This window comes from Phacochoerus africanus, chromosome 2, assembly GCF_016906955.1.
Source record: "Phacochoerus africanus isolate WHEZ1 chromosome 2, ROS_Pafr_v1, whole genome shotgun sequence".
NCBI lineage: Eukaryota > Metazoa > Chordata > Mammalia > Artiodactyla > Suidae > Phacochoerus > Phacochoerus africanus.
This window is the reverse complement of record NC_062545.1, coordinates 254,420,200-254,564,378: the sequence shown is the minus strand read 5'-3', so window position 1 is coordinate 254,564,378 and position 144,179 is coordinate 254,420,200. Positions and strand designations below refer to the sequence as shown.

General features: G+C 38.5%; 2 protein-coding genes across 3 annotated transcripts; one reads left to right on the top strand and one right to left on the bottom strand.

Moving 5' to 3' along the window:
• The first annotated feature begins 35,698 nt into the window (after positions 1-35,698).
• SHOC1 (shortage in chiasmata 1) lies at positions 35,699-125,443 on the top strand. The gene is made up of 27 exons (XM_047768150.1): positions 35,699-35,743; positions 38,526-38,649; positions 40,936-41,029; positions 48,335-48,519; positions 57,484-57,646; positions 57,850-57,964; positions 59,206-59,356; positions 60,124-60,225; positions 61,834-61,942; positions 66,751-66,845; positions 67,568-67,810; positions 69,393-69,794; positions 73,182-73,301; positions 74,268-74,444; positions 78,490-78,594; positions 82,067-82,245; positions 96,393-96,465; positions 101,206-101,275; positions 102,066-102,244; positions 103,736-103,853; positions 104,832-104,943; positions 106,501-106,622; positions 111,471-111,564; positions 118,374-118,505; positions 120,539-120,688; positions 121,604-122,567; positions 125,343-125,443. Exons 1-27 carry the CDS (start codon positions 35,699-35,701, stop codon positions 125,441-125,443), a joined length of 4,524 nt encoding a protein of 1,507 aa, XP_047624106.1.
• A 5,909-nt stretch (positions 125,444-131,352) lies between these two features.
• GNG10 (G protein subunit gamma 10) lies at positions 131,353-138,216 on the bottom strand. 2 transcript variants are annotated; one of them, XM_047768149.1, is made up of 3 exons: positions 138,068-138,216; positions 133,562-133,693; positions 131,353-132,286 (listed from the first exon to the last, which is right to left on the bottom strand). In XM_047768149.1, exons 1-2 carry the CDS (start codon positions 138,146-138,148, stop codon positions 133,568-133,570), a joined length of 207 nt encoding a protein of 68 aa, XP_047624105.1. In that variant the 5' UTR covers positions 138,149-138,216; the 3' UTR covers positions 131,353-132,286; positions 133,562-133,567. The 2 variants fall into 2 exon arrangements, with proteins under 2 accessions (XP_047624105.1, XP_047624104.1); XM_047768148.1 differs by having other exon boundaries at positions 131,353-132,289; positions 138,068-138,215.
• Between the last annotated feature and the right edge of the window lie 5,963 nt (positions 138,217-144,179).

Sequence of the window (144,179 nt, the reverse complement as noted above, 5' to 3'; positions counted from 1 at the left end):
TGATTTATCTATTTTATTTTATTTATTTTTGTTATTTTATTTTATTTATTTTTGTCCTTTTAGGGCCACTCCTGCAGCATATGGAGGTTCCCAGGCTGGGGGTCTAATCGGAGTTGTAGCTGCCGGCCTATGCCAGAGCCACAGCAACACCAGATCCAAGCTGCCCCTTCGACCTACACCACTGTTCATGGCAACACTGGATCCTTAGCCCACTGAGCAAGGCCAGGGATTGAACCCGCAACCTCAAGTCAGATTCGTTTCTGCTGTGCTATGACGGGAACTCCAATTTATCCATTCTAAGCATTATCTATTGACTCCCATTTCTGGAAGTTGAAGATTTGGCCCACTATTCCTTTGGATAATTTTATATTATTATTTGTGATTCTTTTATTGATTATATGTTTAAACAATGTGCTTAAACTTCCTTTCTCATTCCATCAACTTTTGACAGGGTCTCTTGACTCCTTACCTTATATGAGAATGTTAATTCTCGCACACCTTTTTCCTTTCCATGTACCACCACTGTCAGCGCATTTTAAATTTTACTTCATTAAGTTGTTAACATATGCCTTCTGCCTGCAATGACAACCAAGACTGCCTTAGTTTTTCCAAGATGAATCTAAAAGTAGCAAACAGTATGACAATGTAAATATTGTCCAATGCTGGGCCAGGTAGCATATTAGGATTACATTTTCTCTTCCAATGTCAGGATGCCTCAGCTATATAAAATAAATTATTCTGAACATCAAGGTCAATCCAAAGCATCTATTTTCTTACACTATCTATATCAGTTAAAATTATGCCATATCTTAGTTTCCTATTTGCCTTAAATTGCATTTGTCTTAAATTAATATTGCTACTCCAACATGATGGAGGATAATGTGACAAAAAGAAAAAAATATATATATATATGACTGGGTCACTCTGATGTACAATAGAGATTGACAGAACACTGCAAATCAACTACAATGGAAAAAATAATCATCATATAAACTTAAAAAAATATATTGCTACTCCAGTTTCTACAGGGTTAGTATTTAAATAACCTATTTCTATTTCCTTATTTTCATCTTTTTGGGGGGAAGTTTAGTTTTATATGTGTCTCCCAGACATGTAGAGCTAGATTTTTTTTTAAACTCAATTTTTGTCTTATTTGGTTTTTAATTCATTGATATATTTTGTGATTGATGACATATTTTAATTTTACCATCTTGATCTGTATTTTCTATTTATGATTATTTTTCCTTTTCTCTATTTCCATGTCTTCACACAATTTCTGGTAGTCACTTATTTTGTTCCCTGTCTACTAACTTCTCCTCAATTAATTAAATATTATTATAGATAATATTTCTATCCTTAAATTTGAAAGTTATTTGCATAATGAATTACAAATTTTTCTAAAAAAGTTTATAATAATTAAGTATTTCTTTGCTTTGCTTTGATTTTTTAATGGCCTCACCTGCAGCATATGGAAGTTTCTGCACCAGGGACTGAATCTGAGCCACAGCTGTGACCTACGCCATAGCAGGGGGAAAGCTGGATCCTTTTAATATACTGCACCTGGCTGGGGATCAAACCAGCACCTCTGCAGTGACCCAAGCCACAGAAGTCGGATTCTTAACCCACCATGCCAAGGCAGGAACTCCCATAATTCAGTATTTCTATTATCCTCCTAACCAAAACACAGGAATTAGGATGCTAATCCATTGAATACCAGCCCCATCACCTCATCATTAGAGTTGTAGTTTTAACTCTATTTAAAAACACACAGAAATTAGGAGTTCCCTATCAGCGGAAGCGAATCTGACTAGGAACCGTGAGGATACAGGTTGGATCCCTGGCCTCACTCAGTGGGTTAAGGATCCACTGTTGCCATGAGCTGTGGTGTAGGCCAGCAGCTACAGCTCCAATTTGATTCCTAGCCTGGGAACCTCCATATGCTGTGGGTACCGCCCTAAAAAAGGCAAAACAAAAACAAAAACAAAACCCAGAAATTAGAGTTGTGGGTTTTAAAAAAAAAAAAACAGGAAATAGTTAAATTTACTGACGTATTTTATATTTTATTCATAATTTATCATACCCCATATGGTCTCTCTGTCCATATTGCTCCTTGCTAAATTACATCTTTAATAGTTCTTTCAATGGGGTACTATGGATGATAAATTCTTTTGGTTTTATATAATTGAACATATCTTTCCCCCTTTCATTAATGAATCATAGTTTGTCTGGATAAAAAATTCTGTGCAGCTGCATATTTTTTATAAGCAACATCGTTACTCTTTTCCGATCTACATTGTTGCTGATATTAAATCTGCTGTTGATCTGTCACTACTCTGTAGGTAATAATTCATTTTACTCTGGAAGATTTTAAGATCATGTCTTTATCCTTGATGTTCTCCAGTTTTATTATGATGTAGTTTGGTCTTTTTATTTATCTTGCTTGGTACTGAAAATACACATTGAATCTGAGTGAGGGCAGAGATTTTATCTTGTTCATTGCTGTATTCCTAGTGCCTGGCACAAAACAGGCAACTAATGAGTATTTCTTAAATGAATCAACGTCTTTTTTCAGTTTTTAGAAACTCTTAGCAACTCCTGCTTCAAGTATTTCTTCTCTAATCTACTTCCATCCCCCTTCTGGAACTTTTATTAGGCAATTGTTGGAGCCTCAAAATCTATCCTTTATGTCTTTTTTTTTTAAATTTTTTAAATTTTTTTTTGTCTTTTGTCTTTTTTTTTTTTTGGTTGTTGTTGTTGTTGCTATTTCTTGGGCCCCTCCCGCGGCATAAGGAGGTTCCCAGGCTAGGGGTTGAATCGGAGCTGTAGCCACCGGCCTACGCCAGAGCCACAGCAACGTGGGATCCAAGCCGCGTCTGCAACCTACACCACAGCTCAGGGCAACGCCGGATCGTTAACCCACTGAGCAAGGCCAGGGACCGAACCCGCAACCTCATGGTTCCTAGTCAGATTCGTTAACCACTGCGCCACGATGGGAACTCCCTTTATGTCTTTTAATGCTCTTTCATATTTAATTTGTCTCTGCCTGGCATACTGAGTTCCCTGGTAATGACTTCATTCTTATATTTTCAGTTGTGTCCAGTTTGTGTGTGTGTGTATCCAGTTTTGAAAGTATGCTTAATGGTAACACTTTTTTATTCCAATGACTACATTTTTAACAACTTCATTGAGGTATAATTTACATACAACAAACTTCACCCATTTTAAGTGTACAATTTGAAGATTTTTGGTAACTTTAGAGAGTTGTAGATCCAGCTCCACCATCCAGTTTTAGGACATTTCTATCATCCCAGAAGAATCCCTTCTATTCATTTATAGTCAATCCTCATGTCCACCCCCAGCCCCAGGTCATCACTAATCTACTTGGTATCTCTACAGATTTGGTTTTTGGTTGTTTGACATTTCATATAAATGGAGTCATACAGAGTGTGGTCTTTTGCATTTTACTGTATGAGCTTTCATTTAACATCATGTTTTTGAGGCTCATCCCTTTTGTCGTACATATCACGTCATTCCTTTCTCAAACGATTATCGTTTTTCTCTCCAAGATTTTGAACTGCTTCTTTCAGGTATCTAATGTTCTAGCTTCATTTCTATCTGTTTTGTTTTTCATCTTATGATATTTTAAAGGGAAATTATGTCCTAATTTATATTTTTTAACATCCTCAACATATTTATGATAAAGGCCTTATCATACCATTCTGCAAAACATTCATCTGGATTGAATTCTTGTTTCAATTGTAGAATTTATTGGCTTGTTTTTATTAGCAATAAATTCATGTCTTAAGATTTTTACTTCAATTTAAGTGAGAATTTGTTTTTTTATCTTATAGCTCCCCCCTCCCCCAACTTTCTCTGCGCTTTCTTTGCCTATCAGGTTTTGAATTACCTCCCTAATTCAGAACCTTTGGTCTTATGATAATGGATCAGAGGCGATATTGAGGATAGAGCACATCTAGTCATATACCACTGGGTGTCTTGGCATATCTCCTGGTTGCAAGACCTTGATCCTGGCCTCCTTAGACATGAGGTTCACTAGAAGTTATGGTCTCAGACAGCAATTAGCAGTAGTGTATTTTTCATTCCCTTTTGGCGGTGCCCCATGACCACTAAGGCTTTGAGCTATGTGTCTGGTTCTAGTCTCCTGTCTGCTTGAGCATTTAAAATCCTGTTCACTTTACAAAGGCCAAACTTCCAGCTGCCCCAGCTTTAGTCCTTTCTAGTGTTCTAAGTTTCTAGTCCTTTTCGGATTTTGAATATATTTATCTGATACTTGAGCCTAGTTATACCTTTCGGTTTTCTTTGTTTATATTTTATTTTTGTTATTGCTGTGTATGGAGCAGAGTGAGTTTTCATGGTATAAATCCATTGCCCCATCTTGAAAATGTTTGCTTCATATTTAGGTCATGAATCTCTTCTGTATTTCTTAATTCTTTTCCTAGAATTTCTAGTGTCTTTTCGTTCTTCTTGATTTATTCCTATTTCTATTTTCCTCAAAATTTCCAAGTTGTCAAAAATACTTCCTTTAATATTAGGTTCCCTTTTTTTCTGTAAACTTCCCTCCAAGAGCACTTAATCTTCCAGCCTCAATCTGAAGAGTTTCTCCATAGACTTGTGAATTAGCTTCATCCTGGAATTTCCTTCCACTGCTTTTTTGAGTTAGAGTGGTATACTATTTTCTGGATCCCATGTCTCATCTTTGCGGTCTGCTATGTAATTTTGCTGGAGTACATCCCCTCAAATAAGTTCTAAGAACAAGTATTTGGAAGGTACATTTTAATTTTTATGCATGTCTGGAAAGATTTGTTTTCTTCCCATATTCTTTTTTTTTTTTTTTTTTTAATGGCTACACTCGCAGCATATGAAGGTTCGCGGGCTAGGGGTGGAACTGTAGCTACAGCTGCTGGCCTATGCCACAGCCACAGCAATGCCAGATCCAAACTGCATCCGCCACCTACACAGTAGCTCACAGCAACGCCAGATCCTTAACCCACTGAGTGAGGCCAGGGATTGAATCCATGTCCTCATGGATACTAGTTGGGTGTGTTACCACTGAGCCACAATGGGAATTCCTCTTCCCTTATTCTTGATTAACAGTTTGCTTTGTGTTGGCTTATAGTTTGAAAATCATCTTTTTTCAGAACTTTAAAATTCTGTAAAGACTTTCACGTGGAGGAACATATTCTGGAAGATGTCGCAGGGATATTCAGGATCAGAAATTAGTGAGCTGTTCCTTAGGCCTTTGGAATTTTGTCTTTACATCTGGTTCTGGTGTCATGTCAGGCTAACAAATGTCTCTATGAGGAGCATTCGGGGTTTTGAATAGTCCGGTGAGGTTGGCTGGGTTTATTTTAGGACACAGACAAAACACCTGGAGATGGGCATCTCTAACCTGGATTTAACGTCTGTTCCTGGTTAGAAGAGTCCCCTCTGAATTCTTCATTTCTCAGGCCAGCTCTGGATGACTGGGGGTGGGGTGGGGTCATAACCAAGCTCAAATGCAGAGCATCTGCATGCTTCCTGTACCAAATGGTGCCCAGTCATCTCTGGAGCTAGACTGCTCAGATATCACAAGGCAGGGGAATGAGGAACGTGAAACTGTGTGTATTTTTATTTCCTTTGTTTATGAGAGAAGGCATTATCTACTTGTCTGTCCAGTGCCTACAGGACAGAAATAAAAAGCTGGACCATCTTATAAGAAATGAGGTAAGTTTCTTGGGCTATCTCACTTGTTCTAATTCACTTCCTGAGGTTTTGCCTTCATGCTTCTGAGGTATTCTTTAAAGCCACTAACTCTCACTCCCACGTAGGGTATTTGTGGAAGTCATAGTTAGCTTGCTCCTCTGTGAATAAGATAATCCTCTACAGAGGGATGGAAGTAAAGCTTCTGACAGCATAGACATGGGAAAGGCTTGGGACAATGAGAGTTTTTCATGGCTTAAAGACACAGCCTGGTATCACACAATTTGTTCTCTTTTAGGAAATCATTTGGATAGAATTAGGGAGATGAACTGCCCATAAGACTACTAAAAGACATGCTGAATATTTTCCATAATTTTGAGAAAGTCCCATTTCAAAACCATTGTTAACCTACGAGGCATCACGTGGAAGCCTTGTTTGTGTGTGTGGACCAGTAATCAACCTGGGAAGCCTCAAACACAGATTAACAGTTAGGCCAGTTCTTACTATATTGCATTCAGGAATACCCATGTCAGTGACCTCCGCAAAGCTAGCTTTTGGTGTAGATCAGGAGTTATCCCAATAACAGTAAGTGATGTAGTGTCATAATTAGCACTTGAGCTGTGAAGTCTGGTTTCCAGGGTCTTCCTGGCTCTGTGACCTGGAGCAAGTTACCTGCCTTTACTAACCTTCAGTTTCCTTTTCTGCAAAATATGGTTAATTGTTCTTACCTCATGTTTTGCTGTGGGGCCTAAAATTAGACATCCTTTAAAGTACTCAATAGGGTGCCAGCATAGAATACGTATGTAACAGATTAGGTATTATTAAAGCTATTAGTTCAGGAGGCCCTTAGGGATCCTTTCCATTAGCCACTAGGAAGATTTTGGTGGGAGTGTTATCCAATAGTCTAAATAGTACAAAGATGCTCTCAAAGGCCAAGGTGTAACATAGGACCTGGAGAGTCATGCTTGTTCATTGCTTTAATTGTAGGTGCCACAAAGATCCAGGTGAGTCTTAAGGTTGGCCATCAGTGAAACTGTGTGGCTCTCAGATGGTGAACCCAGAGAAACTGCAATAATCCTGAGCCAGGCAGAACCCTCTGTTCCTCACAGAAGAGCTCCAGGATGCCGAAGATTTGAGAAGTGTTCAGTTCAGGTTTGGAAAAGGTATTTCACAGTCATACACATTCATGTGTACAAAATGGAAATGACTTCCTTATAACTCAACTTACTTTAGCTCTGGAGTCCTTGTTTCACTAATGATGGACAACCTCACCCTGTAAACCAATGTCATCTCCATCTTTTTTGCATAAGGGTCAAGTTAGAATTTTCTCCTCTTTCTGTCTCTTCTTAGCAGTGATCTAAGTTCTGAATGATCCAAGTCCTGGGTGGTCTATCATCCTGACTTTGAAGGAGAAGAATATTAGTTGCCTTTTCCCACTATATCCATGCTGAAATACCTGTGTCCCCTTGGCTCATCAGTTCCCAGAATGTCACAAGTCACTCCATATCCACCTTGTCCTGAGTTCTCCAGGCCCACTGGCCTCACTTCCGTTTTTGTCTTACTTCAGCCAGGGATTGAACCCACATTCTCATGGATACCAGTTGGGTTTGTTACTGCTGGGCCACAATGGTAACTCCCCAGGCATGAGAACTTTTTCACTTCGATTTTTTTTAGTTGTGGTAAAATACACATAACATAAAAATTTCCATTTCAACCATTTTTAAGGGTACCATTCAGTGACATTATTGTTCATATTCATTTTGCTGTGCAACTGTCACCGCTGTCCTTCTCCACAAAGTTTTGTCATCCCAAGCTGAAACCCATTCAACAATTACTCTCCATTCTCTCCTTCCCCAAGCCCCTGATAACCACTCTTCTACTTTCTATGAATTTGACTGTTGTAAATATTTCATGTAAGTAGCATCATACAGCCTATGTCCTTTTGCATCTGGCTTATTTCACTTAGCATCATGTTTTACAGGTTCATTCATTGCTATTGTAGCAAGTAAAGTATCAGAGTTTCCTCCCCCCACCCCCACCCCCTTTTTTTTTTTCTTTTGCTTTGTAGGGCTGCATCTGCGGCATATGGAAGTTCCCAAGCCAAGGGTCTAATGGAGCTATAGCTCCACAGCCACAGCAAAGCCAGATCCAAGCCTCATCTGCAACCTACACCACAACTGATGGCAATGCCAGATCCTTAACCCACTGACCGAGGCCAGGGATCAAACCTGCAACCTCATGGTTCCTAGTCGGATTCATTTCCACCGTGCCACAACAGGAACTCCGAAGTTTCCTCCTTTTTAAGGCTGAATAACTTTCCATTGTATGCATATACCACATTTTATTTATCTATTCATTTGTCAGTGGGTATTTGGGTTGTTTCTACCTTTTGACTATCATGAATGATGCTGTTAGAACATTGATATAAAAACATACGTTTGAGCTCCTGTTTTCATTTCTTTCTTTCTTTCTTCCTTTCTTTTTTTTTTTTTTTGTATGAATGGCCTTTATTGATTACAATGGGAGGTGGAAGATGAAGCACAGTTTTGGCTCCTTGGGCGGCTCCATAGACTCGGTCGCAGCCCTTCAAGAGCCTGTTTCAATTCTTTGGGGTATACAGCTAGAAGTGAAATTGCTGGATCATAAGGTAATTCTATGTTTAATTTCTTAAGGAACTGTTAAACTGTAGCATAGGAGGAGTTCCTGTTGCGGCTCAGCGGTTAACGAATCCGACTAGGAACCATGAGGTTGAGGGTTCGATCCCTGGCCCTGCTCAGTGGGTTAAGGATCCGGCGTTGCCGCGAGCTGTGGTATAGGTTGAAGATGAGGCTTGGATCCTGCGTTGCTGTGGCTCTGGCATAGGCAGGTGGCTACAGCTCCGATTTGACCCCTAGCCTGGGAACCTCCATATGCTGTGGGATGGGCCCTAGAAAAGGCAAAAAGACAAAAAAAAAAACCCCAAAAAACTGCAGCATAGGAAATAAGCAGGTCTTCCCACACCACAGAGAGGTGTGCAGGACTCTGAGAGGCTGCCTCAGGCCCATTTCCCTGGTGACTTCATTTAGCCATTGCTTCTCCTCAGCTCATATGATTTCCCCTTTACCAGAAGGTGTGCCATCTCATGAGGCAACACTCTGGGGAGTCTGATGATGGTTCTCCTGCTCTGAGATCCCCTAAACCTCAGCGGAGGGGCCGGTGTGTTTGTTTCATCAATATTGCTCTTGGGACGACACATGAAGAGTGTGAAGGACAGAAATCCCACCCAGGAAGCCAAGCTTCTTTCATAGCCTCTCCAGTTCTCTTTCTCCTGCCAAGTCCTGGAAATTTTACTTCCTTTTGGCTAGGAAAACCATTCTTATATCATCCTATATTGTTCCAAAGTTGAGAATTATGGTATAAACTTCATATTGGGGTTTTGGCTTTTGATTTTCAAAGCCAAGCTTCTGAACTTACAAATGCTTTCACTTTTAAACAGCCTAACTACTACAATTTAAAAGTCTCTGCTATGGAGTTCCCGTCGTGGCGCAGTGGTTAGCAGCCCTAGAGAAGGCAAAAAAAAAAGACAAAAAAATTTAAAATAAAAAAAAATAAAAGTCTCTGCTTGCACTTGTTGTTTCTGCTATCCATTTCAAGAGCTTTCTTTAGAATTCTAAGTCAAGAATTTGACTTTTTTTTTTTCCCCATGGCTATATAGGCCCTCTCCTCCAGGGCCATATGTTTAGGGCAGTACTATTGCTGCCGCCCAACTAATGGGAAGAGGGCAGCTGTTCAAAAAAACACAAAGGTCAAAAAGAAAACATTTAATATCTTAAAATATGTTATACCTGTTTGCTTGACTATACTACAAATCATGAACACAAAGTCTGTAACCTAAGAGTTTCTGGGGGTAGGAAACAAGTCAGCCAGAGAAAGGCCTAAGATAGTTTCTCAAAACCAGAGTATAACAGAACATCAGAGAGCTCAGGGAACTGACAATTCAGAGTAACAGTATTCTCATATACCCTGGGATGAGGATTCTAGGCAAATACCAGTGTTGAGGGCTGATACTGGTGGCTGACTTTGACATACTCTCTGAGGGCTGGTTAAATTGAAAGGGCCAGGAATACGGTAAACTTATGACATGGAAGCGATCGACCTTACATCCTAAAGTGTTTCTGGTACCCACATGTATAGCATCTTAGTCTAAGTTCCCCCAAAGAGCAGGATTACGTATTTTTTTTTTTGTCTTTTTGACTTTTCTAAGGCCCCACCCATGGCATATGGAGGTTCCCAGGCTAGGGGTCTAATCGGAGCTGTAGCTGCCAAGCCTACACCAGATCCATAGCAACGCAGGATCTGAGCCGAGTCTGCAACCTACACCACAGATCACGGCAACACCGGATCCTTAACCCACTGAGCAAGGCCAGGGATCGAACCCTCAACCTCATGGTTCTTAGTCAGATTTGCTAACCACTGAGCCATGATGGGAACTCCAGGATCATTTACTTTTGATGCACATATCCTTTGATTATCTAAAAGTACTTATTAGTAGGTCATTATTTTATTGTATTATTATTATAGTTGATTTACAATATTCTGTCAATTTCTGCTGTACAGTATATATATATATATATATATATATATATATATACACACACTCTTTTTCTCATATTATCTTCCATTGATAGGTCATTTTTTGGAAAAGAATTTTCTCAGTAGGTGTATGTGTGGCAGGGCCAGTTAAATAGAATTTGTTTGACTTCTTAATTATATATATATCAAGAAACAAGAACAACAAAGTCCACTTCTGAATCCCATAAACACAACCACAGAAAAGAACCATAAACTTGTTGAGGGTTAACAAAGGCTGATTGAACAAGGCTTTGTGATTTGAGATTCAGGTTCACTGAATTCTGGGCTTTATCCTTGGCCTCCACTAGCTGTGGCTTTGGCTAAGTTGTGTTGTTTCTTTCTGGGCCCACATTTCTCCCTTCACTTGCAAAATGAAATTAATTGTAGGGATCAGCCTCACTCCCAAAGTGGTTTGTGGTTGTTGACTATTTATATGTGTGCGTGTGTGTGTGTGTGTGTGTGTGTCTTTTTAGGGCTGCACATGCAGCATATGGCAGTTCCCAGGCTAGAGGTCGAATCGCAGCTGCAGCTGCCATCCTATGCCAGAGCCACAGCAATGTGGAATCTGAGCGAGTCTGTGACCTACACCATAGCTCACAGCAATGCCAGACCCTTAACCCACTGAGCAAGGCTAGGGATTGAACCTGCATCCTTAGGGATACTAGTCAGGTTTGTTACTGCTGAGCCAGGAACAGGAACTCCTAGGTTGTTGACTATTTTAATTAGCAAGTCTTTTAGTATCAAGAATTATCAGCACTAAAAAAAAAGAATTATCAGCATAAACCATCTACACTCTTTACTGGTAATGGTATGGAAAGAGATGCAAATATCATAATTGACAAAAGGAAACCATTATAAGGGTCACCCTTTCAATATGTGTCAATTCATAAGAAATAAATGTTTCTGATGTTGTGCATTTTGCTACCTCTCTGTGAATGACCTTCTGGGAAAATAAAATCTTAAATCTCAGGATGCTGAAAGGAAATGCAAATTAACTTCATCACCGGAGTTCCTGTCATGGCTCAGCAGTAACAAACCAGAATAGTATCCATGAGGAGGCGGGTTCAATCTCTGTCCTCCCTCAGTGGGTTAAAGGATCCAGAGTTGCTGTGAGCTGTGGTGTAGGTTGCAGACATGGCTTGGATCCCACATTGCTATGGCTGTGGCACAGGCCAGCAGCTGCAGCTCGGATTCGCCCCTAGCCTGGAAACTTCCATATGCCTCAGATGCAGGCCTAAAAAACACACCAACAAACCAAAAAACCTTCATCATCATCATAATCAATATTAAGTCTTTGCCATTCTTGTACTGTCTCCTTGGGCTTTGATGAATCCTACCAGGCTCTTTGCTTCCAAACTTCTCCATGTTTGCAGAACACAGATCATGGATGTGCGCGTGCGTGTGTGTTTCCCAAGTAGAAAGAGGCACACAATCTTCTTAAAGTTACTGGGCAGTCACGTGACTGTCCCATAGCATGTGATAACAGAACAGCTAATTACTCACTGGCCTTCAGACAGTGTTCTCCTAGCACTAATTTGGGTCGTCTGAAGGCTCACGGGGTAACCGACACAGGAGGAGCATTACGTGCCAGCACCCTGCTGGTGCTTGTCCATACCTGAGGTCATCTATTTCTATAACCCTAAGAGTATTTTACATTTGAAAAAACTTCATACCGGGGTCCAAGAACCTTCTTCCTATGAACCATATGGCTCTAGAGTGACAGAACCAGGACTCAGATTCAGACCAGTACAACACCAGGCCCAGGTTTTTCCTGAGACAACATGTGAAAAGTATTCAGAACAGTTCCTGACTCATGGTAAGTTCTGCTTAATCTTGGCTATTCTTTAAGTCAGGATTGAGACATTAGAGTGTTTCTCAAAAGAGCACTCCCTCTTTCATCTGAAAATGATTCCCATGTGCCCGGACAAATGCAGATACTCTGAAGATGATTTCCTTCCCAGACCCTATTCATACCAGGAACTTGAGAACAAGTATTTGTGCAATTTATAAGGAAGGACATCCTGTTTCCCACGTTACAAGTCAGTTTTAAGAAGTTGTTTGAGATTCTGTCTTCCTTCCATATCTTGCCCTCCTTCTGACCTTTCTTTTAGATGTGAAGTTGCTGACATTTTCTTGAGGTCCCCAGAGGGCACTGGGCTGGCCATCATAGGTTTACCTCTTTCTGTAACCTTATGAAGACATGCTCATGTCTTGTGACTTATGGGGTGTGTGCCTTTTAAAGCATTTAGCACAGATACACAGATTTATGAATAAGGCAGCCTTGTTCTCTCTTTGCTTGCGGGAGATTATGAAAAGCCATGTGAGTGCCATTTGGACAGAATCAAGAGTACTTTCACCACAAAAAAAGACATGATAATTATGGGACACGATAGCCGTGTTTGCTACCAACCCAGTGATATCACACTGCAGTCTATAAATGCATCAAATCAACATGTTGTGCACCTTAAACACACACAATGTTAGCGATTCGACCCCTAGCCTGGGAACCTCCATATGCTGCGGGAGCAGCCCAAAGAAATAGCAAAAAAAAGACAAAAAAAAAACCATACACAATGTTAGGTATCATTTATAGCTCAGTTTTAAAAAATGGAATTCCCTTGTAGCATGGCAGGTTAAGGATCTGGTGTTGTCACTGCAGCAGCCTGGGTCACTGTTGCGGTATGGGTTCAATCCCTGGCCCGGGAACTTCCATATGCAGCTGCAGCCAAAAAAAAAAAAAAATAATAATCAAGAGGATTTTAGTGATCTATGATCAACTCTGCATAAAACTTTTTTTTGGCCATAACAATGTAGTGGCTTGATGTGGGATCTCAGTTCCCAGATCAGGGATGGAACTCAGGCCACAGCAGCAAAAGCACCAAATCTTAACCACTAGTCCACCAGGGAACTCTCAAACTTCAATTTCTAATTAACATTCTAACATTGTTGATTTTTTTACACACCAGAAAGGGGGGCATACAGTTCCTTCTCTAAAGGAAAAGATGAAATACAGACTTAGCTTTTACATAAGTGGAGTATCTCTATAGCAGCCATACTGATAGCCATTCTGGAGCCCCCCCCAAAACTACACCTGTTTGCTGCTAAGCATAGCTAGCCACTGAAATTGATGTATGCGTGAAATTAGTTGGTTTTTTTATGTCGAATTCAGCTCACGTTCTAGTGGAAAAGAATGAAAGAAAGTAGCTGGGGATATTGAAGGGGATGTTAGGAAACTGGGGAAATGAGGAAGGAAAATGGAGAAAGTAGATAGATGCAGAGAGAAACTCTCCAGAACTCCTTTTTCCTCTACTTGCGAAATACTGAGTATGTTCACACAATATGCAGTTTATAATTAGGGTGACAATACTCCCTTGTTTGCCTAGGACAGCCTCTGTTTGTTTCTGTTGCCCTGGCATGATTATTTTCTTCTTTCATTCTTAAAAGTGTCAGGTTTAGGGAATAAATTATATGGCCACTTTATTTATAATCTAATCTCCAAAATTCTGGTTTCTTGCCAACAGAGTATTTTTCGACTATCAAGGATTAGATTTCAGCAAGTCAAACACTGTATGTATGTCTAACTTTCCTCACACACAGGTGAGTATTAAAATGTTGGCACCACTCTAAGAAGGTTTGACAGTCATTCTGGAATTAGTTGAACTAACGGAAGTTCAACAGCTTCAGCAGAACTTTTGCGATCATGTGCTGTCCTTTCATACAAAATGCTCTGTTTTCTTAGATTGCCATATGAAACCCAAAGTTGGATTCTGTAGAGGGTGATTTAGAACTGTCTTCTTTTCTTTTTTGATCATGCCTTCTGCCTTCACATCTGATTGGTTGAGGTAGGATGGTATGAGTTGGGAATAGTCTTATTCTGTAAGATAGATATGCCTGCTGGGATAAAGTGGTATTGAATCGAAGCCCAGCTCAGTGACATAGCTTAGCAACAAAAAAAGGCAAGTAGTAGTAGACAGACTTCTTCAACATCCTTAACTGGGCAAGGCCTACCTGCCTGGAGTCAGTGCCTTATTGTTGGTAGACCTCACAAGGCAGTTAGTTAAGCTGCCACACTTCAACTTAAGGAACTTTTACCAAGATCGAATTACTTTGTGCTAAGAGGAACCTTGGCACATCTCAATACTCATGGGGTGATTAAATTACGATATTTTTTCAACTGTCTCAATTTTGGATGTAATGAAAGTTTCTACAAGCACAGGAAATCAGAAACAGGCCACCTAAAGCTTGTAGTAGTATGTTTTCATAGCTTTTCCAAAGCAGGGTTTTTGACTATTTACTTAGAACTTTCTCAAAGGCTGAGCATGCCTGTAAGATTCTACACCTAATTCTGATGTGGGGGTTTTTTCCCACACCAAGAAATTTTCTGATACCAGATGAGTGTCCTACAATTCAATTCAATTTTGACACTATCTATCCAGAAAGAGCATCAGATCTCATGGGTTAAGGGCTCAGTCCTACAAGATTGCTTTCCACTACCACCACTTTAAGATGCCAATTGCAAACCAAGGCTGTCACCATTGCTTCTGATCAATTGGCTATGGGTTGGAGAGAGGGTCTAATGATCTCCTTGGGTTTGATTGGCTTGCTAGATAGACTCATAGAATTCACAGAAACATATTACTTACTGGCTTACCAGTTTATTACAAAAGGATATAACTTAGGAACAGCCAGATGGAAGAGATGCATAGGGCAAAATACAGGGAAAGGGATGCTAAGCTTTCAAGCCTGCTCCCACACCACCACTCTTCCGGAATCTCCATATGTTCGCCAAGGTGGAAGTACTCCAAATTTTATACCTTTGGGTTTTTATGGAGGCCTCACTACAAAGGAATGATTGATTAAGTAATTGGCCACTGCATCCAGCTGGTGATTGAACCCAATCTCCAGCCCCTCCCTTCTCCCAGGAGGCTTGGGGAGGGTAGGTTGCTGAGACTGAAAGTTTCAACCTGCAGATCACATCACGTGGTTGGCTCTTGGTAGTGCTTTCCAAGTTAAGTCATTAACATAATAAAAGACCTCTATCTCTCTCATTAGAGGAAATTCCAAGGATTTGGGGAGTCTTGTGCCAGGACCAAGATGAAAATTAAATGCATATTTCTTATAATCAATCAAAATATCACAGCCACATTCCTTTTGGGATATTTCCCAGGGATATTTGGTATACCTTTCCTTTGGGAAAAGCTATATATACTCTTCCCAACTTCCTTTCATCTCAAGCATCATTACATGTATTGTCGATCTAATTAAATTTTTTTTTGTCTTTTGTCCTTTTTTAGGGCCACACCCACGGCATATGGAGCTTCCCTGGCTAAGGGTCTAATTGGAGCTGTACCTGCTGGCCTACACCAGAGCCACAGCAACACCAGATCGGAGCCACGTCTGCAACCTACACCATAGCTAGCTCACGGCAACACCAGATCCTTAGCCCACTGAGCGAGGCCAGAGATTGAACCCACAGCCTCATGGTTCCTAGTCAGATTCATTTGTGCTGTGCCACGACGGGAACTCCCCAATTAATTTTTTCATTGCATATTTTTCAATACTCTCCCTAGACTCTTAGACAGCTGTACCCTGGTACCGTAGATAGTTTACCTAAGGCTGTATTTGTCTATATTTTCTCTTTGCTGCTTTTATTAGAAACAGTCTATCATTTGTGTTACATAAATATAAGAAAAGAAGGGATGACATGATTATGAGGGGGGAAAGTCAAAAGAAGGAAGATGGGGAACAGAAGTAAAAAAGAAAAAAAATTAAGAAAAAGGGAAATAAGAAACAAAGCACGGGTATAGAAGGGATATGCAAGAAAAGAAGATGGGAAATAAGAGTCCCAATAAGATTTGAGAGTTTAAGAAAGTTGCTCTCCAAAGCAGAAGTCAAAGCAATCTTGAGTTAGAATAAAGGTGAAGGCATCACACTTTCTGATTTATTACAAAGCTACAATACTCAAGACAGTATGGTACTGGCATAAAAACAACATACAGATCAACAGAACAGAATAGAGAGCCCAGAAGTGAACCCACACTTATAGGGGTAATTAATCTATAACAAAGGAGATGAGAATATGCAATGGAGAAAAGACAGCTTCTTCAATAAGTGGTGTTGGGAAAACTGGACAGCTACATGCAAAAGAATCAAACTGGACTACTCCCTCATGCCATGCACAAAAATAAATTTAAACTGGATTAAAGACCTAAACAAAGACCTGAAATCATAAAACTTCTAGAAGAAAACACAGGCGTGATTAGTAATATTTTTTGGATATGTCTCCTCAGGTACGAGAAACAAAAGCAAAAATAAACAAATGGGACTATATCAAACTAAAAAGCTTTTGCATGGTGAAGGAAACTATCAATAAAGTGAAAAGGCCACCTAATGAATGGGAGAAGATGTTTGCAAATGATATATCCAATAAGGGGTTAATATTCAAAATATACAAAGAATTCACACGGCTCAACAGCAAAACAAATCAACAAATGGATTTAAAAATAGGCAGAGGATTTGAACAGACCTTTTTCCAAAGAAGACATACAGAAGGTCAACATCACTAAAGATGCCCAGCACGACTAATCGTCAGGGAAATGCAAATCAAAATCATAATGAGATATCACCTCACACCTATCAGAATGACTATTATCAAAAAGACAAGAAATTACATCTGTGGTATGTGGAGAAAAGGAATCCTTGTGCACTGTGTGGGAGTATAAATTGGTACAGCCACTATGGAAAATAGTATGGTGGTTCCTCAAAAAAAATTAAAAATAGAACTAAAAAATAGAACTATATCACTTCTAGGTATTTATCCAAAGGAAAAAAAACACTAATTCAAAAAGATATATGCACCCCCATCCTCAAATATTTCCACATTATTTATGATAACCAGGGCATGGAAACAACTTAAGTGTCTATAGATGGATGAATGGATAAAGAAGTAAAGAAATACACACACACACAAATGGAATACTATTCAGCTATAATAAAAGGTAGTCTTGCCATTTGCAACAATATGATGGACCTAGAGGGCACGAAGCTAAGTGAAATAAATTAGAGAAAGACATGTGATCGCACTTTTGTGTGAAATCTAAAAAACAAAATAAAGAAAAAAACTGAATTCATAAATGCAGAGGAACAGATTGGTGGTTGCCAGAGGCAGAGGCCTGGGGGTTGGGGGTGGGCAAAAATGGATAGAAGTAGTCAAAAGGTACAAACTTCCAGTTATAAAATAAGTCAGTCCTGGGGATGTTAAGTACAGCATGGTGACTATAGGTATCATACTGTACTGAATATTTGAACATTGCTAAAAGAATAGCTCTTAAAAGTTCTATCACAAGGAAAAATAATTTGTAACTCTGTGTCAGTGGATGTTAACTAGACTTATGGATCTGATTATTTCACAATATATATAAATATTAAAATATTATGTTACATATTTGAAACTAATATAAGGTTATTTGTCAACTATATCTCAATAAAAAATGATGTACACGCAAACCAAAGACCCAGTCATTCACTCCTAGATATACGCCCAAGAGAACTGAAAACACATCCATACAAAGACTTGTACATAACCGTGCACAGCCGCTTTATTTGGAATTGCCAAAAACTAGAAATAATTTAAATGTTTACCAATGGGTACAAGCAAATAATGATATATCTTTTTATTTTATTTTTTTACTAAGATATAATTAACATACAACATTGTCTAAGTTTAAGGTGTACAATATGTTGATTTGATACATTTCTATATTGCAACATGATTCACGTAATTGTCACTTCATTTTTCCTAGTGAGAACATTTGAGATCTAGTCTCTTAGCACATCTGAAGTATGTAATACAGCATTGCTGACAATAATCACTATGCTGTGCACTAGATTTCCAGAATTTATTTACTCCCGGTTGTGTTAGTAGCAGAGAAAAAAGCAAATGCTAAGTGAATGGACACATATTCCAATAACGTCCTCATGCTCTGGCTTTTGCCAGTCCTCCCTCTCTCTGCCAGCTTCAGCAGAGCATGTCAGAATGACGACTGTCAAAAAGATAGGACGTGTTATTAGGAAGAATAGATCCAGCTTACATGGAGATGACAATTCCTTCTTTTTCAGTCTCATGAGGCTACACAATAGTTCACTTGGTTAAGAGCACTTTGAAAGCAATCTTTGGTACATTAACTAGAAAAAAGTACACAGAACATCAGAGGATGCAAATACAGTTGTGAGAAATGTCCAAAGAAGACATACAGAAGGCCAAAAGATACTTGATGTTATTAATCAAAATGCAAAATGCAAATTATAACCTACAATAAGATATCATCTCACACTTCTCAGAACAGCTATTACCAAAAAGACTACAAATAATAAGTGTTGGCAAGGATGTGGAGAAAAGAGAACCCTCATGTACTGTTGGTGGGAATGTAAATTAGTGCATACTTTCTGGAAGACTGTATGGATATTCCCCAAAAAATTAAAAATAGAACTACCATATGATCCATCAATTCCTCTCCTGTGTATTGATCTGAAGAAAATAAGGAGTTCCCGTCGTGGCGCAGTGGTTAACGAATCTGACTAGGAACCATGAGGTTGCAGGTTCGATCCCTGCCCTTGCTCAGTGGGTTAACGATCCGGCGTTGCCCTGAGCTGTGGTGTAGGTTGCAGACGCGGCTCAGATCCCACGTTGCTGTGGCTCTGGCGTAGGCTGGCAGCTACAGCTCCAATTCGACCCCTAGCCTGGGAACCTCCATATGCTGCGGGAGCGGCCCAAAGAAATAGCAAAAAGACAAAAAAAAAAAAAAAGAAAGAACATAAAAACACTAATTCGAAAAGGTATGTTCACAGCAGCATTTACAATACCAATATATGGAAGCAACCTAAGAGAGGGTGTGCATGTGTATACACACACACACAACACACAGGAATATTATTCAGCCATAAAAAGAATGAAATCTTGCCATTTGCAACACCATGGATGGACCTAGAGGGCATTATGCTAAATGAAATGTCATACAGAAAAAGACAAATACTGTATGATTTCACTTATATGTTGAATCTAAAAAATAAAATAAACGAACAAAAATAACAAAACAGAAACAGAGCTACAAATACAGAGAATGAACAGGAGGTTGCCCGAGGGGAGGGGTGTGGGGCTGAAGGAAGGATGTGAGGGAGATTAAGAGGTACCTACTTCTAGTTGCAAAGTAAATGAGTCACAGTTACAGAATGTACAGTGTGGGGAATATGGTCAGTAAGTACGTAGTATATTTTATGGTGACATACAGTAAGAAGTCTTATTGCAGTCATCATTTTGAAATGTATGAACACATTGTATTACTATATTGTGTAACAGGAACTAACACAGTGTTGTGGGTTAATTATACTTCAAAAACAAACAAACAAACTCAGAAAAAGAGATCAGATCTGGTTACCAGAGGAAGGGGGCAGGTGGAGTGGGAAATGGATGAAGGCAGTCGAAAGGTACAACCTTCCAGTTATAAGATAAATAAGAACTAGGGATGTAATGTACAACATGATACATATATTAACACTGCTGTAGGTTACCTATGAAAGTTGTTAAGAGAGTAAATCCTAAGAGTTCTCATCACAAGGAAAAATGCTTTTTTTCTATTTAATGTCTACATGAGATGGTGGGTATTCACTAAAGTTATTGTGAAAGTCATTTCTTGATGTATGTAAGTCAAAGCATTGCTCTGTACACCTTAAACTTTTTTTTTTTTGTCTTTTTATCTTTTTGTCTTTTAGGGCTGCACCAGCAGGACATGGAGGTTCCCAGGCTAGGGGTCTAATCGGAGCTGTAGCCGCACGCCTACGCCACAGCCACAGCAACACTGGACACAAGCCGCATCTGGAACCTACACCACAGCTCACGGCAATGCCAGATCCTTAACCCAGTGAGCGAGGCCAGGGATCAAACCCACATCCTCATGATGGTAGTCAGGTTCACCAATCACTGAGCAGTGACGGGAACTGCTGTACACCTTAAACTTAAAACAGAAACAAAGGAAGGAAGGGAGGGAGGGAAATGACAGTAATTTACAGAAAAGGGGAGCCCTCTGGAGGCTGAAATTTCAGTTTAGTGTTTTATTGAGATTATATTCTACAATTAATTAATAAAATAAAAACCAATAGGAAGATAATAGGAAGAAAGATCCCATTTGTAATATCAGTATATAAAACCTTGCAATTTGGAGTTCCCGTCGTGGCACAGTGGTTAACGAATCCGACTAGGAACCATGAGGTTGTGGGTTCAATCCCTGGCCTTTCTCAGTGGGTTAAGGATTCAGCTTTGCCGTGAGCTGTGGTGTAGGTCGCAGACGCGGCTCGGATCCCTCGTTGCTGAGACTCTGGCGTAGGCCGGCAGCTACAGGTCCGATTCGACTCCTAGCCTGGGAACCTCCATATGCCACCAGTGCGGCCCTAGAAAAAGGCAAAAAGACAAAAAAAAAAACAACCTTACAATTAAATTTAATATGTAACATAAATGCATATAGATATATAATAGTAAGTAGTACTTATGGTACTTACTCTGAGCCATATGTTATTTTAAGCACTTTATAAATATTAACCCGTTTAATCTTCCAAATAACTCTGAGAGGCACTATTATTATTGCACCCATATTACAAGAGGGGAAAATAAACACACAGGTGAACGAGCAGGTTACATGGTTAGTAAATGGCACAGCTAAGTTCGGAACCTAGGCAATCTGATTCTTGCACATGTGTGAACTCTACAGCACTATGCTTTGTTAAAGTGTGCAAGCATATACACACAAACACATGGGAATTGCAAAATTACAAAAGTACCAGGAGAAATGAAAGAAGACTTGAGTAGATGGAAAAACATTTCAGGTTCTCCGATTCTGAACTCTCTGTATTAAAACATGTTATTTCTCCAAATTAATCTGTAACTTTTATTCCATCTCAGTCAGAATCCCAGATTTAAAAAAAAATATATGCGATCTTGCCAAAATATTTCTTATGCCAATTTTTTAGGAATAAGCCTTAGAGGGTAGCCAGGAATATTTTTTTGTAAAAGTAAAGTAGTGAATGAGAATGTCAGCCAGAAATTAGAAACCTTAATAATTAAAACAATATAAATAAGCAAAAACAGCCCAGAGGTAAATTATCAATAGAACATATGACAAATCTAGAGAGTTTATAGATTTATACATATGTGAAAATTTAGCATATGCGAGTATGTAATTTAAAATCACGAGGGAAAAATCAGTTTAAAAAACTCACAAAACTGGAGTTCCCGTCGTGGTGCAGTAGTTAACGAATCCGACTAGGAACCATGAGGTTGCGGGTTCAGTCCCTGCCCTTGCTCAGTGGATTAACGATCCGGCGTTGCCGTGAGCTGTGGTGTAGGTCGCAGATGCGGCTCGGATCTCGTGTTGCTGTGGCTCTGGCGTAGGCTGGAGGCTACAGCTCCGATTCGACCCCTAGCCTGGGAACCTCCATAGGCCGAGGGAGCGGCTCTAGAAATGGCAAAAAGACAAAAAAAAAAACCCTCACAAAACTATATAAGAAAAAATTAAATTATAAACCTATTTCATACCTTACGCACACACGCACACACACACACAATCCCAGAGATTCTAAATGTAAAGAATGACATGATAAAAACAGTAGAAGAAAATACACTCGAATCTTTGGAATGGAGGTGGCCTTTCCAAACAGTACCCTAAAAGCAGAAAGAGTAAGAAAGAGAATGATAAATTTTGCTGCATAAAAATGAAAAACAAAAATTGAAAAATTATTCCCTCAATTTTCTTCCTAACTACTGATTTTAAATAACAACAACAAAAAAACCCTTATTTGTTAAAGGTGTGTGGCACTGGTGTTTTGAGGAGGATAGTACAGACTTCAACCTATGTTGCCTAAGATATTTTATCAGAATGGGAAGGTTTGTTTTCCTTCTGCCTAAACAAACAATAAATACCACGTATGAGGATGAGTCACATCCTAAAGTGCTCTTACTCCTGGTGGCCAATAAATCTCTCATGACTCTCAAACTGAAAGAATATGTTCTTAACAGACATTTCCTCATTAATGTAGCACATATTCAATAATACTAAGACCAAGGTATAGTGCTAGAATATAGGAGGGACCAAACTCTGAAGCCATGGGTAATGGAATAGAAAGAACCCTTAACTGGAGACACCTGGGCTAGAGCATGGACCACTTTGGCCCTTTGGCAGGTTTCTTGATTTCTCTGAGCCCCGGTTCCCTTGTCTTTTGTAAAGTATAATCACATGTGGGAGAAGAGCTATGCAGATTAGAATCAAACAAACATTTTTTGAGGTCCTACTTTTTGCCAGGTTCTTAGCACATAATATGTTCCTATCACATAACAAGTTCCCTGCTTTAATGGACATAAACATAGAGGAGGACAAAAAGCATATGTGTGTGTGTATGTATATGTGTGTGTGTGTGCATATATGTGTGTGTGTGTGTGTTTATACTTAATAATAACAAAGTTTGAAAGTGAGGAAAGCTCCACCAGGGGAAAGAAGATGAGGGAATTCATTTGGGAAGCTTGAGTTGGGCTTGAAAGGTAGGTGGTTATTTGAAGATAGATAGATAGATAGACAGAAGGACAGATAGATAAGGATAGAAAATGAAGGGAAATAATGAGAAAGATAACAGACAGGGTATGATATGAATGGGAACCAACAGAAGACAGCAAAGAGAATATGAAGAAACAAACTGTACTTTAACAAGAGTGTGGGGTAGATGAAGGTCAGCCAGATCACAAAGAATCCTAAAGGCCCAGCTAAGGAATTTGGATTTGATTCCTTAGGGAATGAAGAGTTCAGTAAAATGTAGACTTTGGTATAATATACTGCCATAGATTTGAATCCTGGCTCCTCACTTCCTACCTATATATTTTGACAAGGTAGTTAACCTCTCTAAGCTTCAGTTTCTCCTCTATATGATGGAAATACTAATGCTAAGTCAAGTTCCAAGCATAGCACCTTGTAAATAAAAGATGCTTGATATGGTATAGTTATTATGTTTATGTATTGCTTGACTACTGAAGGACTGTGATGACAATAGCGGATATAATCTAAATTCTACAGCGCTATGCAGACTAAATTAGAGGCTAGGAGAACTGTTGGGAGAAAATCACAGCAGTCTAGGAGTCCCAGGGGATACAGAAAAGTTAAAAAGCAAAAGGATCAGAATAAGTATTAAAGAACATTTTAGGACAGAATATAATTCAGCAGACTTTGGATACATAGAGAAAATCCAATATAGCAGAGAGAATGAAGATGTACATGAGAAGAAATAATTGATGAACTAAATTCTAGAGGAGGTGAGGTAGTACTTTACCTGATTTCTTATCTGTTTTTATTCTGTGATACAGAATACACTTTTGTAGATAGGATAATTTGGGAAATAAGGTAGGGCATAAATATTGGATGAAAATAGCCTTGAAAAGAAAGAGAAATACTTATCCACAGAAAGAAGTGAGAAAGAAAATGTCAAATGAGGCTCCACAGACATTTTCAGACAAAAAGAGTGAAGAAACACTTCTCATTCAAGAAGAATGTGAAGTCTTCTGCAAGGAATGTGGTGGGTTATATACACATGACTAGAAGGGTATGGAGATCAGTCTTTAGTCAGTTTAGATCAGGATTTGTCAGCCTTGGCCCTATTGATGTTTTGGACTGGAAATTCATTCTTTTTTGGCCAGGGCGGGGGTGGTGGGGGGGGAGAAGAAGGGGGGGAAGAGGGGGTGCGTCTTTCCTCTCCTTTTTAGAATGCTTAGCAGCATCCTGGCCTCTACTATTAGATGGCAGTGACACCCTTTCCCCCAGCGGTGACAACCAAAAATGTCTCCAGACATGCCTATATGCCCCCTGGGAGACAAAAACACCTCCAATTGAGAATCACAGGTCTAGGTGGTTTGGGAATATGAAAGGGGGACTAAAGATAGGGACACTGTCTTGTGTGAGACTATTTCTCACATCTAGAACATTGCTGGTACATAGTGACTCATAGACAGATGATAGATAGATAGATAGATAGATAGATAATAGATTAGATAGAAAACGAAGGGAAATAATGATTGATGATTGGCATTGAAGAACTAGATGAAGTTTCACAGCATATATTGTAGTGAAACCAAGGAGGCTGATTTTATGGTTTTATTATTTTCTCCCCAAATTATGGAGAGTCCAAGTGCAAAACAGGTGAGAGAAACCAAGAAGCTAGAAGCCAAAAGAGGAACATATCTAAAAGAAGGCAGTCAATATTATTAGTGGTTATTTCTTCTAGCTATTTTTCTTTTAGTTTTTGTTTTCCTGTAAGAGACAATACAAATTGTTTAACTTGGTACATACTGAGCACATAGTAGGTGACTGAAAAAAAAACTGTTAATTTGTAGTCTAAGGTAAAAGACTGGGTCTCAAATTTTTTTGGGGAGGGCTTTTGTTTTGTTTTTTTAGGGCCACACCCATGGCATATGGAGGTTCCCTGGCTAGGGGTCCAGTCAGAGCTACAGCTCCATATGCCAATGGAAAACATGTGCCCTAACACCTTTCATATCATTACTGAACCAACTTGGGTCCATTTCCCAGTAGGCAATCTACAACATCAGGTTGTGGAGAAGGAAAGTGCAGTGTTTATTGCAGGGCGCCAAGCAAGGGGTTCAGGACAACTAGTGCTCAAAAAAGCCTGAACTCCTCGATGGTTTCAGCAAGGCTATATTTATTTATTTATTTATTTATTTAGGCCACACCTGCGGCATGTGGAAATTCCCAGGCCAGGGATTGAACCTGCACCACAGCAGTGACCCAAGCTGCTGCAGTGACAATGCTAGATCCTTAACCCACTACAGCACCAGAGAAATCCTAAGCTACTTCATATTTTAAATTTAGACCCACTCAGAGTTCCCCGTCATGGCGCAGCAGAAACAAATCCAACTAGGAACCATGAGGTTGCAGGTTTGATCCCTGGCCTCGATCAGTGGGTTAAGGATCCGGCGTTGCCATGAGCTGTGGTGTAGGTTGCAGACGTGGCTCAGATCTGGTGTTGCTACAGCTCTGATTAGACCCCTAGCCTGGGAACCTCCGTATGCTGCGGGTGCGGCCCTTAAAAGACAAAAAACTAAACTAAACTAAACTAAATATACCCATCCACATCGCAAACATTATGCTTCATCTCTTTCAGGGACTGTCCATTAAGGATGGCTCTGATGAGGGAGAAGCGGTTGTTGGTCTTTTGGTGTGGCCCTTAAAAAAAAAAAAAAAAAGGTGTTAGGGCAAATGTTACCCCAGGAAACATTAAAATGTAGGGTTAGCGTTTTCATTTTTCCCAAGGAAATGGGCACTCAACCATAACTGTTTATTCCAGCCTATGTCTTCCTTGGAGGGTAGAGAGACAAGTATAAGCATGGATAGTTTTCATTCTGACCAGAAACTTAGCTTAAGTGAATTTTCAACGCAAGAGATCCAATAAACATGTAAGCATATAAGGTGTGAGATGGCTCGTAATCAGAAAAAGGTTGAGGGGTTGAACATGTGGAACAGAGAAAAAGTGATGGTGTTTATAGAGACAAATGTTGCAAAAATAGGCTATAATAATATTTGGATTCTTAATGTGGGGGAAAAAAAGGAAACTACATGAATATAGAACGCTGGGTTTCTCTTGAGTCTTGTGAAAATTCCTTTACATGCTGATGCCAGGGCAGCTTTTTTCTGGCACCATTGTATCTAGTTTAATTAGATTAAATATGTTGTGCTAAAATGTTTGCTCTCAGTCTACTTATGCAAAACAGTCCCCTACTGATCAAAAGATTAGTATGTGGGGCTACACCCATAAATTTGCAACCATAAGACAATTTACTTATGCAACACATTTATGCAATATTATTTCATTTCATATATCCAGATTTTCTGCACGATCAGGTTCAGACTAATCTGCAGTTCTGTTTTGAGCTGATTATCTGCCATATTCATGCCATGTTCATTTTGACTGATGTGTGTCTCTGTGTGTGTAATTTTTCATATACATTAGTGCTCCCACAAAAACAATGAAAACCTAAAAATGCAAAAAAAAAACAAACCAAATGTGTGATAGCTATTATTTCAAAATGATCTAGTGCCAGATTTTAAGTGAATTAAATATTCATTTTAGAGCTTACTCTAGATAAAGCACTATTATGGTTACAAAGGATATAATTAGGACATGGTCTGTGGTCTACCATCTCAAGAAAAATGCAGGGAGTTCCCATTGTGGCAACTCGAATAGTATTCCATGAGGATGCAGGTTTGATCCCTAGCCTTGCTCACTGGGTTATGGATCCAGTGCTGCTGAAGCTGTGGTGTAGGTCACAGATGTGTAATCTGGCATTGCTGTGGCCGAGGCGTAGGCCTACAGCTGCAGCTCTGATTCAACCCCTAGACTGGGAACTTCCATGAGACAGTTCCCTTAAAAAAAAAGAAGACTACAAAAGATAGCAGGCTGGTGGGGGAAGCAGACACAAATAAAACAATTACAATGCAAAGCATAAAAACTTCCCAAAGATGGATAATGAGAAAAACTGTAAGACTGCCAAAAAGGCAACAACTAATTCTAAGAGTATCAGTGGGAGTAAGAAACATTTGAACTGAACCTTATAGAATAAATAGGATTTCAACATCTGATCAGAAAAAATAAAACAGCAGGAAGACTTGAAAATGGGAGAATCAGAGATTTTCAGAGAATGGCCAATGGTTCAGGGTTCCAAAGTAAATGAGGTTGAGTGAGTAGTTGTTCCATGCTGAGGATTTCAGATTTTATCCTGTGTGTGATATAAAGATAAAAGAATTTGCAGCTGAATGATATTCTCAGATTTTTTTAGAAATAGCACCCTGGCAGCAGTGTATAGAATTGTCTGAAAAGATGAAAATTAACTTCAGACAAGGATGTGTGAGCTTCCTAAGAGCAAAGATTTCTTTACCTCATTTTGGCATCTTCAGTGCCTCATATTATTCCTGGCACAAAGCATGTTCTCTAAAACGTTAAACATTATCGCTAATGGCCTCAACAGCACAGCATGGGAGTACAACAATGAAGCTTGGTAGCATTACAAGAGATTTCCACAAATGTGTAGAATTAATCTGGATAGAGAAAGTTTTCCCCCTTCCTTTATGGCTTCTCGACATAGTGTATAGTCAAGTATTTTATTTCAAACTAGATTCAAAATAATAATGGTGCAAAAAATGGTGAATTAAAACCTATAGGGGAGGATGTCCCATTGTGGCTCAGTGGTAACGAACATGACTAGTATTCATGAGGAAGCAGGTTCGATCCCTGACTTCGCTCAGTGGGTTAAGGATCCGGCGTTGCTGTGAGCTGTGGTGTAGACTGCAGATGCAGCTTGGATTTGGCGTTGCTGTGGCTGTGGTGTAGGCCGTCAGCTACAGCTCTAATTAGACCCCTAGCCTGAGAACTTCTGTATGCCATAGGTACAGCTCTAAAAAACAAAACAAAACAAAACAAAACAACACTTTATAGGGGAAAGTAATTATTCTAAGATTCTCTATATGCATAATTTTGGGTTTTTTTTTAGCTGTGTCCAAGGCATACAGAGGTTCCAAGGCCAGGGATTGAACCCTAGCCACAACAGTGACCCAAGCTACAGCAGTGACAACAAAAGGATCCTTAGCCTACTGTGCCACAACTGCATTTTACTTTATTTTGCTTTTTTTTTTTTTTTAGGGCCACACCTGCGGCATATGGAAGTTCTCAGGCTAGGGGTCGAATCAGAGCTGCAGCTGCTGGCCTACTGCAGCCACAGCAATGCAGGATCTGAGCCACATCTTTAACTGATACCACAGCTCACGGCTGAGCAAGGCCAGGGATCAAAGCCACATCCCTATTGATACTAGACAGGTTCATAGTCTGCTGAGCCACAACGGGAACTCCCTACATGCATAATTTTAGAAATGATGCTGAGACAGTAACTACTGACAAAAACTATAGATGATGTAGATATGGTCGAATTCACTATAGGTATATAATGAAAAGTTTTAGAAATTTTCAAAGATAAGCAGGGTGAAATATTTGTAAAACATGGGCAGACCAAAAACAAATATTCCTTATAAAGAGAGTTTGGCCAGAGTTCCCATTGTGGCTCAATGGTTAACGAATCTGACTAGCAATCCATGAGGATGCAGGTTTGATCCCTGGCCTTGCTCAGTGGGTTAAGGATCTGGTGTTGCCATGAGCTCTGGTGTAGGTCGCAGACATGGCTCAGATCTGGCATTGCTCTGGCTGTGGCATAGGCTGGCAGCTACAGCTCTGATTTGACCCCTAGGCTAGAAACCTCCACATGCTGTGGGTGTGGCCCTAAAAAAAAAAAAAAAAAGTGTATGGCCTCACTAAAAGCATGGATTCTGAACCAGACTGCTTAGGTTTGCAATTCTATCTCATACTTTTAGCTGTTTAATCTTAGGTACTTAAGTTCTCAATGTCCCAGTTTTCTTATTTGCAACCTGGGGTTTGCAATATAGTATCTAGTCTATAAGTAGTGGTAGAGTATTTATTTATAATAGTGCTTGGGACATAGTAAGTGCTCAATAAAAGCTGGCTATTTAAAAATTAATATTCTTAATGTGGCAGAGACTACTATATATGTCCCTAAATCTGTTCTCTCCTTATTTCAATAACAAACTCTCCAAGCTGTAACTATGCACAGGACTGTCCAGAATAAACCCTGAATCTTCTAGCCCTTATTCCATAGAGGACTGACCATGTGATTGGGGCCTGGCCAATGAGATGTAAGCAGAAGTGTACCATGGCAGCTTTTGAACCTTCTTTAATAAGAGACAGCTAGATATATCTGGGAAACTCAAAATTAAATAGTATGAAATTGATAAGGGTCAATGAGGATATAGAGCAATAGGAACTCTCAAACCTTGCTAGTAGGAACATAACTTGGTACGATCATTTTGGAAAATAGTTTGACATTATTATTATTATTATTATTATTATTATTATTGTCTTCTCTCTTTTTAGGGCTACACCCATGGCATATGGAGGTTCCCAGGCTAAGGGTCCAATCAGAGCTGTAGCCACTAGCCTACGCCACAGCCACAGCAATGCAGGATCCAAGCCATGTCTGCAACCTACACCACAGCTCACGGCAATGCCAGATCCTTAACCCACTGAGTGAGGCCAGGGATAGAACCTGCATCCTCATGGGTGCCAGTCAGGTTTGTTAACCGCTGAGCCACGACGAGAACTCCTAGTTTGACATTATTGAATAAATGGAAAGATACACACAATCAATAATCAAGAAATTCATTCCTAAATTTATGTTCTAGAGAAAGGCGTATGTGTACTAAGATACATTTACAAGGATGTTGACTGCAACATTATTTGTTAATTGCCCAAAATTAATAATCCAAAGGTCGATCAATAGTAAAATGGAAAAAAACTTGAGTTATATTTATATGATGGTATACTATTCAGCAATGAAATTGAATTAACATATATATATATATACCACAACATCCACTGAAGAGAACAAGAACCAAACTAACAAACAGTAAAATTCAAAAATAGGCAAAACTCTATCATTTAGAAATGCATACTTTGGTGAAACTCTAAAGAGAAGCAAGGCAATGATTACCATAAAGTCAGGATTATAGTAATCTCTAGGTCTAGGAGGAGACTTCCTCTAGGGAGAGTTGTGATTAGAAAAGCAAAGAGAGAGCTTCTGAAATTCTTGTAATGCTCTGTTTCTTTACTTGAGCAGAGTTTGCACGGATGTTTCTTTAAAATACTTTTTAAGCTACACATTGTCTCATGTACTTTTCTATATGAACATCATATTTCACAATTTTAATTACAGAGATAAAAAGAAACTTTGTACCCTTGGCCTCTCTTCTTTTTCATTCCTTCCTGCATCCCGCTGTCTGAAACGTAGATACTGTCACCTGAGACCATGAGAACAAAGATCACAGCCTAGGAATATCAGAGTAAGGAGCTGGAAGGTAGGTCCCTGAGGACTTCGCAGGGACAGCTACAATACAAGTTCTGAACCTTTCACCTCTATACTTCATTTACATGAAAGAGAAATAAATTTTATATTATTTTGGAATTTTCTGTTATTTACATAGCTAAACTTGACATTAGCAACAAAAACTATACAGGAGATCTTCAAAAAGACCACCTACTCAGTAGAAAAATTGCCTGATCTCTCACACACACACACTTATATACAATTCTTAGGTAATTAGTCCTTGGAAGAAGAAATCTAAAGGACTCATAAACTTCTAATCTCAGCAGCAATCAGAGAAATGCAAATTAAAACAACATAGTCTTTTTCATATGTCAGATCAGCAAATATTTTTAAAAAGTAATATATTCATTTCTGTTTAGTATTCAGGAAAATGATTTTTCTCAGGCATTGTTAAAATGCTATAAATTTTTGGAAGGTAAATTGGCAATACCTATTAAATCTGAAATGTGCTTACTATATGAGCCAGTGAAACAACACAAATCCATACCATAGAAATGATGGCAATAATATTCAAGACCATATGTCCAAGAATTCTTACTGTGGCATTATTTTCAAAGTAAAAAACTGGAAATAATCTGTTAAAATCCATCGGTAACATCTTTACTAAGAAATATGTAGTTGTTTAAAAATGAGTTTATACGTTTTCATCTGGAAGATTGTTCATGATGTATTGTTTAGTGAGGAAAATAAGTTACACATTTTTATATAATTGGTCAACCTATTTTATGTATTTATGTCTGTATAAATTTTTATAAACATGCTAGAAAGTGTGAAAAGATACAATTCCTAGATTGTTAACATCAGCTACCTGGGAGTTGAGGTTTTAATAAGAGATTACTTTTTCTGTATCTATCTTCAGATGGTTTTACTGGTTACAGTTAGTCTATGTTTAACTTTTGTTAATTTTTTAAAAATTGCTTAATTTGAGTTGGTTTTAATAAAAGGCATACATCCGAGAACGCAGAATGATTAATGTACCTCAGTGCCGGATGAACATCTTTACAACTGATTCTTACCAAACATTAAATCCATATCGCTTGTAGCGAACCGCACAAACCTGTACAAAACAGAATGAAGTAGGTAACTTAGGAAAATAATGTGGCTTATCCACTGACATTTCATAATTAGTAGTGCGTTAATAATTAACTTGAAAGAAACCCATGTGTTAGTAAAATAAATAAATGTATGTTACTTCTCTCAATTTTCTGGGAAGGAATCTAATGCCAAGTTAAGCCATGAAAGGAAGATGGCAGCTAAGAAATAGAAAGGGATAATTCTCCTTCCTTATTGGATAGGTCTAGTGACTTCCTTAAAGAGTGTTCATGAAGGGGTGGCGGCCAATTACGGTTTAAAATTTGCAAGCCCCAGAGTTCCCCTCCTGGCACAGTGGCAAGGAATCCAACTAGGAACCATGAAGTTGCGGGTTCCATCCCTGGCCTCGCTCAGTGGCTCAGATCCCACCTTGCTGTGGTGCAGCTGCTGTGGTGCAAGCCGGCAGCTGTAACTCAGATTTGACTCCTAGCCTGGGAATCTCCATATGCCACTAATGCAGCCCTAAAAAGCAAAATAAAATACAATAAAATTTGCAAGTCCCAGTTCTAATCATCTTTCTTCCCCTCCTCACATGTTCTTCGCCATCAAAGCATGGCCAACACCTAGCCGGACCCGAGTCAAGTTTGCTTCCTCCTTTTTGCTTTCTTTTTGCCCTGAATCTGTTTGGTTGTTAAATCCTCTCAAATTTCCTTCTGTAATGTTTCAGGCCTTGCGCTCCATCTGTCCCCACCGCTCTTGAGTCAGGATTAGCTAACAATCTTGGAAATGCCATCACCAAAGAACTCCAGGCTCTTCTGACTGGTCGTCGCCACCTTTCACACCGGCTCTTTTGGTCTTGCGGTTAAAGCCTGTCACCCTCCACCCTGCTGGGCAAACGTTTTGCTCACCCGTGAGGACCTTGGCACTAACCACGCCCGACGCTCGACACTCGGGTCCTTGCGCGTGAGATCACAGCCTGAAGCTCAGCGACCACGAGGGGCGGGGTGAGAGGGGTAGGGGCGTGGCCTGGCCTGACCGGCCAATGGAAGCGCTGAGCCCGGGGTCAGAGGTCACGTGTCCAGGAGGCCGGGATTTTCTCTTGTGGAGAAGGGCGATTTCACCTCTGGTAAAGTCCCGAGAGGTTGGAGAGCTGTGGGAGGCAAGGTGTTTTGAGCTGAGGGGCGGGGGTAAGATTGGACTAGGGACAGGGTGTGGCAGCTCCGAAATCTCTGGAAAACAGATTTGTGAGACCTGGCCGATGCGGCCCTGTGGGGACAAGACCTGAGAACCAGCCATCGCCTAACCTAATTGGGCGAGAATAGAGGGTGTGAAGGGCACAGATAGGCCAATGGGGTTTCTAGCCACTAATAAGAAGTTCCATATATTAAACAATTTGAAAACATATATGAACCTTACTTCCTCTAATTTGACGTGGTGACAGGGTGGTTTTTATGCAAGGGAGTCAGGAGGGGGAGAAATCTCGCCATGCCTGAGGCTGTGGGAGGAGATGGGAAGCCAGCCTCAAATTCACACTCACCTGTGTGTGATCTTAAATAATCTTGGGAATAATATTTGTACACCGTAAATATATCCATTTTTACTTGTCAACCCTACTTCAGTAAAGCTGGTTGGGAAAATTCTTGGGAAACCTAATTTCTCTAGCATAGGAGCCTTGAACTAATGATTTGTATGCATTTCCATTTTAGGCCAATAGATTCCTGTCAGGAGGTAGTACAGGAGAAATAAAATTTTAGGAACAGGTAAGGAAAGCTATCTCAGAAGTTGCTGCAATTCAGAAGTTGATTATTTTCTCTCTCTCATGATTTTGCTTGTTTTCCCCCTTGTCTTGGATTTTAGAAGGCCGATTTTTCTCTTTTTTTTTTTTTTGTCTTTTTGCTATTTCTTTGGGCCGCTCCCGCAGCATATGGAGGTTCCCAGGCTAGGGGTCCAATCGGAGCTGTAGCCACCGGCCTACGCCAGAGCCACAGCAACGTGGGATCCGAGCCGCGTCTGCAACCTACACCACAGCTCACGGCAACGCCAGATCGTTAACCCACTGAGCAAGGGCAGGGACCGAACCCGCAACCTCATGGTTCCTAGTCGGATTCATTAACCACTGCGCCACGACGGGAACTCCCGGTTTCTCTCTCTTACTATCCATCCACGACTGTAAGGTAGATTCAGATATCTGCAATGTGGTGAAATACATCTGACAGATAAAAGAAATTTTATGCATGTGTATGATGTATGGTATCTAAATACTATATATTTAGCATGAATTTAAATGATTAACTTCAATATAACAGTAATTATTGTTTAAGGTAGCTGATGAGAATGATAAATTCAAATCTGATAGAATATTAGGCTTTGCAAGAAAGAAAAATTTAAGATAAATGCTGACAATAAACTGAACGGGTAGAATGGGTAAAATTGGTTGATGGTTATCTTTTTAAAATGACTTCTGATATCAGGCACAATCAGATAATTTTTTTCTGAAAGTGCAATATCAAGAAGTAGAAATTCTAGAATCAATATTTGTTTCAAAGTTCAGTGATGCACTGTATAGAAAAGTTATGGAAGTATACTGTTTGGAAATATTTCCAGAGAAGTAATCACCATAGAAAGTGCTATGTTGGCATTGTTTAAGTAAGCGTGAAAGAGGGCAGCAACATTATATATTCCCCACATTTGTTGATATCACAGAATCTAATAGTATTAAAAATAATTCAGAAAAGTTACTGGGTTTGTATTCATTGGAACCCTAATTATAATATCCAGAATGTCTTCTGAAAGAAAATGGCTGCACCTGCAGCATGCAGAAGATCCCTGGTCAGGGATCACACCTGAGCCACCACGGTAACAACACCAGATCCTTAACCCACTAGGCCACCAAGGAATTCCCTGCTCTTAGGTTTTTGATCCAGCTGTTAACTAGCTAAGAATGTTCACTTGATGATAACTAAAAATAGGAATATATTTATAACTAATTAGTGGAGATGAGATCTTCAGTTCTTATGGTAAGCACCTTTACCATTTGGAAATAGATAAACCTCAAACAAATTTAAAATGATAGTGTAACTAAGGCAAGACCACTTGGATTAAAATGTATATTTTATTCACTGAAAGCATATTGGCAAGCTAATACTGTATGAAAACTAGTTTATATCTAAATTCCCCACAACATTTTAAGTGATGGATCAAAATGCTAGGAACTTTCCAATAAACTGGACTTTGTCTTAGAGTAAATTTTCTAAGCTGGAATTCCTCTGATTCTCATAAATAAGAACTATCTTAGACTCATTCAGTGTTCTAGATTTTACTTATTGCTCCATTAGATGAATTTGTTGATTTACAGTAATGACCCAATGACCTAAAGATAATATTCAACAGTTGCTTTATTCCAAATGAGCTAGCTATTAAGGGAATTCTAACTTCAGATTTTTTATTTTTTAAGCGAGTGGAATTTTCCAAATGCTACTGCACTGCTTCAGCGCAGTTTTTCCCAATGTTATTTGATTTTGAGACCACTTTTGAAATATGGTTATACTGAGAAAACCGCTCTTTTTTTTTTTTTTATCTTTTTGCCTTTTCTTGGGCCGCTCCCGCAGCATATGAAGGTTCCCAGGCTAGGGGTCAAATCGGACCTGTAGCCACTGGCCTACAGCAGAGCCACAGCAACACAGGATCCGAGAGGCGTCTGCGACCCACACCACAGCTCACGGCAACGCGGGATCCTTAACCCACTGAGCAAGGGCAGGAATCGAACCCAAAACCTCATGGTTCCCAGTTGGATTCATTAACCACTGCACCACGACGGGAACTCCTCTACCTGTCTTGTGAATTCTAGTCTCTTTTGCAACAAAATGATCACATTAGATATATTGCAGTCCACCAACTAGGAGTTGTATTGGTAAAATAGTATGAAAAATATTTGGCCAATTTTATACCAATGTATATTATTTTCATATTAGACTTAGGTCATAGTAATAAATGTTACTGTCATAGTTACATTTTTATCATTCAGAGCTTCTTTTAAAATGAATGAGTCAGGAGTTCCCTGGTGGCAGCAGGTTAAGGACCCAATGTCACTGCTGTGGCTTGGGTTGCAGCTGTGGTGCAGGTTTGATCCCTGGCCCTGGAACTTCTGCATGCCATGGCTATGGCCAAAATAAAATAAAATAAAATGAATGAACCCATATTTTGTGATTAAGAATGGTTTCCTACTCCTGGCTTTGCTATTTTACCAACATTGACTTTTAGTATTTATATTTCCAGATGTTGAAATTTGTACTGCTTTCAAAGAAAGAAGATATGTTTCCAACATTCAAATATTGCGCAATTGACTATTTATATGAGGTACAGTGTTACTGGATCACTACCTGTTTACTAAGAATCATAATATAAAAAGTGTTATCTGCATTCACTCTATGATTATAATTTTTTAGTAGTCCTTAGAGTAGTCCTTAAGTCTAATTATGTTGAAATTCCATGAAAATTACTTCATCCCACTTTTAATATACTTTAAAAATGCTACTTTGGGGAATTTCCCATCGTGGCGTGGGAATCCGACTAGGAACCATGAGGTTGTGGGCTCGATCCCTGGCGTGGCTCAGTGGGTTAAGGATCCGGCATTGCCGTGAGCTGTGGTATAGGTCGCAGACATGGCTTGGATCTGACGTTGCTCTGGCTGTGGATTAGACCCCTAGCCTGGGAACCTCCATATGCTGTGGGTGTGGCCCTAGAAAAGACAAAAAAAGAAAAAAAATTGCTACTTTGGAAATTTTTGACAATTTAACATGAATTTGAAGGTGTCAGCAGAAAAAAAACAGCAACGATTGGCAAATTTGGGCTGCTATTGTGAATAATCTTGAGTGTTTTTTCTTGAAAGGAGTGAAAAAGAAGCAATCCCGGTTTTCTTTATGATAAAATGAGAGTAATAGCATGTATTGCCCACATACTATGGGCAAGATATTTTGCTCTTTTGATGGATTATATCATTTGATCAATTGCTCCTTTGAGGGATTATGTCATTTTGATGATCATAACTTCCCCATGAGGATGATACTATTATTACCCGGGTTTTACAGTTTTACAGGTTAGAAAAATGATTTCTAGAGAAGTTCAATAACTTGTACAAAGCTGAAATTCAAGCCAGGCACATTGTTAAGAAACTAATTAGAGGGAGTTCCCGTTGTGGCTCAGCAGGCAACAAACCCAGCCTTACTCAGTGGGTTAAGGATCTGGTGTTGCTGTGAGCTGTGGTGTACGTCGCAGATGTGGTTTGGATCCAGCACTACTGTGGCTGTAGCTACGGCTGGCGTCTGCAGCTCCAATATCACCTCTAGCCTGGGAACTTCCATATGTGACAGGTGTGGCCCTAAAAAGCAAAAAAAAAAAAAAAGGAATCTAATTAGCATATTTGTTATACAACAATTCATAGTTCTTATTATCTTAATTAACAAATTAAATTTTGGTTTTCTTTATAAGCTTGGGTGTCTTCTACCAGGAAAAAAATTACTCCACTATAGCCACAGCTGTGTTAGTTATAGTCTAAACTCACATATTCTCAAACTTTTATCCTGGCCCATGATATCTTAGTTTCTTTCTGTCATTCCACACCCTATGATACAGTACAAACACACTAATCAATGACAAATCTTGCAAAAGATTTGTAAAGGTTTTGTAAATTTCATGAAAACTGTGTTGAAGAACCACTCAAATAACAGGTAAAGCTATTCGCAGATGAAGATCTTACAAAACAGATCAGTTAAAAGATAAGAGGAAGAGAATGTTTTGAATATCAAAGGAGTTACGGATGCTTTGAGAAATTTTGATTAAATCTTCAAATATTTTCTAGAAATATATTTATGATCAAAGGTGAAGTAATAACTAATATGCATATAATACAGTTTTAGGAGAAATTATGACAAAAGAGCAGTTATAATTATAAGCTAATTATAAAGAAAATTTTATTAACAATGAAATTAATATTTGTAATTTTATTTCTTAGATAAAGTTCTAGTCAAGCTTTTTTCCCCCCTTTTTATTATGAACCTTTGGTCCTCATTTTTTTTTTTAATTTTCCCACTGTATAGCAAGGGGATCAAGTTATCCTTACATGTATACATTACAATTACATTATTTTTTCCCCACCCTCTGTTCTGTTGCAACATGAGTATCTAGACAAAGTTCTCAATGCTACTCAGCAGGATCTCCTTGTAAATCTATTCTAAGTTGTGTCTGGTAAGCCCAAGCTCCCGATCCCTCCCACTCCCTCCCCCTGGTCCTCATTTTATATAAATTACTTCAACTGATCTTTGTACCATTTATTCTTGGATAATGAGGACCTCTTATTTAATATGTTATTAGCACCTTCAGCAAATGAAACTCTTGGGAAATAATATGAGAAACAATCATTTGTCCAATGAATTCTGTGGGAAGTGGAGAGTCCCTGAGGGGGAGGATTCATAGAAGAAATTTTTCTTAAGATGGTCTTTGAAAAATGGATAGAATTTTGATAGCTAGAAAAGAGTTGCGGGGCATTTTCCAGAGGCGCAGAGTAGACCATGGTGTTGAGGAAGTGACCACTATTTAAGGGATAGCAACTATTCTGTTTAAAGAAAACAGGTAGTATTAAAGAGTAATGGGAGATAAAGCTGGAAAGTAATATCAGAACCAATATACAGAGAATTTTGATTTACAAGCTTACTTAATTGATTCAACATCCTTTTAAAGTTTAATTAGATTTTTTTAAAAAATAATGACGTAATTGCTGGTTGTCACAAGTGAAACAGTGCAAAGACATAGGAAACAAAGTTAAGACAGATACTATACTGTTAAGTGAAAAAAAGCACATTACTAAATGGTATGTAAGTGGTATGATATCTCACACACACACACACAGTTTAGCCTACCCTAGAAAGTATGTAGAAAATATACCAAAATATTGCTATGACTAGGGACCTTGACTTTCTCAGTTATGTGGTTCTATGTTAGATATTTTATAATAAACATGTATTTACCTTTAAGTTAAAATAATATAAATTTGAAAGAATAGAGAATTTTAATATTCTGAATATTGACAGATATTTCAAATCTAATATATGTATTAAAAGATTTTACAATCTTTCTTACATAGGAAGTAGTTAGAAAGAAGTTTTGCAGAGATGCTTTATTGCTTCGAATCCCTTCATGTTTATATCAAGATGAAAATTATCATGCAAGAAATATTGATAATAAATTTAGGAGGCCATGGACAAGAGGTATGTTTTATTTTTTTGTAAAATCTATTTTGAAAAGTATTTAGAATTTAGCACAATAAATTATGGAGAAAATGCAGTGTTTTTCTCATTATATAAAAATTCATTCATGTCAGAATGCCAAGAAATTTACAGATTAATACTTTTATAACCAAATTTAGGTGACAAAGTAAGGAATTAGAAAGCTTATGCTCAATGTCAATAGGATAAAATAAAAGATATGTAGATGATGAACACTTAAAATGAGATTATTTTAGAGGTCCAGCCAATAGTAAGGGGTTTTAAAAATAGAAGAATGAAAAATTTCTTCTAGGAGTTCCATTGTGGCTCAGTGGATTAAGGACCATACATAGTGTCCGTGAATATACAGGTTCAATCCCCGGCCTCGCTCAGTGGGTTAAAGATCTGGCTTAAGCTACTGCATAGGTTGTAGGTGTGGCTCAGATCCAGCGTTGCTGTGGCTGTGATGCAGCCCTGCAAGTCTGATTTGACCCTTTAGCCCGGGAACTTCCATATGCCATAAGTACAGCCCTAAAAAGAAAAAGAAAAAAAAAAAAAAAGAGTTTCTTCAAGGTTTTTGATCTGAGCAACTGGGTGGATGGCAGTGCTATTTCCTAATAGGGAAAGGCTGGTGGAGAAGCCAGTTTGTAGCTGGAGTCAATAGCTCTGCTTTGGCCAAGTTAAAATGCCTATTAGGCATCTAAGGAGAAACATTAAGAGGGCAATTGATTATATTAATCTTGAGCACAGCTAGAGTTTCAAATTGGGGTCATTTGAAGTTAGGAGATTGCAGGCTAATGGATCCGGATAAAGTCACTGAGTACATGAGTATGGATAGAACAGAGCTCCCAGGACAGAGCCCTACAACACCCCAGCCATTAAAAGGCTGATATAGAAGGAGAAACCAGCTAAGAAGGCAAGTGAGATAGGATACCAGATGAGTGTGGTTTTAGAGATTCTAAAGAAGTAATTGTTTCAAGAAGGAAGAAGTAGTCAAAAGTATTGGTCCCTGTTAAAATGTCAGGTAAGATGAGAAGGGTGAAATGACCATTAGCTTAATTAAACGTGGATCATCACTGGAACCCACACCACTGCAGAGATAATGCTGGATCCTTAACCTGCTGTGCCAGAGTGAACTCCAGAAAGTCAATTTTATTAAGAAGGATATTGAGATGAATTACTGTTGTCATCTGTCAATGTTGGATGCCCATTTAAAATTTACAGTCAATGGAGTTCCCGTCATGGTGCAATGGAAATGAATCTAAGAACCATGAGGTTGCGGGTTCAATCCCTGGCCTCACTCAGTGGGTTAAGGATCTGGCATTGCCCTGAGCTGTGGTGTAGGTGACAGAGGCAGCTTGGATCTGGCGTTGCTGTGGCCGTGGTATAGGCCAGCAGCTACAGCTCCGATTGGACCCCCAGCCTGGGGCCTCCATATGCCGTGGGTGCGGGCCTAGAAAAGACAAAAACAAAAAACAAAACAAAAACAAAATTCGAAGTGAGTTCATTCAGCAAGGCTGGGTGTTCCCCCCCCCCCCCAAAAAATAATTTTCAACTCCTCTAGTATACATACACAAAGGAAGAGTAGGGGTTTTCCTAAGTCAGTATAAGGGAAAGAGACAAGGGAATTAAGAGTTGTTTCTTCAGACACAAGCATATTGCCTTGTTCTTCTTCTTAAGGAACCAAAGTCGAATTTGGGAGGCAAGCTATAGATATACATACAGTTTTGAAGTATAAGAGCTCCCTGGTGTCCTAGCAGTTAAGAACTTAGTGTTGTCAGTGCTGTGGCTTAGGTCACTGCTATGGCACGTGTTCAGTCCCTGGCCTGGGAACGTCCACCTGCCGTGGGCACAGCCAAAAGATAAATAAATATTATTGTATGTGATTAAGTACTGGAGTGAGTGCTACTGGCAATATTATGGCCCTTCAAGGGGAGTGTATCGGAGTGAGTTGGCATGGTAAATAAAGGCTTTATGAGCAGTCACATGAACTGTTGAACAGGATTATCTGGGATGGTAGTGCTGTATAAACAAAAGAGAAGCTGTACCAGTGAGGACAGTATGTTCAGGTGATACTGTTCTGATTGTAGTTGAGGATTCAGGGTTTTTTGGGGGGGGGTATAATAATGAAATGTATTTGAGTATTTGGAATCTGGTATAACTTAGGGAAAAATCATATTTGTGAACAAGTAAAAGTAACACCGTAATATAAAAGGTGACTGTTTGATTTCTGTATATTAAGTGTAAAAGAAAATTCCAGAAGCTAATGTTTACCATTTTCCCTTTTAGTCTCAGCCGTTTCAGTCTGGGGAACAACAGATACAGCTATCTCAGTCTTGGATCAATGGAAAGCCAGTCTCTTTGTGGAGGAGTTCCTTGAGAAGTATGTGTCCTTAACCTCAAATCTCCCCCTTATTTCGAAGATAAACAGTAAGTTTTCCAGAACCTAAGGAGAGAGGATTCTTTCCTTTATATCCTCACAGGTTTTTTTCTTTTATGTGAAGAAATAGCCTTAATCTGCCCTTTATAAGGTGAGGTTAATCGAAGTGATTTACATCCTTTTTTTTTTTATCTTTCCCTTGTATATCACACATTAACAGTTCTGTATGTATGCATTTGTATTACAAAAGACAGAAATAAAGCAGATGCTGTTATGCTTTTAACAATAATTAAACTTTTGGTAGAAAGTGTCTACAGGGAGTTCCTGTCGTTGTCGTGACACAGTGGAAATGAATCCCACCAGGAACCATGAGGTTGTGGGTTCGATCCCTGCCCTTGCTCAGTGGATTAAGGATCCGGTGTTGCCGTGGGCTGTGGTATAGGTTGCAGATGCAGCTTGGATCCACATAGGCTGGTGGCTACAGCTCTGATTCACCCTAGCCTGGGAACCTCTATATGCCTCGGGTGTGGCCCTAAAAAGACAAAAAAAAAAAAAAAGGAAGTGTCTACAGAAAATTCTTTTTATTAAAATCATCTCTTCCCCTGTAATATAAATGCAGATTTAAGGCTATTTTCTAACATACTTTGTCAAGCTTTATTTATCATTAGTTCAGTCATTCATCAAGTATTTATTGGGTACTATTCTGTGTGTTGGATACAGGATAAAAAAATGAGTAAAATAATCTCTGTTCTCAAAGAACACAAGAAAATAGGCAATAGAGATTTATAAATAAATAATTACAATAGAATGTGGGCATTCTGTGTCATCTCCAATGACAGAGATAGGAACACAGAGCATAATATGAGGAAGAACCCTTAACCCATTCTGTGTTGTTCATGTCGGCATAAAGTAGAGATTTCAGTGCAAACGTAAATAATTTACTCTGCTGCTTCACTTGCTGCTTCACTTCATGCGGAGAGTGCTGATCAGACCCAGGAAGGATTTAGTAACTGTTCACATTTTGAAGTTTTAGTAATTTAAGTTTTTCTTAGTTGCACTTGAAAGAAACAAACGACCAACTTAAATGTGTCCAAACTCCAGATACAGAGAAGCCCAATATACTATTTCTGTCATCTAGGAGTTTAAAAGGAAGATAATATATAAAAAGAAAAAATTAACCATGTTAAGAATTAAATGATAATATAAAATGACCATCATAAGGTCTATCACAAGAGATAAAGCCAATGCAAAGTACCTATCACATGACTAAACTCCAGAGCAGTATGGAAACAGGTGTAGTGAAAAGAACTCTGCACTGCGAATTAAACGATTTAGGTTTTGTCTTGATTTGAAAAGTCAAGTACTAACTACTCGATAAGTGATTTCATCTTCTGATCCTTGCTTTCTTTATCAGTATGATGATGGGTCAGTGCTTCTCAAACTTCATTGTACATGTGAACCCCCTGAGGATCTTAGTAAAAATGGAGATTCTGATTCATTCAGTGTTGGGGCCTGAGAGTTTGCACTTCTAATACACTTCTAAGCGTGCTGATGCTGCAGGTTCAAGAGCCTCCTTTGAGTAACAAGATATGAGATGCTCTCTAAAATCTCTTTGCACCCTATGAATTAGATTGGTAGAGCTTAGTGTGACAAGAAGTAGGAATTGAGCTTGAGCTAGACAAAGAAGGAGAAACTAACGAGAGAAAAGATTTTAGGCAAAGAAAACAGCAGTTTGAAAGCCTAGCACCAAGTACATGCAGTAAATACTCAACAAAGGCAATGAGCAGGCCCCTCTGGCTCAAGCAGAAGATTCCTGAATGAGAGAAATGTGAGGCCCTGAAGAAATGGGCCCCAGCATACTTGACTTTCCATTCATTTTGCAGTAACAAGATAGAGTCCATGGCAAAGAAAGTGGAATCCATGGTACCACCTAGAATAAAATTTATATTTCTAGCCTCCCTGTAGCCAAATGTAGCCATGTGACTAAGCTCTTCCCAAGGCACATGAGCAAAAGAGGCTTTTGCAATTTCTGGGGAATGTCCTTAAAAGGAAGCTGCATGTTTTTCTCCTTCACTTTTCTCCTTCCTGATGTTAGACACAGATTTAGTGATTGGCTCCAGCAACCACCTTGGAGTATATTGACAAGAACTAATCTAGGAATTGCAGAGTAAAACAAAAGAAGCCTCAGGCCCTGATGGACTGTGAAATTGCCTTATTAGCCATGACCTTCTAACCTCCAGACTTTTTGTGTGTTTTAGCCATCATTCATTTCAAGTTTGTCTCATGACAATAGATTTTATTTTTTAGAGCAGTTTTTTAGTTCACAGCAAAACTGAGCAGAAGATTTAGAGATTTCCAATATTAAATTTTAATTTTAGGAGTTCCTGTCATGGCTCAATGGCAACAAACCTGACTAGGTATCCATGAGGATGCAGGTTCGATTCCTGGCCTTGCTCAGTGGGTTAAGGATCCAGAGTTGCCTTGAGCTGTGGTGTAGGTCACAGACAAGGCTCAGATCCCTCTTTGCTGTGGCTGTGGCATAGGCCAGCAGCTGCAGCTCTGAGTCCACCCGTAGCCTGAGAACTTCTGTATGCTGCAAATGTGGCCCTAAAAAAGAAAAAAAAATTAATTTTAAATTCAGGACCCACTACAGTTTTGTTACCTATGGAACTTTATTGTTATTATTATTATGATGATGTCTTTTTTTCTAGGACTACACCCACGGCATATGTAGGTTCCCAGGCTAGGGGTCGAATCAGAGCTGTAGCCGCTGGCCTACGCCAGAACCACAGCAACGCGGGATCCGAGCCGCGTCTGTGACCTACGCCACAGCTCACAGAAATGCTGGATCCTTAACCGACTGAATGAGGCCAGGGATCGAACCTGCAACCTCATGGTTCCTAGTTGGATTCGTTAACCACTGAGCCACGAAGAGAACTCCCCTATGGAACTTTAAACATTCTGATCATTAGCACTACCCAGATTTCCTAAATTTTGCCTTTCCTTTCTCTCTTCTCACCTCTGTTTGTTGTTCCTATTGATTCTAAGGTCTCAGTTGTTTGTTTTTTTACTTTTGCTAATTTGTTGGTGTCTGGTGCTTTTAAAAAAGCAATGCTCTAACACCAGCTAACAATTCAACTCAGTTCTGACACTGTCTTCCTGGGGATGGCATCAGATCCCACAGGTTAAAAGTTTAGTCCTGTAAGACTGCCCCCCATACTCCTCACATCAGATGCCATTTGCAAATCCAGGTTGTCACCTGTGCTTCTGACTGACCAGCTATATTTTGGAGGTTTCAATGTCACCCTCTTTGGGTTCAATCAATTTGCTAGATAGACACAGAATTCACAGAAATATTTTTCTTATGGATTACTGGCTTATTATAAAAGAATATAACTCAGGAATAGTCAGGTGGAACAGAAACATCGGGCAAGGCATGGGAAAAGGTCATGCATCTCCATGCTTTCTCCCATCACCCCACTCTCCCAGCACCTCCACGTGTTCACCAACCTGGAAGTCCTCTTAACCCCATGCTTTTGGGTTTTTATGAAGGCTTCATTACATAGGTATGTTTGATTACATCATTGGTCATTGGTAGTTGCTTCAATTGATAGCCCTCTCCCCTTCCTGGAGGTCAGAGGGATAGACTGAAACTTCCAATCTTCTAATCATGGGGTTGGTTCTCCTTGCAACCAGTCCCCATCCTTAGGAGCTTTCCAAAAGTCACTTCACTAACATAACCAAAGACAACTTTATCACTGTCATCATTTAGGACATTCCAATAGCTTTAGGAACTCTGTGCCAGAAATAAATGTGAAGACTGAATATATATTTCTTATTATAAATCATACTATCACACATACCATATGTGATCTTTTATGATGGGCTTCTTTCACTTAGCATAATGTTTTCAAGGTTCATCTAGTTTGTGGCATGTATCAGCACTTCATTTTTTATGATCAAATAATATCCCATTATATGGATATACCACATCTTATTTATCCATTCATCAGCTGATGAACATTTGTTTCTGCTTTTTGGCTATTATGAGTAACGCCGCTATAAACATTTGTGGACAAATTTTTGTGATATGATTTTATTTTTCCCTGGTAGTGGATCATACGTAACCATGTGTTTGAGGAATTGCCACAGTATTTTTCAAGGAGCTGTAACATTTTATATTCCTACCAGCAGAGTACAAAGGTTACAATATATATCTTGTCGACATTTGTTATCATCTGCTTTTTGATTATAGTCATTCCAGTAGGTGACTCACTGTGTGTCATTATAGTTTTGTGTGCATTTCCTTGATGGCTAATTATGTTGAACATCTTTTCTTGTAATTATTGGCCTTTAGTATATCTTTCTTAGAGAAATGTCTATTCAAATCCTTTGCCATTTTAAAAATTGTGTTAGGTGTCTTTTTATCATGGAGTTTTAATGATATTCTAGATACAGATTTTATGTATTGTAGATATAGTTCCCTTATTAGATATGTGATTTGCAAGTATTTTCTCCTGTGGATTGTCTTTTCACTTTTTTGATGGTATCTTTTAAAGCATACAATTTTTGAATTTCAATGAAGTTCAATTTATTTACCTTTTCTTTTGTTACTTGTGCTTTTGGTGTCATATCTAAGAAGGCTTTATCTAAACCAAAATCACAGTTATTTATTCCTGTATTTTCTTCAGAGAGTTTGCCTGTGATTTTTTTTTTTAAGACATAAATCAGATGGTATAATGGCTCTGTCACTGGTGGGTTATCCATTTCATCGGGGGTATCGTATTTCATACAGCATAAAATCCAAAGTTCTTAGCAAATGCTGTAAGATCCAGCATGGTCTGGTCCTTGCTCACCTATCTAACCTTACTCAGTTCCAGTCATCCTGACCTTTCTGCTTTTCTTAGACTATGCCAACCTTGCTCCTCTATTTTAAGTCTTTGAATAGCTTACTCTCTACCATTATTCTCTACCTCAGATGGCTGTTCACTAAGTACGCCCTCTAAAATTGCCTTTTAGTCAACCTTCTGACTGTTACTTGATGTCCTACTATCTCATTTTATTCCATCATGACAGTTTTTCACCACTTGATGTTATGTTGTTTGTCTTTCTGTCATCCCATTAGCAGGTAAACTTCATGAGAGCAAAAACTTTGTTTTGTTTACTACTCCACCCCCAGTGCCTAAAATGATGTTAGCACTTTATAGACACTCAATAAGTATTTAAGGAATTAGTGAATAGGAATAGATGAGTTTACCCAAAAAGAGTGGTATAGAAAGAAAGCCAAGACTATATAGATGGGAAGCTCAGGAAACAACAATATCTACAGGTTGGACAGAGGAGGAGGCACTACTGAACAAAAGTATTTGAGGAATTAGTGAATAGGAATAGATGAGTTTACCCAAAAAGAGTGGTATAGAAAGAAAGCCAAGACTATATAGATGGGAAGCTCGGGAAACAACAGTATCTACAGGTTGGACAGAGGAGGAGGCACTACTGAACAAAGAATAGATAATATTGGAAAAGGAGGAGTTCCAGGAAATACTGGTCTTTTTTTGCTTTTTAGGACCATACCTGCGGCATATGGGGGTTCCCAAGCTAGGGGTCGAATCAGAGTTACAGCTGCTGGCCTACACCACAGCCACAGCAACGCCAGATCCAAGCTGTGTCTGCAACCTACACCACAGTTCACAGCAATGCTGGATCCTTAACCCACTGAGTGAGGCCAAGGATCAAACCTGCAACCTCATGGTTCCTAGTTGGATTCATTTCTGCTGCTCTACGATGGGAACTCTTTTTTTTTTTTTTTTTTTGCTAATTCTGGTGTTTATATATCACTTATATCTAGGGAAAGAGAATTGATGGGAAAACTATAGCATGAAGAATTATTATAAAGTATTGACTCTGTCAGTAATATTTATTTTTTTTAAAAAGCAGCTGTCTAAGCACTAAATTTAGAAACCTATAAAGATCCACATAGGAATCAGTGTTCTTAAGAGTAATATGGATGTGGGTGAATTGAAATGTTTTTTCTTGTAGCTTTTATTTTCTTAAAGAGTAAATCAAGAACTTTAGAGACTTTTCTGCATATGATTTTAAGATACGGCATATTCATTATTTTCTCCAATTATTCTGGGGGATTATATTTATTTTTGTTCTTTAAGTCTGTCTAGGGAATTATTAAGGCTAAAAAATATTTTAGGATATCAGGGGGGAAAAGTATATTAGAATGTGTAGCTAAATTTCCATTAATATATTTATTTGTTGAACAATTCAGTAGAAAGTTCTCTTGTAAGTCTAAATATCCCAATGGTATAGACAATGGCAGATTACCTGGATCAATCAGGAAACAGACAAGGGAAGGCAAGATCAAGGGAGCCAAAAAAGTCCCCAGGAATAGCAACAGCTGGAAGTCGTTACCACCTAAGCTTGAAAGAACAAAGGGACTGAGCAGTAACCAACATAGTAAGAACTGCAGCTATGGGAGAGAGGCTTTCTGATAAAAGACGTGTAATTGCTGGTAGAAGGATTCAGTAGTAAGCCACTTCTCCAGACTGTGGCCTAGGAGGGGAAGATTTGTGAAGAGTAGTATTTCAACCTATTTTCTCACCCTTGATTTCCTGCCAGTGCTTCCAAATGTCTTCTGGTTGGGTTCAGCCAATGTGTTCGGCCAGAAGACAGGGCAAGGGAGCTTAGTTGGTTTGTAGAGATCAGATTCCAGGTTGCAGAACAGAATATAAAGGGTTGGGTAATGACATGAAAAAGCAGATATTAAATATTCAGCACAAGGTCAAATTGGCAATGCATGGCAAAGTCTAAAATTCTATATATCATTAACCTCATCATTTCTACTTTTAGGAAACATTTTGAAAAAATGATTAGACAGGTACGCAAAGCTATTCCTTGTTCATAATAACAAACAATTACAGCAAATTTAAATTTCCAAACAATAGGAAACTGTTTGAATAAATTATTATTTACAAATACAATGGGATCCTGTTTGTCCACTCAGAAATGAAATGAATGTACATTGATTGATGTATAAAACTGCTCATGTTTCATTGTTTAGCAGAAAAGAACAGGTTACAGAATACTATGTACATGAATCCACTTTTGTTTTAAAGTATTCAGAAATAATTGAGAGCATAAATAATTTTTAACTATCTCTTGAATGATGGGGCTATGGGTAATTTTCCTCTGTATCTGTTGGAATCTGATAATTTTTCTATAATGAGTATATGCTATTTGTTAATAAAAATGTTTCAAAACAGGACATACATAAAAATCAGTAATTTTATAATGTCATAGAAGAACAGCTACAGGAATGTTGACCCAGATTAACTGTGAATTTGAGGAAGTTGTTCCAAGTTCAAACCCAAACTCCCAAACTGAAGTAGAGGAATCCAGCTTATATACTCATAAAGACAGCAATGAAGTCTTTACACCTGTCAACTGTTTAGGAAAATATCCAGCACTTCAAGCGCAGAACCAAGGTAAAACATTTCTTACTAATATACAGATATTCATCTCAGTGAGTCTTTTTTTTATTTAAAAATTTTTCATTTTGCTAAGGATGTCCACTTACATAATTATAATTCTGAGCCTTGCCACATTAGTGAAATATTTTCTTTTATACTAATCCTGTTTTTGTAAATTTGGTTGTTTCTGAATTTTAAGTGTGCGGGGCCTCAAAATAGCCTCAAGGTTTTGATCAGAGTGCTTATAACATATCCTAAAATGATATTAGCATCTGTGTACAGATCTGATAACAGAGCAGTCTGGTGTAACATTATATTAGTAGATTATTAAGTGGTGGTTTTGTTTTCCAAAATATGCTAGAGGTTTTCAGTCATCTAATTTACGTGAAACCATAATTCAAAGTAGAGATGGAATAATTGCATTTGGTATTAGGTCAGGAAATTCAGTCAGTTTTTACAAATATACAGTAAGTAATAGTTAAAGATGCATTTTATCCAAACTATATTCCAAACATCTCGTCTTACTAGAGGGTACTAAATTTTTCCAACTGTATAAAAATTTGCTAGAACTACCTTTCTTGTATGTATAATTGCCTAATTTCTTTTTATTTTATTTTATTTTTTGTTTGGTCTTTCTGTCTATTTAGGGCCATACCTGCGGCATATGGAAGGTCCTAGGCAAAGGGTGAATCGGAGCTGTAGCCACTGGCCTACACCACAGCTGCAGCAGCACAGGATCCGAGCAACATCTGCAACCTACACCACAGCTCATGGCAATGCCTCACAGCAGTGTCGGATCCTTAACCCACTGAACGAGGCCAGGGATCCAACCCGTGTCCTCTTGAATACTAGTTGAGTTTGCTAACTGCTGAGCCACGACAGGAACTCCTCCCTAATTTCTTTTTAAATCAAGAAATTTAAGGCTCTATTATATAATCGCTACAATCATTTAAGATAGGCTATAGCTCGAGCATGTATTTATATAGATAAATATAGCTGGTTTTATGCAGATACATAAATTGGGTATAAAATTTTTATTGTTGGCAAATATGTATGTGATGATATATAAAGTCCCTCATATAGTTTGAGAAGATAGAGATTGCATTAAAGACTAAACTTGGGAGTTCCCGTCGTGGCACAGCAGAAACGAATCCGACTAGGAACCATGAGGTTGCGGGTTCGGTCCCTGCCCTTGCTCAGTGGGTTAAGGATCCAGCGTTGCCAGGACCTGAGGTGTAGGTAGCAGACACAACTTGGATCTAGTGTTGCTGTGCCCCTGGGGTAGGCTGGTGGCTACAGCTCCGATTCAATCCCTAGCCTGGAAACCTCCATATGCCACAGGTACAGTCCTAAAAAGACAAAAAAAATAAATAAATAAAATAATAAAAATTAAAAAAGACTACATTTGAAGGCATCTTTTAGCAGGAAGAACCTGAGTTTGGAATCAGAAAATTTGATCATAGTCCAAATCTACTCATAAAAAGTGGTACAGGAGTTTCTGTTGTGGCTCAGCAGTAAGGAATCCAACTACTGTCCATAATGACTCAGGTTTGATCCCTGGCCCTGCTCAGTGTGTTAAGGATCCTACATTGCTGTGAGCTGTGGTGTAGGTCACAGACACAGCTCAGATCCCATGTTGCTGTGGCTCTGGCCTAGGCTGGCCGCTGAAGCTCCAATTTAACCCCTAGTCTGGGAACTTCCATATGCCGCGGGTGCGGCCCTAAAAAAAGAAGTGGTACAATTTGGGGGCAGTGGTACAATTTGAAAATTTTATGGTTTTTAGTTTTCTTCTATATTTCTTTTAATGCTAATTTCTTGTAAACAATTTTATGAGGATCAAAAAAATGTATATGTACATATAAAGAGATTATTTATAAAAAGAAAAACAGGAGTTCCCGTCGTGGCTCAGTGGTTAACGAATCCAACTAGGAACCATGAGGTTGCAGGTTTGGTCCCTGCCCTTGCTCAGTGGGTGAAGAATCCGGTGTTGCCATGAGCTGTGGTGTAGGTCGCAGATGCGGCTCGGATCCTGCATTGCTGTGGCTCTGGCGTAGGCCGGCAGCTACAGCTCCAATTAGACCCCTAGCCTGGGAACCTCCATATGCCATGGGAGCGGCCCAAGAAATAGCAAAAAGACAAAAAAAAAAAAGAAAAACAAGTTACTCAAACATAACTATCATTATATTTATGTGGCAAGCTAAAATCATCTATTGGCAAATTTCATAATATCTATTGTTAGCTAGAATCAGAAGTTTCTTTAACTACTATTTACTGAATGAAAATATGCTTGAATTTCCCAATACATTTTTTTTCTCTTTAATTATTTATTATTATTTTTTTCCCACTGTACAGCAAGGGGGTCAGGTTATCCTTACATGTATACATTACAATTACATTTTTCCCCCAGCCTTTCTTCTGTTGCAACATGAGTATCTAGACAAAGTTCTCAATGCTATTCAGCAGGATCTCCTTGTAAATCTATTCTAAGTTGTGTCTGATAAGCCCAAGCTCCCGATCCCTCCCACTCCCTCCCCCTCCCATCAGGCAGCCACAAGTCTTTTCTCCAAGTCCATGATTTTCTTTTCTGAGGAGATGTTCATTTGTGCTGGATATTAGATTCCAGTTATAAGTGATATCATATGGTATTTGTCTTTGTCTTTCTGGCTCATTTCACTCAGTATGAGGTTCTCTAGCTCCATCCATGTTGCTGCAAATGGCATTATGTCATTCCTTTTTATGGCTGAGTAGTATTCCATTGTGTATATATACCACATCTTCCGAATCCACTCATCTGTCGATGGACATTTGGGTTGTTTCCATGTCCTGGCTATTGTGAATAGTGCTGCAATGAACATGCGGGTGCATGTGTCTCTTTTAAGTAGAGTTTTGTCCGGATAGATGCCCAAGAGTGGGATTGTGGGGTCATGTGGAAGTTCTATGTATAGATTTCTAAGGTATCTCCAAACTGTTCTCCAGAGTGGCTGTACCAGTTTACATTCCCACCAACAGTGCAGGAGGGTTCCCTTTTCTCCACAGCCCCTCCAGCACTTGTTATTTGTGGATTTATTAATGATGGCCATTCTGACTGGTGTGAGGTGGTATCTCATGGTAGTTTTGATTTGCATTTCTCTTATAATCAGCGATGTTGAGCATTTTTTCATGTGTTTGCTGGCCATCTGTATATCTTCCTTGGAGAAATGTCTATTCAGGTCTTTTGCCCATTTTTCCATTGATTGATTGGCTTTTTTGCTGCTGGGTTGTATAAGTTGTTTATATATTCTAGAGATTAAGCCCTTGTTGGTTGCATCATTTGAAACTATTTTCTCCCATTCTGTAGGTTGTCTTTTTGTTCTCTTTTTGGTTTCCTTTGCTGTGCAAAAGCTTTTCAGTTTGATTAGGTCCCATGGGTTTATTTTTGCTCTAATTTCTGTTGCCTTGGGAGACTGACCTGAGAAAATATTCATGATGTTGATGTCAGAGAGTGTTTTGCCTGTGTTTTCTTCTAGGAGTTTGATGGTGTCCTATCGTATATTTAAGTCTTTCAGCCATTTGGAGTTTATTTTTGTGCATGGTGTGAGGGTGTGTTCTAGTTTCAATGCTTTGCATGCAGCTGTCCAGGTTTCCCAGCAATGCTTGCTGAATAGACTTTCTTTTTCCCATTTTATGTTCTTGCCTCCCTTGTCAAAGATTAATTGACCATAGGTGTCAGGGTTTATTTCCGGGTTCTCTATTCTGTTCCATTGGTCTGTCTGTCTGTTTTGATCCCAGTACCACACTGTTTTGATGACTGTGGCTTTGCAGTATTTCTTGAAGTCTGGGAGGGTTATGCCTCCTGCTTGGTTTTTGTCTCTCAGGATTGCTTTGGCAATTCTGGGTCTTTTGTGGTTCCATATAAATGTTTGGATTGTTTGTTCTAGTTCTGTGAAAAATGTCATGGGTAATCTGATAGGGATTGCATTGAATCTGTAGATTGCTTTGGGTAGTATGGCCATTTTTACAATATTGATTTTCCCAATCCAGGAACATGGAATATCTTTCCATTTCTTTACATCTTCTTTGATTAAAGTTTTATAGTTCTTGGCATATAAGTCCTTTACCTCCTTGGTCAGGTGTATTCCGAGGTATTTGATTTTGTGAGGTGCAATTTTAAAAGGTATTATATCTTTGTATTCCTATTCTAATATTTCATTGCTGGTATACAGAAATGCAACTGACTTCTGAATGTTAATCTTATATCCTGCTACTTTGCTGAATTTATTAATCAGTTCAAGTAGTTTTGGGGTTGAGTCCTTAGGATTTTCTATGTATAATATCATGTCATCTGCATACAGTGACAGTTTTATCTCTTCTCTTCCTATATGGATGCCTTTTATTTCTTTTGTTTGTCTAATTGCTGTGGTGAATTTCCCAATACATTTCACAATACAATATTATGCTTGAATATTGGGAAATTCAAGCATATTTTCATTCAGTAAATAGTAGTTAAAGAAACTTCTGATTCTAGCTAACAATAGATATTATGAAATTTGCATATCTTATATTTTCCATATCTTATATTTCCTGCAATTTCATTTATTTTCTTTGTGGCAGTAATTATTGTTGACAGATTTATAGATACTTTGGTCTCACTGCCAAAATCAAAAGGAATGTATTATACTTTGAGATTCAATTGTACTGTAAATTTGCTGTGTCTAAGAAATATAATTAATTACTAAATTATAATTTAATTCCAAGCATATATTTCTTTACGATGTAAAAACGGTGGGTAATTTTCTTTTATTGTTTGTTGGTTTGTTGATATGTACTAATTTTTCTGCAATATTCACATATTATTTGTCAATAAATGTAACCATTTTTATGAATTCCTTTTAGACATCCCAGGAATATATAAGCAAATGCAAATGTAGCTTTATTTTTTAATTTTAAAAAGTTGTACACGTACATAGTTTAGAGAGTCCAATAGTTGATCAAGGTTTATAATAAAAAGCAGAAGCCCCTGGCTTCATCATCCACCTACTTATTTTTTAGCTTTATAGAGTTATAGATGATAAATAAAATTACAGTGAACTTAAAGTATACAATGTAATGATTTGATAAACATATGCCGCATGAGAGGATTCTCACCATCAAGTTAATTAGCAAATCTATCACCTACATGTTTACTTTTTCTTTTTTTTTTTTTTTTGGTTTTTGTCTTTTTAGGGCTGCACCTGTGGCACATGGAGGTTCCCAAACTAGGGGTCACATCAGAGCTACAGCTGCTGGCTTATGCCACAACCACAGAAACGCAGGATCCGAGCCTTGTCTGTGACCTATACCACAGCTCATGGCAATGCCAGATCCTTAGCCACTAAGCAAGGTCGAGGGTCAAACCCACAACCTCATGGTTACTAGTCCGATTGGTTTCCACCATGCCACAACAGGAACTCCCATGGTTAGATTTATTTGATGAGAACACTTAAGTTCTACTCTTTTAGCAAATTTAAACACTACAGTATTATCAGCTATAATCACTCCTTTGTATGTTAGATCCTCAGACGTTACTAATCTTACAAATGGAAGCTTATACCCTTTTAACTTCTCCCTATTTCTCCTCTACCTCAAAGTCAGCCCTTGGCAACAACCATTCCACTCTCTGTTTCCATAAGTTTGACTTTTTTTTTTTTTAAGATTCTGTATATAAGTCCATGCAATTTCGGTTGTTCTTTATCTGGCTTATTTCCTTTAGAATAATACCCTCCATTTTCTTCCATGTTGCAAATGGCAGAATTTCCTTTTTCAAGGCTAAATAATATTCCACAAGTGTGTGTATGTATATAATTTTCTTTATCCATTCATCCAGATGCAGACATTTAGATTGTTACTATACCTTGGCTGTTGTAAATAATGCTGCAGTGAACATGGGAATACAGATATTTCTTTGAGATAGTGATTTTATTGGACATCTGTTTCTTCCTTGACCATATTTATATCTCTTTGTCTTACTGTTCTGACTAGGACCTCCAGTACATTGATAATTGAAGCACTAATAGTTGCCATCCTTGTCTTGTTTTGACAGCAAAGAAAATATGTTGTTGTTTCATCACTAATAGTGATATAAATACTGTTTCAGTGTTTACATTATTTTTAGTGTTCACATAATTTTCAAGGATGAGATGTTAGAAAAATTTACATACTTCGCTGGGCTGTGGAAGCGTCTTTTGTTCTGAATTCACTAAGAGCTTTTGATCATGAATGAGGAATGGATTTTATAAGTTAGCAAAAATTTTTATTAATTTTGTTTTCCCACGTCTTAAATATATAGACTGTCACTTTATGAAAAACATATAATCCTACAATCTATATATAAATCCTTTTATTATTGTGATCACACCAGATATGCCTTACAGTATTTTTTTTTTCTTACAGTATTTTTAAATGTTAACAGTATTGGGGGAACATTTCACCGTATCCTTATTTTCTTCCAATGCATGGCGCAGCTTTTAATCTTATTTATGTATCATAAATTTCCCAGTTAATACTGTTTTTTATTTAAAGCACACTCATAAATGTGTTGTTGATCTGAAATACACTGCTAGGTATTTCTCCAGCAAAGATGAATTTATTTGGGATCAACAGAGAATTGCAGTTCTGGGTCAGCAGCCATGGTGAGTCGTGTGTAAGTCCTCCCCTGGCAAGGGAAGGATAACTCTTTTATAGAGGGGGAAAGGAAACTAGGAAGGTAAAGTATACAGAGGCCCTGGCTTTTTATTGGTTGAGTTCTTACCTAGAAAGAAGAGGTGTCTTTCTTCTTCTGATGGCCTCTGCTGTCATAGCAGAGCATGAGAGCTTCTCCTGCTGGTCTCCCAACCTTATAATAAGGTTTTTATATATATTTGAAAACTATTGATTTTCTAATTTTTACCAGACACCTTAGTGAACTCCTTAATTGTTTTCATTTATTTATGTTGGGTTTTCTAAGACAAAAGTATCTTCTGCAAAGAACACATCTATCTACTTTCTTGTCAGTAGACCTTTTTTCTTCTTCTTTTCATAGTTAACTAGCCAGAATTTTGTTTCTTCATGACAATTTAACACTCCTTTACAATAGAGGAAAACAGTCTCCTTATATCTGTGTTGGCACATACACTAGTGGTAAGAGTGTAAAAATCCAGGGCAAGTTGTATAGCTATAAGAAGGTAAGTAGGTAGCATCCTTGGTAAAACAACCTTTGTGGTTATAAAGAACATTGGTTATGGTGTGATGCTGCCCTCAAGTGGCTCCATCAAAAAAGGGTAGTTGGAAAACAAGACCTCATAAGTGATAAATGCCCCCCTGGATTCCCAGAAGTACTAGGATGAGCCTGTAGAAAGGAAAGATGACTAGGTCTGTTTTGGAAGTGGGAGGTGAAGATGGAAATATAAATGAATGCCCTTACTGTTAATAGGACTTTATTAATACCTACAGATTGGATATATGAATGAACCATCTTTAAATTGTCTCAAGTAAACCCTGCTTAGTTATGGAACAGATTGGCTAGCTTTCTTTGGTGTATCATGGGAAGTTCTTGGCCCGTGATGGTTGGGAATTTAACAGATTCCCATAAATAGTCTCTCAGGAGGTTAGTTTTTATAACAAGTTTTTATAACAAGTTCTTTTTTGGCATTTTAAGTTATCCCCAGGCAAAGGGATGGCCCTGCCAGCCTGCTCTACACCACAGATTTATTAAGCACACACATATACCAATGACATATTTGGTCATTAGAGACATCACTTCATGTTATTCCTCCCTCATGGCATTCTAAAGTTGCTTAACTGAGAGGCCATTGCCCAGAACAAGAGACTATTACTTCCCCTTCAAGGTGACTTTTGCTTTGGGGAACTTGGCTTTCTGAGCAGTTTGTCATTTTCCTTTTTCTCTTTCCACTCAGAGACTATTGAGGAATGGAGGTAGGTTTACCTTCCCTCCCTGAGCCCCGAAACTGTTAAAGCACTGACACTATTAGCTGAGCTTCTAAAGTAACTCAAACATGGTAGGGTGGGGATAGAGAGGAAAAACCTTTTCCAGCAACTTACTGTTAGGAGTATGTTTCCTAATAGGTCAGATATATCACATTTCTCTGGTAGCTATTTTGCTATATTAGTTGTCATTGTAATTAGTTTTTTGGTTTTGTTTTGTTTTGTTTGTTTGTTTGTTTGTTTGTTGCTTTTCAGGGCCATGCTTGCAGCATATGAAAGCTCCCAGGCTACAGGTTGAATCAGAGCTACAACTGCCAGCTTATACTACAGCCATAGCTACGTAGGATCCAGGCCACCTCTGTGACCTATACCACAACTCATGGCAATGCTGGATCCCCACTGGCCTACAGAGCAAGGCCAGGGATTGAACCCTCATCCTCATGGATACTAGTTGGATTCATTTCCTCTGCCTCACAAAGGGAACTCCCTGTAATTAGTTTTAAACCAAACATGTTTGAACAAACTTTAGAGTGCTAGAATCAGAATTGGTCTCACTTGTAAGCTTTGTAGACCACCTCCATTCCCTACATGTCTGTCTCAGGATGAACTGGAGAATTTAAAAGGTAAAATCATGCAGAGGAGAAAAGACTAGGTGGGCAAAAGTCAAATGCTTTTTTTTTCTTTACAATTTTGCTGAGGCTCTCCAGCTATTTTGAGGCATGAGGCCATAAGAGATTTTTCCTCCATTGATTACATTAATTTTGTTGGAAAAAAATACGAGCCATTACAACTATTTCAGGATATTTGGCTACTACTCAGTATACTAAATAATACTAAGTTTTATTGAGCTTCTTTCCACCTATGTACCCAAGTACTATGCTACATACTTTATTTGCACAGTAAAATGAAGAACTAAAAAATGTAAAATATGTTTGAAAACCCAACTGTATCTGATGGCTGACTATAGTAACTACCTGGATCCTTTTGTATAACTTTTAGATTTTTTTTTTTGATGACTTTATATTTCTTATTTATTTTCAGATTTGTCTGTTGATGAAGAAATAATTTTTGTAAATAATTTGATGGCCTATAAAAGTCAACTACCAACTTTGCAGACTCTGTTGAGTAGGCTAAAACTATTTTTAGTAAAGGACCCTCTGTTAGATTTCAAAGGACAGATCTTCACTGAAACTAATTTTTTCAGGTACCTAATTGCCCAGTGTTGTAAATATTTTTAAGAGGAGAAAATATTTTTTGTATGCTCATGAGTCTAGATGTTATTAATCATAATATTTTATGATTGCTTTACTGCAACCCTAGTTTTTGTCACTATGAATTTTGATTGACTGCATTTAATATGTACCTTGTTTTTAGTAAACCCTAATGTAATGTTTTATTTTTTGTTAGGGAGTGTTTCTCTTTTCAAGGAGATTTGAAAGATTTTTTGAAAGAAGATTTTTACATGGATAAAGAGAACTTCTCTCAGAAGAAGTTAGAAGATTCAGTAGGTTTAAATAAGTCTGTAATATTCGTTTTCCGTAATTTTTAAATGAAAGTCCGTAAATCACACTTATATAAATTGTAGTAATGTATACTTATCTATTATTGTCCAGCTCAAAAGACTTGATAATGGATTGAACATGTATCAATTAAGGAGTAAATTTACTTCAAAGATAGAAGGGTACACATCGGAATTACTTGGGGAATTTTAATAAAATTCTGCATCCTGGATCCTGCTCCAGTATATTCTGATTTAATTGGTCTGGTGTGCAGCCCAGGTTCAGGGAATTTAAAAACCACTCCCAATTATTTTAATCGATATACCTGGTATAGGACATTAAATCATTATATATATATATATATATATATATATATATATATATACACACACACACACACACACACACACACACATATATATATATATATATACACACACATATATATATATATACACACACACATATATATAAATGGCCTTAAGGCATTTAAATGTTTTTTTTAACAAACAAAAAATTTACCACCCATGGTAAAATATTAATTCACCAATTAGCACCTTTCTGCAGTCCCCCTGCTTCCTCCCCTGTTAATTCCAAGAGTTATCACACAGTCTCACTCGTTGAAGAATTCCAATTCTGTAGGAATGAAAAAGAAATATATCCCCTGGGATGCAGTAAAGATCCATTGCATTCCATCTACTCTTTTTACTTATCCCCATTCACCAGTTCTTATTTGATGCAGTGATTGTTTTTAATTTAGAATTTTTAAAATTTGTTATTAGCCCAAAAGAAGCTATTTCTGTGTTTAGGGATATTGTACATCACCAATGTAATCAGTAGCCATAAGGACATTACTCACAACACTACTTGAAATATATTTTTGGCTACTACACTTATATTCTAAATAAAATGTCTGCAGAGCGTTAAAATTTTTGCGTTGGAGTTCCTGTTGTGGTACAGTGGGTTAGGAATCTGACTGCAGCAGCTTGGGTGACTGTGGAGATGTGAGTTCAATCCCCAGCCCCTCACAGTGAGTTAAAGGAACCGGCATTGCCACAGCTGAGGCTCAGATTCAATCCCAGGCCCAGAAACTTCCATGTGCTGTAGGCACGGCCATAAAAAAATAAAATAAAGTATACAATTTTTAAAAAATAAAAAAATAAAATTTTTAAATGTAGGTTTAGCTATGAATATAGTTATGAATTCAGAAATATTTATTTGGAAAACATCACTAAAAACTTGTTTTACTTATATATTGTTTTAGCTATCAATTTTGCCTGAATGTGAATTCTTAATATCTACAAGTCTCAAACAAGAAGTTGATATTCCATCCCTCTCAGAACTGAAGGAGTCATTAAACTTAATGCCAGAAATAATAAATTATGTAGATGACAATGAAAAGCTTTTCAAAAGAGGTGAGAGTTAATTTAAAAGTCTGTTGTTAAAACTACTTAATAATGTTTGTTATAAAAATTCTTCTCAGAGTTCCTGATGTGGCTCAGAGGATTAAGAATTTGACTAGTATTCATGAGAATATGGGTTTGATCCCTGGCCTTGCTCAAGGAGTTAAAGGATCTGGCGTTGCCATGAGCTGCGGTGTAGGTTGAAGATACAGCTTGGATCTGGTGTTAACTGTTGCTGTGGTGTAGGCCGGCAGCTATAGCTCTGATTAGACCCCTAGTCTGGGAACTTCCATATGCCATGGGTGCGGCCCTAAAAAAAAAAAAAAAAAAAAAATTATTGTTCAGGAGTTCCTGTTGTGGCTCAGCAGGATAAGAACCTGACTAGTGTCCATGAGGATATAGGTTTGATTCCTGGCCTCACTTGGTGAGTTAAAAGTCTAGCCATGAGCTGCAGTGTAGGTTGTAGATGAGGCTCAGATCTGACGTTGAAAAGCCAACCTGAGTAAGTGGATCAGATTTATACCAGAACTTGAAAATCAGGCAGAGCTCAGAATTGCAGGTGGCCTATGGACTTGGTAGCAGGACACAAATCTATGAATGCTGACGGAAAGGGCAGGTGACTTTTCTGAATGACTGTGATGTTACACTCCCAGCCTTCTCTTGGCTCTGATGGTTACTAAATGAAACAGAGACGTTGCCACAGAGGAATGAACAAGATTACAGAAAAACTAATATCACAGTACTTTTGCTGATAGTAGACTTCTTCCTTTTCTTTTCAGATCTTACTACCATGTATGGAATTGACGTTGAGGATATAAAATGTAGCTCCACAGAAATTTTGGCCATTCAAAGTCAGTGTGAACCAGAGTATGGGGAACCAGGTAGAAATTTTGAATGAATCATTGAGCTTATCAGAGGAACCTATATATGATGTAAAAGTACAATACATTCACATATAAAGTCTACTATGAAACTTTATGTTTAAAATTTGATTATTGCAGTTCAAGTTTGTTTTTTTTTTTTAACTCTATCCCTTTTCATTTGTTACTGTCATTAAATCCTTCCAGCATCAAAACTGAATAATGCTGGAGTTCCCACTGTAGAGCTCAATGTGTTAAAGATCCGGCATTATTTCTTCAGTGGCTCTGGTCACTGCTGAGACATGAGTTGTTTTTTTTTTTTTTTTTGTCTTTTTGCTATTTCTTTGGGCCGCTTCTGCGGCATATGGAGGTTCCCAGGCTAGGGGTCTAATCGGAGCTGTAGCCCCCGGCCTACGCCAGAGCCACGGCAACGTGGGATCCGAGCTGCGTCTGCAACCTGCACCACAGCTCACGGCAACACCGGATCGTTAACCCACTGACCAAGGGCAGGGACCGAACCCGCAACCTTGTGGTTCCTAGTCGGATTCGTTAACTACTGCACCACGACGGGAACTCCTGAGACGTGAGTTTAATCCCTAGCTGGGTGCAGTGGGTTAAGTTGCTGCAGCCATGGTGTAGGTTGCAACTGCAGTTCAGATTCAACCCCTGGCCAGGAAACTTCCATATGCCACGGGTGTAGCCGAAAGAGAAAAAAAGACAAAACTGAATAACATATAGAGGAGAGTTACAAAGATTGAAGAAGAATGAAAGAAATAGCATTAATGTTAAAAATAGAAATCTTGTCATTTTATAGCTCAGTAAATAAAATTTTGTATTTTACCTCAGTATTAGCAATCTTACTGACCATTGTTACACTTTTGTACATTTAATGTTTTAATCGCCAAGACAATTTATCATTGTTAATATCTCTATCCTACCAAATTTGGAACCTCAGAATTATCTTTTGTTCCATATTAATACCAGATTGTATTGTTCCCTGACTATGTTGATGATACTATTATTTAGTTACAGTTATAATTGGATCATGTTAATTGTCTATTTGGAAGTATACTGCTTTACTGAGGAAAGTGATAGAAACACACTGACTGCTTATGATAAATAAGAATTCGTTTTTTTAACCCCATCCTAGAAAAACATAATTCTGTGCTAGGCCACCTAGACTGCAGACTTATAAAGGCAAATAATTACTCTCTATTAATATTATTTGCTTAATATCACCAGTATTTAGCATGGATTTAAAAATATTACTATTTCCTAAGTACTGACAACATAAGTTGTCAGAATTAAAAACATTATTACACATAGTCTTAGAATTTATCTTATATGGTAAACTTAGTAAAGCTTAGTTGTCAGTGTATTTTTTTTAAAACACCAATATAATAGGTAAGACACCATGTGATATACATGTAATCCTTTTTTTTTGTAATCCTTTATATAGATGGAAATTAAACTATAATTCTATATTTCCAATAATCCAGATTTCTTTTGATTGAAAATTTTTGTTGTAACAGAATGATCAAACATAATAGTTGCTTACAGAAAGTTATGAATTTCTTGGTTTTATTCAATGTTTATGAAAAATGATTTTTAAATTTTTAGGTATTCTAGTAGAGTTAGAAATGCCACTAACTCATCTACACCTAACAGATCAACATTCTTTAGTGAACTCATTATGTACAGGACTTCAGACATTTCCATCTTCTCCTGTTTGTAAGATGTAAGTAAAGATTATATTTAGAATTCAAATTGCAATTCAGAACAAGCAATCTTTAATTAAATCTCTCCATATAAAGTCAATTTCTAAGATTCTCTGTGAAAAAAAAGTAAGATAAAAATGTCTATAGTAAGCAACTGAAGGAAATATGTGAGTATGTATGTACATAATTGTTTTATATGCATAAAATATCTTTAGAAAGGCACCCAAAAATCAGTAACATTTGTTGAGTCCAGAAGGGAACTGGGTAAACTATGGGAACTAGTAAGTGATGTAGCCAGGCTCTTTTATACTTTTAGTATCTAGAATGAGAGTATAATACCATTAAGCTTGAGTTCCTTCTGTGGCTGTATTTTCCTCCACAAAATTGATAGGTAACCAAATAAGACAGTATTCATTATTATGATGGTGTACTATAGGGAGAGGCATAGAAATTGACATAAACTCTATGGAAAACTATCCCTATGTAATATAATTCTAGGTTTGAATCAGAAAGGAATAGTGCCAGATATATAACATTATTTTAGCTAATTAGGATATATACATCTTTGCCGAAGTTATGAAATCAATAACTTACTTGGAGTCTAGCAACTGAAGTATTTCTGGAGTATTAAGAAGTCCTTCCAATGTAAAAAAAAAAAAAAAAAAAAACAAACCACATATGGAATCTGAATTCCCAAAGTAAAACCACCAAAACTATCCAGCAAGATGCTTCCTAAATATGAAAAAAATTATAAATATTTCTCTTTTTTCTCATCCCTTAGTTCTTTTTTTAAAAAAACTAAACATAATAACAGATGTGGGAGTTCCCATTGTGGCTCAGTGGGTTAAGAACTCAACTAGTATTTGGAGACACACGTTCTGTCCCTGGTCCTGCTCAGTGGTTTAATGATCCAGCATTGCTGTGAATTGTGGTGTAGGTCTCAGACACAGCTTGGATCTGGTGTTGCTGTGGCTGTGGTGTAGGCCCTCAGCTGCAGCTCTGATTCAGCCCCTACCTTGGAATCTTCCATATGCCATAGGGGTGGCCCTAAAAAGCAAAAAAAAAAAAAAAGAATAGCTCATATGTTCAAGGAGTACTATAAAAGTAAAACATATTCATTGTAGAAATATTAACTCAGAATAAAGAAAGGTCTGAAGAATAAAGAACAGATGCTATCCTACTAATGAAAAATAAAACAGTTAATAGAATTTACTTAAACTACTGTAGACTTAAAAAAGGAGTTTCCTGGTGGCCTGGTGAGGTAAGGATCCAACATTACCTCTGCAGCAGCTTGGGTTGCTACTGAGTCTCAGGTCAATCCCCAGGCTAGGAATTTCCATATGCCTCAGGTAGGGCCAAAAAATAAATAAGCAACTTGAAAATTTTAATTTAAAATTCAAACTGCCTGCTTAGGACATTGCCAGTGGATGCTTGCCAATGGCACTGCTTCTATTGGCACTCACTGCTATGAAATACATGTATTTTGTGTATTGGTTTTCTAGGGCTGCCATAACAAATATTGTAGACTGGGTGACTTAAGCAATAGAAATTTATTTCTTCATAGTCTGGAGACTAGAAGTCCAAGATCAAGCTCTCTGAGGCCTCTCTCCTTGACCTGTAGCTAGCTGTCTTCTCCCTTGTCTTCAGATGGTCTTTCCTCCATGCAGGTCTATGTCCTAATGGCCTCTTTTTAAAAAGATATTAGTTATATTGGATTAGATTCCACCCTAATCATCCCCATTTTCACTCAATTACCTCTTTAAAAGCGCTAGCTCCAAATACAATCATTCTAAGGTACTGAGAGTAAGGGCTTCAACATATGAATCTTGGGGAGGACACAGTTGAGCCCATACTTAACCATCAGTAGTTAAGAGCCCCGAAGAAGAGCCATATCGCCCAACTCTGTCATTTATTAGCTCTGTAACCTTAATTGCCCTGTGCCTTAGTTTCCTTACCTATAATATTAGGGTAATAATAGTACACACCACACAGGGTTGTTTTGAGGTCTTCTAAAAGATTTGTCATAGCTCTCTGATCAGGAATAGCCAAGGATCACAGAGCAGTGTGTGAGATGGTTGATCAAGAGATTTGGTTATTAACTTACTCCCCTAGGAGTACCAGGGGTAACATCCCATCTTTTAACGGAGGATATCCACTGACCTTGTTTACCTCTGTCACTGTGGTATTGGTATTGGGAAAACCAGACATGTAGAACCCAACATTGATCCACAAATCTGTTCAGTACCCTATTGTTACTGCACAGAATGGTCTTTAATCCCCTCAAAATTGATATTACAAGGTTGGATCATCATATTCTAGTTTGAGCCAAATTGCATAGCTTAGTAGCCCAGTATCTTTGTCCTGGATAGTTTTGATTGCTGTCTTATATAACATGGCATACCTGTAACTTAATGTTTTTTAATGTTAGGTTAGTCTGCCATCCTGGAATAAAGTAACCATATTCCTCTACTTCGTATGCTAGTTACACAACTAAGAACATAACCAGTAAAGCCTCCTTCTTCCTCACTGTAATCCTGGAAATTAATGTGTTCTAAAATAACACATTTTAAGGAAAATTACAGGAAAGTCTACAAGTCCCTAATAAATTATTCTCAGAGTGGTCACTGGGAGGTCTCTGTGCTGGGTTTCGAGTTCTTAGCTATAATTGGCTGATCTGCCAAGAAGAGAGTGCTGTTAGATTATTGGAAGCACTTGGAGCATCTCATCACCAGATGCTCTGACTTCCATTAGTGGTCTCAAGAAGGTGTGACAGCATAAGATGGAGGAGCTTGGCATTGAGGGCCCCAGATATCTTCATTTTCTAGCCAAGGCGTATTTCCTTTGGGGGGTAACTTTGTGCTGTACAGAACTCTATCATGAACTAGAACTGCCTATACCAGATATGAGCTCTTAAAAAAATAGCATGAGATGAGTACAGAAACTACCTACAATTTGTTTAAATATTTTTAGTCCCTTTGCTAAGGTGCAATATGTTTATTTGCAGGCCCTATAGTTCTGTGTGTGTGTGCTCTTTTACCGACTCCATATACTCTAATCCATCTGATGAGGCAGATTGCAATTAGAAACAAAAACTAGCTGAAATTAGTATAATCTCGAATTTCAATCTGATATTGAAAGTATTTACTTAAACTATAGTAAACTCCTTTTAATCACACAAGTTATATATCTGCTTATTAATAATTCAAATATCTAATGAGAATTTGTGAAACTTAAGTCTTATCTGTTTTTTTCTTATTTGCCAAAGTTCAAACAAAAAGGCTTTTAAATTAGCCAAAGATCCCACGGCCATTTGAACTACTTTAAAGGAATTGTCTCAGCACTAGCAAAATATAAATCATTTCCATTGGTTCATGAATATAAAAACTTAAAAATTCCTATTTAAAAAAGAGATTTACACTTCAACTGCGAAACTAAAAACAAAGAGGTAAAATGTTTAAAAAAAAACAGAAAAGTAATATGTAATGTTTCTGTACTTTTAACTTGCTTTTACTGCTTTTTATTTTTATTTCAGAACACAGCATTTTGGCTCGAGATATATACCCAGTTAACAAATACTTTTAGTGCCTACCACATATAAAACTCTACGCTAGATTTTATGGTGCTAAAAAGAAAAGTCTGTATAGCATAAGCCTTTAGTTGCATACTAACTGATTACTGAATTGTGAACATACTTTTATATATGACCAAAGAATATATCAAATTCAGACATGTCCTCAGAAAGCTCAATTAAGCATGAGAATTTTGTCTATATAATGGTTTCCTGGTGGACCTGGCTTGCCTGAATATTTCCCCTTCCTTTCACGTTAAAATAATTGCCTCTAATTTGAGGTGTTTAATTATCAAAGAGACTTTGGTAAGGTTCAAGAATTTTCTAAATTCACAAATATTGCCACCTCGTGCCAGATTTTTGGATTTTGTGGGTAACTTGGATGGTTTAGACATAAGACCTAGCTATCTGTTACTGACCAGAACTATCAATTTAGCAGTACCTGTAATTAGCATGCTCATGTATGTTTCATATAAACCTAGAAGCAGAACACTGTCAGTTCTCACTTAGGAGGGGAGTGGAAGGTTTGGGGCATAGATTAAAGGGTTTGTGAATTAATGGTCTCTAGTAACTTCATGGCTACTAATGGGCTGTATTTACTGATACACTCTGCTTGTCGTACATATTTTCTCTCCTCTCTCCTTATGTCCCCAAATACACAAACAGACACACATCACTCACTCACACACCCACCAAGATCGAAAGACTTGAATAAACTTTAGGACCTGTCACTTCCTGAGAAGGTAGAGCAAGCAGAACTTTTTCCTACTTGTGATTCTCAGCCAGTAGAAGTAATTCTCTTAAGAATGGACTTGGGGACAGCAATTTGTAAAAATTTGTGTTGAAGCTGCCATTTTGTATGGTAAAGCACAGTAATTTTATGTAAATTGTAGTTTTATTTTGGGTGGTTTACACAGTTGGTGCTGGCACAGTTTATGGAAGAAAGTGCTAAAACCCTCCCAAGTCAGCCCCCTCTGCCTCCAGATTCCATCAAAGGAAATAGAGGTAAGAGAAGGTTTAGAGGCAAGCAGGAGTGATTCAGGAGCTGACAAACTGCCAAACCTTCTCAGGGGAGGAGGAAATAAGCACTTGAAATTCGGTCTATGAAATGATCTATTTCAGTTTACGTTTTTACAAAAGCGATTTAGTTTTTGACATGCTTTTGAATATTAAAAATACTTAGAAAAATATTTTTCTTAACATTTTATTGCACAAAAAGACAACATATTAATGTATTAAACTTTAACTCTTCGTTTTCAGGAGTTTGCTTACTGCTGAAGAATCAGCCAACAAATACTATATGGTTTGGCAATCAGAAAGCTGTAGAAGCTCTTTGAACTCATTTTTGCTTAGAGGTAAAGACTAATTGATTTTGATGCTAAATAGCGCAGATGAAAAGAAAATCGGTAGAAATGTATTCATCAGTATTATTGTCATTACCGAAAGCACTGTCATAAAAAGCACAGTTCCAAAAAGGATTTCAAAATTTATAATCCTCATTTTGGGTAGATTCTTTTAATGCAAATAATAACATTGATTAGCTGTGCTACTTTAGTTCCTCTATTCAATATTCTCTGACCCTACTTAGACTAAAAAGTAATGAAATGGAAAGCTCTGTGCCACAATATCTAAAATGATCATCATAAACCTGATCAAGTATATCTTCTTATTTAGGCTCACTATAATGAATTAGAATTTCTGATTTGATACATCTTACATTAATTCTTCAAGATATTATCAAATATATTAATTTAGTAATTATTAAAATGGTCAAACAAAATAATAGTTTTATCTCCTAATTAGTAGAAAAGTTTTAACATCATGATGTTTCCATTGATTGAAATGAACCTTAATGTGACTTTTCTTGCTATAATATTTTGGACTTTTACAAATATTAGCATCTTGAAGATGAAATACTAGATACAACTTTTACTTTTTTTTCTAATTTGTAAAACAAAGTTATATCTATTTTATAAGAAATTTCCAGTGTGGTTCTGTTTATTGTGATTTTTCATCTTTTTTACCGAGTGGTCTGTTTCTCACTGTTTGTTTTTTGATTTGTTATGGTTTTTTTAAGTGCCAAGAACTGAAGAGCCCAACAGTCAATATGCAGTTACAGATTTGAAGAAGATACTTTCTATTAAAGAAGAAAGCCTTGAAGTTAATCCTATGAACACAGAGGAGTGGAAACAAGCAGGACTAAACCTGATAGTGACAGAAACTTTGGAACATCTAAGTACATATTTGTATCATAGTAATCTATATTCTGATGATACTAAACTGGAGATATTTTTGCCTGCAAATGTGCTTCAATTAGAATGTAAGTACATATAGTTCTATGCAAGACTTCACAAAAAAAAATGTGTCATTGTGTAGCATATATGATGTGGTAACATCACCCATGTACCTTTCTCTAAATTTGGGAGAAGTAAGCTATGGAAATGTAGTTGTGTCATTTGTAAACAATGAAATTATATTTTAAAAAAATACATTGCTATTTTCTATCCAAAAAAAAAAGAATGTAAGTACATAATAGTAAATATCACTTGTGTAAACATTTTCAGAATGAGAAATGTTTGATACTTGCTTTCCACTAGGTGACTGGGAAAATGTAATTAAATTCCAATATTCAGTACAACTTTGGCCCTGCCAGAATTTACAGCTTTGACCATCACTAAGCCCCATTTTCTTCCTTGAAAAAAATATGAGGAAATTTGACTAGCTAATCCTTAAATCTTTTTTTTTTTTTTTTTAAGGGCCATACCCATGGCATATGGAAGTTCCCAGAATCAGAGCTGCAGCTGCCTGCCTTTGCCGCAGCCACAGCAATGCGGGATACCTGACTGAGTGAGGCCAGGGAGCCAACCTGCATCCTCATGAATATTAGTCTGATTCGTTTCCACTGCGCCACAGTGGGAACTCACTTAAATCTTTTTCTGTCCTAAAAATTCTGCAGTGTCAGCTTTAAATTTCTAGCCATTTTCAATTAAAATTATTTTGTTTCCTTTTGTAAATGATTAATGTCTAGCCCATTTTCTATTTATATCAGCCTAGATACAAACCAGCATGGTTATTGTTCGACCTGCCAGTTGAGTTTTAAGTGTTCAGTATTATCTAGTAATCTCTCCCAAGGTTTACACCTCCCCACAAAATGAAAAAAAAAAATTCTAATAATAATAAAGTTTATACCTGTCTGTGAATATACTAAAAACCACTGAATCCGTGGTTTTTAGTATATTTGCAGAGAGGTATAATCACCACAATCAATTTTAGAACATTTGAATCATCCCCCCAAAGAAATCTTGTACGCACTAGCAGCCACTCCTATTCTCTCTCTTTATAGATTTGTCTATTCTGGATGTTTCATAGAAATGGAATCATACAATATGTGGTCTTTTGTGACTGGCTTCTTTCATTTAGTTCATTTTCACGAATCATCCATATTGAGCATGTGCATATATGAAGTATTGATCAAACATTTTGTCAAGTTTTTAATTGGCTTTCCTCTGACCTTATATTATAAGAGTTCCTCATACATTTTGGATACTGTCTCTTTTCGAGTATATTTTCTTCTGGTCTGTGGCTTTTGTGTTATGTAAGTTTTGACCCTTTGAATAACTGTCACCTCCAAGGCTGTGACTTGTTGTAAGCCTGTTGGCAATAGGCTGGAATTCTTTCTTTGCCCAGTAACTTATCTGCAGTAGTCGAAAAAAAAGAGGTGCTGAATTTTTGTCCTTTAAAAAATTATTTTATTCAGGCCAAAAATTGATTTTAAAAGCAGTTAAAATACTCCTAATCAAATTAGATTAATAAGAACCCATAACTAAAAGCTACTTTAATAGCCTAATGGAACACTCATTTAGTCATGAAAGTCATTGGATATTTTTATTTCCTGTTTTCAGCTTGGTTAGAACATAAAAGTTGTTCCTCACCTGTTACACTTATTAATGAGAAATCTACAAGTGATCATTTATCACCTTCACAAAAGACTCTATCTCTGGCAAATGAAGTGCCAGATCTGTGTTTTTCTGATGAGCGTGTCCCTGCTAAAAGACCAAGAAAAGAAGAAAAACCAAAGAAAGACTTAGAAGCAGGTTATGGAATAATCCAAAATAAAGAAAGTAAAGATAATTTGGAACTTGACTGCACAGTGCCAGAATCATCTTCCTCTTTAAAAATTGAAAAAGCATCTTTTTTTAAACATGTTAAAAAGCGGGAGAATAACTTGGACCTTTTGAATGACTTTATTATGCTGCGGAATAAGACTCCAAAGACTGAGGTCACAGACAGTGATGGAAAAGACGGTGGGTAATTTAGTAATATTTTGGTGTAGATATGATAGTTTCAAGGACTAAATGTACAATTTATTACAGAAGGTAAAGAAATAAAGCTCTTTCAGAGAGAATATGTCAAAGAAGATGTTATTGATTCATGATACTGTGTAGGGAAATAGATATGGAATATAGATGTAGATAAGTATTTTCTAAAAATTTAAAAGTGCATTTGAACTTACAAGAAAAGCCACTATTTGTAAAAACTCACTTTCTACAACTTGGCGATATAGATTTATAGTATTTCAACTTTTGCTGATCATTCTGCCATTCTTTTTTCTCTTTTAGCTCACTTTTCTATCTCAGTATTTAATAAATATGTTTTAACCTGTATTTAAGAACATTTTGCCCATCTGATTGCTTATTTTTCTTTTGAACTTTACCAAAGAGATTCTGTTTGAGTTATAACTATTTTGCATTCATTGCTTATAAACCTATCAAAGATAGTATAATATGTCATATCATTTCACTTCTGATATAAAAGAAATTCTAGAATTCTAATATTCTAGAATGTTTGATATACGTTACCCAGATGAAATAAGTACAAAAATACTTATTTGCGAGAGTTAGCATATACTTAGGTCTTACTGTCCTATATCCTATTAAGGTACACAAGATCTTGCCCCTGAATCAACTACGAAATAAGAAGTAAAATACATACCAAAAATTACTTTGAGCGTCCAATGAACTTGCTAACACTGTACTAGGTCAGGGTTCCCCATGGTGGGGCAGCTGATTGGGACAGATTTATGACAGAAAAGCAGAAAAGAATGCTTATTCTTTGTGGGCGGAATGATATGACAGCCTTTTATAGCTTTATTTAAAGTTATATTTTATTGGTCAGTGCATTTTCACAATGAAAAATTTGACAAAAATGCAGAAAGGAGTTTAAAGTTCTCAGAATTTTGTGACCTTTTATGTTTATATATTTGCCATAAATTTCTTATTATGTAATAGTTTTATATACATTGTAACTTACCTTACAGGTGACAATTCTGTATGTAACTGAGATTTTTCTAACCAATTTGTACCATAATTCAGAGCATAATTTCTACATGAAAGAATGAGCAAATATATGGAATCATCTTATGAATGTGATATATAACTAGGAATTTTTTTAAAAGATTTGTTGTTTTTAGGCTTGTGAATATTTTTAGATTCTAATCATATTTGGACCAAAAAAATAAAAAAAGGAAACCACTCCAAAATTAGAAATAACATCCTTTTCTGATTGTTACGCTTTTGATATAATAAGGTATATTAGCAACAGAAAATGAGAGAAAGCAAGAGAAAGGAGAAAAAGATACAAAGAATGATTTCTTATTTAAAAAAAAAAACAGCCATTAATTAAACAAAGGAATATTAATGTTAGGTGGGACTGCTTCTCTACTCCTGATGTTTCCTCAATTAGAATTATGTTTCTGTAAAAAAATAAAAGAATTACGCTTCTGGCCTCTTTGCCCCTTAATGCATTCTTCCCAGGGGAGTTAAAATGAATTATCTGTATTGTAAATTTGAAAAAGAATAAATTGGGCATAAGCTTGCAGGAATGAGCTACCCATAAGTAAATGGCCTTCTCCTCGGCTTCTCTGTATCAGGATCTTTCCCAAACAGCTCCGCAACTATGCAGAATCCTAGCCCAGTACAGTATAGTCTGGAGCTGAGTAAGTTACCCTGCCTAATTCTGGTATTTAATTAATAAGCTTATTTGACTCTCAAACTAAGCTCCTTTCACCACCTTAGCTTTTATTAGTAACAAAGGTAATATTTTGGTACATATTTTACTTCTTATTTTATAGTTGATTCAGAGGCAGGAAAGAATGGTACAACTTATTAGGCCCCCTCAAAAACTTCAATAATTAGTATTATTTAATCATAGTTATTTTAATTATTTATAGTTAATTAAAAGTGTACTCAAAAATAATAACAATCTGGTTTAGGGTATTTACTCTATTTTTTTTACCATGTATATAAAACTTACATTAAAATGTTTTAAGATGGTAATGTGTTTCTAAAATCATCTTGTAATCATTATTAATGGCAGTATTGCTATCTAGTTTATATAACTCTAATTTTAAATAAGTTACATATACATTTTAATCCTCTATAATGCTTACAAAAGAAGGAAGAAAATTACATTTGTTGAAACTCTGTGCCAGGCACTAAATCACTTATTGGAGGTAAATATGATACTGTCGCTGACCTTGAGAAGCTTACAGTGTAATAGAGTAGGCCGGGCATGCAGATAATTTCAATACAATGTGGTCAGTGCCAGGAAAGTATTCACATTGTGCTGAGGAAACAAAAATGAGAAGCATTTTACTGGCCTGAAAGTAGACTGGGCAGTTATAAGGGTTCTTACAGAAAATGCCTGAGAGCTAAAGGGTAAGTAGGAAGAAATACCTTTATTAACACAGGATGGAGGGAGTTCCCATCTGTGTGGCTCAGTGGAAATGAATCCAACTAGTATCCATGAGGATGCGGGTTTGATCCCTGACCTTGCTCAGTGGGTTGGGGATCCGGCATTGCTGTGAGTTGTGGTGTAGGTCACAAGACGTGGCTCAGATCACACGTTGCTGTGGCTGTGGCGTAGGCCAGCAGCTGCAGCTCCGATTAGACCCCTAGCCTGGGAACTTCCACGTGCCATGGGTGCGACCCTAAAAAGCAAAAGGAAAAAAAAAAGAAAACAAAGGATGGAGACAGATAGGGCCTGGGGCATAGGAAAGAATTTGTAGCAGAAGGAAGGGTATATGCAGTCACAGAGAAATGAAGTAGAGCAGCGTCAGGAACCATCCTTGGTGTTTAGAATATTCAAAGTAGATATATTAATCCACATTTTACGTATGAGGAAACTGAGGCTAGTGTCAGAAGTGGGACTGAAACACTGATCTGATGTCAAAGTTCCTTTTTTTTTTTTCTTTTTGCCATTTCTTGGGCCGCTATCACAGCATATGGAGGTTCCCAGGCTAGGGGTCGAATTGGAGCTGTCACCGCCGGCCTAAGCCACAGCCACAGCAACACGGGATCCGAGCCTCATCTGCGACCTACACCACAGCTCACAGCAACGCCGGATCCTCAACCCACTGAGCAAGGGCAGGGACCGAACCCGCAACCTCATGGTTCCTAGTCGGATTCGTTAACCACTGCGCCACAACGGGAACTCCCTCAAAGTTCTTTATTACTAGTCTGCTTCCTACCCAGCAACATGTTAAGTTCATTGACCTAAATAGCTGTTCAATTTAATACTGATGCACTTCAAAAAACTTTTAACAATTATAATCGTACTTGTAAGAAAGCATTTTAATCAACACCAAGTTTTCCTGAACAATGCAAAATTAATGTTCCCAATAGAACTTCAAGATAAAGAGGAACATCCTTTGACTCTCCAAGAAGACAGTCCTACTGTTTGTACTAATAAAATTCTGGAGAAAACAGATCAGGAGTGGAAAGCAGATGATGTCATTGAAATTCAAGCATCAGGTATGCAATATGCTTTTTAAATGAATTCAAATTAGGTAAATTTGAAAGCCCTTTCCTAGGTATCTAGGATATACCTCATTTTCCATATAATTTTCTTCACTTGTTTTAGATATTTCTTCATTCCATTCCTACTTTCAAGTTATTTCCAAACCTGGAATGCCTCATTCACTGCCTCTGCCCCTCCCCACTGCCCTACTCCAGTCCATTAGGTGTTATTTGCTCCTTCATTTAAACTGCTGCTTCCTTACATTCATCAGACGAGAGCAAACTGCAACTCCTCAGACTCAGACTCTTCTGCCCAGTCTGGAAAAATGAACTGCTAGTGGCCGTGCTCTCTGCTGTCTTACCCACTACCGGTGTGATGTAAACAAGTTACTGTTGATTCCTATACTGCTTAAAATTATTTTATTTGTTCTGCTGTAAAGAAAAAATATTCTTTGACTCTCTAAAGAACAACCTGCTTAACGTCATCATGCTCATTGTTAAAATCCATAAGGAAATATGACACTAGTCCTTGAATATCATTTCATTCTTTTGGTTAAATTTTATTTATGACCTTTAGATGATAACGCAAATCTTTAAATATCGATATTCTAGTGGAAACTAGAAACAAGTTGTCATTGTTATAAATGTGTTCGGCTTAAGTTTGCAAGCTAATAGTGGAGGGAAAAGAAAAAAGTTGATTCTCTTTATATGGCTCCTCATACTTACCCTGATGAATTACTAACTAAATAAATCCTTTCTCATAAATAGGATGGCCATAAAATTATACTAATTCTACGGAGGGATAATTTGGGTTTTTTACTAATTTGTTTAGAATAACTGTCCTAAAATAAGCCGCTATACAATCTCATGAATAGAGTTCAGGTTTGCATGAAGAAAACGAAGAAATATGTATAATTGGCTTGTCAAAAAGAGGATACCAGCCTTATAAAAACACTGCCTTTAGTTCTTTTGTTTTTGCAGATAGCCAATGCCAAGCATACTGCCTACTAGAAGCAGCAGCTTCTCCTATCTTAAAAAAACTTGTATGCTTCTGTACTCTCCCTGATGCTAATTGGAAATTTGCCACTGTCATTTTTGACCAAACAAGGTTCCTCTTAAAAGAACAAGAAAAAATAATAAGTGATGCTATTCACCAAGGTGAGTGCAAATAAAAGTCACATTATTTAGAAGTTCCCGTTGTGGCTCAGTGGGTTAAGAACCCAATATAGTATCCGTGAAGATTCTGGTTCTATTCCCATCATTGCTGCAAACTGAGACATAGGTCACAGATGTGGCTCAGATCCTGTGTTGCCATGGCTGTGGCATAGGCCTGCACCTGCAGCTCCAGTTCTACCTCTGGCCTGGGTGCTTCCATATGCTGCAGGCTATAAAAAGCTATAAAAAGAAAACAAGAAAAAAATAGTCACATTATTTAAGAGGATATTAATTTATGGATTATTGTATTAAATTACGGAAAATGAACATAGAAAATGCAGAAGTTGGAGTTCCCATTTTGTGGCTCAGCAATTTGTGAACCCAACTAGCATCCATGAGGATGTGGGTTCAATCCCTGGCCTTGCTCAGTGGGTTAAGGATCCGGCATTACTGTGAGCTGTGGTGTAGGTCGCAGACATAGTTCTAATCTAGCGTTGCTGTGGCTGTGGTATAGGCTGGTGGCTTCAGCTTTGATTGAACCCCTAGCCTGGGAACCTCCATTTGCTAGTCATGGATGGAGGCATAACTGTAATTCAGCATATGGCACCCACAAACCAATGCTGGAGGATCAGCTAAGCAAGGAAAAAAGATAAGAAATACAGGTAGCTCTTGCTTTTTATGTTTGCTTTATGTCACTTTGATTTTTATGAAAGACCTACATTAGTATCTGTTTTCACTAACTGAGAGAAATCAAAACAGATTTTCATTTTTATGAAAAAAGTAGTTGGTTCTTCATTTTACTCTGTTTCAGCTCACAAAAAGTTTCACAGGTACGCTTTGTTTTCAGATAGTAGGGGAAACCTGTATGATCTGGCATTGCTTCTCAGTCAAGCTATATATATATATTATTTGGTGGACTCCTATTGCAGAAACCAGATTAAGTCTATTATTTTCAGCATCTGAACCACTTTTTTCCCTTCCAAGAGGAGGTAGGGTGTATCGAAAAGTAAATATTAAAGTCAGTCCTGGACTTTTTCTTCTGGCTAAGATGGAGTAACAGGGATTGGATTTACCCTCCTTCCAGAAATAGCAACAAACAGACAAAAGGACAAAAAATAAATGAAACCAGTTTTGAAAACCCCAGAATCAGTCAGTGAAGCAAGCTGATTCCTGAGAGACAGGAAACAAGTGAAGTGAGCCCCTACCATTGCTCTAGCTGATTGCCTTGAAAGAATTGCCAGAGGCAGAGCCCAGTGGACAATCTGAGCTGAAGAAACAGAGCTAAGAATCCAGGGAAACTAAGACAGCTAGGGTTCAAAGGACTAGACTATTAGCAGAGAGCTTCCCACGCATTATTCCGGAAATCTGTAGTGATTTTCCCTCAAGTATTCAGCAGAGTACTGATCAGAGTAGATGTGAGGAACCTACCTGAGGTTGGGGAAACAAACCATCTGAAAGGATTAGAGGGAATAGTATTCTACATTCACACAGGGGCAGGAAATAATGCCTGTCTCCACCAGCCAGACTAGAAAAACTCATAATTTGGGGCATATTGATTACAGTACTTAGAGAAGTCTTGCCTCAGTAGTGAGGAATAATTATACCTAGATTTAGCACTGTTCTGGATCTGCCTTAAAAAATTATAAAAGCAAGACCCAAAGGATCAAATTGTTTCCAAGGAACTTAACTGCATCCCAGAACAAAGCTTATGAGGATTTATATGCATACAAAAATATCTAGCACGAACAAGGTGAAATTCACAATGTTTGACATCTGATCAAAGATTATCAAGCATAACAAGAGGCAGAAAGACAAAACCCATAAGGAGAATAATCGATCAAAACAAACTCAGAACTGAAAAAACTGTCAGCATTATCAGAGAGGGACACTGAAACTTATTATAACTGTATTCCATACGTTCAGTAAGCTAGAGACATAAAAAAAGATGCCATCGTACTTCTGGAGATTAAACTACAATGCATGAGATGAAAAATGCACTGGATGGAGTTATTGGCAGATTAAATATTGCAGAAGAAAAGTTTGGCTAACTTTAAAGCATAGCAATAGAAACTATCTAAAATAAAGCCCAGGTAGGTAAAAGAATAAAAAAGAAAGAAAAGAGCATCAGTGTGCTGTGAAACAGCTTCCAATAGCATACATACTAGCATTAGAATTCTCAAAGGAGAGGCAAAAATGGGGTAAACAAAAAATATTTGAAGAAATAATGACTGAAAGTTTTCCAAATTTGGTGAAAAGTATAAACTGACAAATCTAAGAAACTCAATGAACCCTGAGCACGAGAAGCATCATAAAGCTACACCTAGGCATGTTATAATCAAATTGCTCAAAACCAGTAATAAAGAGAAAATTGTAGGAGCAATCAGAGGAAAAAAATACATGCTGCAGAAAAAGCAATGACAAGGATGACATCAGATTTCTTGTCAAGAATAGTGCAAGTGAAAAACAGTGGAGCAACATCTTTAAGACTCTGAAAGAAAAAATCGTCAACCTATTTTTCTAGACTAGGCAAAAATATATTACAAAAACAAAAGTGAAATAGGGATGTTTTAAGACATACAAAAGCTGAAGGAATTCATCAGTTGTAGACCTGCACTATAGGAAATATTGAAGAAATATTCGCCGAAAAATGAGAAAAATGGTACCAAATCTGTTTCCCTGCTCTCTTTCCTTCCTGGTCATGTTTTTTTTTTTTTGGTCTTTTTTTTTTGCCATTTCTTGGGCCACTCCCGTGGCATATGGAGGTTCCCAGGCTAGGGGTCCAGTCGGAGCTGTAGCCTCCGGCCTATGCCAGAGCCACAGCAACGTGGGATCCAAGCTGTGTCTGCAACCTACACCACAGCTCACGGCAACACCGGATCGTTAACCCACTGAGCAAGGGCAGGGATCGAACCCCCAACCTCATGGTTCCTAGTCGGATTCGTTAACCACTGCGCCACGATGGGAACTCTCCTGGTCATGATTGACTTGTTTCTATGAGTCTTTCCAGGGGCTGGATGTATTACCTATAGCTGGTTCTCCTGTTGCTTCTTGATTCTCAGTGACCACTGATTATTCGCTTTTGATATTCATTGATTTTATATCAATAGTTTCAAATTTCTTAGCAGAACTTTTTTTGGCCACCCATGGCATATGGAAGTTCCTGAGCCAAAGAAAGAATCCCAGCCACAGCTGCAACCTATGCCGGATCCTTTTAACCCACTGTGCCAGGCTAGGGGTCAAACCCATGCTGCCACGGAGACAATGCTGGATCCTTAACCTGATGCGCCATGATGGGAACTCCTGAAATTCTTTATTCAAATAAATATTTAATGGTATTCCAATATATAAAACAAAAAAGTAGGGCTTCTCTGGTTAAATTGGGCCTAGAAGCCCGTCTTTTTGGCCCTACTCTTGCACGCAGTAAAATCTAACCCATCATCTTCAATAAACTCTGAAACTCCACGGAACATATTAATTAGATAATCAGCCTGTCCCTATGAGTACCTCTCTTGTTTGAGTCATATCTTTGGACAAATATTCCCAGATGTCCACCTCCAGTTCAAGTATTGCTTTATGATATGATCCTCCACCTTTATCTAAATCAGTTGGCAAGTTATGCGTTTAATGTTCTTTTGGTTCATAACTGGGAATCATTGACCTTTTCCCCACAAAGAGTAGAAATAATTGAACAGTCTTTGGAAGCAGCAAAGCTCTAAGGTTAGCTGTCTGGGTTGGAATGCCAGCTCTAGAGCTTGGAATGTACAAGCTCTAAGGTTAGCTGTCTGGGTTGGAATGCCAGCTTCACCATTTATTCACAAATTGACCTTGGCCAGTTACTTAATCTCATTAAGACCATTTTCTCATTCATGAGATAAAGATAATAATAAATTTGTCTGATAAGATTATTGTTGTAGATTCCAGCTTATATACAGCCTGGCACATAGTAAGCACTCAGTAATAAATGTGAGCTATTATTATTAAGCGTTCTGATATATATTCTAAAATTCTAATATATATCCTGTTTTTACATATATTTTTGTTTACCTAGGTAAAAATGATGAAAGAGAAATGATATTCAAGGATGCTGCCCTCTTACATCTTTTGGTAACAGTTAGAGATGTTCTTTTAACATGTAGCTTGGACACAGCATTGGGTTGGTGTGAAAAATTTTTATTTCCCCTTTTCTTCCTATTGAAATATTTCATTTGAAATAATGTTTACTTTTCTAATTTCCTTTTAACTTTTTCTAATTACTAATAGACTGATTCCTAATAGCCTTATATTTGATTGTATGATCGTTATCACGCATTGCTTTTTAATGTAAGATGACTCATTTTAGGTCCTCATTGAATATTTGCAGCTTTGCTAGATGAAATATAGCTAAATTATTAGTAGTAGGATCTTTTGCAATTTCTTTTCTTTTTTTTTTTTTTTTTCCTTTTTAGGGCCACACCCGTAGCATATGGAGGTTCCCAGGGTAGGGGTCCAATCAAAGCTATAGCCACCGGCCTACACCAGAGCCACAGCAACGTGGGGTCCAAGCCATGTCTGCAACCTACACTACAGCTCATGGCAATGCTGGACCCTTAACCCACTGAGTGAGGCCAGGGATTGAACCCTCATCTTCATGGATGCTGGTTGGGGTCGCTAACCACTGAGCCATGATGGGAACTCTTGCAATTTCTTTTTTAGTTGTGCATGTAAATTAGGGTGTGAATTGCTTGAGTATTAAAAATCAAACAATTTTGAATGTATTGAAAAATTTTTTTAATTTTGGGAAAATTTTTTAAACTATTAAAGTATCTGTCTTACTACATTACTGCTTTAGGCCCCTTATTGCAGAATTATTTAGACTTCTGTAGTAATGGTACATTGATAGGATTATGCTTCATAATTTAAAGTTTCTAGAACCCATTTAAAATATAAAGTGAAAATAATTTTTCTCTGACCTATGACCCAGATGTTTTCTCTTATCTCTGACCACCAGACAAATGTTATTTCTCTAATCCAAGGTTTTGATAAGGATTGGGCAGCAGTGAGTTACAATTATACTCCCTCTGCATCACTGGGAGTTATAATCCTTGGCCATTTATTATATTAGTATTATCTGGCCAGGTGTTGTAACTAAGTTATAGCTGCTTTTAGAAAGCCCAACATGATGCTTTCCCTTTCTTTTCTAATTAAAGTGTTCGAGTGTTGATGCTGGATCAAATTGTCTTATCTCCAGTTCCAGACCAGTAAGGATTGGAGGCTATAGCCCTAGTGTACAGTACTCAGAACTAGTTTAATGTTGTGTTGTCACATGGCCTTCTGTTTGTCACCTGTCTTCATTATACTTTTTGGCTTCCATAGAAGATTGTCAATCCTACCAACTAGACTGACTATTAAAGCATAGTAGTGAGGCTGAATATCAGAATCTAGAATATCTGGGCTCCTGGGGAAAGTACAGTGTGCCTCACTCTTGCACAGTACTTAACAATACCTTGAATTAGAGGGATAATAATATTTATGGAGGATTGCTTGTAGTGTATTCAACTTTAAGTACTCTTCATTTTACAGTAGGGTTAAGTGAGACCATTGGGAGCTATATACTTAAACTGAATTGTTTTCGTTCCTCAAAGAAATGCATTTGCTAAATCATACTCGGGCATTACTATTTGGCTACCTTGAAGAATACTTATAAAAGTAAAATCCTTGCTGGAAAACGTAACTTCTTAAGCCCTAGGTCTCAGGGCATAGTGAATAACCTTGCTTGGACATTTTTTTGTGGAAGGGTTTTTCACTCCTCTAAACCCCTGGAAATCAAAGAGCAAATTAGGTTGTCTTCCTTTCTTTCTTTGTGAATAGTGGCAGAAGAAGAAAGGTCCATAGGGGTCTGGCTGCCTTCCCTGGACCCAGAATTCTGTATTTTCTCCCAGCATCCAGTTTGCTTCCTCTCCCAAGTTAGCAAGGTAACAAGTTTTAAGGTTAAAGGCATGGAGTTTCACTTCTGGGCTTTAACCCAGAAATAAATTCAGTATTGTGTCATGGGAACTGTAGTGGATGGAGATGTATAGTAATGGCATAAAGGATGGTGACTGTTACCCTTTCAAGCTGAATTATTTTTAAATAAGTAAGCATTTGCCAAGTAAATGAAGTATGAAAGGGTATTGTAGGCAGAATTAAAAGCCCAGAAGAATGACTCAGTGGGTGTGTTGCAAACAGTTCCATGTGGCTAAATTGAAGAGTACAAAGTGGAAAACAATGAGAGCTAAGCCTGAAGACATAAGAAAGAGCCAAATCATGAAAAGCCTTTTAAGCTACACAAAAGAGGTCCGTCCCTGTTCTGTAAATGATAGGGAACCATGAAACAGGGAAGCTATTGGATCAGGTTTATCTTTCAGAAAGTTACATCTAATGGCAGTATGAAGAAGCAGTGGGAAGTTTGGAGATTAGGAAGCAGAAAGAACATAAGTCAGTCTCTGCCCATCATTCTAGCTGTATTAATATAATATAGAATCAATGTGCACACAAGATAAAAATATGTACATGAGCATAAAAAATTTTGATTACTGATTTCAGGATACATACACATGTGCCCCTCAATAAGTTCCAAAGAAGAGGAATAATAAAGATTTATGATAATATCTAAGACAAGTAGAAACTATACAGAAAAGTTGTAAAGTTTTCTCTGCCAAGAAATTTTTTTAAACAGTTACCAAAAATACCTTGGGGAAAGTAAAGCAAAATTATAAAATTATTTGAAAAAAATATTTATTTGGTAGATTTTAAATGCCGTATTTTCAGTCTTACTATTGTCCATTTCATGTGTCTTGGATTGAGCCAAGTCTGTTAGATACTGCTATGAGTTTCTATTCTTTCTTGCATCTCCTATCATTTCTACTTTTTGTTTTTGCTGTTGTTTTGGATGCAGGAATATAAATAATGACTATCTTCATTGTGTTTTATAGAACTTAACATTATAAATATCTTTCTTTGTCTCCTTTAAATATCATTGGTCTAAATTGAGAGTCTACACTTATAGAACTAGCATGTAAGTGTTTAGGAAGAAGACAAAAACATTTAACAAACCAGAAGGCAGGAAAGGATGGGAAATATTCAGAGACTATGTAGAATAGGTCCAGTTATATTAGCATTATGTGGCTTAAGAGACATTTGGTATATATTTCTCAGCTTCACTTAATTTTAAGGTTTTTGTTAGTTGATATCTTTAATCAAAATCAGAAAAGTAGTTCTCGTTGCGGCTCAGTGGTAATGAACCCGACTAGTAACCATTAGGATGTGGGTTTGATCCCTGGCCCTGCTCAGTGAATGCGGCCTTGCCATGAGCTGTGGTGTAGGTTGCAGACGCCGCTTGGATCTGGTGTTGCTATGGCTGCTGTGTTGGCCAGCAGCTGCAGCTGCAGCTCTGATTTGACCCCTAGCCTAGAAACTTCCATACGCTGTGGGTGCGGCTGTAAAAAGACCAAAAAGAAAAAATAAAAATAAAAAAATCAGAAAAGTAGTAAAGGAAAATTTAACTGCCTCTGCTTTGACTTTTATTTCCTTTTAGGTTTTACCATGGCGTTTCTAAAAGAATAAAAAGACACGCTTTTCTCTTTTTTCCTACTTTTTTTTTTAAACAGGATATTTGTCAAATGCAAAAGATATCTACAAAAGCATTTTAGGCTCCTATTTGGATGACATTTGGCGACAACTGGAGATTATATGGTTTATTAGGGAAAAAAAGCCTGATACCAACTACAGGTTACAAGAATTGGAAAGTCAGATACTAAATTGGATGCAAAGTGAACAGCAAATTAAGGTTAGTACTGAAATAAAGCAGATAACAAAAATCAGCTTAAATAAGAATTGGATAGAAGATAAAATTTTGTATTTAACTTGAAATTATGAAATAGTTTTTATTTCAGTATACTATTTGGTCCTTTGAGAAGTTTTCGCCTTAAGTAAGCTAACAGGACAGAATCAGACCCAGAGAAAGTATCATTTGTATCATTATTCATATGTCTTGAATTTTAAAAATACTTTAATTTTATTATACACAGTGTTCTATGGATTAGTCCTTCAAATCTCAAAAATTTTGTATTCTACTTAAAAGTTCATGAACATATACCCACAATAAAACTATAATAATTAATTTTTAGATATTGAGCCAGAATCTGATACAATTCTTTTTTTAAAAAAGCAGTTCATTCATTCCTTGGATTATATTGGAAATTTTTGCCCACTCTCCCTCAAGCATTGAAAGAATTTGCATGGGAGTTCTCTTGTAGTATAGTGGGTTAAGGATCCAGTGTTTTCACTGCAGTGGCTTGGGTTTGATCCCTGGCCCAGGAACTTCCATGTGCTGCAGGCGTGGCAAAAAAAAAAAAAAAAAAATTTCATAAATAAAGATTTAAGAGAAAATACTTTTTAAAATCTTTTAAAGCAGAAAAGCATCTGAAATGCTTTACACTAAATATGCAAATAAATTTGGCCTTTTTCTTCGTTTTTCTCTCTCTCCCTCCTACAGTTTTATCCCCAACTCTATGGTTACTTGGGTAACTTGCTTAAGTCTTTAAAGTGTATTAAACCAATTAGTAAGAAATTTAAAAGTGGGGAGTGATGTCAGCATCATGACAGGATGAGATGCTCTCTTTGTCTCTCCCCTTCAATCTACAACCAGTAAAACATCCACAACTCAACAAAAGTGCCTCTGCCCAACACACCAGAACACTGGAGCATTCTACACATCTATACATCTCAAGGTGGGTGGAATGGAATACATAGAAGAGGTAGAACTTGGGGATCAGCATAGTCAGTCACTGCAGTTCCAGCCCCTGGGCTGTGGCAGCTGAGCCCACAGACCCAGAGAACCCAATAGCAGCAAGGGTGGTAGCACACGTGACCCCAGCCTCCCACTTGCAATGGAGCCCATAGCCACAAATAACTGGGCAGTAGTGGCAACAAAAGCCTGTAACACACTCCAGCTGCAGAGGGGCCCGCAACTCTGGCTACCCACCCTCCAGCTGCAGTAGGCGAGCCCAGAAACCTGACAAGACCAGACCAGGCAGAGGTGCATGTGACCCTACGTCCTACCCCCTGCTTTCCTCCCCACCACAGTGACAGAGCCTGTGACTAAGGGGATCCCAGATGAGGCCACCAACTTGGTACCCCAGGCAGTGACACCAGTGATTCCAGCAACAGCAAGGCACCAACAACCGTGGAGGCACAAGCAGTGATAACTTGTGCCCTGGGTGACAGTTCTGACAGAGACTTTGCGGGGCAGAAAGTGCCAATACAACCAGAGGCAGCCCAGGTAACAGGAACCAAAAACTTGTTCTATGGTGCCACCTACTGGAAAATAAAAGAAAGGCCTCTAATTTGTGAATTGTTCATTAGAATCAAGTAAAAACAATTATTTTTACCTAAAGAAGAAAGTTGTTCACTACTTCAAATGTGCCAGCTGAGGAACAACTTATCAAGCACCATGAAGAACTACAGTAACACTGAATCACACAAACGAAATGACAGTTCACCAGAAACCAAACTTAAAGTCATGGAATATTGCAATCTGACTGATAGAGAATTCAACATAGCTGTCATGAAGAAATTCAACAAGGCACAAGAAAACTCAAAGAGGAAGTTATATGAGCTCAGGAATAAAATTAATGAACAGAAGAACAAAGAGACTGAAACTAAAAAAGAACCTAACAAATTCTGCAGCTGAGGAACTCAATAAATGAGATGAAGACAGCATTAGAAAGCATTGAAAATAGAGCATATCATATAGAAGAGAGAATTAGTGAGCTCAAAGATAAAAATCTAGAAATGATACAGGTAGAAAAGAGAAAAGAATTAAGACCTTAAAAAAAGGGAGTTCCTGGAGTTCCCATCGTGGTGCAGTGGAAACGAATCTAACTAGGAACCATGAGGTTACAGGTTCAATCCCTGGCCTCACTCAGTGGGTTAAAGATCCGGCTTTGCCTTGAGCTGTGGTGTAGGTTGCAGACATGGCTCGGATCTGATGTGGCTGTAGCTGTGGCTGTGGTGTAGGCCAGCAGCTGTAGCTTCGATTTGACTGCTAGCCTGGGAACCTCCACATGCCGCAAGTGCGGCCCTAAAAAGCAAAAAAAAAAAGATCTTAAAAAAGAGAAAATTCTATGAAAGCTATCTGACTCTTTTCTCTTTTTCTCATTAGAGAAAAGGTTATCCCAGAAGGAGATGAAACACAGAAGGTATCATAGAGTTTATTTAAAGAAATCATAGTTGAAAACTTCCCAAATCTGGAAAGGGAACAGGATATACAAGTCTTTGAAGCTAAGGAGAACACCAAATTACCTCAATGCAAAAAGATCTTCTCCATGACAGTGTCAAAAGTCAATAAAAAAAAGAATTTTAAATGCAGCCAGTGAAAAAAGGTTGGCAACCTACAAAGGAATATCTTTTAAGCTCTCAGCAGATTTCTCAGCAGAAATTCCATAGGAAGTAGAATGACATTCTCAAAATACTGAAAGACGAAAATGGTCATGCAAGAACACTAACAAAATGATAATTCAGATATGAAGGAAAAATATGGGTTTTCCTAGACAAACAAAAGCTGAGGAATTTTATCATCGCTAGCCCTGCTTTATAAGAAATGTTGAAAGGAGCTCTTCTACCAGAAACAAAAAGGCAAAAGTACATACAACTTCAAGTAAGGTAATAAATAGACAAGGAGAAGCAGAAAATTGCAACTCTATATCAAAAAAGGTTTTTAAGCACTTTATTATGGAAATATCAGGAAAGGAACTATGGCAACTTCAACTTGGTAATGAACACAATATAAAAAGGGATAATTCGGAGTTCCCATCGTGGCGCAGTGGTTAACGAATCCAACTAGGAACCATGAGGTTGCGGGTTCGGTCCCTGCCCTTGCTCAGTGGGTTAACGATCCAGCGTTGCTGTGAGCTGTGGTGTAGGTTGCAGACGAGGCGGCTCGGATCCCACGTTGCTGTGGCTCTGGCGTAGGCCGGTGGCTACAGCTCCGATTCGACCCCTAGCCTGGGAACCTCCATATGCCACAGGAGCGGCCCAAAGAAATAGCAAAAAAGACAAAAAAAAAGGGACAATTCAAGACAACAAAAACCTAAAAAGGGAAGAGGAAAAGAGAACCTGTGTAGAAAATGAAGATAAAATTATATCAGCAGAAAAGGACTATTTAACCTATGAAACATTTTACACAAATTTCATGGTAACTACCAAGCATAAATTAGAACAGAGACATAAAGCATTAAAAAAAAAAAAAAAAGAGGAATTGAGAAAAATGTCATAGAAAGCTACCAAACCAAAATGCCAAACAGAAACAAGGAAAAAGAAACAACGGAGATATGGAGCAACCAGAAAACAAAAGATAGAATGGCAATACCAAGTTCTCATCTATCAATAACCCCCCCAAATGTAAATGGGTTGAATTCACCAATCAAAAGAAACAAAGTGGCAGGATGGATCGAAAACCAAGAGCTAGAGAGGATCAAGTGGCAGCAGAGTAAGATGTAAAACAATTCACACAGAACATCGACTGAATGCTGGCGGAAGAACATAAACCTCCAAAAAGGGCAAGAAACTCTTGACATGATTGGGCAAAACAAAAAAAAAAAAAGAGAGGAAAAAAGAATCAAGACGGGACTAGCATTCCTGAGAGGGAGCTGTGAAGGAGAAAAGGAACCCATACCCTGGGAAGCTGCCTAACCAGCGGGGAGATCAGCCAAGACAGAGGGACCTCAAAGTCGCAGCGAAAAGCGCAGCAGCTAGACTGAGGAAGGCAAAGTAGAATGGGGGCCGCAAGATCATCTGTACCACCTCCCTGGACACCACAGCCTGAGACACTTGGGTGGGGGCTGCGTGCTGAGACAGGTTCCTGAGGTCAGTTCTGGGAAGAGGACTAGGGTTGTATGTGTAGGGACAGCCTGAGGGGCTAAGGAGCTGTGTGTAACGGGCTGGAGAGTGGTGTGCTATAGGCCGGAGAGTGGAAAGTCACGTAGAGAGAACCCAGGAGGAGGTCGGGGCCCACCATCGAAGCAAGGCTCCGTTGTTGGGGAGGTGAGAGGAGGAGGGGCGGGCCACTACAGGCATCTTCCTGTGCATGCCCAGGCTCTCAGAGAGCAGGGCGCCTCTGATGCAGGCTACAGGTGGCAAGAAGCCACATGCTCAGGGCTACGGGAGATCGGGTGCTTCTTGTGCAGGCTGCGGGTGGCCAGGCACCTCTTGTGTGGGCTAAGGGCAGCGGGAGGCTAAGTGCGTCCCTGATCTACAGGTGGCAGGAATGGACCTTAGCAGTCATCTTGGAGGCCAGAGGGAGGCGTGGTCTTCCACCATTGGGGTCCTGTGAGTGGGCTCCATCTGTGGCCCCAGTCATCTCAGGGGTCAGCAAAAGAAAAAGAAAAAAAATAAAAGAGGGCACTGCAACTGAGCACTACCCGTTGTGGGCTTCACCCCCCTGGGAAAACACCCGCCCTGCTGCTGTATACTAACAGTGAAACATTAGAAAAGGAATACAAAAACACAATGCCATTTAAAATTGCACCCCAAAAAATCAAATACCTGGGAATACACCTGACCAAGGAGGTGAAAGACTTACATGCTGAGAACTGTAAAACATTAATCAAGGAAATTAAAGAGGACTCAAAGAAATGGATAGATATTCCATGCTTCTTGGGTTGGAAAAATTAATATTGTAAAAATGGCCATACTACCCAAAGCAATCTATACATTCAATGCAATCCCTATCAAATTACCCACAATATTTTTCACGGAACTGGAACAAACAATCCAAAAATTTATATGGAACCACAAAAGACCCAGAATTTCCAGAGCAATCCTGAGGGAACAAAAACCAAGCAGGAGGCCTAAATCTCCCAGACTCCAGACAATATTATAAAACTACAGTAATCAAGGCAGTGTGGTACTGGTACCAAGTCAGACATACAGACCAATGGAACAGAATAGAGAGCCCAGAAATGAACCCAGACACCTACAGTCAATTAATCTTCAGCAAAGGAGGCAAGAATATAAAATGGGAAAAAGAGACTCTTTCAGCAAATGGTGCTGTGAAAACTGGACAGCCCCATGTAAATTAGTGAAACTGGAACACACCCTCACACCATGCACAAAGATAAACTCAAATTGGCTTAAAGACTTAAACACACACACACACACACACAAAAGACTTAAACATAAGACAAGACACCATAAAACTCCTAGAAGAGAACATAGGCAAAACATTCTCTGACATCAACCTTATGAATGTTTTCTCAGGTCAGTCTCCCAAGGCAATAGAAATAAAAGCAAAAATAAACCAGTGGGAACTAACCAAACTGACAAGATTTTGTGCAACAAAGGAAACCATAAAAAAACCCAAGAAGACAACTTACAGAATGGGAGAAAATAGTTTCAAATGATGCAACTGACAAGGGCTTAATCGCTGCAATATACAAACAACTTATACAACTCAACAGCAAAAAAGCCAACAACCCAACTGAAAAATGGCAAAAGACCTATGTAGACATTTCTCCAAAGATGATATGCAGATGGCCAACAAGCACATGAAAAAAATGCTCAACATCACTGATTATTACAGAAATGCAAATCAAAACTTTTATGAGGTACCACCTCACACCAGTCAGAATGGCCATCATTAATAAGTCCACAAATAAATGCTGGAGAGGATGTGGAGAAAAGGGAACCTTACTGCACTGTTGGTGGCAATGTAAATTGGTACAACCACTGCTGAGACCAACGCATTGTGTCCTCATTCAGCTGACCCTATGAATAACTTATGCCTTTAGGTCTTTGTTCTTAAACTTAAGTCATTCACCGTCACTGCGACAGTTTTTCAAGCCAGAAGACAGGGTAAAGTAAAGCAGGACAAGACAGAGTTTTCAGCAAAGAGACTAATAAGAAAATATTGTAGAAACATGTCTCGAGACATCTCCCCCTTTTTGTTTTTGCGGGAGGACAAAAGTAGATCTTGCAATTTCTTTCTTCATTTCTTCTTGGATTGCTTGCTTCATGTATCTATAGACTAAATAGAAAATTATTAAGAATCCTAGAAATGCAATTAATGATCAGATTATTCTTCCACAAAAATCTTTAAACCATTTTGAAAGATTAATTATTTTTAAATCTTCTAGGAGTTCCCGTCGTGGCGCAGTGGTTAACGAATCCGACTAGGAACCATGAGGTTGCGGTTCGGTCCCTGCCCTTGCTCAGTGGGTTAATGATCCGGCGTTGCCGTGAGCTGTGGTGTAGGTTGCAGACACGGCTCGGATCCTGCGTTGCTGTGGCTCTGGCGTAGGCCGGCAGCTACAGCTCCAATTAGACCCCTAGCCTGGGAACCTCCATATGCTGCAGGAGCAGCCCAAGAAATAGCAAAAAGACAAAAAAAAAAAAAAGAAAGAAAAAAGAAAAAGACACATGCACCCGTATGTTCATTGCAGCACTATTCACAATAGCCAAGACATGGAAACAACCCAAATGTCCATCAACAGATGAATGGATTAAGAAGATGTGGTATATATACACAGTGGAATACTACTCAGCCATAAAAAAGAACAAAATAATGCCATTTGCAGCAACATGGATGGAACTGGAGACTCTCCTACTAAGTGAACTAAGTCAGAAAGAGAAAGACAAATACCATATGATATCACTGATATCTAGAATCTAATACATGGCACAAATGAACCTTTCCACAGAAAGAAAATCATGGACATGGAAAACAGACGTGTGGTTGCCAAGGGGGAGGGAGTGGGATGGACTGGGAATTTGGGGTTAATAGATGCAACTATTGCCTTTTGAATGGATAAGTAATGAGATCCTGCTGTATAGCACTGGGAGCTTATCTAGTCACTTATGATGGAGCATGATAATGTGAGAAAAAAGAATTTATATATGTATGTGTGACTGGGTCACCTTGCTGTACAGTAGAAATTGATGGAACACTGTAAACCAGCTATAATGGAAAAAAATCATTCATTAAAAAAACAAAACAAAACAAGAGCTAACTCTCTGCTGCCTCCAGGAGACTCCCTTTAGTTCTAAAGACAAACGTAGGTTCAAAATGGTGGTGAAAGATGATACTCCAAGCAAATGGCAGCCAAAAGAAAGCAGATGTAGCCATACTTACAACAGACAGAATAGACTTAAAGCCCCCAAAAAAGGTAATGAGTGATAAAGATGGACATTATATTATGATAAAGGGGACAGTTCAACAAAAAGACATAATAGTTAGTCATATATATACCCCTAACATAGGAGCACCAAAATACATAAAGCAATTATTAACAGACCTAAAGGGAGAAATTGATGCAGCACAATGATAGGAAAGGACTTTAACACCCCTCCTTACATCAATAGATAAATCATCCAGACAGAAAATCAATAAGGAAACAATGGTCTTACATGAAACATTATTCCAGATGGCTTTGATAGATTGGTACAGAACATTCCATCCAAATGCAGGAAAATACACACTCTTCTTTTTTTTTTTTTGTCTTTTTGTTGTTGTTGTTGTTGTTGCTATTTCTTGGGCCGCTCCCTCGGCATACGGAGGTTCCCAGGCTAGGGGTTGAATCGGAGCTGTAGCCACCGGCCTACGCCAGAGCCACAGCAACGCGGGATCCGAGCCGCGTCTGCAACCTACACCACAGCTCATGGCAACGCTGGATCGTTAACCCACTGAGCAAGGGCAGGGACCAAACCCGCGACCTCATGGTTCCTAGTCGGATTCGTTAACCACTGCGCCACGACAGGAACTCCACACACTCTTCTTACATGAAACATTATTCCATGGCTTTGATAGATTGGTACAGAACATTCCATCCAAATGCAGGAAAATACACACTCTTCTCAATTGTGCATGAAATTTTCTCAGAGACCTAAAACAAATCTCAATAAATTTAAGAAGACAAATCATATCAGGAATCTTTTCTTACCACAATGCTGTGAGAGTATAAGGAGAAAGCTGAAAACATCACAGATATGTGGAGACTGAAAACATGCTCCTGAACAACTACTGGATCAATGAAGAAATCAAAGGAGAATTCAGAGAAAACCTGAAGACAAATGAAAATTAAAATATGATATCCAAAAATCTATGGGGTGCAGCAAAAGCAGTACCAGGAGGGAAATTTATAGCAATACAAACCTGTTTCAAGAAATAAGAAAAGTCTCAATCTAAACTGACACCTAAGGGAACTAGAAAAAGAAGAACAAATGAAGCCCAAAGTTAGTAGAAGGAAGGAAATAATAAAGATTAGAGGAAAAGTAAATAAATTAGAGACTAAAACGACAGTAGAAAATATCAGTGAAACTTAAGAGCTGGTTCTTCAAAAAGATAAACAAAAATGACAAACTTTTAGCTGGACTCACTAAAAAAAAAAGAGAGAAGGTTCTGATAAATAAAATTAGAATAGAAAGGAGAAAAATAACAATAGCTACCACAAAAATACAATTATAAGAGAATATTATAAACAGTTATTCACCAACAAATTGAACAACTTAGAAGAAATGGACAAATTCTTAGAATCAGGCAAGCTTCCAAGACGGAATTATGAAGAAATGGAAAATTTGATTAGATTTATCTCTAGTAAAGAGATTGAAAGAAAAATCAAAAACCTCCTAAAACACAAAAGTCCAGGATCAGATGGCTTTATGGTAAATTTGACCAAACATTCAAAGAAGAATTAATACTCATCTTTCTCAAACTCTTCCAAAAAATTTAAGAGGAGGGAATACTTTCTAACTCGTATTACAAGGCCAACATTAGCCTAATATCAAAATCAGACAAAGACAATACAAAAAAAAAATATATATATATATGTATGTATATATATATATATATATATATAGAACATAGATGCAAAAAATCCTTAACAAAATATAGCAAATCAAATACAACAATACATCAAAAGGTTCACATACCATTATCAAGTGGGATTTATTCCAGGAGTACAACAATGGTTAAACATTCTCAAATCGATCAATGTAATACACCTTAGCAAACTGAAGTATAAAAAAAAATACAATTATCTCAGTGGACAGAAAAAGCATTTGACAAAATTCAACATCTACTTATGATAAAAAAAAATCTCAAAAAATGGTGTAGAGGGAATATACCTCAACTTGATAAAGGTTATATATGACAAACCCATAGCTAACATCATACTCCATGGTGAAAGGCCAAAAGCTAGCTCTCTAAAATCAGGATCAAGACAAGGATGCCCACTCTCACCACTTACTCAACACAGTATTGGAAATTCTAGCCAAAGCAATTAGGTATAAAAAGAAATAAAATGCATTCAAAATGGAAAGGAAGAAGTAAAACTATCACTATTGCAGATGATATGATTTCATATTTAAAAAACCCTAAAGACCACCAAAGAACTATTAGAAATAACAAACAAATACAGTATATAGTAAAGTAACAGAGTACAAAATGAACATACAAATGTCTGTTACACTTAAATGTCCACTGAAAGATGAATGGATTAAGATGCAGTATATATACACAATGGAATACTACTCAGCCATAAAAAAGAACAAAATAATGCCATTTGCAGCAACATGGATGGAACTGGAGACTCTCCTACTAAGTGAACTAAGTCAGAAAGAGAAAGACAAATACCATATGATATCACTGATATCTAGAATCTAATATATGGCACAAACGAACCTTTCCACAGAAAAAAACTCATGGACTTGGAGAATAGACTTGTGGTTGCCAAGGGGAAGTGGGAGGGAGTGGGGTGGATTAGGGGTCTGGGGTTAATAGTTGCAAACTATTGCATTTGGAGTTGGATAAGCAATGAAATCCTGCTGTATAGCACAGGGAACTATTTCTAGTCACTTGTGATGGAACATGATGGAGGATACTGTGAGAAAAGGAATATATATGTATGTGTGACTGGGTCACCTTGCTTACAGTAGAAATTGACAACACTGTAAACCAACTATAATGGAAGAAATAAAAATCATTAAAAAAATAAATGTCTGTTACATTTCTATGCTAGCAATGAGCTAGTGCAAGAGAAATTAAGAAAACAATCCCATTTACAATCACAACAAAAAGAAAGAAATAACTGGGAATAAACTTAACCAAGGAAGTGAAAGATCTATATACCAGAAACTATAAGACATTGTTGAAAGACATTAAAGAAGACAAAAATAAATGGAAAGATATTCTTTTTTTTTTTTGCCTTTTCTAGGGCCGCTCCCGCGGCATACGGAGGTTCCCAGGCTAGGGGTCGAATCGGAGCTGTAGCCACCAGCCTACACCAGAGCCACAGCAATGTGGGATCCAAGCTGCATCTGCAACCTACACCACAGCTCACGGCAATGCTGGATTGTTAACCCACTGAGCAAGGCCAGGGTTCAAACCCGCAACCTCATGGTTCCTAGTCGAATTCGTTAACCACTGCGCCACGACGGGAACTCCTGGAAAGATATTCTATGCTCATGGATTAGAAGAATTAACATTGTTGAAATGTCCGTATTATCTAAAATACTCTATACATTCAATGCAATCCCTATCAAAATCCCAAGGACATTTTTCACAGAAATGAGAACAAAAATTCTAAAATGTATGTGGAACCATAAAAGACCCTAACTAGCCAATGCAATCCTAAGAAAAAAGAACAAACTTAGAAATACCACCTTCTCTGATTTCAAAAGAAATTACAAAGTATAGTAATAAAAACAGCATGGTATTGGCAGGAAAACAGATACATAGATCAATGGAACAGAATTGAGACCAGAAATAAACCCATGCATATATGGAAAATTAATTTGCATCTAAGAAGCAAAGAATATGCAATAGAGAAAGGATAGTCTCTTCAATAAATGGTGTTGGGAAAACTGGACAGCTGCTTGAGAGACAGAGAGAGAATAGACCACTATCTCACACCATACACAAAAATCCACTCAAAATGAAATAAGGACTTGAATGTAAGACCTGAAACCATAAAACTCCTAGAAGAAAATACAGGCAGTGCACTCTGACATTAGTTTTAGCAATATCTTTCTAGATAGGTCTCTTCAGGCAAGGGAAACAAAAGCAAAAATAAACAAATGGGACTATATAAAATTAAAAAGCTTCTGCACACAAAGCAAAGCAACCCATCACAAAAATGAAAAGGAAAGCTAATGAATGGAAGAAGATATTTTCAAATCATATATTCAATAAGAGCTTAATATCCTAAATATGTAAAGAATTCATACAACTCAACAACAAAAACTTAAAAATAGGCAGAGGAGCTAAGCAGACATTTTCCAAAATGGGAGTTCCCTTGTGGTGCAGCAGGTTAAGGACCCAGTGTTGTGGCTCAGGTGGCTGCTCTGGCTCAGGTCCAGTCTGAGCCAACAGGCACATAAATAGATTCCAGCATCACTAATTATAAGGGAAATGCAAATCAAAACTACAATAAGGAGTTCCTGCCGTGGCTCAGAGAGTTAAGAACCACTAGTATCCATGAGGGTTAGGGTTCGATCCCTGGCCTCGCTCAGTGGGTTAAGGATCTGGTATTGCTGTGGCTGTGGTGTATACTGGTGGCTATAGCTCCAATTCAACCCCTACCCTGGGAACTTCGGTATGCTGCAGGTGCTGCCCTGAAAAGACCAAAAACAAAAAACAAAAAAAAAAAAGAAGAAGGCGGTGGGGGGGGGACACTCACATACTGATGGTGGGAAGGTAAATTGGTGCAGCCATTATGGAAAACAATATGGAGATGCCTCAAAAAATTAAGAATAGAACTACCATATGATCCACCTATCCCAGTTGACCAAAGAATACAAAAGTATTAATTTGAAAAGATATACTCCTATGTTCATTGCAGCATTTTTTAAAATAGCCAAGATGTGGGAACAACCCATGGATAAGCTGTTATCCCCACCCCAAACCCACTCCATTAAAAAAAAAAAAAAAAACTATAATGGTAAGTAGGAAAGTATAGCAGCAAATCATGCTTTTCTCCAGGAATTCAAACCTGTCTGTGTTCATGTAAACTGGTGCAGCCACTATGGAAAACAGTATGGAGGTTCCTCAGAAAACTAAAAATAGGAGTTCCCTTGTGGTGCAGCAAGTTAAGGACCCAGTGTTGTCATTGCAGTGGCTCAGGTTGCTGCTCTGGCTCAGGTCCAGTCTCTGGCCTGGGAATTTCCTCGTGCCACAAGTGTGGCCAAAAAAAAAACCTAACTAGAAATAGAGTTGGCATATGATCCAGCAATCCCACTCCTGGGCATATATCTGGATAAAACTTTAATTCAAAGAGATATATGCACCCTAGTGTTCATAGCAGCACTATTCACAGTAGCCAAGACATGGAAACAACCTGAATGTCCATTGACAGATGAATGGATAGTTGTGGTACATATATACAATGGAATACTATTCAGCCATAAAAAAGAATGAAATAATGCCATTTACAGCAACATGGATGGGACCTAGAGATCATCATACTAAGTGAAGTAAGTCAGAAAGAGAAAGACAAATACAATATGATATCACTTATATGTGGAATCTAAAATATGACAGGAGTTCCTGTCATGGAGCAGCAGAAGTGAATCCAACTAGGAACCATGAGCTTGTGGGTTCGATCCCTGTCCTTGTTCAGTGGGTTAAGGATCTGGCGTTTCTGTGAGCTGTGGTGTAGGTCGCAGATGCAGCTGGGATCCTGTGCTGCTGTGGTGTAGGCTGGCAGCTGTAGCTCCGATTAGACCCCTAACCTGGGAACCTCTATATGCCGTGAGTGCAGCCCTAAAAAGACAAAAGACAAAATAAAATAATGAAATGAGATGAAATGAAATGAAATATAAATGAACTTATCTATGAAACAAACAAACTCACAGATATAGAGAACAGGTTTGTGGTTGCCGGGGGGAGGGAGGGAGGAATTGGAAGTTTGATGTTAGCAGATGCAAACTATTATATATAGAATGGATAAACAACAAGGTCCTACTTGTAGAATATAGCACAGGAAACTATATTCAATATCCTATGATACACCATAATGGAAAGGAATATTTTTTTTAAAAAGTATATATATGTATAATTGACTCACTGTGCTGTACAGAAGAAATTAACACAATATTGTAAATCAACTATACTTCAATAAAATAAATTTCAAAGGAAACCCGTCTTGGTTAACACTAATAGTACGGGCAGAGACTGTTTATGTATAGAGTCACCTATACAGGAATACTTGAGGAATGCTCAAAGTGCCCCACCCCAAAATATTTTCTTCATCAATGGTACTTATTGCTTGTTTGCTTTTGTTTTTTTCTGTTTGTTTTGTCTTTTCAGGGCTGCACCCATGGCATATGGAAGTTCCCAGGCTAGAGGTCGAATCCAAGCTGCAGCTGCCAGCCTGTGTCACAGTCACAGCAGCGCCAGATCCGAGCCATGTCTATGACCTTCACCACAGCTCGTGGCAATGGGGGATTCTTTATCCCACTGAGCAAGGTCAGGGATGGAACCCACATCCTCATGGAAGTTCCCAGGCTAGGGGTCAAATTGGAGCTACAGCTGCTGGGCTACACCACAGCCAGAGTATTTCAGAATCCGAGCCGCATCTGCAACCTACACCACAGCTCATGGCAATGCCGGATCCTTAACCCACTGAGCGAGGCCAGGGAGCAAACCCGCATGCTCTTGGATACTAGTCAGATTCGCTTCCCCTGAGCCACAACAGGAACTCCACTAGTCGGGTTCTTAACCCCCTGAGCCACAACGGAATCTCTCTCTTCACTGATGTTTGATCTTAACAGAATTTATTCCTTTGTGTTTAAACACTGACATCTTTTCCAACACAATATTTACTTTGTTATCTTATTTGTCTCATGTAAGCAGTTAAGTTTGTATTTTGTCACTGTGTAAGAGTATGAAAAAGAATAATCATTCAGATATTACATATATATGAAATTCTTATTTTTAATCAGGTGCTGATTATAATAAGAATGGACTCAGATGCTGAAAAACATTTACTCATTAAAATGCTTAACAAAATAGAAGGTAGGAGTTCTAAATTATGCTTCATTTGATAAGAAATGCTTGAACACATAAAAATACATTGATCTAACCAAGTTTCTAATTAAGATATGATTAAAATACCATAAAATCATATTTTATAAGTATATAGCTCAATGGGATCTAGTCAGTTTTTAAATCAATCCTGACTATGTTTACAATATAAATATATTACAATGTATATGTAAGTACATTGTAATATAAATATAATTATATTGTATTATTTTCTTGTTAATAATACTACTTACAACTTTATGAATTATATTTTATTATAAATATAATAAAATTGTATTTATATTTTATTTTATTGTTTTCTTGTTGCTAATAATATTGACTACTTACAACTTTATGACTAAGTTTTATAAATGCAGTTTTTGCAAATGAAGAAGCTAAAATTCATAAAGGCTATATATTATGCCAAAAGTCGCAGCTGGTAAGTAAGGGAATCAGGACATGAATCTAGGTCTCTCTTGTTCCAGGGTCATTCTTTGACTGTTCTACCCACTGCTGCCTTCTCTACCAACCCTTTCCACCTTGTGCTGTGGAACCCGATTGTTCATATGTAAACTCTTCTTCTTCATCTCCTTGTATTAAGTGCAACCCAGCTTTCCCCAGATGATAATGCTTTCCCTGTATCCCTTTCATACAGAAGCTGCTAATTTTCTCTCTCTTTGTATCAGTACCTCATAGGGATGAGAAGGCCATTTCTTGGTTTCCATTATTCTTTCCAAAACTTTATTCCTCTATCCTTTGAGGCTATGACATATTGCCATGTCACTCTCTACTACTCCACCATCATCAATTTTGTACCTGGCTCATGGTATTCTCTTTACTCCTAGTCTTGCCATTATCATAGGTGTCGTTAAGGGGAATGATTCATTCATTCAACCCTCCGACCTTATATAGTTTCATTGGTCTTCACAACAGATATAATATTAACTCCTTGGCTTTGCTGTCGACCTTGGGATAATGCAGAAATGTCCTACGTCTGAACTTTAAACTCTGATACATTATTTTGCCACCTCTAGCTCTTTCATGATCTTCAGCATTCTAGAGATCTATAAACTGTCAACTCCTTTTTGTTTCATTTTTTCTCCTTCCATATTTGGTGATGTGACCATCACTTTAATCAGTCTTGTCCTTCTAATGTACCTTCCACTTAATCTCCAACTCTGAATCAATCAAGATATTCAATCTCTCTGTCTTTACACCTGAGCTGCTGAGAATTATTGGACAAAATCATATAGATTTAGTACCAGTACAAAATCATTTTCTCTGAACTTATATGTGCTTTTAATATCTCTGAACAATCTTTCTATATGTTCTTAGTTCTCATTCCTATCATACTAATGGCTGTACCACAAACCCCCTAACATGCCTCTCATCTCCTCATTTTTAGAAGGGAATTATGCCGTCTAATGTCCTTTAATTAAGAATCCTCCTCAGTTGGCTCTTCCCTACCATCTCCAAACTGCTCTTCATTTCTCCTATTCTTTTATCTTCCCTCCTTTCTCCATGGAGGAGGTCAGCCTCCTCCCTTCAAAAGCCAGTCTTTCGCTTTTTGCTGTGGATCCCATCTCTTCCTAAATTTCAAACACTTCGTTCCATCAGTTCTTTTCTAGCCAGGCTTCCTCTCTAATGACTCTCCCTTAATCTTCAAGCCTTTCAGTCTTAAAAATAAAATACCACCTTCACTCTGTGTCATTCTTTGTTTACTATTTATCTTCCTTCGATAAACTGCATCTTTTGCCATCCATCTCCCAAGATATTTCTTTGCTCTAACCCTACAAACTATTTATCATGGTGTTTCCTGTCTCCTGTTCCTGGCTATCATAACGCTTTTCTCTCTTCTTTAGGATGCTAATTCCTACACATCCTTTAAAAGTTAGTTAAAACTTTTGTTTAGGAAACCTTGATGTAAATGCCTTTCCTCTGTGCTCTCAGGGTTTTATGTGCATCCTTCTGTGGCACTACTTACTATCCTGGCAATAATAACTGATTGTCTTGTCTGTTTTCCTTACTAAAATTTCAGCTTCTGGAGGATAATGAATGACCATGCCCTGAAGTGTATTTTCAGTACCCACAAAAATGCCTAGAAGGGAGTTTCCTGATGGTCTAGTGGTTAGGATTCAGTGCTTTCACCACTGTGGCCCAGATTCCATCCCTGGTCTGAGAACTGAGATCTCACATCAAGCTGCTGCACACTGCGGCCCAAAAAACTGAAAAGAAAAGAAAAGCCTGAAACATGGAAGGCACTTAATAAAAATTTATTGAATAAGCTAATGAGCTAATGAATACCTCTCTATATACCTTATATAGACTGAGATTAGTGAAAAAGATGGAACTGAAAACTGTCACAATATTTGCATATTGCTCTTCTCAGTGTGGTTAGTAAACTATTAAATTATAGTAATATGTGAATGGAAAGCTCTTTTAAGCAGAGTCTTATACAATATCATTTTTTTTTTTTTGGTCTTTTTAGGGCTGCAGCCATGGCATATGGAGGTTCCCAGGCTAGGGGTCCAATTGGAGCTGTGGCCGCCAGCCTATGCGACAGCCACGGCAACATCAGATCCGAGCCACATCTGCAACCTACACCACAGCTCATGGCAACACTGGATCCTTAACCCACTGAGCGAGGCCAGGGATCAAACCTGCAATCTCATGGTTCCTAGTCAGATTCATTTCCGCTGCACCATGGCAGGAACTCCCAATGTCATTTCTTGATGATGTTATGTTATCATGTATTAGAGTCCAAATTTTCAAGCTTGAATCTTATTATTTCATTCAGTTTTCCAGTCCTGGGACTATGAGTTCATATTCACCATATTCACAAGGTCCTTACTAGGACCAAAAAACTAGAACAATACTAACAGTTGTGGAGCTGAAACTGCCCCAATTGTCTGGACAATTAGGGTAACTGGAAATATTTTTTAAAGTGAAGAAGGTGTTAGCATTATAAAACAAAAGGATTTGGATAACCAAAGGAATATTTTTGTGAATAAACTGAACAAATATTACTGACGCACAGAAAAAAAATACATACTTAAACCTACTTAAGGAGACGCCCTTCCCCTTGATGTCACTTAAGATATATTGACAAATTATTACTATATGTGTATCAGTTCTTATCTAGGCTTCATGATGAGCTTCCCGATTTCTTTTGATATGGGGATCATATCATTACTACTCTTGCTGTTTTATTTCAACAAGGTCTACTGACACAAAAATACTGACTCTATAAACTGAAAAATGTTTTTACTCTCTTTTTTTAAACTGTTTTTACTCCTTATAACTTAAGAAATATCCAGTTAATTCTCTTTGATTTCTATTCCTTGTTTGAATTATGTGGATAATTTGTTTTTCTAAGTTGGCCCTTATTTGGGAGAGAAAGGAATCTGGAGTTCTAACAGAAATTCTTAGACTAGAAATTTCTGGGTAATATACTCTAAGAAGAGAAATGGCCTTAAATCATATTTCAAAATATTGATTTTTATTCTACCTATTTAGAAGAATTTCAGCAGCTGGAACTCAGTTTTAAATCTTAAAATGTATGTATTCACGAACCATGTATTATTCCCTTTTTTCTCTTTTTTCAAAAAAATTCTCATAACCTGAGTTGGTGCCTGCCACATGGAATAAATATGTTGGTAAATTAGTAAAATCACAATATCAGCAGAACCAATAGATACTTGTAAATAAACAAGTAAATACAAATAAAATTGAAATTAAAGCTTTTTTAAAAACCTATGCTCTGTTTCTAGGACTCAGGTATTATTTTCTGTCTAGTGCTAGAAAATAAAGATGTGTTTCCATCTTCGTAAAGATTCTAGTAATGTGCTCAGCAAATAATCTGCTTTGGGATCATAGCTAGTACAAATTACTTAAGGAGATTCGATTTTAAATAATAAGATTTTGTGAATTGTAAAAGAAAAATAGTACTCACTCCCTTCTTATTGCCACCAAAACTGTTGTCATATCAAGTCAGGTAAACATGAAATTACTCTATCATTATTACATCACAGTTAAAACGTTACAGTTAACAAAAGTACACTAATAGAATATAGAATTTATTTTAACTAGAATAAGCTCTTCTTAAATTAATTATGTCTACCAAAAATAAACTGTATAGGGGGTAAAGAATTTTTTTGTAATGTATTATATTTTGTTAAAAATTAGGTATATAAGTAATTCAAATCATAATTGAGAAGGAGGAGTGATTCTATAGAAAAGGTGCTATCCCATAAATCTTTTTCTTGTGTAGCCAGTAGAAAGGAAAAAAAAAATCCTACCACATTGAAATATAGTCTCTTGCTATTTAGTTACATAATTAAATTTTTGTCTAGAAAAAAAGAAGGTAAGATCTATCATAAATTTTGGCAAAATGACCTGCACAGAATTGGCAAATGTTTAATTTAGTTACTTTAAAACTAAATTTTTGATCTATTTTATTATTTTATATAATAAATTCATAATTTTATGTTTATATACACACAGCTTAAATACACACTGGAAGCTTAAATACACACTGGAAATAGTGCCCACAGCTCAAACTTTCTGATTCCCTAGACTTAGATAAATAATCCAGCAGATTGTATTTTAAGCAATTTCCTTGTTCACAGACCTTTAAATCATTTCTATGTAGTGAAATATATGACACACCTAAAAATATATGTGAACAAAATACTGAAAAAAAAATTTTTGTATTACTCTTTTTTCCAACAGGTTTAACAGTGATGGTCCTACATTCAAATGAAAGAAAAGATTTTCTAGAATCCGAAGGTGTTTTCCATGGGTAAAAATGTATTTGTTCATCTCTGGGGAGCAGACATAAAAGTTTCACAAGAAAAGCACAATTTCTCCTAGTACTTAACTTAAAAAAAAATTAATAAAATCTGAAATTAATCAGTGTCTCTACCCTCTTCCCGAAAAATGCTTTACATGGAACACTTCAACTTGGTTTATTGTCTTGTGTATTATGTAATATTGTCCAGAATTTTAGTTCAGTCCTGTTTTAATATCTTCAAATTATCATTATTATTGTTAGTGTCAGTATAAGAAGTAGCTATTTAGATTTACCCTTGTTTTTACCAGTGTGTTTGCTCAATATTTTTCTTTCTTTCTTTTTTTTTGCTTTTTAGGGCCGCATATGGAAGTTCCCAGGCTAGGGGTCGAATCAGAGGTACAGCTGCCAGCCTACACCTCAGCCACAGCAACGCCAGATCCAGGCTGCATCTGTGACCTACACCACAGCTCACAGCAACGCTGGATTCTTAACCCACTGAGCAAGACTAGGGATCGAACCTGCATCCTCATGGGTGCTAGTTGGATTTGTTACCACTGAGCCACAATGAGAACTCCCTATATCCTGTTTGTTTGTTGTTGTTGTTTTAAGTATAATCATCAAAAAGAAATGTAAAAAGAAATTAGCACAATGGGAGAACAACCGAAAATACACCAGTGTCTTTCGAAGATAAGTAGGCATAGATTAAAGAATAAAATAGCCAAAACAGTCATCTTTTAGCCTTCCAAGTGTATAGTGACACAAGTCTAATTCTATTTTCTTGGCTCTCTTTTGTTATCAGCACAAGTTTCTGTGTAGTTGTACACAATCAATATATTGGAGCAGATTTCCCCTGGAGTAATTTCTCACTTGTAGTGGAATACAATTTTGTAGAAAACTCCTGTTGGACTGAACATTGCAAAAAATTGAATATTCCTTACATGGCCTTTAAAGTGATTCTTCCAGACACAGTTTTAAAGAGTAAGGATATAAACTAATATTCTTTTTTTGCTTCATTATCGTGAAAAAATTTCTGTTTTCCGTTTCTAATCTACAGAAAGAGAACAAGCTATAGCATCAGAAGACTTGAGTTCAAGCTCTAATCTCACCACCTTCTGTGTGACCTTGATTAAGACCTTTAAATGTCTCTTACCTCTTACTCCTCATTTGTGAAGTAGCCCTTACAAATTTTATGTCCTTTTCTCTTTAATTTCTAACTTTGACTTGTAGCAGCACAATTCAATTTTTAAAAAATTTTTATGGCTGTGTCTACAGCATATAGAAGTTCCCAGGCCAGGGACTGAATCCAAGCCACAGCTACAATTTGCGCCACAGATGCAGCAACACCAGATCCTTTAACCCACTGCATCCAGCTGGGGTTGAACCCAGATCTCCACAGCCAGTCAAGCCATTGCAGTCGATTTTTAACCCACTGCGCCGCAGGAACTCTTAACACAATTTAATTATATCTAATCTTGATCTCATATTTTTACGCAAAAGAATTTAGGAAGTTTGAATTCTGAAACATTACAACTCAATTCTAAAAAGAGTCACCATAATTATTACTTTGGAATCTCTGCTATACAGAATTAAATGTTAAATTGTTTAAATAATTAAAACATTGGCCCAAGAAAGGATAAAAGGATCTTTTCCCTCATATTTTTACTATGAGAGGTATTATTAACCTTTTAAATATTTAAAAGGATGAGAGGCAGACATTTTATACTTGTGTTAACTTGCCTATCTTTGATTACCCATATCATTTCATAAGTGAATTGATCTTGTATAGCCATTCTTTTGTAAAATGCCTGTTTATGTCCTTTGTCTATTTATCTGTTGAGGTATATGATATTTTCCTAGTGATCTGTAGCATTCCCTATGGATTATTATGCATAATTTTAAATTTTGATGTAAATCAGTATATATTTACACAAGTATCCAATCTAAGTGAATGAGCAGATATTAACGTTCAGGTGGAGTATGATCCTATTTTTTCAAGTGCGTGTACATGTGTGAATATAGACAAATATATAGGAAAAGGTGTGGAAGTATGCATTAAACTCTGTTTTTAGTTTATAGTAGTTTTTTTGTTTGTTTGCTTTGTTTTGTTTTTTTAGTGGTGCCTGCAGCAGGTGGAAGTTCCCGGGCCAGGAATCCAACCTGCACCACAGCAGCAACCCAAGCCACAAGGCCAGATCCTTAACCCACTAGGCCACCAGAAAATTTCTTTTTTAAGTATTTAGTCGTTTAAATAAATTCTATTAACTCTTCTATTTCTAGGCAGTAGGATAACATATGGTTTTTATTTTATTCTTCAAACTATTTTGAGTTCATATTTCTCCATTGAGTATATTTTTATTTTTATACTACTCCTTGGACATACATCTGTTATTCTTGTGTTTAGTTAAAAAAAAAAAAAACAACTATGGGATGAGAAAAAAGAGAAATATTTACAATTTTTTTCATATTTAGGAAGCACCCTGCTGGATAGTTTTGGTCGTTTTCCTTTGGAAATTCAGATTCCGTATGTGTTTTTTGCATCTGAAGGACTTCTTAATACTCCAGAAATACTTCAGTTGCTAGAATCCAAGTAAGTTGTTGATTTCATAACTTTAGCAAAGATATATATATATATGCTAATTGGCTAAATATAATGTTTCTTTCTGATTCATGCCTGGAATTATATCACATAGGAATAGTTTTTCATAGAATTTATGTCAATTTATACTTCTCTCCCTGTAGTACACCATCATAATTAATGAATATTTTCTTTTCTGGTTACATATCAATTTTGTGGAGAAGAATATTTAATTGTGGTTTCCATTTATATTTTAATTGCATTTCTTTTGTTACCAGCAAATACAAACATTTTATGTAGGGTTTTTTTCTGTGAATTATATGGTTATATCTTTGGGCCATTGAAATTACTGAGAATGAGTGCTCTCAGTACTGTCTGGGAAATAAGATTATGAAGTTCTAAACGAATTCTCAAGTATTTAGACCTTTAGTTCTAATTTCATACCAACACTGAGTATTGTAAAATCATATAAAACCCTTTATCATGACACACAAGTTGTCAAAGGGAGGTTGGAAGGATAATTATTAGGCTGTGACTTTAGTTAAAATGCAGATCTATTTTCCACGCTTTCGTTTTTATATCTTAAGGCAGTGGGGCATTCACAGAAAACTATGAGCTTATAAAAGATAGTTAAAATCTAGGCCACTTTTCAGGAGAAAGAAAAGAAAATTCTGATAAGTGTAGAATGTTTTAGTCTCATAATACAATGTTTTGATTTCATGAATAATTAAGGAGCTAGAATAAATTGGTCAAGACATTTATAATAGTATTATGTACAGTAATATTTAACAAATTACTTAACCAGCACATAACAAATTTGTCATAAACTGAATAATTCATAATTTCATTCCTCAAACTCACAAAGTAGAATAAATTAATGTATGAAATTTGCACAGTAGTCAAAATAATTTAATATGCAGAAGTACAATACAGTTTTTCTTAAAAAATTTTTCTTAGCCATATATAACCCCCAAATATTATATTTTACAGCTATAATATCACACTAGTGGAGAGATGCTGTAGCGAGTCATTGAAACTCTTTGGAGGTACAGAGCATTATGTGGTGGTGACAATTGATGAACGCACTACTATAATTTTGCAGGTAAAACTATACAGCAAAAGCTATAAATCCAATATATTAAAATATATATGTAACTATGTGATTTATTGTTAAGCTTTGCTATAGAGAGCTTAACTATAATCTATTCATGATTTCTTCCAAAACTTTGAATATGAGCCATAGGTGCTAAAAGCATCACTATAGAAAATAGCTTATTACCAAGACTCTTAAATGCCTTATAATTTTTAACGTACTTTAAGAAGATAGAGCAAATATAGAATCTTTAATAGTATGTATTGACCTGTTGTAAAATACATTTATAGAATAATTATAGCATTGAAAATTTAAAAAATCAAATCTTTTCTTTGTTTCAGTGTTTTTTGGGTCACACCTGTGGCACATGAAGTTCCCAGGCCAGGGATCAAACCCACGCCGCAGCAGTTACAGTGCTGTATCCTTAACACGCTGAGCCATCAAGGAACTCTGCCACTGTGTTTCTTAAAAGAGGGTAACATAATCTAAAATTGGTAATATGGAATTTCCTCTAAGGTAAGTCAGGATTGCTAGTAGATAAGTCAGTTTTTAAAGAGAGAAAATCGCTTCAAGAATCCACATATTGGACTTCCCATTGTGGCACATTGGGTTGAGAATCCACCTACAGTGGCTCGGGTAGCTTCAGAGGTGCAGGTTTGATTCCTAGCTGGGCGCAATGGAGTTAAAGGATCTGGTGTTGCTGCAGCTGTGGCGTAGTTTGCAGCTGCAACTTCACATTCAGTCCCTGGCCTGGGAACTCCCATATGCTGCGGGTGCAGCCATAAATATATGGTTTTTTTAAGAATTTAAAATGTATGAATCTCCCTGATATGTTTGCTTGATTGGAGTTCACATTACAAAGAAATTCATATTGTGGGAGTGGGGAGCAGAAACCAGGTTTCATGGTACGGAGTATAAATTAATGGCACATATTATGGTAAGGTAGAAGTCTAATTTTATAAGCAAAAATGTTAAAAATATAAGACATATGTCAGAAACAAAAAGCTCCGTTTGAAGGGTTCTTAAGGGATATTGTGTCTTGCATGTGTAAGGTTCTTAAGAAACAACTACTTGAGGAGAGGGTTCTGTTTGGGGAAACTGTTTTAATCCATGCTTAGGTAGTTTACTGTTAGAATAAAATACTTCTTGAATTATTCTCTCTTTCAAAAATTAATTTTGTTAGAGGAAAAAAAGGATTCTAGATCATTAGAGAGGGATTCCTGGAAGGCCATTGACTGCTGCTTTTTCATTTTTCTTAAATAAACAGTCAGTGCAGACCATCCACAGGTTTTTATCCCTAAAAGTAGCCAGAAGCCTGTCTGCAAAGGACTTTTTCTGACTAGGAGCACTCTGTAGACTGCTTCATGTCTAGGACTTTGGGAGACTCATGAAACCTCTTTGCTAAAGCTTTTCCCCTACTACTTCCAGAGTGACTTTCTTTAAAATGGGAGCCCATACCCATGCTTCTGCTCAAGTTATAATTTGTATATCATAGATTCTTAAACTATGGTAGCAATAATTTCATAACAACTGGTCAACCTGGTGACTCTTTTTATTTTCTGGTAGGACCTAGAAGAATTAAACTGTGAGAAGGCATCAGACAATATCATTATGAGACTCATGGCATTATCATTCCAGTACAGTTATTGTTGGATGATTTTATATTCCAAAAAGCCACTAAACTCAGAGTAAGTAAATACTTCTTCATCCAAAGTCACATATATTGTCTTTTAAGCCCTTCTGTTTCTTTCTTTGAAGAAAAGTGGTTATGTAAATTTTCCTCTTGCTCATCTAATTTACTTTGAGTGAGGGATTCTCAAGGTGGAGGCACGCCCACAGGAAAACAAATTGGAATTTTGGAGATGACATTTCCCTCGACATTCACTGCAAACCATCCTCCTCTCCTCTACTGCACTCAGAGCTGCTCTAGGAGTTCCCGTTGTGGTGCAGTGGAAATGAATCCAACTAGGAAGCATAATGTTTAGGGTTCGATCCCTGGCCTTGCTCAGTGGGTTAAGGATCTGGCGTTGCCGTGAGCTGTGATGTAGGTCGCAGATGTGGCTTGGGTCTGGCATTGCTGTGGCTGTGGTGTAGGCTGGGAGCTTCAGCTCTGATTCAACCCCTAGCCTGGGACCCTCCATATGCCATGAGTGCGGCCCTAAAAAGACCAAAAAAAAAAAAAATCGCTGCTTTAAGTGTTTTATTTTTTAATTTTTTATTTTTTTAGTTTTAATTCTGGAGTGGTCAGTTAAAAGATGCATCCTTAGAGTCCTCTGGTGGTTCAGCGGGTTAAGGATCTGGCATTGTCATTGCTGCGGGGCAAGTTAGATCCCTGGCCTGGGAATTTTTACATCCTGCAGGCCCAGCCAAAAAAAAAAAGTCACTCTTAAATCACTTCTCTCTAAAATCTTATTAGATACACCAACTAAATAGCATCTTACTATGCTTTCTTTCAGTGATGTGCTTAACTGAACAATTACCCCAAAAATTCATGCCAAGACACTGGCTCAGTTTATCACTATTATGTCCCTCTTTTCCCTAATTTAAAATTGTATGAACCTACTGCTTCCACTTTCTCCCTTTATTCTTTGCAGTCTGACTTTTCTCTCTACCTCTATACTGATCTCTGTCTCTCAAAGGTCATTCATCATTTGTGACTTTCTTATAATCATCTCCAAAAATATTTTTATCTTTCACTACTCTGAAGTATTTAAGACTGTTGTCAGTGCTTCCTGTCTTGAAACTCCTCAGTCCTATGGCACTTCAGTGTTTTTTGTTTGTTTTGTTTTGTTTTTGTTTTTGTTTTTGTTTTTGTGTTTTGCTTTTTAGGGCTGCACCTGCAGCATATAGAGGTTCCCAGGCTAGGGGTCGAATCAGAGCTACAGTTGCCAGCCTATGCCACGGCCACAGCAGCACAGGATCCAAGCCATATCTGCTATCTACACCACAGCTCATGGCAACACTGGATCCCCTACCCACTGAGCGAGGCCAGGAATTGAACCCACATCCCCATGAATATTAGTTAGATTTGTTTCCACTGTGCCATGACGGGAACTCCCTTTTTAAAATTTTTTTTTTTTACTTCAGTGTTTTTGATCTTCTACCTCTCTATGCCTTCTCTATCTTTATCTCTTCTTCCTTGTCTCAGTCTCCAAATAGATCTGAATTCTCTTTTTTTTCTTCCATTCTGTCCATTGGGAATCTTATCCACTCCCATAGCTTCAGTCATCATCTTTCTGCATGTAATTATTGTTTCTATTTGCAGCTGCAGTCTCTCTTTGAAATTCCTGACATGTGTCTCTAATTTTCTATGGATTTCCAACCTGATATCCCACAGGGTCCCAACAAAGTATGAATTTATTATATTCTCCGTTCCCTGCAAAAACTGTATCTCCTCTTTTCTGCCATTTAGTTTTTTATAGCCATCGCCTTTCTTTTAGTCACCAAGACTGGAAAACGAATCCTATAGATTCAGCCACTGAACTTTCTCTTTCATCTGTCCCCTCACTCCATTTATATTAACCAGCATTTTAGGTGGGATTCCATTATTTTATGTGGACTATTATACCAAACTACCAGCAGTTTTCTAGATGGCTCTCAACATCACTCTCCATAATCTGTCATACTTTCAGCTGATATTACTAAAACAAGGCTCTTAGAATTTCACTCTGGTAACGAACCTTCACTGACCATTATTTACTGAATACATACGGACTACTCACCCTAATATTCAAAATCTTCAGAATATAATCCCAACAGATATTTTCAGGCTCAATTTTCATTGCTTTCCATTTCAACCAAAAGGACTATTTATTGGCTTGCAAACATGCTCCTTGTTTTTCTACTTGTAATTTTGCTCATACACCTCTCTCTTCCTATGATGTTCTCTGCCTCCTCCAACTATTTCATCTGATAAAACTGTGCCCACTTTTCAGGACCTATCTACTTTTTCTCTATGTGACCCTTCCCCAGTAACCCCCACTCGTGCATGCAAACAGATACTTAGTTGTAACATTTCTATCCTTTGAACTTCTTAGCTCCTTGTTTTTTCATCTTTGATATTTATCATATTTTGTTTTATATTATCATTTTGGATTAGTTGCCTACCCGCACTGACCACATTGCTTTCATAAGGTAGATGCTTGGTAAATACTCCTTGATTGAATGAATGAATCTTTCCAACTAAAGTACAAACTGGTCTTATTCTTTTTTTATATTTTTATTTTTATTTTTTTAATTCTTTTTTTAAATCTCTAAAATACTCCATAACACATACCACATCGCTCATAGTAGAAGTTTCAAAACTATTCTTTAATTTAATTATTAGATATGGTACAGATGTCTTATTTAACATTACATTATTTGTGTGATTTTTTTCTTTGTTGACTTGTTTGTTTGATTCCATTTTTCTTTATCTTACTGTCTTTGTGTACAGTTATTACTATCATGTGGGGATATCTGTCAGTTAGAATATAAGAATGCAAGCAACTTACTTCTTATTCCTTCTTCTATTATCGATAACCTCTAGCAGTCACTCAACCAAGTTTTTCCTTTCTACCAGAACTGAAAAATAAAAATAATAATTATTCAAGTCTAAAATCATCATTTTGAATATTAATCAAAGCTGTAAAGAATTTTAAGCTTTATCAAAAACATGGAAGTATTCTGCATAAAAAATAATTAATTTGAAATTTTTTGGTTTTTGTTTTTCCTTTTACAGTTACAGCTGTGTCGTATGGAAGTTCCAGGGCTAGCGGTCAAATCAGAACTGCACCTGGGGCCTGTGCCACAGCCCCAGCAACAGCAGATCCGAGCTGCAGCTACAACCTATACCACAGCTTGTGGCAATGCTGGATCCATAATCCACTGAGTGAGGCCAGGGATTGAACCCATACCCTCACAGACACTATGTTGGGTTCTTAACCAGCTGAGCCACAACAGGAACTCCTGATTCAGAATTTTTAAGAGTTGTTTTTATATCGGTATCCACCTGGAAATTCAACTGAAGTACAGGAGAATTAGAAGGGATTTACACTTATTTTTACCCAGGTTTTCATGGAAATAATTAATTATGTAATACTCTGAGATAGTTTTGTGTTCAGAATGTGAAGAATTACCATTTACTTATAATAACTCATTACTATAAAATGTAATTCTTTTCAGACTTTTAGATGTCTCAGCTTTTATATTTTTAGATCACTGGAATATTTAAAAATTATCTTTATCAACTGACCAAATAAGGAAAATGGAAAATACAAAGTAAATTGTTCAAGTTACCTCAGTAGTTTATGCCATTAGTTCCTATTTGAGAAAAGGTGTCAGGAGTGCCCAAGACCATCCTCTGCTTTGATGATTTGTTAGGAGTATTCACCACACTAAGCACATCCTTGGATTCATGGCTGTGATTTATTACAATGAGCAATTACAAAGCAAATTCATCAAAGGGAAAAATCTCATGGTGCAGTCATGGGCACGCCAGGAAGAAGCTTCCAAGAGTCCTCTCCTTATAGAATCACACAGAATGTGCTTCATTTCCCCAGCATTGTGACAACACTTATAAGATGTTGTCTACCAGGAAAACTCACCAGACACTCAGCGCCTTCAACTTGTGGTCACAAATCAAAACTCTAGACTCCAGGGAAACCAAGTGTTCAGCAGAAACCACATGATACAAACAGTTTAGGCACAGTGGACTGCTCTTATCAGCCACTCATGAAAAGAACTTGCCTGAGAAAGAAACCAACAGAGGAAAGAAGAGACAAGAAATTAAGAGAACCATTGTCTCAATGACATTGTTTAAGTCCCTAGAATAAAGAGCCCTTGATCAACATCTTATTCTGTATTTAGTACTATGAGCTAATAAACTTCTTTTTTGTTGCTTAGAGTACTTAAAGTGGATAAAGGTAGTAGAAATACCTACCCACAGCTCAAGAGTCACATCTGACTGACTTAATAACTGTAGAAGAGAGGAAGGGATTTTTTTTAGTTACTGAGATATAACTGATGTATAAGATTATGTGCGTGTAAGGAGTACAAGGTGTTGATTTGGTACATTTATATATTGCAATGTAATTACCATTGTCATGTTAGTTAACACCTCTATCAACTCACATAATGATCATTTAAGAGTGTTTCTCCTAACTCTTCAGGGAAAAGACCCCGGAGGATTCTAGCTATCCTAGCTCTGGCCATGTATTCACATCTGAACCTGATCCTTTGGCCAGAAGAATAGAATATTCTAATTGGCTATGCTTCAGTCACATAGCCATCCCTGGAGCCAGCAAGGGGAGGAGGTAAAGCTTCCCACGCACACACATACTCTCTCAGCATCCCCTGCGTTTAACAATACTGAAGAATGGGGGTGGATCCCTTTTTACAAAACAGTGCTGAATAAGCAAACAAACAAACAAAAAAACAAAACATAAGCCTGCCACCAAGCACTGTTTTAGCCAGGTTATTCTAATAACATTATGAACTGTGGAAAATAAAATGAATTTGACACCAAGTGAGTAAGACATAGTAATATAATTTTTTAGGTACCATCTTACAGAAAAGACACTTCATCACCTCGCACTGATTTATGCAGCTTTGGTTTCATTTGGGCTAAAGTCAGAAGAACTGGATGTAAAGGTATTCTTTTCCTATATCTTTGTTTATAAGTATTTTTCATAAACCAAAATTATACTGAAACTCAAGTGCCCAGTAGAAGAAACATTAAATGGGTAAACTAAAAAAAATTTAAAAGCCATATAAAGAACAGTTTTCCGTTGTGGCACAGTGGTTAGCAAATCCGACTAGGAACCATGAGGTTGCGGGTTCGATCCCTGCCCTTGCTCAGTGAGTTAACGATCCGGCGTTGCCGTGAGCTGTGGTATAGGTTGCAGACACGGCTCAGTTCCTGCGTTGCTGTGGCTCTGGCGTAGGCTGGCAGCTACAGCTCCGATTGGACCCCTAGCCTGGGAACTTCCATATACCGTGGGAGCGGCCCAAGAAATGGCAAAAAGACAAAAAAAAAAGAACAGTTTTCAAATTAACAGATATTCTTTCCACTTAAACTTCTGTTCTAAAAGCCTTTAATGAATTTAAATTCGTATTTTATCTCTTTATTAATACTTAGAATTTTTTGAAATATGGTAGGATATGAATAAAAATAAATATCCCTTGATCAGAAATGTTCACTTATGAAAGATATACTGGGTTTGTTTGTTTGTTTGTTTTCTTTCTTAGGGCTGCATCTTCTGCATGTAGAGGTTCCCAGGCTAGGGATTGAACTGGAACTACAGCTGCTAGCCGACACCACAGCAGCAGAGGATGCAGGCCACATCTGTGACCTACACCACAGCTCATGGCAATGCTGATCCTTATCCCATTAACTGGGGCCAGGGATCAAACCCGCATCCTCATGGATGCTAGCTGGGTTCCTTACCACTGAGCCATGATGGGAAGGCCAAGAAATACTGTTTTTATCTGCTGTTAAGTGGAAATCTTAGGACTATGAATAGAGCAATATCTTGGTGACCTCTAATCATTCTCCCTTCTTGGCTTTTTTTCACTGTCCTACTCTGAAGTTTAGACATTTCACCCAAATACAGGGCTCAGTCCTCTGCTGTTATCACTTTATAATCTTTCCTTGATAAACTCAGACATTCCTACAAATTTAGCTTTCATTTCTGAAGAAATCCTTAAAATTTTTCTAACGTTTCTTAAGTTCTGCACTTGTATTCTAGAGTTCTACTAGAAATCTCCACATGAATATCTCACAAGTACCTCAAAATACAAATTCTCATCTTCCCCCAAACTTATGTTGACCTAAAACAAATAGCCAGTTATTTCTGCAGCAAAAAATGGGTAGGTACTGGAATCAACAACAACAAAAAAAAAATTGCAGTTCTGGAGCCATAAGGAGCCACATGCAAGTCCTTGCACAACAAGTGAACTCTTTGAAAGAGGGGGAAAAGGAGGCGTTCCTTTCGTGGCTCAGTGGTTACGGAAGCTGACTAGGATCCATGAGGATGCCGATTCAATCCCTGGCCTCGCTCAGTGGGTTACGGATATGGCATTGCCATGAGCTGTGTAGGTTGCAGATGCAGCTCGGACCCCTTCATTGCTGTGGCTGTGGCTGGCAGCCTTAGCTCTAATTTGACCCCTAGCCTGGGAGCTTCCATATGGCGTGTGGGTGCGGCCCTAAAAAAAAAATTAAAAAAAAAAAAAAGAGGAGAGAAGGAAGTTGGGAGGGCTTTCGTAAACAAAAAGAGTCTGTTACAGGAATTGAGAGTTCAAAATATAGTGGCTTTTCATTGTCTGAGTTGTGACAGTCTCTCATTGCCAGGAAAAGAAGAGGAAGTCTTTCTTCTGGTTGGACTCTGCTATCATGATAGGGCATGAGAGTTCCCCCTTCTGGTCTCCTGATTCTATTTTAATTGAAGTTGGCTAATTTTTTACACTTGGTTTATGGCATTACTATTCTAACTTAATCAGTAGCTAACTCCTCCTTTTAACTCTGTAGTGTCTCTAAAATATACCCCTCCTTTCTGCTCCCACTGGTATTTCCCTAAATTAAATCCTTTCACCTCTTACTTGGAGTATTAAGGTAGCTTCCTAACTAATCTCCTATTTGTACTCTTTTCCCACTCCCTTGCATCACATGTTTAACACCAATTACACTTCTGAAATATAGCTGTGAATATTTCACTCCCCAGACTGTAAGCTTCTGAAGGAAAAAAGAACTTGTTTAGTCATTTTTGTCTTCCTAGCACCTAGCCCAGAGCCTACATAGTAAGCTCTTAAATATTTGTTATTGAGTTGAATTTTCTTGCTCAAAAGACTTTCTATAGCTTCCTACTTCACCAAAATAAATTCAGCTGGATACAGACTCCTCCAGGATTTCGCCCCTCGTAATCCTTCCTTTAACATCTTACTACTCACCATTTCCTGAATATGGCTCCACACTCTCACCTTTCAGTCGTGTGATTCTGGCTTGTTTACACCCAGAAATACTACTCCCATCCCTTTACTGCCAGCCTTCAGAGTTCTGACTTTTTCTACCCAGCTCTAACACTACCTCCTTTAAAAAATGTGCCCCAATTATATTCTCTCAAGATAAATGTCTCCTCCCATTCTCCACTTTTTATACCTTTCTTATATATGAGGTGTTTATTCATATATCTTCTACCCTGGACAATGAGAACTAGGCTCTTTGTTTTTGTAAAACTATAGCATCTGGCACAGAGTTTTGTACAGAATAAAAATATTCAACAAACCTCTTAGTAAACAGAATTCAGTGAGAGCAGAACCTGTAAAGAAAATCAACAAATGATCTATTTGAAATAAAATCCAGCCAATTCTGCTCCTGTGATGCATATTACATATTGAAATAAAATTCTTAGAAGTTATCTAAAAAATTGTAAATTTGTCTCATTCATTCATTCAAATGAGGTTTCCCCACTTAATCAGCCTCTTTTCTTCTCAGCTTGTAGTAAGCCATCATATGTGAAATATGCTTTAGAGAATCATTTTATTCCTCTGCGTGGGGCATCTGATATCAGCAGATGACTGTATTCAGGTGCAGTGACATGGCCCACAGAGGACACGTTCCAAGGAAGGTATTTAGGATGAAACCAGAGGTACTACCCAGACACAATCCATTCCAAAAGTCGGCTCCCACCTGGATCAAAGTCCTCTAAAACCTTTCAGGTTTACATGATAATCTTACAATTAGGTCTGTTTTTCCATGGAATTTGAGAAACAAGTATGGTCAATTTGCTCTTGTTTGTTTGTTGGGTTTGTTTTGTTTTGTGTTGTTGGAGGAGGGGGTTGGCCTCACCCATGGTGCGTGGAAGTTGCCAGGCCAGGGACCCAACCTGCACCACAGCAGCTACCTGGGCTGCTGCAGTGACAACACCAGATCTTTAAACTGCTGCACCCCAAGGGAACTCTTTTTTTTTTTTTTTTTTTTTTTTGCTATTTCTTTGGGCCCCTCCCGCGGCATATGGAGGTTCCCAGGCTAGGGGTTGAATTGGAGCTGTAGCCCCTGGCCTACTCCAGAGCTGCAGCAACGGGGGATCCGAGCCGCGTCTGCAACCTACACCACAGCTCACGGCAACGCCGGATCGTTAACCCACTGAGCAAGGGCAGGGACCGAACCCGCAACCTCATGGTTCCTAGTCGGATTCGTTAACCACTGCGCCACGACGGGCACTCCCAAGGGAACTCTTGATCAATTTGCTCTTATTCTGTTATCAACATAGCACCAATTCTCAGGCCTCCCAGTCTTCTAACTTGACGACATTATTACATTAAAAGGGGTTCCCTAAAGTCATATGATTTTAGAATATATTTAGTAATATGGCTTTTGTCCTTTTAGGCCCAAAAAATCCATCAGCTTGGATTTTTTTTTTTTTAAGCATCTGAAAAGCCTAGTCATAAAGGGAGTATTAGGAAATTTAAATACATTTTCTTAAACTAAAAAAAAGTACTGTTATTAGTATCATGTTGTATTTTAATTCTAATCTCAAAAGAAAGTTCTATAACTTTCTTATGAGCTCTCTTTGCAAAAAAATGAATAAACATACACATATACAAAATTTATAAAGAATGTTGGGGTTTAGGGTTCTTGAATCTCCCAAAGTCTAGCCATAAGCACCAGAATCCTTGCCCTAATAAATTGAGGTAATATTCAATAGCATTATAAAAGTATGCCCCTTAAAATAAAATTTATGTATAAACAAAAGTGTCAAATCTTCTCAAAAATCCAAAACATTTAATAAAATAAATTTGGACCCAGTGCATTTCTGTGCACTCCACATTTAATATAAAAAAACCTCCTTTAGCATGCATATACCTCCCAGGTCTGTGCAAGCAGTTTTGTATTTGTTATTCTTGTGAAAGAAAAAAGTCATAATTATTTCCTGAGGTTTATATAGTCTTTGTTTCTTAAATTTCTACTACAGGACAAACTGTAATTTTAAGATACTATATTTTTTAAGATTTATATTTTTAAGCTATTTTAAAGATCTGATTTAGGGCAGTAGTCTGTGTCCACATTAAACTGCTCACCCCTGAACTATAATTCCTTCAACCAAATCTAAAAGATGAAGAAGATAAAAATAGAAATGAAAGAGGAAGGAAAAGGCTTGCATTTCAGAAGAGAGAAGACCATGGAAGAAAACACAAGTGAGAGACAGGAAGTAGGGGATATGAAGAAATTCTTTTTACAATTGAGTTTAACACACACACATTTATGTTTTTGATAAGCTAGTGTTGGATGAACAATTCCAAAATTTTTCTTTTTGAATACAGCATCAAATTAATCTGTAAATACTCTTATTTTTCAACTTTGTTTTTGAAAAATCTTGCACTGTATTTTTTTTTTTGTCTTTTGTCTTTTTAGGGCCCCACCTGTGGCATATGGAGGTTCCCAGGCTAAGGGTTGAATCCTAGCTGTAGCTACCGGCCTCAGCCACAGCCACAGCAATGCAGGATCCGAGCCATGTCTTCAGCCTACACCACAGCTCATGACAATGCTGGATCCTTAACCCACTAAGCAGGGCCAGGGATTGAACCCAAGTCCTCATGGATACCAATAAGGTTCATTAATCACTAAGCCACAATGGGAACTCCCTGCACTGTATATTTTTAATTCTCACTTTTATTTGAGCACCGTTAGGTTTAATCTAGAAAAATCAAAATATTAAATATTACCAGTGACCTCCAAGTTGCTTTTTCTTCTAATATAAATGAAATATAACACCAAATAGGTTTAAAAGATTTTAGCAATAAATGCTAATTGGAAGTGAAGAAAAACAATTTCATTCCAAAAATTGGAAACTGCAAGGCTGTATTTAAAGAAGGAAAGAAAATTGTCTATCCTCAGATAGCTACATTGATACATTATATACAAAATAGTATTCAAAGATTAGAATCTGCTGGGGGGGGTTTCCTTCTAATTACAAATAATTTTGGGGGGGTTACAAGATAATATTTATTTGATCAAAGAATGTCACCAACAACTGATGGGCAATTGTGTTGTACATTGGTGGGCAAAGGCAAGAGGAGTTTGGTCACCCTCTGTCTTTGAAAGCGTATAAACCCTTAAGGTTAGGAGAGGGTGGCCCTTATGGTGCCCACACTGCCTGTGAGTATGCCTGGAACTTGAGGACACTCCCAAAGAAGGCCTGAGAGAAGCTCGAGCCTTGGGGGAGGAAGGGTCTCCTTCCTCTTCTTAAGGACAAGGACCTTGGGATCTCAGCAGCATGTCGAGGCGGGCCTGGAATTCTTCCTAGCTGTGGGGTGATTCTGGGCCTCCCAGGGGAAGCTCTTCCTGTACATCCGAACCTGGAAGAGGCCCTGCTTCTGGCAGAATGCCTGCAGCAACCCTAATTTCCTCGAGGAGGCTTGAGGAGCCCCGGAATGCTGAGGGCTGGTTCTGCTGCTGGTCAAGGGGAGGGGACCGCTCTTCAGTTGAGGATGCCTGCTGAGGCGGCCAGATGAGTGTGTCGGCCTGTGCAGGCTGCCTGTGGCGCCTTGCCCGAGCTGCTCACTGTTGATCACAGCTGGGGATGCGTGGGCCCACTCTGGCCTGGCATGGGAAGTGCAGGTCTTAAATGGGTCCAACGGTGGCAGGGTTTGTGCAGGCCTGGGAAGGGGCCGCTGAGGGACTTGTGGGAGTCTTTGTGCTGCTGGCCTAGTGCTGCTGGCAAGTTGGATTCCCACCATGGTTCTTCTTGCGACCTTGGCCAGAGCACTGTGTGAATGGGCGTGAGACTCCCTGCAGGAACGGGCATCGGCCCTAGAGTGGAGTGAGTAGGACGAAGGTACAAAGCATGGGAAGGTTCTCTCTTGCCTGCAGAACTGGCCTGGGCTAGGTCACGATAAAGATCATGGGAAGGCCCTGGCCTGTGCAGCCCAAAGAGGGAGCCCTGAGAACCATGACTTTGGTGATCGCAGGAGCGGCCACCATGGAGGCGAAGGAGAGCGTGTTCTCTCTTGGTGGGTTAGAGGGAGGAGGAGGAGCACCATGAGCAGAACTGCTGTGGGCAGGGGTTGGGGGCCCTGGTCCAACGGGAGAGGTAGGCCTGGTGCAGCATTGGGGTCTACTATGGGCACAGGGGCAGGCCTACCTCCACTCTGCTTTGAGTGCTGAGTTCTTCGGTTCTGAAACCACACCTGAAACTGAGGTTCTGGAATCCCTGTTTGACTTGCCAATTCCTCTCTGGCGGCAATGCCTGGGAATCATTCCCGCTCAAATGCTTGCGGGAGGATGCCGGTTTGTGAGGAGAGATGAGCGTCCGCTTCTCCCGGCCTCTTTTGGGATTCCACGTGATGGAGAAGCCTGAGGCTGTTGCTCCTGATATGGTGGCCCTGATTACAAATAATTTTTGATTGATATATTTTGCTTCCTAATATTTCCTATAATCTAACATATCACAAATATATTTTAGCTTATAATTGCCCCAGGAGTGGAAGAGACTGCATTGATAATTCGACAAATTGCTGACCACAATTTAATGACCTCGAAGAGAGATCCTCGTGAATGGTTGGATAAATCCTGGCTTGACATTTCACCATCTGAGGTTTATTTCTTAATGTACATATTAGATATTTGCAAAGCAAATATAATTACACATATTTATATTCCCTTTCTGGTGCATTTTCTTATTCAATCATGCTTGCATGGACGTATATAACAATAACCATAATGTACAATATTTATTTAGACAACTTTCCAGAATCATGAGTATTTTTCAATTTCATAGAACTCTTTTATTTTTTTATTTTTTTTACTTTTTTCTTTTTACAGCTACACCTGCAACATATGGAAGTTCCTGGGGCTAGAGGTCAAATCGGAGCTGCAGCTGCTGGCTGATGCCACAGCTACAGCAACACCAGATCCAAACTGTGTCTGCAACTTACACCTCAGCTCATAGCATCCCTGGATCCTCAACCCACTGAGTGAGGCCAGAGGTCAAACCCACATCCTCATGGATACTAGTCAGATTCTTAACCTGCAGAGCCACAAGGGGAACTCTTCATAGAACTATTTTAATGGGATTTTTTTATAATGCACTTTCAGATCTAACTTATCATAGGGTGATCTAATGGCTTCAATGTCTAATATTTTTAAAAACATTTTTCTAATTCCTAAATTTAAACATTTAAGAATAGTACATATAGTAAGAGAATAGCAAAATTCTATCATTCCATGATTTGTCAGTAATTCAATATATAATTGAAAGTGAGAGTTATGAAATAGTTATAAGGTTAAATAGCTAATTTTTAGAAATTCTTTTTGTTTAAGCATAAATATTTGCAAGTTCTCATACCAACCTAGTGTTTCTGTTACCTTTATTTTTAAATATATTCAAATCCTGAAGACATGAAAAAATGATTAAGATCTTTATGGACTGACACAGAATGATCTTCAAGATTCATTGTGTGGTTTTTGTTTATTTGTTTTTTCTCCATGCCTGGGGCATGTGAAAGTTCTTGGGCCAGAGACTGAATCTATGCCACAGCAGCGACTTGACCCACTGCAGTGACACCATATTCTTAATCTGCTGTGTCACAAGGGAACTCCAAGATATATTGCTAAGCGAAACATGAAAGTTGCAGCACAGAGCATGCAGTACACTACCAATTGTGTAAAACAAGGGGAAATTAATATTCATACGCATTTGTTTGTAAATGAATAAAATATCTCTGGAAGGATACCAACGAATGATAACATTGATTTTTCTCCAGAAAGAACTGAGGTAATGGAATAGGAGTGGGACTTTTCACTGTATATCTTTTAGTGCCTTTTGAATTTTGAATCATATGACTATTTTACCTACTCAAAAAATAAAATCATAAAACAAAATATTCATATATAATAAATCACAGAAATTTTACATGCCTAAATAGTTCGTAGTACTATTAGCAAGTATGGGTGTAATTAATTGTGACACATGTATGTATGCATACCTCCTTCCTATCAAAGGCATGTACAATCTACTCACATGTCTGTGATTTGACAAAATCAAAGAGGGTGCAAAAAGCCAGTGTAACTCAGAAAAAAAAAATTTAATTTGGCAATTAAGATGGCTGCTACATTTCTAGACATTTATGAGACCTCTCCGAAAACATATAGTTTTAGACTGTCAAGGTCAGTTCTGGTGATAGAAGTTCTTTCTGTATTCTTTATAATAAGCCTTTTCCTGAAATTATGACGTCTGTTAGCTATCATAAACATGGTTCATCTTAACCAAACTGTGATAGTGTACAGTCTCTATAAAGGGACAGCTAAAGAAATCTTAAGGTGCATAGCTAAGTTCTCTGAAAGGTTTCTCATTAAAAGAAATCTTTCATTAGATAAAACAATTGTCATTTGAAGGAAATGAACTGGAATGAATCTGTCTGGATGAGGGATTAGACTGAAAGAACTTTAAGATGCTTCCCAAATCTGGGTATATGAATCTTCACTGCCAAACAAGTTTCTTTCCCTCCTGGTCATATTTTTTTTCCCAGGCATCTCGTATTGAGCAGTAGGTGCAACAAAAATTTTAATCTGCCGAAATGAGTAGAGAAAAAAGACCACTGGTTGATTATTCCTTAAATGCTTTTCTAGGAAGAAATGTACTTACTTGATTTTCCAAGTGTTAATCCATTGGTGGCTCAGCTCATGTTACATAAAGGACCTTCACTGCACTGGATATTATTAGCAACTCTTTATCAACTTCAGGAACTCTTACCTGAAGTTCCAGAAAAAGTGTTAAAGGTTAGTTATTTGAGATCCATATTTCCTTCATTTCCTTTCCATTTGAGTATCTTATTTTCACCATAAGGGTTTTCAAAATGGAGGTATCCAAGTTTATTTTGGACTTCACAGAGCAAAGAAATAATTTACTTTAACTAAATTTCACACAGAATTGTCATTGGCTGTCAATTACATTGTACACATTAAAGCTATCTTATATAGATAATTCAGTACAGATCATTTATCACATTTCAGATCATTTTGAAGTGTTATACCATCCACAGATATTCAATGTGTTTACATTATCTCTTTCAAACATTCCTATATCCTTCATTATAGTAGCGAAAGAGAACTTTAGCTTTATTGGTAATTTTCTGTAGCTTTTATGAGGTAAATGGTATTCACATATAACTTGTGTAACTAAAAATTCTAGTTTTAAGTGATTAGAAAATAGATGCAAATTACAGTAAGTTTTTCTTTTTTTTTCTTCTTTTTTTTTTTGTCTTTTTGCTATTTCTTGGGCCGCTCCCTCGGCATACAGAGGTTCCCAGGCTAGGGGTCCAATCGGAGCTATAGCCACCGGCCTACGCCAGAGCCACAGCAACGCGGGATCCAAGCCACGTCTGCAGCCTACACCACAGCTCACGGCAACGCCGGATCGTTAACCCACTGAGCAAGGGCAGGGACCGAACCCGCAACCTCATGGTTCCTAGTCGGACTCGTTAACCACTGCGCCACGACGGGAACTCCAAGTTTTTCTTTTAATGGGGCCTAATTATGTATGTTCTTATTCCATGGATCAGTATAACACCTTTGAATGCACTACTTATTTATATTTTTCTTCTTTCCACTTAGATAAGCATCATTATTTATATTTACTTGACTGATGTTTGTTGTATTTGTATTATATCAATTAATTTTATGAATTTTTTTTAGCATTTTTGTGGCATCACTTCCTTGTTCAAGATTAGTCCTTCCATAACAAAATCACCTCAAATGTCATCACCTCAGGAACTTGGGAATCAGACTAATACCTCTACTTCTCAGAGTTCAGCTTCTGGCTCTTCAGATTCTGTCATTCAAGAACATAATGAATATTGCCAATATTCAGACTTAGGAGAGACAGTGCATGAAGACACAGACACCACTTCAAATTATAACTCTTTCCTTATGGAACTAAAAGAAAGGCCATGCGTTTTATCACCTGACACTTCTTACAATCAGACCAGCTACTGGAAAGAATCCAACTGTAACCCTAACATAGTGCAAAATAATTCTTTCCTGACTAATATAGAAGCAAGGAATGTGTCTGGTAATTCCTTTCTAAACCAGAATGATTCTGAGGCCGATGTCTTTTCTCTGGGTCTAACAGAAATGAATTGTGAAACTATTGTATCACCAGTTGACACTCAGAAGAGAACCGCCCCTAATTTTATAAATTATGAGAAAAAAAGAGCACATGGAGCAAAAGGACCTATAGATAAAGAACTACCTGCCCCTTTGTTTTCATTAGAGGCTTCTCAATTTCCTCTTCATGAGAACCTTAAGAAAAATGTGTGGAAACAAAAGAATTACTCATTCAACTTACAGTATGACACAGAGCAGATGGCATGTGACGAATGGTCCTCTCAGAAAGATAATTTATTCACTAGTCAGCAAAGATGTCTATCAGATGAGTTCGAAGGCTTCATGTGTGAAAGCTCAGATGCTGGGTCTAAGAAGGCTTTCTGGAGAGAATTACCGTCTGTCCCCAGTTTGGATTTATTTTGTACTTCTGATTCTAATGTAAATCAAACAGAATTCAACAGTCTTTACTTCTCCCAAAGAGCTGGAAAATGTTTAGGACAAAAAAGGCACTCTGAATCTTCATCTAACTCAGGAGACAAGAAATCATTAACAGGTAACACTATCGAAGAGTTGACAAAACTATCCTCTAATTTTAAAAGATAGAACCATCACCAAACTTTAAAAAATTTTTTGTTTTAATTACTACACTTAAGAATCTTCAGGAGTTCCTTTGTTGTGCAGTGGGTTAAGGATCTGATGTCGTCGCTGCAGCCGCTTGGGTTGCTCCTGTGGCACAGGTTTGATCCCTGGCCTGGAAAATTCCACATGCTGAAGGTGCGGCCATTAAATAAATAAATAAATAAATAAATAGAATTTTCAATGACTTTGGGGTTAAAGAAATATCAAAATTCTAATTTTAGAACTTTAAGAAAATAAAAGCAAAGAAAATATGTCAAATTCTTATAGATAAAAATAAAAACAAATCTAAATCAAGCAGAAGACTAAAATTAGCAAATACTAAATAGAGAAATTAGTTGGAAAATTAGGCTCTTTGTCAGGCAGAGATATTTAATGAGCTAACATTTATTAAGAGCTTATTATATTCCCTTTATGTGGACTATTTAATTCTGAAAATCCTATTAAATAGATACTACTTTTGGCTCTCTATTTTACAACTGATGTTTGTGAACATTTAATCATATCAGTTTTTTTAAGAGGATAATTTTATTTTCTCCTTTCAGGGAATTATACCTTTTATTCCTCTGTCATTTCTTATTGCATTGGCCTGAGCATCTAGAACAAAATGTTAAGTTCTAATGGCCATACAAAATTGTCCTTACCATGTTGCGGTAGGGTGGGAGGAGAAAGAGAGGAGAATCTTATGCTTCAAAACTCCTTTTTTTGCATAGGCTATTTTGTGAGGTCTGAAAGGGGCCCGGAAAATCTTATATTCTCTTTTTTATTAAAACAGGACCTCCCGGAGTTCCTGACATGGCTCAGTGGTTAACGAATCCGACTAGGAACCATGAGGTTGTGGGTTCGATCCCTGCCCTTGCTCAGTGGGTTGGGGATCCGGCGTTGCGGTGAGCTGTGGTGTAGGTTGCAGACGCGGCTCAGATCCCGCGTTGCTGTGGCTCTGGCGTAGGCCAGTGGCTACAGCTCCAATTCCACCCCTAGCCTGGGAACCTCCATATGCTGCAGGCGTGGCCCTAGAAAAGGCAAAAAGACAAACAAACAACAACAACAAAAAAAAAACAGGACCTCCCAAATTGTATAAGTCCCAGTACTCACAAAGCTTGGATTCAGCCCTATTTAACAGTCATAATTTGCTTTGTTCCTGATTTAAATGGGAAATATTCTATCCCTAGTTTTGTAAGAATTTTTGTGAGGAATAGATGCTGAATTTTATCTAAACAATTTTTGGTCCCTATTGGGGAAAATTATATACATCTCCATTGACATTGATGCCAATATTTACAGGCTTTAAAAAAAAACAGCATGTAAATTACTATATCTTTGAACATAGAGCATCTCAATATAACAGGTAATCTATTTTCTCAATGAGAGGATCTCAGAAATTATTTTTTAATAAAATTTGACATTTAAGCCTTTAGAGATATAGGTGGAATAGTCAATGTCTACCTATTTTTTAATTCATTAATTTAGTCATAAATATATTTTAAAATCAGTAAATAATGTTGGTTTAGAAAAATGGCTTTTTTCCACTTTCCCATTATTTTCATGAAATAATTTCATTCAAAAAGTTCACAAGAACTTTTGATGCTAGTTTCTTCATTATCACCGTGGCAATTTTTGACTTTTTGGTTTGTTTGTTTTGTTATTGTTTTAGGGTAACACCTATGGCATATGGAAGTTCCCAGGCTAGGGGTCAAATTGGAGCTGCAGCTGCTGGCCTGCGCCACAGCCACAGCAACGCCAGATCTGAGCCACGTTTGTGACCTACACCACAGCTTACGACAACGCTGGATCCTTAAGCCACTGAGCGAGGCCAGGAATTGAACCGCATCCTCTTAGATACTAGTCATATTCTCAACCCTCTGAGCCACAACAGGAACTCCCTGCATTGCCTTTTAAATTTGCGTAATGGCATCCATCTCTTGCAATTATGAGATTATTCCACCAGGAATGATTACTAAAACCATTTAAAATATTTTAGCTTCCCCTTTTACTGATTTAATCAATCAACCTCTATAAGCATCCATATCTAGACTATTTCAGACTAAAGTGTCATATATAATACAATCATAAAAGGTAAGTCTGTATATGGTCACCACCTGTCATACATCAGAGCTCAGGATAATTTCCACAACATTACAGATATGTATTAAGGAAGAGGCTTTTTTAAAAAAACTTTTTTTTGGCCACGCCTGCAACAAAGGGAAGTTCTGTGGCCAGGGAACAAATCCGAGCCAGGGTGGCGACCTACATCACAGCTGCAGCAATGCTGGATCCTTCACCCAATGTGCTGGGCTGGGGGTCAAACCGGCACCACCATGGAGACAAGCTAGATCATTAACCCACTGCGCCACAGTGGGAACTCCCAAGGAAGAGGCTTAATGAAGCTTAAACGCAAGAGTCTTAAATCCAGAGAGATTTAATTGTTTGTGCAAGGTATGAGAATACAGATACGTGTATCTAATGCTAATCAGTATGTGTATCTAACGCTAATCAGTATCGTGCCATTAGGAACAGATGCATTTACACTAAGTGTAATTTTTAATAGTCATTATTTTATCTCATTTGGAAATTTTGACACTATATGCAGATAGATGATGAAGAGACAGATCTACTTGGACAGCTGGGGAAAAAATAGCAACGTTTATTATTATCAACAATAAAATGGTTTTCCTTTTTGTCCTTTTAACAGATCTCATGTGTTTACAACCACCACAACTCAAAAAACGACGTCTAATATATGAAAAAGTCCCTGGTAGACTTGATGGACAAACTCGTCTGAGGTTTTTTTGAAAGAAAGAATAGTGCTGCATGCCACACTCCATAGCTTTTTATGATAAACTAGTAACAAAATGCTTAAGATTTGCACATGTATCAAAGAAAATGCAATACTTCCTAGATGTTCTCAGTGTTTCTGTATTAAATTTTCATAATATATATTCTGCCTTATAGTTTGTCTTCATAAATAAAATATTCTAATTAGTATAATATTGTTTTACATATTATATCACAAGCCTTTTTTTTTTAAGAGAATTAGAAAACCTTACTGTATGTATATCAAAGTGTTATTCTGTTGTCTCCTGAAGGGCCCGCTGCCTCCCACCTTTCCTCCAGCAAGCCTCTTAAATGAGCCTCCATGTCAGTCTGACTCTTTGAGTCCACAAGTGAAGATCACAACACTCAACCTCCACTGCCAAGAAAGTTAAAACCGAGGGCAAAATGGAAGTTAGAGAACTTCCGATTTTTTTTTTTCTTTTTAGGACTGCATGTGGAAATTTCCAGGCTAGAGGTCAAATTGGAGCTGTAGCTGCCAGCCTACGCTACAGCCATAGCAATACCGGATCCAAGCCACGTCTGTGGACTCCACCACAGCTCATGGCTGGATCCTTAACCTACTGAGCGAAGCCAGGGATTGAATCCAAATCCTCATGGATAATAGTTGGATTCGTTTCCACTGAGCCACGACAGGAACTCCAGGAACTTCCAATTTAAATGTTGTCTTCATAAACAAAAATTTCAAACAAATCACTAAGAGAAAATATTTGCAACCCACATGGCAAAAAAGGGCTTACATTCCTAAAAGAATTATTACAAATTGACAACCTAATAGAAGAATGGGCAAAATATATACATACGTATTTCACAGAAGAAACAAAATTTGCCAATAAACATTTGAGACAATATGCAGCCTCATTATTTATTAGGCAAATGCAAATTAAAATAAGTTACTGTTTTTTCACCTATCAGATAAGCAAAAGTTTTGAGAATTCATCGTATCCGTTGTCTGTATAGGGAGAAAGAGTGCTTTCCTGTATTGTGTGTACAATGTTTTGGAGGATAGTTAAATACATTTTTAAATTATTGTAGGTTTCTAATTCCATTGGGTATATATTAAAAGAAAGATATAGTAATTTCATTTTAAAATATCAAGATTTCTAATAAAATGTTATTCAAAATTACAATGAAACCTTTATATGTCAGCTCTAAAATGGAGGTACATGGAGTTTGGGCATTATTTTGGCAAAAAGATTCGAAGAACAGAGGCATCCTCTCTCTCTCTTCCCTGGCGGCTCCTGAAATGATCACGCTGTTATTACCAAAACCGACCTCTACCTTCTTAGATCCAAGGACCTTGAGACATCACCTCACTTGACTCCTTGTCAACCTTTATACTGTTAATCATGTCCTCCTTTCTAAAACGGGCGTGACTTCACTTTACACCAACTCTCTTACTCTCCTCTTTGTACTATACTTTTATTTATAGGATGTTTGGTTTTGCTTTGGAATGTAGAGGGTGCAGACTTCCAAGAGAGACTATTTCTGGAAATCTTATTGGAATTTCTGTTGTATTTTCTTAAAGTTCCAGCAGAGTTGCTTCCCAGCTTGCAGATCTCCTTGATCCCATCTTTAATCAGACTGCAGAGGACAAGAGTCTCTTTACAGAACCTAGACTTGGGCAACCTTAGGCCAAGCTCTCAATCCCCACCCCCCTGCTTCCTCACCAAACGGAGTGAAAGCATCTGAGTCCTCCTGCCTGCATTTCTCAATGGTGCTCAGTGTTTAAGGACACATTCACTCTGCCTGGGCCTGGAGCAGCCTCTCGTGCTGCTGCCCATCCAAGGTATTATGGGGAGGCAAGTCTTGTGTTGGTAGCCTGGGAACAGTGCGCAAGGTAAATGAACTCAGCTCCCAGCAGAGCACTCCGGGGGAGGAGGTTGGGTTGGTCCAGAGGAGAAGCCTGAAGGGTCTGGATAGGACCTTGTTAGGGGCCAAAAGTGTCAGTCCAGCTTCCAAGGTCCTCTCCCAAACACGCCATCACATGAAATTATTTAGAAGAGCCTCAATTTCCCAGGTTGGCTCTTGCCATGGAAACTTCAGTTCTTTCTGAGACCATTTCCCCTTGATGATTTTCCATGTTCTGAGGGGGAGTTACTTGCCCTTAGATCCACGGCTGATGATAGCGAAGCTCACCTTTGAGGGCTTCTGAGCAGCCTTACCCCAAGTTTCTAGGCCCAGCCCAAACTTGGTAGGACTCACCAGAACGTCAGCTGTCCCTTCCCAATGTGGATAGACTCTGGAGTCACTGAGACTCAGAGTACAACTGGGGATCAACACCAGGGTGTCCCACCCCTTGCCTCACACAGTAAGAGCCTGGTTATTCTCCCCAAATAATAAGCCTGTCCTAAAGCAAAGAATCCAACAATTTTAATAAATGGAGTAGCCTGGGTTGGAGGGGGTGGGGGGTATAAACTGTAGCAATGCAAAATGAGGGCTGAAAAAATTCATTTTTCTTTTTGCCTTTTTATTTGGTTTGCTAAAATTTTTATGAGTTTTAAATTCAATACTTTAATCATATAATTTAATTTGATCAAATATACCCAGCTTTTTGGTTTTGATTTTGGATTTCCTGCCTTGCTTAGGAAGACCTCTTTTATTTTTTTAATTTTTTGGTCTTTTGTCTTTTTAGGGCTGCACCGAGGCATATGGAGGTTCCCAGGCTAGGGGTTGAATCGTAGCTACAGCTGCCTGCCTACGCCACAGCCGTAGCAACACAGGATCCGAGCCACATCTGTGGTCTACACCACAGCTCACGGCAATGCTGGATCCTTTACCCACTGAGCGAGGCCAGGGATCAAACCCGAATCCTCATGGATGTTAGTCGGGTTCGTTAGCCACTGAGCCAAGACAGGACTCCAGGAAGACCTCTTGTACCCTGAAGTTACAGAATTATTCTCCTAACTTTTCTTCTAATGCTTTAATATTACCTTTCTTTAACCCATGTGTAATTTTTTTTGACATCATATAATACAGGCCCAATTTTATCTCCTTCCAAATGGACAGCCAATAATGCCAGCATCATTTATTAAGTTATACTTTTCCACTGAATAGGAAAAAAAAAAATGTCGAGTATATTTCTGAACTACTATGACCCATCTAATGATCTATTTGTCTATTCCTATACCACAATATTTTTTTATTTTGAATTTTCTTTTTCGTTTTAATTTTTTGTTTTTTAAAATCATATTGTTTTGATTCAGCAGCTTCAAGTAGGTTTTACTATCTAGTAAGGCAAGTTTCATCCTCCCCATGTTTTATACACACACACAAGAATAGTTTTAAAAATTATTCTTGGATACTTGATTTTCCATATAAACTTTTAGATATTTTAAACAATTTCCCTTAGAAATAAGGAATTCTATTAAATTTATATGTGAATTTTAGTAAGACTGCATTTTAATCAAATTATCCTATTTTCTGATATTTAGACCCTGTTTTATAAGCATCAGTAAAATCTTTTATGACTCTTGCACTTTCGTATTCTTTTTTTTTTAGGGCCGCTCCTGCCGCACATGGAGGTTCCCAGGCTAGGGGTCCAATCGGAGCTGCAGCTGCTTGCCTATGCCACAGCCACAGCAATGCCAGATCCGAGCCGCATCTTCGACCTACACCATAGCTCATGGCAACACTGGATCCTTAACCCACTGAGGGAGGCCAGGGATAGAACCCAAGTCCTCATGGATACTAGTCAGGTTCGACAACGGGAACTCCCCAGAAATGCTTTTTATTTTTCTGTATAAACTTTGTATCCAGCCAGCTTCTCAAACTGTATTTCAAGTATTTCTTTTACTATACTCTGAGTTTTCAAAGTGTACAATTATATAATCCATAAGTACAGATACCATTTCATTTTTTCATCTTACTGCATTAGCTAAGACTTCCAAAGCAATGTTGCATAACAGTAGTCGTAAAAAGTATCTTGTTCCTAATATGAAATTTTTTGTTGGTTTTGACTGTCTTTACCCTCTTCAACTTCTCTTATTTCACTAATCCACTTAGTTTTTATTCAGAAGAGCTACTGAATTTTATCAAATGACTTGTTGGCAGAGATTCTCTTCTTTAAAACCTTCATGTAATGAGTAACATTAACAGTTGTCCTTACACTGAACTAGCTTTGTCCACTTGCATCTTCTCTTGATATACTACTGAATCTAGTTTGCTTATATTTAAGACAATTATCTATCTTCATAAGTGAGATATATACAATTTTCTTATACTGTCTGACCAAATTTTTACCAAAGGGGAAAGTGAAATCAAGACTTTTCTGACACATAAAAAGTTCTACATAATTATGTATACACCTTAATGAGTTTGGAGACAAGTATGCACCTATGAAACCACTAACACAAGCTATAAACTTACCCATCACCTTAAAAAGTTTCTACCTGCCTTATTAGTTTTTGTAATAACAATTAACATAAAATCTACCCTCTTGGCAAATTTTTAAATATACAATACAGCATTGGTTTTGGGTTTTTTTTTTTTTTTTGTCATTTCTTGGGCCGCTCCTATGGCATATGGAAGTTCCCAGGCTAGGAGTCAAATCGGAGCTATAGCTGCTGGCCTATGCCAGAGCCACAGCAACTCGGGATCTGAGCCACATCTGCAACCTACATCACAGCTCACGGCACTGCTGGATCCTTAACGCACTGAGCAAGGCCAGGGATCGAACCCGCAGCCTCATGGTTCGACTCGTTAACCACTGAGCCACGACAGGAACTCCCAAAACAGCATTGTTAAGTACAGGCACTGTGCTAAACAGCAGATCTCTAAGAATAACTCATCTTTTATAACTGAAAATTTATTTTTCTTTTTTGGCCGCCTCACAGCATATGGAGTTCCCAGGCCAAATCAGATCTGAGTCACAGTTGTGACAGGTGCCATAGCTGCGGCAATGCCAGATCCTTTAAGTCACTGCATTGAGCCTGGGGTTGTATCTGTGTCCTGGTGCTGCAGAGACACTGCCGATCCTGTTCCACCCCAGCAGGAACTCCAGAAAATTTACTTTTTAAAGGAGACTTTTTAAAATGCTTATTGTTGTTCAGATGAAGAATGGAACATGTTTAAATGCTGATAGGAAGGATCCAATAGAGAAGTTGAAGATAAAGGAGAGAAAGGATAATTGGTAGTGTAACATTTCAGAGAAGGTGAAACAGATCCACAGAATGAATAAGAAGGTTAGAAAAGGGACATCTGGAGTTCCCATAGCGGGTTCAATCCCTGACCTCGCTCAGTGGGTTAAGGATCCAGCATTGCCCTGAGCTGTGATGTAGGTTGAAGATACGGCTTAGATCTGGCATGTGGCTGTGGCAGAGGCTGGCGGCTATAGCTCCAATTCAGTCCACAGCCTGGGAACCTCCATATGCCATGGGTGTGGCCCTAAACAGACAAAAAAAAAAAGAAAGAAAGAAAGAAAGAAAGAAAGAAAGAAAGAAAGAAAGAAAGAAAGAAAGAAAGAAAGAAAGAAAGAAAGAAAGAAAGAAAGAAAGAAAGAAAGAAAGAAAAGAAAGAAAAGGGACATCTGAATATCTGAATTTTGGTCAAATGGAAGGGTTTCAGATCATTTAATTTAGAAGTTTAACAGCCAGAGGTTAAAGGAGTTCCCATCTATATGGATTCTGTTTTCTCTACCGTAATACTATGTCCAAAAATATTCTAATTTATTTATGGATTTATACATAGTTATTTCAAAGAGCAAATGTTGCCAGTAATTGAAATATTTCTGCATGTTATTCATGTATCTATTTTTCACAAAATTCTACAAGGGCTCATAAACAAAAATTTCACCTACCACTTCCAGTAGTCAATCTCACAAGCAAATAAAATCTCTGAAGCCTTAAAAAAAAAAAATCAGACACAAACTATTGCTGTCATAGAAAACAATGAATTAAGGAGAAATTTTATTTCAAAGCTCTTCAAAGATTATTACAAACACAAATAAAGTATCCTTTTAAAAATGTCCCAAATTAAATCAAAAACACATCAAATACTTGTGACATTAAGAATTCTTTTAGGTGGCAAGATTTTCACGTTACTTTGTTTTTAATCATTTGCAATGTTCTGTAAACCACATTTAACACTGTTTTAAAAACATGAAATAATGTAGTATTTTTTTTTTTAAGTACAATCACCTCTATAAAGTAGAGGAACTTAAGACAAATATCCAATCTGTTTCATTACAGGATGGGGCAACCTCATGCACAACACAACACTCGTCTTTCCCATCAGGGTGCTAAGAAACAGTTCCCACGCTTAGTGTTAAAATCATCTTCTCATTTAGAAAAACCAAGACATCATCTGATTAACAAAGCCTATTCTTCCCCCAGTTTTACAGTTGGTTGAGAAATTGTAAATTCGTGAGAAAAGAACAAATTTTGTTTTGGTATAAAAATCTTAGGAATAACAAATTACAAATCGGCAATTTTTTAACAAACAAAACTGTTTTCCTTCCCCAAATGTAAACATCCAGTATATAAAACATACATAACACGCCAGGTATAGAAACACTAGTAATTCACTTAATGAAAGAGGTGTATTTTGGTTTATTTGGTGGTTAGGTTTTTGTTTGTCTTAAATATAAAGCACTTCACCAAAAGAATGAGGCCATTATTATTTAAGATCTACTCCTTCACTCAGTTTCCTCGTTTGAGTAGAAACTCATCCATTTCTGTAGAATTCTGGCTAAGAGAAAGGTTTGCAATATCTAAAAGTCATTTGGCTAGAGCAGTGTTTTCTTGAGATTTGAAGGCAGTCATTCACCACTTTGTGCTTGAAAGCATTCCTCAGTGAACTTCTTCCCTACTGGAAAGAGAATGTAATAGGTTTTCACTTAGTAAGTTATACATAAAATCAACTAGTCTTCATTTCATAGGTCCCTTTAGGGTTCTAAAAGCAGAAAGTAACAGGTTAATACCGAAAAAATCCAAACTATACCACTGAATGAGTAGCACTCATGAAAGCGCTCTGTAAAAAGAAAAATGTTTTGTCAGCATAAGACTGTTATTTTAATACCATAATCGTGGACATTTTCCATTAAAAGGTACACTATTACCTGATAGTACAATTATTTCCTTCTCCTTAAGGTGAATAATTTCAAGTATGTGAAAAAAGACCTAAGATGATCACCTTCTGTATGAACACCCCTTAGAACATATAATTTGAAATACATTAATACATTGGCCCCAAGATTCCAATGATCTATGCTCTGACCTCTTCTAAAAAAAAGTGAAAAATGTGAATGAGATCCCATAAACGCATTAGAAGGAAAGAAATTCATTACAGGTCACCAAAGAGATGTTTTCATTTCAACAATAATTTTTTAAATTTTTATTTATTTATTTTGCTTTTTAGGGCCACACTTGAGGCATACGGAACTTCCCAGGCTAGGGGTCGAATCAGCTGCTGGCCTACACCACAGCAACAGCCACACGGGATCTGAGCATCCTACACTACAGCTCATGGCAATGCTGGATCCTTAACCCAACGAATGAGGCCAGGGATTGAACTTGCATCCTCACAGATACTACTCGGGTTCATTTCTGCTGAGCAACAACAGGAACTCACAACAGTACATTTTTAACCCTACTCACACTTTTCCCCAATGGCTACATTCCTTCCTCCATTAAAACACAGAAATATAACCTGAAAGCCTCCAGGAAAGAAATCACAGCTGGTGGTAGAAATAAGCCTCCTTCTCTGGGGAGTCCTTAGGCCCAAGAGTAACAAGTCAGTTTTTGGCACTAAGCAGCAAATCACAACTCCAGGATGGTATAAGGACAGAGAAGGTGGGATTAAGGTCAAGAAATTGCTATTGGCCAACTCAGTTCAAAAGCTCAAGTACATAAAAATATTACCATCTCGTGAATTAGTGCCAAAGAGGACTGAGACTCTCCTAATTAGATGTATTCCACAGGCAGGTGGATTAGTCACTGTTCAGGGAATGTTGTGCATTTTGCTGGGTTTTATTTTAATTCCCCCAAGAGTAGTAGATATTTAAAACTCAATTGCCCAAATCCTTTGGGAAGCCCTGTGATAATGCCATAGCCAAAGACTGCCTGGTGTATCATTACTCACCTGTCATCAGAGTAAAGCACAGGATCTGGGCTCCCGGAAGGGGTTGCTTCCAGTTGGAATACCTACCAGCAGGGCATCCTTGCAGGCATTTTGCATGCAGTATTGCTGAAGCTCTGCAGCTGCCTGAGAGACCTGAAACAAAGGCGCAAGGGCTTGACAGGCTGCTCACAGCCAGATCCATCCAGCAGCCACCTGAGACTCTGAAAAATGTTTGTACAACTGATAAAGGTCACACTTTCTATGACCCCCAAACGTCTCTTTTTTGCTGAAGGTTCTAATAACTGAACTCTAAGGAGGAAAGGTTATAATTGCTATGAACTTTGATTTAGGGTATTTTTGGTTTAGTAGCTTATTCATCCAAGGAAAGATAAAGCTGTATTTCTGATCCATTTAGAATCCTAGTTTTGAGACTGAATTGGTAAAGAAATAGCTCAGCCTAGTGTGCCCCTTACAAATTTTTTACTTATAAAGCCTGCCATGTGAACAAACTGTTTTAGTGTTTATGAGGCTGGACGGAGCCTTATCTAGTCTGCTCAAAACAAGTGACAAGGTTCCTCCACCATGCTCTGGAGGCAGGATAGCTTATTGGTTAAAGATGCATTCTCTGGGCAAGTTACTTAACTTCTCAGTACCTATTTTCTTATCTATGAAGTGTATTTGGTAATAGTGCCTTCCTCATTGAGTTGATGTAACAATTAAATGAGTTAATGCACATAAAGCACTAAGAATAGTGCTGACACATAGTAAGCAATCATTTGTGGCAGACTACAAAAAGTCACAATATTTTGCAGCTCCACCCACCAAGAAGTAGAGTCTTATCCACCTCTTGAATCTGGACTGGCCCTGTGACTTGCTTGACCAGGACAATGTGGCAGAAATAACAGGCAAGTTCCAAGTCTAGGCCCCAAAAGCAACTACTTCTCTTGCTGTGGTTGGAACCCTAAGGCCACCATCAAATGAGCCCAAGCTTGCTGTGGAGGAGAATCAGCCAGCCTCACCCCAGCCACCTGCCTGCCAACCTCCAGACCTGTGACTGAAGCCATCCTAGATCATCCAGCCATCAGCCAACCCTCCATCTGAATGCAGACACATGGAGAATCCAGCAAAGACTATACGGCTGAGCCCACCTTAAACTGTTAATCTAAGAACTGTGAGTTTATAAAGGTTGTTTGAAACCACTGAGTTTTAAAGAAGTGTATTAGGCAGCACTGACGCATCAGCCCCCACTGGATGCATAGCTATACTTGGAGGCTTTCCTTGTTTTCCATTTTTCTTGCATAGAAAAAGTGTTTTGTATAAAATCTAACTCATATTGTACAAAAACATTCCAACTGCTCAAGTATTACTACCAATTGGTATTAATTTTCCAAACTTCCAAATAACTCTAAAATCAATTCCTTAGGTATCAGTTACAATCTAGTTTCTAGAATGCTTTAGGAATTTTGATTTCATTAATGTAAGAACAGTTTACTTTATACCAGAAAGACACATAATATAATCTTAGCAAACTAATGTTTAAGCTCACCATGCCCTCAACGGAAGTTCTAACATTTTCATGTTAATTATAATTAGAAGTACTGATTTTATACATGTTCCTAATTCAAAAGAAATTTGGAAGCCCTTAGAAGTTGTATTCTCCCAATGAAGTTAGGATAATCCCCACCCAAATTATATGGCTTTGCTTGGTTTGGGCCCAGGATGACCCATGACCTCCTGAGAGACATCTCCAAAAAAAAGAAGAGGTCCTTAGAAGGATAATGAGTATTCCAATCTCTGGAAGGGGCACCCTCCACCATATGCTAGGAAACTGGTATTTGCTTTATTTACCAGTTAGCAAGTCTGCTAAAGACAAGACATCTCTGAGCGGGCTGAGAACATCTAACTGTCAATGAGCCCTGAAATGAGGCAGACCAGACCCCGGAATGCTGTCACATTGGTGCTGCCCTGAGAAAAGCCCTGCCAAGTACCCCCAAACCATCCTCCCATGAGGACACCCTGCAAATGAGCTTACTGTCTGTGATTTTGAGCAATTCACTTGAATTCTCTGAGTCTCAGAGAATTGTAATTGTAATTATTATTATTATTATTATTATTTGTCTTTCTGTCTTTTCTAGGGCCACACCCGTGGCATATGGAGGTTCCCAGGCTAGAGGTGGAATCAGAGCTGTAGCCATCGGCCTACACCACAGCTCATGGCAACGCCAGATCCTTAACCCAGTGAGCCAGGCATCAAACCCAGAACCTCATGGTTCCTAGTCAGACTCATTAACCACTGAGCCACAACGGGAACTCCACCTGTAATTATTTTTTAAATGTAGGTAAGAATATCTTCGCCAGCTGCTTCACATGGTAGCCAGGCAACCAGCTGGCAGTTTTTCTTTCCACCTTAGAACATGCCTTTCCAACAACCCTAGTTTCAGTTCCCTGATCTCCTCTCCTCAACCAACCTTCTCCTCAAGGCCAAATAGTTCCATCACCTGTAACTGCTCCATATCTGTAAGTTTGCACTCCAACATCCCACATTCCAGTCACAATCTCTTCTGCCCATCCAGGGTGCTGCTTCTTTTCTTCTCACTATACTTGCTCTTTGACCTCAGGAGGACACCTCCTCCTTTTTCTGTCCTGCCCATCACCAGGAAGCTGGCTCTGTGTCTTCTCCTTCTCCATCCAGCCTAAGGGCTGGCCAGACCCTCAAACTCCTTGCTCTCCACCTCATTTCTATCTTTCTGACATACTGCCCTTGCTAACCCTCTACTTGATCAGCTACCACCCACCTTGAGCACTCAGATTCTTGGAGGGCAAATGCTGCTAGAGGGAGGGAAAAAAAAAAAAAAAAAAAGGCCAATCAATCTCCTTATCTGTGTCTTGACCCAGAACCCAGAATCACAGGGTGTCCAGGGATGTGCCTGCTGGTGGGGGGGGGGGGGTTCCTCTCCCATTCTCAACAGCACTCTCTCCCCCATCCTCCACCCATGTGACTCCATTAGTTCCCTTTCTTCCGTCCTAGAAGAAAACGTGGCTTCCTATTTCACAAAGAAAACTGTCATCATACCCTCCTTAAGCCCATATCTGGAAACATCTATGTTTACACATATACTTCCTCCTTTCTTCCTGATTCAGAAGGTGCCCCTCCAATCCCAGGCCCCCCACAAACTGTGTCTCTACCTCCAGTTTTCCTTCTCCATTTGTTTCTCCCCCTTGACCTAAAAATAGTTTGTTCCTTCCTCTCAGCCTCAAAATACAGCTTTTCATTTTCTAAATCGAAAGTTTCCTCTTTAAAACGAGTTTTTTCAAAAAAAATCTGCTTACCCTGTTACAATCTAGATCCCACTTCTACTACTACATGTCCCTGAAACGTCTGCATTCCACAACTCTCTCTTTACCTTGTTTTATTGTTTCCATAACACATACTCTCCGAAATTATTTTATTTATTGGTTCATGTGTTTATCGTTTATCTTCCCCATTAGAATCACCATATTCTGAATACCTAGGATAGGGTGTGGTACAGAGAAAAGGCATTACTGAGGTTCACGGAATATCACAACGGTGTTTGTTCATTCACACACACATTCTACGCAAAAATGATCTATGCTTGTTGCTAACCACAATTACACAACAAATGCTTTTTCATCAACTGACTAAATATTGGACATGTTGACTAAGTCCCACATCTATGAAAACCCCACCTTCCTTCCCCACTTCGGTAACCTTGCTTTCTCTTGCTCCTGCTCTTCTCCAGACCACCTCTTTCGGTCGGTCCCTGAGTTCCACGATCTGGTCTCTTTCTACAGTTTTCACCCTTGTATGTTCTTTCGGTTTTGTTCTCTTGAGTTTCAGCCCAGGCTGCCAAACACCTCCTGGGCATCCCCTCAAAGTCCACGTATCCGAAACTAGATGCATCAGATGATCTCTTCTGTCCACCGTAGCGAATGGCAACGCCATCCATCCCACCAGGCCAGAAACCCGAGCAGCGCCCTCCTCCTCCCTCATCCTATCAACCCATCACCAAGGCCCGTCCGTGCAGTCGCCTCCGCAGCTCTGGACCCCATCCTCCCGCACCAGCCGAATCCCGGCCACCAGCGCGTCCCCCGCGATCCCGGTGTCCTCGCGTCGGCCCTGCACCCGAGTCACTCTGTCCACATCACTGAAACGTGACCGCCCCCGGGGCTCTCGGTCCCGGACACCCCTCGCGAGGACAGGCGCGTCTCCCCGGCGCCCCCAGGCCGGTCTCCCCGCCTTGGGCCCCCGGCCTCTCACGGGCGCCTGGGTTCGAGCCGCCACCGCACGGCCCCCGACCCAACGAGGCCGAACCGAAAGCAACGTCCTCTGGGCGGCTCACCCGCCCCGCCGCTGCTCCGCGGACCCTGCGGGCTCGCTCGCCAACGGGCGGGTCCCGCAGCCCCCGGCTCGGGCGCGGCCTCCTCCTCTCCGGCCCACAGACGCCGGGGCGGGGCGGGAGCGGGCGGTTTCCACGCCCCGAGGCCAGGCGCCGGCGAGGGCCTCACCTTGATCCTCTCCACGCTGGCCTCCAGCTTGAGCTGCTCCACCAGGCGCTGCAGGGCGCTCACGCTGGCCCCGGAAGACATGGCGGCGGCCTGGACTGCGGGCGGGCGGCCGGGCGCCGGGAGATAACGAGGCCCAGAGGCTCGGCACCGCCCCGGGGCGGGGAAGCCGCTGCGCCCGGCCCCGCCCCGCCCCGCCCCGCCGCCGGAGCCCCGCCCCGCTCCGCCCCGCCCCGCCGCAGCTCCCCGTGTTGACACAGACGCCGCAGCTAAGCGACACCTTGGGGTTCCGAGTTGCCTGACACCTAATTCTGCCTTCTAAACTCTGTCCCCTGTGGCGCGTCGGCCCCTACGCAGGGGCGCTCACCTCCTCCACATCGAAGCTTCTAGGGCTTTGGGAGGAGCAGGGGTGGGTGTAGAGTGTGGGAATGGAGAAAGCAAAGACGCGTGCCTGGTGAACCAGAACTGGGACTGTGTGTGGCTGGGGCAAGGGGTGAAGTGAGTGGGGGAAATAAGCCAGACGTGAAGGCTCCTAAGCCCTGCGAGAGTGTTATCTCAGGGGGGGTGAGGATTGCCACGGAACAGAAACAGGTGTATACATTAGCCTGTTATTGTTTGGCGGGAGTCCTACCACGCGTTAGGGTTAGGAAGGTAAGCAGGGTAAAACTCAGACCCTAACATCTTTGCGGAACGTAGAGAAGAAAATTAAATTCAGCCTTCTCACTCCCATCTGGCCCTTGAACTGTAACTATTGTTTCTGTTGTGCTGCATTTTCTTTTTTTATAGTGGACGTCCGTTTGTTTTACAAAACTGGAATCATTAGTATAAGTGTGTATTATTTGTGGATTTTTTCACTTAATGTGTTATGAATATTTCCTAATAATTCTTTTGCGCCGTTGTGTGTCAGTACCCACTTAAGTACTGCAAAAAGGTAACATACTACCTTGTGTAACTGGAAAGCCCAGAGACTTTCAAATTTAATTGCTCAAATAGCTGTAGCACTCTCATTCTCCATCTCTCCGCTCTGCTTTTTCTGAGTATTGACCTTGTTTTCTAGATGGTAAATAGACTCACTCCTCCTAGTGCCGTGAAGGAAGGTTCCATGCCTTCAGTGTTCAGGGTTCAAGAAACCCAGAGATAGTAGCGCTTTTCTAGTTGTTCCAGCAAAATCCCTCTGATGAATCTCACGGATCTTATTGAGTCACGTGTCCACCCCTGAACCAATCCCTATTTGAAGGCAAGGGTTTTGTAGTGTTGGAATGCTCAGACTAGCTGCGCCGAGCCCGGAGCGGGATGAGAGGTGGGGTGAGCCCCACCGCTAGTGGGTGCTGTGGTGTACCACCCAACTTCCCCATTTAGGACTAAGGTACTCCTTTCACCTGCTGGGAGTAGCAGGCCGCTGATACCTCTCAGCTGAGTCCCCTTGGGAACTGCCCTTAGCCAGAGAGCCACCCTTCCCGGTGTCAGCTGTCACCCAGTGACTGATGTGAGGCTGTAGAAAATCTGAACCCCACCCTCCTTGCCTCGAGTTGGCACAACATTGAAAGACGATCCTGGCTCCAGTGCTCCACTCAGCAGTCATCTAAGGCCTTTATGGCAGCCGCTTCAGAGTTCAGTTCCTCCCTCTGCCTAACTCCCAGTTCCTAGACTCCCCCACAGGCGTTCTGACACTTCCCAACAGACTTTCTGCGGGAAAAGCTCCATCTCAGCCTTTTTCTCCAGGGAACTCAAACGAAGACACCACCCACCCGAACCATATGGACTGCAAGGTGGAGACAATTTCCCAAAGGAAAACCAGGATTCTGATACTAAAAGGGGGCCAGGGGCAGTTAAAAAAAAAAAAAATGCTCTTCATCTATCAGTATGCTCTTCATCTGCATGGTGTTCCATTGTACAACTGGATCATAATTCATTTACCTACTGCTCTATTCCTTAATACCCTGACGGCCACCTGAAAAATACAGCCTTGTGCGTGTCTATTCTATTCCTTAGGATGCATTTCTAAAAGTGGAATTGGTGAATCAAAAAATATAAAGTTTTTAACACTTTTCCCTATTTTATCCTCCTCTTTCCCTGTCCTCCAGGTAGCAATCGCTATTCCCACCATAAGGCTGCCAATTTCTCTGCACCCTCATAATTCTGTATAGTGGTTCTTTATCTCTGCCAACCTAATAGATGAAAAATGGTGTCTCAAGTCTTTTAGCTGTCTTAACTGTTGAGGCTGAACATTTCTTCTACTCGTTTTGTGAGCTATGTGTTTAGTCTTTGGAGTGTTTAAAGAGCTTTTCTTATCTCATGACAAGAGCATATTGGCAAATTTTATTTTTACTTTGTATTTATTTTGCTTTTTAGGGCTGCACCGGCAGCATATGCAAGTTCTCAGGCTAGAGGTCAAATTGGAGCTACAGCTGCCGGCCTCCACCACAGCCACAGCAATGCGGGATCCAAGCTGTGTCTGTGACGTACACCACAGCTCACGGCAACTCTGGATCCTTAACCGACTGTGAGCAAGGCCAGGGATCGAACCCGAATCCTCATGGATACTAATCAGATTCATTTCTGCTGCATCACAGCGGAACTCCCAGATTGGCAAATTTTACTTTTTTTTTGTCTTTTTGTCATTTCTTGGGCTGCTCCCGCGGCATATGGAGATTCCCAGGCTAGGGGTCTAATCGGAGCTGTAGCCACCAGCCTACACCAGAGCCACAGCAACGTGTGATCCGAGCCGCGTCTGGGACCCACACCACAGCTCACGGCAACGCTCAGGGATCGTTAACCCACTGAGCAAGGCCAGGGATCGAACCCGCAACCTCATGGTTCCTAGTCGGATTCATTAACCACTGAGCCACGACGGGAACTCCCAGATTGGCAAATTTTAAATCCCTCTCTAGTGGCAAGGCCCCTCACCACAAACAACTTAAACATATGTTCTAGTCAAAAAGTGAAAGTACATGTTGGAAACATAACTGAATTGTTGAGGGAATAGAAAAGTTGTAGGTCAAAAAGATGTGGAAAAGAACTCAGGGAGTTCCCATCATGGCTTAGCAGTTAGCGAACCTAACTAGTATCCATGAGGATTCGGGTTCAATCCCTGGCCCTGCTCAGTGAGTTAAGGATCTGGTGTTGCCGTGAGCAGTGGTGTAAGTTGCAGATGTGGCTCAAATCCTGCATTGCTGTGGCTGTGGTGCAGGCTGGTGGCTTCCTAGCCTGGGAACCTCCATTTGCTGCAGGTGCAGCCCTAAAAAAAAATACAAAAAGACAAACAAAACAAAAAACTTAGAGCAAAGATAGACTGGAAGGATTAGCAAAGTTCATCTTAGATGATGAGACCTAGACCTTGGGAATATGTGTCCTGCAGGTGGCAGAGGAAGGGGAAAGCAGTCAACAGAGAACACACGGAATGAATTAGCTAACAAATAAAGAAGGATCTAGGGAGTAAAAGGCACAAAGCTGTTAAGACTACAAGTCGCAGAAAACCTCAAAAGAAACAGAGAAGTTTATGGCAAACAGTGGGATAGCCACATGGTAAAACATTTTAGGAATATTAATCTGGGATGAGGACTCACAATAAACTGTAGTTGCGGAGACAAGATGACTTCAGTAGTAGTTCTGTTTTGTGTTTTTGGTGGAGGCTGGAATGAGGCCCTAGAGGGGATTGTGAAGATGGGATGGAGAACAAATTCAAAAGACTAAATCAGTAGGACTTCATTGTGGGTGTGAAATGCAAAGGAAGGTGGGCACAGGCTTCTGAAGCAGAGAATGGGGGAGATCTGATGCCTACAACAGAAATTAGGAAACAGGATTAGGTTCAAGGGGAAGAGTGATATTAAAGATGGGTTTAGCTTAGGAGGACCGAGGTCTTCTACTGAACTGCATCATGCCTCTGGGATGCTGACAGTGTTTAGTGGCAAATGTTGATGTGGGAGGCATCTGCACAGCACCATGACAGCTGGAGAAATGAGATCATGTCTAATTAGAAAAGGCTGCTTTGGTAATACTTGTGTGTCAGCCATGAGGTAGCAGAAAAGGTCTGGGAATGTGTCCCATCCTCCTCCCTCATGCAATTCACATCTACCACCTCTACCTGCTTCTCTACCATCGTGCTATTTTGTCACCTTATTACTAACAGTGGGTTATTTTTCCAGAAAAGGGGCTTTCAATCTCTCTTCTTCATAAAAATGTTATGAGAAGGTATTTGTTACCTTCAGTCTTCCAAAAAAGGAAAATGCATTAACAACTATATTTAATATGACACAGTATAATAAACCATAAAAAAATCATTTCACTTTCCTTATGCCTATTGCATCATTTTTAGAACTTAGAATAATGAATCAGGAGTAAAAGATTCACTGACAGGTTTATAGATTCAGCTTCTCTGGAGAGATTTTTACAGGCTTCTTGAGACTTTGGGAGGCAGTGGAACTTCGGGATATTTTGATGTTCCAGGCATGCTTCTGTATCTCACTGAAAATGTCCCATAAATGTAGGCCTTTAGGAGTTCCCATTGTGGCATAGTGGGTTAGGAAACTGCAGAGGCACAGGTTCGATCCCTGACCTGGTGCAGTGGGTTAAAGGATCTGGCATCGCCACAGCTGCAGCAGAGATCACAGCTGCAGCTAGGACTCAACCCCTGGCCTGGGAACTTCCATATGCCACAGGTATGGCCATTTAAAAAAAAAAAAAAAAAAGTAGGCCTTGAACCAGTGAGTAGTAGATTATTCTCTTCTCTCTGAAAGTTCCTTCTTCTCAGAGCTGTCCTCTCAGCTGCTTCACCTTATACCCCAGGGGCAACAAGGGGCAGGCAGCAGCTTTTGAGACACACAATTCCAACCCTAAGGAGCATCAGTTTTTCACTCTAGTACACTACTCTGCACAAAGTAAGGGATTTGAATACCTGTTGTAATCATCACTAAACACTGTATTACCATGGACTTTAACAAATGAGAATCTTTCTGTTCCCTCTGAAAACAGGGAACTCCTTTATTAAGCACTTTATACATGCCAGACATTTTACTCCATCTTGTTTAAGTCTCATAATAATCCTGTGATGCATTTAGTATTCCTACTATGAAGTGAAAAAATGGGGTTCAGAGGTTAACCTCCCCAAAGTTAAGCTATTAGTCAGTTGCAGAGCTAGGAACTAAGCTGTGGTCTACCTGGCTGCAAAGCCAGATCCATACCACTGCACCCAGCTGACCCTTCTTGAAACTATAAAAGGAGACACAGTCAAATGGGAGAAGTTTCCTTATTCCCAAATGAAAGTGGGGAAGATTCTGTAAGAAATCCCATATGCCACTGACCTGAGACCATGTGATCCACTCCATACACAACTGTCAAGAATAGTCTGAATCCTTTAAGAAGCTGATTAAAGTTTACGACAAATTAGGAGTTCCCGTCATTTCCCGCAGCAGAAATGAATCCAATTAGTAACCATGAGGTCGAGGGTTGGATCTCTGGCTTGACTCAGTGGGTTAAGGATCCAGTGTTGCCCTGAGCTGTGGTGTAGCTCCCAGACGCGCTTGGATCTGGTGTGGCTGCAGCTGTGGTGTAGGCCGGTGGCTACAGCTCTGATTGGACCCCTAGCCTGGGAACCTCCACATGCTGCTGGTGCGGACCTAAAAACGCAAAAAAATAAATAAAGTTTACGACAAATTATGTAAACTTTTTACTTCAATACTCATTATATTTCTCAACCGCAGGCAGTCTAATTGACTTCAGACCCTAAACCTATATAAATTTGAGGGCTTATAGATTTTTAAGTCTTGATTATCTAAAAAGATCCCTCACTTCACAGATGAGGAAGTCAGAAAAAGGTTAAATTTGTTTAGCAAATTTTATTTAGTTATTAGGATCCATATTTTGCCTTACCCTATATTTAAATTCAAAGAATATCACATTTTGTAAGTTAATTATAATTCACCCATACGCAGCTATTTTGTATCAACATTTATCTGCCTCAAGTGCACAATTAAAACTCAGAGGCCATGTCTGATTTAAAGTCCTTAAGTACTCATACTAATATCTAATAAAAGCCATTTCTCTTTAACTTCCACAGAACTTTCAGTTTGGGGCCAGCACACTGGTTCATAACACTAGCTGAATGTTAGCTTAGCAG

Coding starts and splice junctions, on each gene's coding strand:
- GNG10 (XM_047768149.1), bottom strand. CDS start 138,148: ATGTCTTCCGGGGCCAGCGTGAGCGCCCTGCAGCGCCTGGTGGAGCAG. Junction 133,694..138,067: donor CCAGCGTGGAGAGGATCAAG/GTGAGGCCCTCG, acceptor CCTTTGTTTCAG/GTCTCTCAGGCAGCTGCAGA.
- SHOC1 (XM_047768150.1), top strand. CDS start 35,699: ATGTTTCCAACATTCAAATATTGCGCAATTGACTATTTATATGAG. Junction 48,520..57,483: donor ACTTCAAGCGCAGAACCAAG/GTAAAACATTTC, acceptor ATTTATTTTCAG/ATTTGTCTGTTGATGAAGAA. Junction 118,506..120,538: donor TTGACATTTCACCATCTGAG/GTTTATTTCTTA, acceptor ATGCTTTTCTAG/GAAGAAATGTACTTACTTGA.